Source organism: Pseudocercospora fijiensis (genome assembly GCF_000340215.1).
Source record: "Pseudocercospora fijiensis CIRAD86 unplaced genomic scaffold MYCFIscaffold_3, whole genome shotgun sequence".
Lineage (NCBI taxonomy): Eukaryota > Fungi > Ascomycota > Dothideomycetes > Mycosphaerellales > Mycosphaerellaceae > Pseudocercospora > Pseudocercospora fijiensis.
In genome coordinates this window covers 4725876-4861555 of record NW_006921534.1, presented here as the reverse complement: position 1 = coordinate 4861555, position 135680 = coordinate 4725876, and the positions used below count along the sequence as shown (strand labels likewise).

The following is a 135680-nucleotide window of genomic DNA, read 5'->3' as shown; positions in this document are numbered from 1 at the left end:
TTATCGCTTATTCGAGTAATAGCGGCCTTGTTAGCGTTACGGACTTAATTACGTATAATTCTTATTATACCTACGTCTCGCTATACTATCGCTTACTTAGGCCTTCTTATTTTATTAACTAGCTTAGAAACGGTCGAAGAGCCTAGAAACAGGTTAATACTAGTATATAAGCCGCTAAGACCGCACTTACCTACTCGAAATTCGAGTATTTCCTTCTAAATAGCCTTTATACTATTATTAACCTATATTCTATTAACAAACTCGAGAGTATACGAATAGCTATCCTTTAGCGGTAGGAGGATAATATACGAGGGCCTTAGTACCGTTATATCCGTAGGTAAGTGCGCTAGCGCTATATTATCGAAAAATACCCCTAAATCGCTATTTTAATCCTTCTCGTAGAACTTAAGGATAGTTAATTTCGTAGGGCAGTCGTACGCCTTCTACGTAATACGCTTCCGCTATAGATACCTCGACGCCTTCTAAGTACTACTACCGCCGCTTTCCGCTCGCTAATAGTCTATAAACCGCTTATAAAGGCGATACTCGAATTTTACTCTACGAAATAGCCACTTTGCTAGGTCTATAGACAGCCTATTCGGTCGATTCTTAAGGAACTAAATATTAGTAGTAAACGATCGATATTTGTCGTATTTAAAGCCGCTTATTCGTACGCCTTACTAATTATATATAATACGATCTAAAGCGAGGCGAATATCGTCTACTTCTAAATAGTATTTATAGTTACGAGGGTAGAAGAATTAGTGCCTTTACTAATATATATTTAGTAGAAAAGGGCTCTAAAACTGCGATAGTAATACCTTAGCGATTATCTACGAGATTATAAGAACGAGCGACTATATACTAACTATTTATACTCTAGCTTACTAAGCAACGCGTTTATATCTTTAGGCGCTAAATGCCTAGAATAATTACCTATACTAGCGACAGTAAGGTTAAAACAAGCGCGATACGTAACCGCGAGAAAGAGGTAGAATAGGTCGATAAATAAGAGGTAGAAATAGCCGCTAGATAAGGTCTAGTTTAGCTTTATTGTAAGTAGGCCTATACTATGCGATTACAAGGCTTCAAATTGGCTCGAAATTAGACCTCTTAGCGGTCTATATATAGCCTATAAACAACCATGGAAGTGGACAAGCCGCCGCTGCAAACCTAGCCGCCGTGGCGGTTCACCACCCTGGCATTCTTGGTCAGTATACATAGACCTCTTCGCAACGCGTCCTTCAATTGGGCAGCTGTACGACGGGAGCACGACATGCAGGAGCGATGGTGTGGCTTATAAGTTAGCTACGTGAAGAGGCGTCAGCTGCGATGGGAAGATACCATATATCGGACTCTTCAACACCGCCACTCTTGTACGCGATACGAGAGCTGAAGACTCGTGGCTGAGACAGTGGACGCGCAGAAATGTGTGTGAGGCATTTTCATGATGGCTGGCACAGAGAATGAGTTTCAGCGTCTGGGGGTATGAAACATGAAAGCGTATGGGACCATCAAACCATTGACTCGTGAATGCAGACGCGCGATTTAGGTCGACATGCATTCGAAACTCGTATGCCCGAGCGCGTAGCAAAGCTCCTCGCCAGCGAGAACACATCGAACACCACTTCTGGTGTTATACCCAACCTCGCATCACTCCTCGAGAATGAGACAAACACAGAGTTGGCCTATCTGTGCACATATTCTGCCGTTCAGGTGTCGAAGCTTCCAAATGAAGGCTCACATTTCTGCGGATACAGAAACATCCAGATGCTGCTTCTAGCGCTTGCTGCTGCTAGCAATGACATGGGGGATAGTCATGCGGACGTGAAGAGTAGCATTCCTGAAATCCAGCGGATGATCGAGAATGCTTGGGAAGATGGTCACAATGCTCATGGCAAGGTGTTGACTGGTGGCATCCAAGGCACAAGGAAACACATTGGGACATCAGAAGCGGAAGCACTCCTTCTCAGTCTTTCGATTCCGTGCAGAGGAAGGGCGTATGTCGGCCCAGATGCATGGAAAGAGCTCCTAGATGCTGTGGAGACATACTTCACATCATCCAAAGTCCGAACTCGTCCTCCCAGCTCGAGGGTCATTCCAACGGATCTACCACCAGTTTTCCTTCAGCGACCTCGTCACTCATTAATGATTGTCGGCTTGGAGAGGACAAAAGCAGGTAAGAGGTATCTTGTAACCTTTGATCCCGCATGGCAAGCGCCGTCCAGGATGTCTGAGCCTTTGCTCAAAGAGAATTGCAATGGCTGGGCATCTCGATGGGTTCTCAGACGTTATCGCAAGAGTGAACGGTATCTCCAGCGCTTTAGAGCCTTCGAAACCCTCGAAGTGTCCCCCGCTGGCTGAGATGCCGACGATGAATTTGAAGCATCAATTTAGACTTTCAGGGCGCTGCACAGCTATAGGTCTGCCTTTTTCGAGGTCGAGGTCAAAAGAGCCGAAGGATTCCCTTAAGCACTAGCAAAACATGTCAACATTCACTCGCCATCTGGCGGAGTTCCGTCCTCACGCATGGAGACCAGAGCTCAGACATGGAGGACAATGCCCCAGCAAAGGAGACAGCAACCGAACAGCTTGCCTACGACACATTCAACCCTGATCGCACAGAGACAATCTTGTTCATCCACGGCGCATTTGGAAGCGCTGTAGATTGGGACCTTGTCACTCCACATCTGAAAGAGCAACATCTACTATTGCCCGACCTACCGAGTCATGGTCGCTCTCACAAAATCAAGCCATTCTCGCTGGACTACGCCGCTGACTTACTGGCTGACCTCATAAAACGCATAGCGCATGACCAGAAAACCTATGTCATCGGTCACAGCTTAGGAGCAAGTGTTGCGATTCGTCTTGCCACACGGTATCCGAATCTCGTCCACTTGGTCCTGGTATCCGGAGTCTGCAAATTGCCACGATCGTGGTCCACCCCATATCTCCCGCGAGCTGTTTGGCTGAATGCGCGAGTGGAATACGCTATACCGCGAGCAGGCACTCGTTGGCTTGTAGATGGCACAGACCTGAAACGACCGAATCTGTCGCGCGTAGACATGGAGCTTGCTCGTGAGATTTTCGCCGATTCTCTCAGTAGCGATGCGGATCAGTGGCCATGCTCATGGCCGGCCAAGACACTCATCGTTGCAGCCACGAAGCGAGGAACCGTGCCGTCGAATGACAGCGTTGAGGTGGCGAAAAAGATGGCCGAGATCGGGCGAGAGTCGAACCCAGATACTCTTGCTATTGAACATCCTTTGATGCGCCATCCCTGGACGAGACAGGATCCGGCACTTTTTGCGGAACTTGTGAAGGCTTGGCTGGAGGATAAGCCTTTTTCCGCGGATTTTAAGACTCTGTGAGGACTGTGCCTGAAAATGCTTGTGTATGAAACTACGCAAAGGACCTCATTTTAGACCAGCTCGTCCCAGCGGTTTGATCAAGCAGTCGGCTTCTTCTATCCTCCAATTTATTACATGAAAATGCTTCCAGGAATGGCAAGCATGGGAAGGATTCATCGAGTCCCAGATTGGTAGAACTATTTGAGACGGCGATCGAGCTAGGCCACTGCCACTTACGGCATGCAGTTTGTAGCTGAACTTCTGTGCCACACGGTCAGACTATCACTTCTAGGCTGTCTTTGCACCCTAGTAGACGATGCATCTACCAAAGTGCAATCATCTTGCCGTCTTGACTGCGCTTGGAGCATCGGAAAAGACACTCTGCCCTGAAGTGGGTGCCGGTGATGGTCTATCGAGGTCGTTTAGGGAAGGGTTGCGCAGAATGCCGAGCGAAGAAGACCAGGGTAAGTGATCGCATAGATGCCAGAAGAGGTATACAGTCTGCTAAAGGTCTGTAGTGCGACGTAGTTCGCCCCTCATGCGGTCAGTGTAAGCGCGCTGGCCGCAAGTGCTCAGGATATCGAGATCTGGGTGCTCTCCGAGTGGTCGATCAAACATCTCATGTAAGCCAGAAGAGCTCTGGAAAGACCAGACCTCCAAATGGTACAACGAATGTCGTCACCTCTCCGGATTCTGGCTATGCAGGTTCCAGCTCCTCGCCGGCAAAATCGACAAGTTCACAGGAAGATCTACTTGAGGCTGTATCTGGTGTGAGAGCATTCACAAACCCGCAATTCTGGGCAGCGCACGAGGCGTCACTCTTGTTCTTCGATCAATTCATTTCTGTTGCCTCCGCAAATCCCAAATCAGAGCTCGATTTTGTTGCACTGCTTTATGGCGACGCTCCTTCTCATGGTATGCTGGCCTGCATTGTTTCGGCTCTGGGCTTCATGGCATTACCGCCGCATTTGAGAACACAGTCACACATGATGTTCGCAAACGAGCGATATGTATCTGCGGTGAGGAAGACGCAAAAGGCCCTACAGGATCCAGAGTGTGCCACGTCAGATGAAACATTAGCAACGGTATTACTCCTCGGTTTGCATGAGTTCGTCGACGCCGAAGAGCCGCAGTGGAACACAACGCGGTTGTCCATGCATCTTGAAGGTTCCATCAAACTGCTTCAACTGCGCGGTGATGCCGGCATGGACCATATGAGCGGGACAAGGATGTTCCACAGGATCTGTTCCCAAGTCTTATTGGGTTGCATGCATCGTCGACAAAGGATTCCAAAGGCATTGCTCTCATTTGCGAATAGCATGCATAAACACCTTCATGCCGAAGAAATGATGGCTCTGGAACTGGTCGGTATAGCTGCACAGCTCTGCGATATTCTTGCTTCAACAACAGTCGTAGAGCCTTCCGAGGTGATCGGAAACTTCTATGCCCTGTCGGAGTTGGAACAACAGCTCGCCACCTGGGAGCAAAGAATTTCGTTTCGATATCATTGCAGAAAAGAGCCGCTGCACGGTCAAGAGTCCGCGAAGAGAATTCCGCTCCGTCACCAGGACTCTTACTTCAATCATATTGCGGCCTCGTGCGTGAATCGATATCGAAGCGTGCGCATCGTAGTCAATGAAGAAATGATTCGACTGGCCGAAATGGTACCAGACTTGATCACGGCAGCTGGTATGGATGCGGGTCATCTTTGTCAACGTGCATCAATCATGATCGCCAAGATGTCGGAGGGCATAGCCTACAGCCTCCCATTCTTTTTCGGAGAAGAAGCATGCCACCTCGATGTCGCGGAGCAGTACGTAGACGGCAGCAAGCCCCGAGCGGGAATGCATGCTGCCACAGTCACGCTCATGCCGATCTACTACGCCTGCAACAGCAAGCGAGTATCCCCGGAAATGTATCGATGGCTGATGCGCTACCTGGACTGGATTGGACAATCTCTTGGCATTGGCAGAGCAAAAGTTTTGCATCGAGAACGCCAACTGCTCGAAGATCTTGGCTGAGCGTTGTCCGCCGATATATATGAACGTGTGGGGCCTAACCATTTGGAGCATCCTCGGTGAAAGAGCTTGCATCGAGGACGCTTTTGGTCACATTCCAAAGAGCACCATACGCCACTAAGGCTCCCTTGCTTCAGGGTTCCGCTCTCGGATGGTCTCAAATGCGGGCATGTGATACATGTTTCGATTGCTGGATTGAAATGTACCTGCCGCTTGAGACCAACACACCCAAGTTCTGAGATTGTCCGGAAGAGGGTTGCATCTGCTCGAATTCGGAATGGCAAGCTTTTTGCAGCTTCGGGTCGCGCAGTGCCACGACAATCTCGCAAGGGGAGTCTCGATGTGAAGCCTCAGATTCGCCTTGTTTCCAACACCTCACAGAATTATGACACCACCAAAGCCTAGAAGCAAGAGACAAGCTAAGATGCAAATGTTCGGGAAGCAAAGACTGGAGTTTGGACTAGCCGCGCTGACGTGGGCACGACAGGCGCCTCCATTGCTGGTCTGCTTCGCACCTGCCGTGATGGCGACCTGATATCGATAATAATTCGTGCCGGTCAGATTGAAGGAGACCGTTTTCGAGATGTCGTTGCCGTATTGACCAGCCACGATTGTCTCGATACAGGATGCTGAAGATGCAGTGGTGTTGAGACGGCATGATTCGGTGACTACCGCGCTGGTCTCGGAATAGATAGCTGGTGTTGTGGCCAAGTAGAAGTCAGAGCCCTCGGTAATGGTGGCAGTCTGTCAAGGATGATTAATGTCGCGGTCGTGTCGTGGTGAAAGCGCATCTCACCTGGCCGCTGCAGCCCATCGCTGCTGACGTACAGCTCATCACATACGTCGTCGATCCTTCACACGCATTCTGGATCGATGCTGCCCACTGGATGTCGGGATTCATGTGGTCGATGAAAAGCTCCACGGAGTCGCTTTTCACGAGTGCGGCTCTTGCCATCATCAGCAGTAGCAGTGTCGTCCATTTTGTCATGGCCATGTCGACTTTCGAAGAGTATGATGCGAGGAAGGCGACGAGACAGCAGCGCCGACAATTGAAGGTTAAGGTATGCCCGGTAGCAGGCGGTCTGGAAGCGCGGAGGTGCGCGTGCGCGTGCGCGTGCATACATGCAAGGCAGGAGGCAAGGTCGACATGTGGTAGTGACCAGTCCTCGCCAAGCTTTGGCTGTCTCAACGCTTCGTTGCTGAATCTCGCTTGACGCACATGGCTCAGCGAAGCAAGGCGTAGGTACCTTACAGACCGCAGACTACCTCATGGAAGCGAGACCTCCAGCGCCTTCTTCCCATCTTCCTGCTCGCCATCACTCTCAACAGCATTCACCTCGACACCCACCAAAACCTTCGAGTCGACATCAATACCCGTGGTCCGACCAGCTTCCAAAGGACGCTCTGTCCAATAAGCACAACCTCCTTCTCGATAACAGCATCTGGAGTACCTCGGCGGAGATACTTCAGAACTTCGACTGCCTCTCGATCGCGACCCTGAGAGATCAACCATCGTGGACTTTCCGGCAGGATAAACCCTCCTACAACCATAATAGTAGGGATGACGAATTGCAGGATTATCACAAGTCGGTAAGCCCATTGATCACTTCGCTCGTTCATAGCCCAGTTGACGATGACCGCAATAAGCGCACCGAAGAGAAGCATGAATTGATAGGTATTGACAAACGACCCTCGAAGGGAGGCGGGAGCGACCTCGCCCTGGCAGATAGGGATGATGCTGAGGAGTGAAGAAGCGTCAGTACATAGAAATCTTCATATTGAGATATTGAGTTTCTCACTTGCAAATTATCCCCATACTCAAAGCATTAACAATCCTCCCCACCACCAATTGCCAATAACTACTCATACTCGTCGCTTGAATCAATATCCCCACGAGCGCAATGGCAGCCGCGAACCAAAACGCCTTGATTCTCCCAAACTTATTCCCAACATATCCTGCAATCAGTGTGCCGATGGCAATCCCAGCAGTCGGTGTCCCGGACCCGATCGATTGCCATGTGGCTGGAATTCCCCAAGCTTGAGTCTCGGCATTGAAGACACCGAAGTCTTTTTGGAATTGTTTCATGCCGAGCAGACCGCTCCAGTAGTTGAGGTCCAGACCATATGACATGCCGGCCAAAGATGCGTACATGGTGACCATGAGCAATGGCGTGGTGACATCGCGGCCGAATTCGTTTTTCGTTTCCCGAAGCCATGTCGTGATGGCCACCATCGTGGTGGTCGATCTTTGCAGTAGGAAATTTGCAGAGAACGTAAGTTCGTCGGTGAGTTTGGGAAGAATCCGCCATATCATTGAGCTTGAGCTTGAGCTCGAGAAAGATGGCAGGCCGTATTGCCGAACATGTTGCTGTTGGAAAGCTAGTAGGTGAAGCATGAGGGACAGGGATGACTCGACTGATGATCGGCGGATAAGCGTAGGCGTCTAGAGTGTATACATGTACAGTTCGCCTACTGGCTGGTCCTCCCTGCTGCGTTGAAGGTGACTGCGATTAACGGCGCGGATCTCGTGAGATTGCTCTTGTGGCATTAGACAAATGAAGAGCTTTTGCATTACCTATAGTCGGCCGAGTCTTTGCTACGGCTCATTAACGGATGTTCACTATCCTGCCCCTGGGGTTTCGCTTGGTGCCCTTGCCCGCGGGCCAATGCCACAAAGGTCGGGATATGCCATCGATAGGCCGGCCAATGCGGAGTTGAGGCGTCACCTGATATTTGACTACTGCTTGTCGCTGTCCTCCCTTTGCAATACTGAGTCGGATCTGCTTGACGACTGTAGAACACGCCAACCTGAGTCGTTCTTTTGAGCAATCCACTGGCCGGTGCGCAACCTGTCGGCCCACTGCGCAAAGTAGTCTTGAACTGGAAAGAACTTCCTGCTCGCCCAGTGATCCGGATGCCATTCAATTATTGCTTCTGATGACAGGTCAGCATCAAGAAGAGGGATCTCATGGCATTGAACTTGCTCGTATTCAAATCATATGCTACGCTGATTCCAGACGGACTAGTTGCCCTTGTAATCCTCAAGGCCCAGTCTGGCAGCAATTCTCCATTTCCAGGATCGGTCTCTCTTATACCAGAAGAAAAGTCAGAGCCGACTAGATACGAAATGGCGCTAGTTGATGGTGCGATGGGAATAGCATCTTTGGTGTTTGACCTTTTCTGGTGCTCGATGATGATTTCGTCTGTGAAGCAGGGCAGTCGACCAATGAGCTCGATACTCTGCGGGTCCATTCCAATAGCCCTCAGGCCAGCAACATTGACGGGATCCTTTGGCAGTCCATGGGGCGGTACTTGGACATCTGTATTCTGCACATAGCCAGAGTCGATGAGGATGCCGTGTATCGTTTCTAGGCCTTCGATAATTTCTGGGTGTTCAGCTGCAATGCCACTTCGGCTTGGCGTAAGATGGCTCATGGTGGTCTGGAATCATGACAGGTATCACTAACGAAAAGGTAGCTGAGGCATAGGTAGATTTTGAACGTTCATGACTGGCGTTCGAGGGACGAATGTAGCCAAGCTTTGGGTGAAGCACTCTGCCATGGGTATTCTGCTGTCTCCTCGTGGCGTGTCGCACATGTCCCACAAGGATCCCGATTCGTGGCCTCTGGTTTGACGGCGGTATCTGAAGGAGGCAAATGCCCTAGCCAAGGCCGTGCAGCGGGCGCGACTATTCGTAAATCAGCTCCGGCTATTCATAAATCAGTCGTCCGATCGCGGAGGAGGCCTAAGGCAAATTTGTTAGTCATGTCCTCCACCGCTAGATAGCTGTTTTCCACCTCACCGTCGCCATTATACACACCTCACTGTCGCTATTGTCGCCATTCTATCGCCGCCCTTCTACACCCCATATTAGCTATGTTGTCAAGCCCTTCTGCGCAGCTGCAAACCGAGGCCGCCGCCGCCGCTCTATCTCCTGAGCCATATGATCCAAGAAAGCGCTGGTTTCAAGAGATGCGTAGTGAGAGGCCGCGGCCGGTACAAGAGCCGAAGCCAGGTGACCTCGGAGGCCTTGAACTATAGATCGAGACGCTGTCATAGGCACAGGCAGTGCGATAGAAACCCTGTATCCACTCATTCACCTACTTAGGAAGGACCTCCGCCCGCTCCGAGGGCTCTACCAGTACCTACAGCGCTAGCAGGTATGCCAGATTACACTGAGATTGTATAGCAGGAACCATACGTTGATGCGAGGGTCGTAGAACCTCATTTGCTAGGCAGGCAGTATGCCCAGAACAGTCAGGATCAGCTATAGTGTCGAATTCTACGTCTATTATTCACTCAATTCACTCAATTCTTCTTTCCTACGTCATTATTCTACTAAACAGCTAGCATAGGCATTACAGGTCTTCATGCGATGTTGTTCTATATAGATTACTAACAATATAGTCTCACCGAGACCGGAGCGGCCCTAGGTCCGTTGATTTATGAATAGCCGGAGCTGATTTACGAATAGTCGCGCCCCCGTGCAGCCGATCACGAAGCATTCTGGACCAGGCCAGACACGCGAGCAGCAGTTTTGCAGATATCCACTCGGGTATTTCCTTCAGGCCTGCAGCAATTCTAAAGCGGTGTATGCATACGTCTTGTTGCATTGCTTGTTACAAGTAATCGTATGTGTTCTCTCCCGGCAGTGATGCGATGAGTTCCCCGTAGCTTCAGTAGTGTTGGTGGCGACGACTCATAACCGCGACCGAGGCGGAAGCTGGAAGAGCTGGACAATAATAATGCAGCGATATCACTGCCCCCTCATCGCCTCTGAAGTAGTTATGTGGTGCACAACACTCGACGATGCCTTCTTCATAAGGCTGAGCCATTCGTGTTTTGATGACAACTGCTCGCCGCGCATTTGTCCCCCGCGAAAGAAAAAATGTCCCTGGCCAAGGCATGCCGGGATGTGTGGCAGGATCCGTGCTGCGATGACGGAACGCTGCACGGGCCACTTTTCACGTGCCCGCATTATTAATGAGCAATCTCAATCCAGACAACATTTCCACGCATTTTTGCACCTTCATCCACCACTACAACTACAACTGCTGATCCAAAGCCTGAGCCTGACCACAACTCTTCCGATCGCACACTACACAATATGGCGCCTGCAGTCATAATCGACACGACGCCCGACCTCGACATGAACTTCTCCCCGCATGTCAAGCAGCAGAATGGCATTTCCTCGACCCGCACACTGCTCCTCGCACCGCCCTCGGTTGCTTCACATCCTTCCGCGCTCAGCGAGGTGGCACAGTCCTTTGACCGATCACAGACCGACATCCAGATGCTTGACCGCTTAGCACTTGGCCTTGTCGCCCTACCAGATTCCACATACGACATAGTCCTCATACTCACAGACGTAGATCGCACACGCACGGAGAGCTCGCGCTTACTAAATCGAGACGTTATGGGCCGGATAGTGGCAAGCATGAAGCCTGGTGGCAGATTGAAGAGCCAGGACGGCACATTTGGAACAACACACAGCGCAGAGCAGACCGAGGCCATCCTTGCCGGCTTGACAAGTGATAGTGGGCAGGGCATGATGAAGCCTGACAATTCAGCTGGCGCACAAACTGTCAAGCTGAATTTCCGGAAGGAGAAGGCGGATGCCGTGGCGGTCCCAGCGAATGACATCGAGGCTATCAACACGGGCAAGCGGAAGGTGGCAGATCTTGAGGTCAAGGCCGCGCCTGCTGGTGTAGGTTTCATCGACACAGCAGGCGATTTGAATGATGGGTACGAAGATGATGAAGACGAGTTCCCAAGCGACGAAGCTCTTGCGAACGCCGACAGGATTGACCCGGACACTTTGTTGACTGAGGAGGATAGACAGAAGCCGCTCAATATTCGTAAGTTGTGGAGTAGCAATAACCGAGATATGATCAGAACTGACTCTGCAATCTTAGCTGAGGCATGTAAGCCGAACACAAAGCGGCGGAGAGCCTGCAAAGATTGCACATGCGGTCTTGCCGAGCGAATCGAGGCCGAGGATAAAGCGAAGCGCGCAGAGGCGGACAAGAACCTCCAAAAGCTCAATGTAGCAGCCCCAACCCTGGCACAAGACGATCTGGCAGAAGTGGACTTTACTGTTCAGGGCAAGGTCGGGTCATGCGGCAACTGCGCTTTAGGCGACGCTTTCCGATGCGACGGATGTCCTTACATCGGCCTACCTGCGTTCAAGCCTGGAGAGGAAGTCAGGCTGTTGCAGAACGACATTCAGCTGTAGACGGACCACTTGGTACGACGACACGATAAGATAGCATGAATAGACGCGGAAATGCCGCATGGCCCAGACTTGAGGCTAACCATCTGTAGATACCATGAATATTAAAATGAACTGAAATTGGACCGCATTCTTGAACTTTAAAAGCAGTATCGGCTATTCCTCCAAACCAGGCTGCAAAATGAAACCCATCCTTAGCCAAATAGTATCCGAACTAGTAGCCATCACGCATAATTCTCCCACGTCCCCAGCACCGCCCTTTTCAACCTCGCCATCCTCTCACCCTTCCCACTCCCAGCCTTCTCCACCCTCGCAAACTTCTTCAACCCTTCATTCCTAGCCTCCTCCACATTATCCAAAACCTCTCTAACCGTCCACCCCCTCACCACAACCTTCTCACAAACCGTCGCAACGCCGCCCGCCTCCCTCTTCCAAACCGTAACCCGAACTTCCGTCGGCGGCGGTTGACAAAGATACATTTTCCAAACACTAGACTCCGGTCCTGGAAACAGGGCATGGAGAGCTCGTTGCGAGGCTTCGAGTTTCGAAAGTTCGCGCAGTTCGAGGTCGAGGGTTGGGAACTTTGGGTTTTGGTTAGGGAAGAGGAGGGTTGGGTTTGAGGCGTGGTTGTAGAAGTTTTGGATCACATAGTAGTGGCTGTGATGGGAGAGGACTGGGGAGGTGAGGTCTGGTGAGGGGAGGTAGTCGGAGAGGTTGAGGAATTTATGGATTGGGTGCATTCGGGAGATTTTACCGAGGGTTGTGAGGAGGGGGTTGAGGTGATAGGTTTCTTTGCTGGTTTGGGGGCGTGGGGCTATGAAGAGGCGTCGACGGTAGAGGGGGGTGGTTGTGATGATTTGGTGGAGGGATCTGTTGACGCGCTGGCAGGCGATTAGATCTCGGAAGGAGATGTCTTGGAGGATTTTCTCGAGGAGCTCTTCGATGGCGAAGACTCTTGAAGCGGCGTTTGATGATGTGGCTGTCGTCTTCGTGTTGAAGTACACTGACGTGTTGTAATCGGCCATGTTTTCGCGAACGTTGGAAAATTGCTCTGGCTGATCTTCTGGAAGCGAAGTCTTCGCATCCTGGAGAGCTCTACCGTGGTCGATGACTGAGCAATTGTTTGCGTTTCTCTTAGCCAGCCGCTTGCTGACCTGGTCACTCACGGATTGGAATGTCTCAATGACGCCGTCGCCTGACATAGGTAAGCCACCGAGAGTGGCATCGAAACTCAGGACACCGGAGGTGGATCTTGAGCGCTGCATCGAGGGAGGCGAGACGTCTCCAGTAGACCAGCCATCACTTCTTTGGGACAGGGTACTACTTCGCCAAAGATCGAAGCCGGATTGAGTCCTAGAAAGGATTCTGCCCACAGCAAAGTCCACTGGATCTGGAGTGACAGAATCGATGCCTGAAGCCTCCTCTGCTCTTAGGCCCTCAGCCGTAGTACACACGTCTTTCTGTGTTGGAGCCAAGCCTGCTTTATGCGATGAACTCCTGGTCAAGAGCTCGAATGTTGAGCTTTGTCTGCTCACGCCTCGTCGAATCCTGATCGTCTTGTTTCTCGCCGGTATGGGGCTTGCCTTATGTTGATCCACCGATGCGAGACTTGCATGGGCATGACTATCTTCCGACTTGGCTACACTACCAGATGATGTACTCTGCAATGCATCCATTCGGAGGTCATTTGAAGTGCGTTTCTTCTGAAGACGTCTTGGAGCTCGCTTTGGGCTTCGATCACTGCGAAGCACGACCAATTGTTTCTCTGATTTTGTGTTGTCCTGATGCTGAAGTACATTTGGAGCACTTTTGGTTGCAGCCGCGATCGGTCCGGGGGCATTCAACTTGTGAGTACCATTGTCTGTAGTGGTTATACTGTCTATCGCTGTCAAGTCGGGTTGCTGGAACGCATTCTTGCGAAAATGTGTCGGGCCTGATATGACCAATTTCTTCTTCTGCTTCTTCTCATCTTTCTTCTCGGTCCGCTCGAAGTCGTAATGTCGGACAATCGCCAGTGGGGCTCCAGGATCCATGGTTTGAGCTTGCGCGTGCTTGAATGGCTTTAGGTACCAGAAATCGGTCGAACTGCCGGCGGGCGCATGGGGAAGAGGATATGGTATATTGTCTGGGGAAAAGGGTGTGCTGGGTAGATAGTGTTCTTTAGTGATGTCAGGTCGTTGGATGATAGTCCGAGGCTTGATCAACTTTGAGGTCGAAGAAAGTAGAATCAAGCTCAAATGAATATTGTTAAAAGAAGCTGGACCAGGATGTGAGGGAAATGCGCGCCAAGTGAGTGCCGGAGCACATGATCGAGCATGTGAGACTTGGTAAGTGAGTCGAAATTGTGGCAAGCTTTCATGTGCCCGCGGGATCTTGTGAAAGTTTAGTGAGGGCAACAGACAGTAAGGAGGCAGGTGATGGACGCGACTCGGAGAGGAACACTGTACTAGGCAAGCATGTGTTATATGATGGAACATGCGAGAGAACTTACGGTGTAGCCTGAGACTCAATGCCTACTTTGACCCTCAACTACGTTTGCTACTCGCCATTCATACAAGGGATTGCTCCTGGCAGTGCCCATGTCGGGCGTTGCAAAATTGATGTTGTGGTTCGGAGTATGGGGTGGAGTAGACATTGTCATAGATCAAAGCAGATCCATGATGTCCTTGTCGGCGTCACTCGCAAGCAGCTCGTGCATTCCTGTGGGCATGATGGGCTTGCCGTCAGGTCCTTTCACGTACTTGAAAGGCATGCTAATACTCTCTGTAGGTCCCTTGCCATCGCGATTTGGCTGTGAAGGCACATGGATTTCTGGTCGGTCGACGTAGTCAATCTCGTCCAGCTTCTCTGGGTCATAGTAAGTATCTGATGACTCCTGGCAGGCAATAACACTCACTGCCTTCCTGCACGACGATCCTCGTCGTCCTCACTGCTGTGTCTGTCGTCATCTGCTCGGGCCCGAGCCTCCGACCTGGAAAGCCGAGCTTCCTCAGATCTCCAGTGCGGTCGCGTGGCGGATCATCGCCCAGTATACCACCGAACAAAAAGCCATCGAACAGGTGGGCGTCTTGAGGGTTGATGTCCTGGTCGGCTTTCGGGTCGAGAAGACAGATCTTCTGTCTGGCTTCTGGTGTGGCGTACAGAGCCTCTACCGACTGTGAGGTCTTGCTGCTCGCAGGAAGTTTCAGCTTTTCGAAAGAGTCGAAGGAAGATGTCAGGCCTGAGAGGAGGAAGTGGTAGCCAGCAGCAGTGCTTTCCTCAGAAATGGTATTGTATTCGAGCGCTTGCCAATCTTCCAGCTCGGGATCGAGATGCTCGACGATGAACGTGTAACTTTTCTTGTGCCCGGTGGACGACATGCCGATGCGAGTTGCTCTTGCCCCGAGTGTCATAGTCTGCTGGTGGATGTTGACATCAAAGCAGAACTTTTTGATGGGGCGTCAGGCCTCGCAACCAATCGGCTTGACTCCAGGTGTGCTTGAAACATTGAGCATCCGATCTCGCATTGCTTGGAGGCAGGCTCGTCCTTCTGGCCATTGAGTAACAACTGAGTAGCAAGATGCTGGCGGCACGGAGAGCGAACATCCTCTCATTGCCCAGCCCACTCCGACAAGTGCTTTCACGTACCCTCGCGACCGCCACCTCCACCCCCCTTGACTCTTCCTCCCCGGCCGCGAGCAGTGTCGAATCGCGGACGCCGCCCTATTCCAAGCTGGTCCAGAATCTGCACCACGTACGACGACTGCTACCGAAGCGACCTCTTACTCTTGCCGAGAAGATCTTGTTCTCACACCTCGACAATGCCGAGGACTCATTATTGCAAGGCACCAACAATGGCACACATATACGGGCCAAGGCCACCCTGAAGCTCAACCCAGACAGGGTTGCTATGCAAGATGCGAGTGCTCAGATGGCCTTGTTGCAGTTCATGAGCTGTGGAATGCCCACCACTGCTGTGCCTGCGAGTATACATTGCGACCACATGATCGTGGGTGAGAAGGGCGCAGATATCGATGTGCCAAACAGCATCAAGGGCAACAAGGAGGTCTATGATTTCTTGGAAAGTGCAGGCAAGAAGTATGGAATCGAGTTTTGGCCACCGGGCGCCGGCATCATCCACCAGACAGTGCTGGAGAACTACTCTGCACCCGGCTTGATGATGCTTGGCACAGATAGTCACACACCGAACGCGGGAGGTCTTGGTGCTATCGCGATTGGTGTAGGAGGCGCTGATGCCGTGGACGCCATGGTTGGCGCTCCATGGGAGCTTAAGGCACCCAAGATCCGTGGTGTTAGACTCGTCGGCCAGCTCAGTGGATGGGCTTCGCCAAAAGACGTGATTCTTGCGCTTGCTGGCAAGCTGACGGTGCGAGGCGGTACAGGATACATTACTGAGTACTTTGGACCTGGTGTCGAAACACTGTCATGTACAGGCATGGCCACTATTTGGTAAGCGCCGATCAGGTCGCGAGATCACGAAGTGCTCACTGACACTCTCTAGCAACATGGGTGCCGAGGTCGGTGCGACCACATCTATCTTCCCGTATACTCCTTCATCACATGGCCCATATCTCCAGTCAACGCACCGTGCATCGATCGCCGAGCAAGCTGATGCGATTGCGGCCTCGCCTGGACCACACAACCTACTCAGACCCGACTCAGACTGCGAGTATGACGAAGTAGTTGAGATCAACCTTTCTGAATTGGAACCTCACATCAATGGACCTTTCACCCCCGATCTCTCTACTCCCCTTTCAGGGTTCAAGGAGGCAGTAGAGAAGAACCGATGGCCATCGACCTTTGGTGCCGGTCTCATTGGTAGCTGCACCAACAGTTCCTACGCCGACATGACTCGCGCCGAATCCCTCGTTCAGCAAGCACATGCTGCCGGACTCAAGCCAAAGGCCGACTTCTTCATCACTCCTGGTAGTGAGCAGATTCGAGCCACCTTGGAGCGAGACGATACTCTTGATACTTTCACTGAAGCAGGAGGCGTTGTTCTCGCCAACGCATGTGGACCTTGCATTGGAATGTGGACGCGCACAGACGGTGTTGAGAAGGGCGAGGATAATGCCATTTTCACATCTTACAACCGCAACTTCCCGGGCCGAAATGATGGCAATCGGCAGACCATGAACTTCTTGGCATCGCCCGAACTTGTCACCGCCATGTCGTATGCTGGCCGCACTGACTTTAACCCGATGACAGACTCCATCAAGACACCTTCTGGCGAGGAGTTCCGCTTCCAACCACCCCAAGGTACTGATTTGCCAGCCGCCGGTTATGCTTCTGGAAATGCCCTCTTCCGCCCTACCGAGCCCGTACCTAACGCCAGCATACCCATCTCTGTTGACCCCAATTCCACCCGTCTCGAGCTGCTAGAGCCATTTGAGCCCTTCCCAGAGGGCGAACTTACTGGACTAAAGGTACTTGTCAAGGTCAAAGGACAGTGCACCACAGACACAATCTCTGCTGCCGGGCCATGGCTTAAGTACAAGGGACACTTGACCAACATTAGCGAAAATACTCTCATTGGCGCCGTCAACGCCGAGACTGAGGTCGTAAACCAAGTCAGCGATGTTGACGGGCAGACGTATACCATTCCTGAGCTTGCTAAGAAATGGAAGTCTCAAAATCAGCCATGGCTCGTTGTCGCTGAGCACAATTACGGGGAGGGATCTGCCAGAGAGCACGCAGCACTCCAACCTCGCTTCCTGGGTGGTAAGATCATCCTGACCAAGTCCTTCGCGCGCATCCACGAGACGAACTTGAAGAAGCAAGGCGTCATTCCTCTTACATTTGAAAATGAGGCAGACTATGATAAGATGGCCGGCTGCGACGAAGTCTCAACCGAAGGTCTCTACGACGTGCTCAAGGGCGGCGATGGCCCTATCACTCTGATCGTCAAGAAGAAAGACTCAGGCGAGACTCATCGCGTACCAGTCAAGTACAATCTGTCTCCTGACCAGAAGAAGTTCATACTGGCAGGATCAGCATTGAATCTGCTGGCACAAAAGAGCAAACAGAAGCAAGCGCAGTCCTAGGAATACTACCTTCATCTGTATTGCTTGGCATTTAATCCAACATTCAATACGCTTCTTGGCTGGTACGGAGATGATTGTGTGTTTCAATTGGCGTTCTGCTATCTGATACCACGAGAGGGTTGAGATAAAAGCGGCCAGGAGCGGCAGGGGAAGATTTCTGCACAATCATGTTATGTACATTAGTATGCACTTCTCAGTGTGTGCCAACTAGTTTCAATTATTCCACATATCGTCACGTTCTTGTGTATCTTGCGAACTTCACCATCTCACGTGATCAGGTGTCTAGATTTGAGTCTGTACCTTCCTCTCTGCAGCGCGATCAGAGCTTGCATCCCTCTCCTTGGAGATGCTGGGTGCCGTGCTTGGATTGACACCAGCAATAAACTTGGCCTCGTTCTCATGGAAGAAAGACCAATCACCGATCTCCTCGTCAGCGAACTGATCAAGATCCAGACCACGAATCTCAGCCTCCTCAGACACCCTGAGTCCCAAGCCAGGAATGTACTTGAGCACGATCAGGATTATCGACGTGACAACGAAGCTGTATGCCGAGACGGCCACAATTCCAGCAAGCTGATATCCGATCTGAACACCATGGCCATTGATCGCTCCACCATCACTGAGGTATTCTGGTTCCTCGAGTGATCCGATGACTCGGTCGGCGAAGATTCCTGTGAGGAAAGAGCCGACCATGCCGCCGATACCGTGGAGTTTGAAGACGTCGAGACCTTCGTCGATGTGGATCCATTCGCTGAGGTTTTGGAGAGAGGAGCAGACGACGCCTGTAATGAAACCTATGACTGCTGCGAGCCAGAAATGTACGAAGCCTGCGGCTGGTGTGATGCCGACGAGGCCGGCGATTGCTCCTTCGCAGGCGCCAACGCAGCTGAATTTGCCTTTGTTGCGGATCAGGTCGACCATGACCCAGCCGATGATACCGAAGCTGTGATATGTCAGTTCGACCTCTCTATTCATATGTTCACGAGATACCGCTCACCTGGCAGCCACATTGGTGTTGAAGACGGCATAGAGGGAGCGAACAGAGGAGGTCAAAGTCGAGCCGCCATTGAATCCGAACCATCCGAACCAAATCAGTATCGTACCAAGGAATACCAGAGTCATGTTGTGGGGCTTAGAATGGCCTGGCTCAGTCTTGGATTTCCTCTTGCCTAGCACAAGGGCATATGCCAAACTTGCACATCCAGACGCAATGTGGACAGGACCGCCACCGGCAAAGTCGAGTTCGCCGAGTTTGTAAAGCCATCCATTACTGTTCCACGTCCAGGAGGCGATTGGGCAATAGACAATTGTGGCCCAGATAAAGCTGAACAGCAGCGATGGTAAGATCCTTCCACGTTCGAACGAGCCTCCGATGACAAGCTCCACAGTTGCAGCGCAGAAGAGGAGTTGGTAGAATACGAAGATGACTTCTGGGAGGACACCGGTAGGCGCAACGCGGACATTCATGAGGCCGAAATTACTCAAGTCGCCGATAAATGCACTGCTTGTGCGCGAGTAGGCGAGAGAGTAGCCCTGTTTTCGCAGTCAGGCTATGTGCCAGTATCACACACCTTTCGAGTGAAGCATACCCAGAACATCCATTGGAAAGTGACGACGGCGATGACACTCAAGCTCTGGAATATCAAGCTCAGGCTACTCTTGCGACGTGCCAGTCCGGAGTACAGCAAGCCAATGCCGGGGATGATGAGCCAGACAAGAAATGTGCAGACGGCGAGGTACACGAAATGGAACTCGTAGCCGAAGTACTGATCGTTGACATTCGTCGTCAAAGGGTCTCCGCCCATTGGCGAAGCAGAGTCATACTCGGGCTGTGCAACAATGTCAGCGGTCGAAGCGGTCGAATCCGGTGACGAGTGAGCTTACCTCCACGGAAGACATGCTGCTACACGGCGGTCCAAGCAGCAGGACTGAGGTGTACGAAGGAGGCAGAAATCTCGGCGCAAGGAGGAGACGACAGCATTATAGGCACAGAGAAGCTACAACGTGCACATGGTGAACAATGCGCGTCGCGAATTCGTTCGCGAGAGCTTGGTCAGATAACCGTCTCGTCGCATCCATACACGAGGCGTGCTTGCGAATGCCCAGAGATGCCACGGTTGGCGCAGTCTGAGACCAGGACAGCAGAGATAAGGAGCTCGGCAGGCGGTCTTCGATGTCTGGGCGCAGGTAACTGCGCAGAAGACAGACACGAATGCTGAATCGTACAGTCAGTAAGTATTCTACACCGCGGGCTTGCTTCCGCTTGCTCGGCAGCCAATGACCCGGAAGGCAAATGTCAACGGCGATCCTCCTCCGAGATGTTGTTGGATGCCGGCGACGACTTCCGATGGAATATATGTCTATCACGTCAAGGTTAGAGGCTACGAATGTGTACTGCTTGGTAGGCGGTGTTTCCTTCCCATCCTTTGACCGCTTTCCTTGAGTGAATAGCCAGAAAATGGCGCACCAGAAGCTGCTCTCAGTGGAGGAAATCTCCAAGCACAATACGCCAGACGACTGCTGGATTGTGGTCGATGGCAAGGTGTATGATATGACTGAATTCGCTCCAGACCACCCTGGTGCCCCAGAAAGTAAGAAGAATCGACCTGATGGCATGCAACGGATGGAGACTGACCGTTCTTTCAGTAATATGGCGACACGCTGGCCGTGACGCGACAACAACGTATCATTCTGTACACCCTCCCTCGCTCCTCACGAAAGAGCTCGATGCATCCAAGATCAAAGGCGACGTCGACCGGAAAACGATCACTGAAGACTTCCAAAAACCTCCTCCCACCGAGACTCCCGAGCTTCGCTTGAATGAGAAGCCACCACTCAGCGCCGTTATCAATGCACAAGACTTTGAAGATGTCGCTGAACGGACAGCAAGTAAAAAGACGTGGGGCTTCTACAGCTCTGCGGATACAGGCTGCTATACCAGAGATCGCAACAAGGATTACTTCAGTCGAATATGGTTCCGGCCAAGACTGTTACGAGACGTCAAGAACGTCAACACAGCAACAACGATTCTGGGACATAAGGCAGGATTGCCGATCTTCGTGGCTCCTGCAGCGATGGTGAAGATGATACATCCGGACGGCGAGAAGGTGATTGCGAGAGGTTGTGTTCGGGAACGCGTGCCCCAGGGCATCAGCACGAATGCCAGCTTTCCGATTGAAGAGATCGTACCCAGTATAGATCCCGGCTCTAATGCATTCTTCTTCCAGCTTTATGTCAACAAGGATCGGGCAAAGAGCGAGAGTCTTCTGAAGCACGTACGGAGTCTTGGTATAGATGTGGTTATGGTAACAGTAGACGCGCCGATGCCTGGGAAGCGAGAAGCAGATGAGCGCGTCAAGATGGACGAAAGCCTCAGCACGCCTATGAGCGGAATGAAAGGCAGCAATGATAAACGAGGCGGCGGAATCGGTCGTCTGATGGGAGCCTACATCGCGCCTGATTTCACCTGGGATGAATTTACGTGGCTGAGGAAGGTCTGGGATGGGAAAATCGTGGTTAAGGGCATCCAGGCATGGCAAGACGCGAAAATGTGTGCTGATGCAGGCTTGGATGGAGTTCTGTTGTCGAATCATGGAGGTCGGAATCTCGATACTTCACCACCGAGCATCATGACACTACTCGAATGCCAAGCGAACTGCCCGGAAATCTTCTCGAAGCTGGAGGTCTTGGTCGACAGCGGCATTCGAAGGGGAAGTGATGTTCTCAAATGTCTCTGTCTAGGTGCGACAGCTGTCGGTCTCGGTCGGCCGTTCTTATTCGCTTCGAATTACGGACAAGAAGGTATTGAGCATCTCGTTGATATTATCAAGACCGAGCTCGCTACGGCTATGGCTTTGATTGGTATTACGGATGTGAAGCATTGTCATCCAGGATTGGTGAGCACTTTAGATTTGGATTATCTTGTGTCTAGAGGTGAGGGCCATCCTTACGCGACAGGCCTGCGACTTGAGAGCTTCAGAGCTTTGGATGTCAGGTCTAAGCTATGAAGTGAGGTTTGCGCCATCACATGCGTGAGTGAGTTGATACATTGATATATTACATAGATGATAAATGTGACAACGACTTTTTTTCGAACAATACATCGACAGCTGCAGCGCACCACGACCACACATCTAGATCTGTCTTTAACCCGCTCAGCGCAGCATCCAGCGTCAACCTGTGTTGAAGGCGCCATTCATCTAATAAGCTGTAAACATGGTCATTTATTACGGCAAGTGGGACACTGGCCACGACGAGCCCCCGCATCAAGTCGACATACCGACTGCATTACGCAACGTTGGTGTTGCTCTCTACGATGACTCCCGAGCCTACGACGTCTACATACGCTACATCCGCGGCAAGGACCTCTACGACACATGGAGCATCAGGCAGCTGCAGGAACTTTGCAACGAAAAGCGTCTGCGACTTCGAGGCATGCCCGCCGTCTATCCTGGCCCAGTGTCCCACCCCTGGGTTCAAGAGAGCTTTCGGCGCCTGCATGCATTTCTCGTAGAAGCTCTGGAGAAGTCCGAAATTGCTACAACATTCGAAAGATTTCTCGACCTCCACAAAGGCTTGAGGTTCAAAATCTATAAAAGGCACTTCAACCAGCTCTGCGATGAAACTGGCTTGACTCCACTAGTCGCTCCACCAGCAATCACATTAACCTCCCACCAGGTTCGCAAAGAGGCACTTCCAATCTTCTTCAAACGCAACTTCGTCCTACGAACCACGACGAAGGACCCAACTCTCCACGCATCTTTCCTGCCACCCCCTCCAGCACCAGGTCTCGGCTCACTCCCAGACGCCAAAGATCGTAAGCGGACCGTCTCCAGCAGATTCCCCAAAGCACCTTCAAGCTACTCCATCAACATCAGACGTCTCAGCCTCTGCAGATTCTCGACCACTGGGGACCGAGCAGATGGTGGTGTTTGGTATATTGATCTTGACGCTGAGAAGGTTGAGAAGCGCGTCACTTGGATTGCTGGAGCTGGGCATGGAGAGCGATTCGATGAGAAGGGAAAGAAGAAGGTGGAGAAGGGTATTGCTGATGCTACGTCTAGGTTGCGGAAGTGTGTGGATGTGATGATGGAGAGAGATGGAAAGTTGCTGGGAAGTGATTCTTTGATTTTCAGGGATGCGATCGAGAGCAATGGCAAGAAGTGATGGGGCTTTTGCTGCATACGGATGGAGAGAGCATGGCATTATGATTATTTGCGATAAGAGTCGGTCTCGAAGCTGTGAAGCTGAATGAGCTAGGACCAGTGGGTTGCAGTTTCAGAATTGCAAGCTGTTTCACGAATATGAGGTTTCTCTCGATCTATTACGCTCACCCGAGAATGCATGCAAGCAGCCGCCAAATGTGATATCTGCTGGAGGAAGCCAGACAAATCTGCTCGGCCGCTGCTCTGGGTGAAGTTCGTGACGCTTCGCCAAAGGATGAGATCCTACACGAGTGCGACCGAGGGTGTGGTGACAGTCGGTCTCGGTGATAGCTTGGCAAGGTTCCACAATGCAGCGACAGGTCGCCATCTAAAGGTGAGTTGTAGGCACAGGAGCGTGGAGCGTGGATGCCGATGTTGCACTGCGGCCGTGGTCCCGTAGCGCCTTCTTGACCAGCGCATATCAAGATATTATTGAGGGCCGGTGTGGTAGTGATGGTGTACACTTCACGTCTGCGTGCGGCCTCGTCCGAAGGTGGCCGTGAGGTGAGGTGCACTTCTACATCTCCCGCTTGTCAGGCCGCGATCTATCCGAGGCAGATGTACAGAGATACACTTTCGGCAGCCCAGGAGCGCAGCGCCGGTCTGACCACCAAAATCGCCGAGCTGACCACCGCGGTGGTCAGGAACTCTAAAATGACAGGGGGTTAGCCGAGGTTAAGCTAATTGGAATGCGAAACCATTGAGTAAGTTTATTATATTTTTAATAGAATTTAAATGAAATTTCAATAAGAAATAAATAATCTTTTATTTTTTTACTTCTATAATAATTACTATAGGGTAAAGATTTTTTAAAAGGATTTAGAAAGGATTCGGAAAGGATTCGGAAAGGATTCGGAAAGGATTTAAAAAGGATTCGGAAAGGATTTAGATAGGAATTAAATAGGAATTAAATAGGAATTAAATACAATTTAAATAGAATTAATATAGTACTCTTAAAAAACAATTTAGTAAAGGACGGAAACTAATACTACTACCGCTACTTGTAGCAATAGTATAGGCTATCGAGAGTAATACGACCTATAGCAATATAGGCAGCTATATTTAGTAAGATAGGATAACGAGACTATCGCTTAGGCTAATAACTAGAGCCCTGCAATATAGGTATTGTAGAAGTGTAATACAAACAATGTGCTATACGAGGTTGATAATCTGTCTACTCTACCGAAGGAGGCCTCTTATATAGGCTTAAAACTAGCCTATAGGTATAGGGCCGGTTACTAGCTAATATCCCTCCCTTTCTTTATATCTAACTAGATACGCTTTACATTGCGCGCTTAAAACAAACATGTATGCATCCTTAGCGGTCTTAGCTAAGGCTATTTTTACAACTCCGCAATAATACCCCTAGGGTAGCATTAATCCTAGATACTATAATTATATAAAAACGACTTCCTAAGCAATACTATATAGACCTACTATTGCTTCAACGCGCCGTAATCCTTACTAGTAATAACCTTATCTGCTAGTCGGCTCTCGAAATCTCCTCCGTATACGTTAAAGCTATTAGTACCGAAGTACTGTCCCTCGTAGAAAGCTTAATTAACGAGGAGGTTAGTAGCCTTTTCCGTCGTAGCTTTCTCCTAATCGTATAGATACTCCTTAAGTCCTTCGTTATTAAGCTAGAGGATCTATTTAACTTCGTTCTAAACAACGTAACTTAACTAAGGAATCCTACTAACTAGGGCGTCGGAGATATAGCCGAGATCTTTAACTAAGATAGCCGTAGGGAAAGCGAATAGTACGAAGGAGTTAGAGGCTAGGAGGGCGGTTAGATTGCGGTACGCTTTAGCAACCTAAGAGACTATTAAGTTCTCGTAGCCCTTAACCTTAGTGCCGTTAATAACGCGAGAGTAGCCTAGGTTAATTAATATACAGTTACTCTTAGTCTTTAGATTACTATATAGTAGGTATAGTATCTAAATAGAGACCTCGTACTCCTTTAGAGGGTTAAGGATCTACTCCGCTTTACGTCTCTTACTATTAGACTAACTATCGAATATATAGTCGAGGTCGTCGTCGGTAAGGTGCTTATTAGTAAGCTTACCGATCTTGCTTAGTAGGACTAGGCTACGAGCCTTAAGCTTCTCAACCTAGTTCGTAAAGACCTCGGGCTAATATATGCCTTCGATAATAGTAGAGCAGCTAGTCTTATCCTTAGATATAAGGCAGACCTTAATACGTAGGTAACTAGCACCCTCGCTAGCTACAAGCTTAACTATATCTTATCTAAGACGAGTAGACTCCTTAGAAGGACAGTTTTTATAAGTACCGCTAACCTTAAAGAACTTAGTAGGCTTAGGGACGGAGATAAGCTCGTATATATAATTAGGTCGAAGGGCGATAGCTAAGAGCTATAGGGCAGGGTACTAGCGGACGATTTAGTTGCTTATACTATAAGTTTAAAAGGCATTGCGGCCTTCTTACTTAGACTTAGGCATTGTACGTATATACTAGAGGTATATTTTAAACTCCTCCTATATTAGATCGATAAGGAAAGGAAGATACGCTCCGCGAGGCTCTTATAACTAACTAAAGACTTAAGGGAAGATAGCATTGCTAGTCTAGCGAAAGCGGTCGAAGGAGGTGCCTTAGCTAAGGATACCGGTAACGAACTTGCTCTAGCGATCTGTTAGCGTAAGGGCGCGAGTAATAGTACTAGTAGGGTTAAACGCGTAGAGTCCTAGAGATATCGGGGCGGCAATAGGGCGTCTAGGAAACTAGTTAGTATAGGCCTAATTAGCCTTAAGTGTTATAGTTCGAAACGTGGTTTTGAAGTGTGTTAATTTATATTATGTCTATCTAGCTACGGAGGAAGTATGCCTATAAGGCGGCTAGTAGTAGCCGCCTAGGTGTCCCTTCCCTCCTAGCTTCGTAATAAAATCCCCTAGTCGCGAAATGTCCGCGACTACGTAGACTATACCTATAATAGACTCACAATGCTATCGTATTCTCGTATAGGTATACTAACTATACTTAATAGACTAACTGTCGTCTACTATAGAGTCTCCGTCTAGGTTTTAATAACTTACGCGTTACGCGTCGCCTGCTCGGCTATAATCGAGTAGTTTTAGGTTACTAATTCTAAGCCTTTAGCCGCTACCTAGCGCTTTAGGAATCTAATAGCATTCTTCCTATATAGGACGTATAGGGCGTTAAAGGCGGTAGCGATAAATATGCCGATACGGGCGCGGTCTTCCTCTTTTCCTAACTAGATTAATCTAGCGAGCTCGGCTATAATATCCGTAAGGGAGTCGTAGGTAAGTCTAGTAGCCTAGTCCTATAGCAATTCCTATATCGCCCGAATCGCGGCTTTCTCGGAATTAGCTTTAGTATTAGAGCGTTAGATCGCGTCTATCGCCTATAGTAGACGAAGGGTAGACTGTTCTACGTCTTCCTTAACCGTACCGTCCGTATTCTAGAAATAGGAGAGTTCTAGTACGTAGTTAATAACGTCCTCTATATCGGTAAGCTTTCCGTTCTATTCTTCTAAATTCTCGTTGTTCTAGTCGATATTGTCTTTAGTATAGGCTATAATATCGTCGCGAATTTCCTTAGGAAGGACGTTATAGGCTTAGAGGAATTTCTTTGCGATAGACATAGCGTAGTCGTATAAGGCTCTCTCGTCTTCTAATAACTACTCGCGAGACTCCCCGTCCTTAACGTAATTCCATTCCTTTATTGCCGCTACGACTATATAGGCGAGGACTCCTACGAACATTTATAACTCTTCCGGCTCGCTTCCTAGCTACTATTTCCTAGTAAGCTCTACTAGGGCGATCTAGACGAATAAGCTACTCTAGCCTTTATCGCGAAGGATGTCGATAGGGAGTTAGGATTTGCTCTTATCTATATTAGCGATAGATATAGGGTTAGTAGCAATAGCGATATCGTTGTCGGCGGCGCCGGAGGTAGCGGCGGTAGCTATAGGGTTAGCGACTATAGTAGCGCTAGAGGTGCTAGCCGTAGGGATAACGACTATAGCAGCGCTAGGGGTACTAGCTTTGCCTCCGTCTAAGCTGTCTAGTCCTACTAAGATTCTTATACTCGCTATCTTATAAGGGTCGGATTGAGGCATAGCGGGCATCTCCTTAGTAGATATAATATAGCCGCGCCTATTAGGGACGCCTACCTAACCGGCGTTATTCTTAAGTTCCCTACCTAGGAAGCGGATTAACTACTTAGCTTGCTTATCGTGCTTGTAGTGTCCGACGTAAAGGATTTTTCTAGTCTTATCGTTAATACGTAGGAGAATAACTGCCTATATCTAGTGCCGCAATACCGCCGCCTTTAGTAGTATAGGAACTGCCGCTATTAGGAAATCGTCTATCGGGGCTAGGAGGTCGGTCTAACCGCCTTCGACTACTTCCTTAATCTATTATAGGGAATAGCTAAGTATATACACTAACTAGTCGCCGAAAATCTTTATATCTACAGCTTTCTCGGATACGGGAATATCTCGAAAATATTCCTTCTAGGGAAAGACTTCGTCGTTCTTTAATTCCGCTATAAACGATCGTATCTTCTTAGCTAGCTCTATAGTATCGAAGTAGGCGTTAAAGTAGTTATAGTTAAACTTCCTCGCTATCTCCGCGATATAGTTTAGATACTATTACTACTCTTAGTTAGAGAATATTGCGATAATTATATATCCTACCTCTATTATAAGTTCCGTTATACTCGCTACGCAACGAACGAAATCTATTTCCTAGGTCTTAGATAGACGTAGACCGTCGCTATAGAGGGTTCGGCTGCTATAAGCCTTACGCAAAACGTCGAATAGGCGTATAAATCTATAGCGCCCGAATAGAAGCCGGAACGTTAGGTCTATAAAGAGGCCTCTTAGAGTAATACCGCTGTCTTCTAGCGTAGGCGGGTCGCGCGCGTCGATCGGAGGATCTACGGTGCTTATCTTAGCCTTTCTAGCTAATTTTCGCTTACTAGAGGCTTTACTAGTACCTAACTATTCTAGCTAGGTAGACGAAGGGTCCTAGTCGCGCGCGTCGATCGGAGGATCCGCGCTACTTATCTTAGCCTTCTTAGCTAATTTCCCCTTACTAGAGGCTTTGCTAGCACCTAACTATTCTAGCTAGATAGACGAAGGGTCCTAGTCGCGCGCATCGACCGGAGGATCCGCGCTACTTGTCTTAGCCTTCTTAGCTAATTTCCCCTTGCTAGAGGCTTTGCTAGTACCTAACTATTCTAGCTAGGTAGACGAAGGGTCCTACGTAGTAGTCTACGTAGCCTCGTCTTTAGCGGCGGCAATCCGCTTTGCCTTCGCATATAGAGATTTAGCTACTATAGTCGTAGTTGCTATTATAGATTTTAGCTTCTTTAGAGTCGGCGCCTCGTCGGCGGTAGGTGCTTTACGCTTCTTAGTAGCAGCCGCTAGTAGTTTGCGCTTAGCCGCTTTTGCTTCTACTTTAGCAGCCTTTACGGCGGCCTCGCTAGCTTTCTTCTCCTCGCGGTACTTCTACTCGATTGCGTCTAATTTCTTTAATACTTTAGCTTTAAGCTTCTCCTTTTCCTTTATATATAAAGGGAAGGGTAGTGTCTCTAGCCGTATACCTCTATCGGTTGTTACCTCTCGGGATTTTAGCGTATAGTAGGTTGCGGGAATGTCCTAGAAGATAAGGCCCTTAGTAGCTAGTGCGAGACTAAACATTAAGTCTATTAGCAACGCGCGTAGGCCTAGAGGGAACCGTCCTAGCTATAGCTAGAAATTTTAGATTATGCGGCGGAAATTTTATTCGATATCGCCCTAGGCTAACTGCTATATCTAATTCTTAGCGAGTTCGGCGATTAGCTATATATACGTAGATCGCTATATTAATAGGAGCTTACCCTTAAGTACGGCGGGCTTCGACTAGTCTAGGGTATCGGGGCACTCCTCGCTAGTTATATCGAAGATAGCCTTAAGGTACTCCGCGATCCTACTAGGCTCGCTTTCGGCGTTTAGTAATAGGCTAATACTATCGGAGAAAAGTCCGATAAAGCAGTTTTTAGCCTCCTTGTATGTCTTAAGGCAGGTTTAGCCTTCGGTTGTCTAGTATACTAGGGCGACGTAGGCTAGCGCTGTTTCGGATATCTTTTCCTAATAGAGCTCTTTAAAGAGGTCGGCGCATTTCGCGTTTCGGCTATATAAGGGAACCTTATATATAGGCATCGCGATATCCTCCGGCTTACGTAGCTTATATAGGATAGAGTCGTCGCTACTAAGTATATCGTAGTTAATATTATAGACGAGAGGTTCGCCCGCTATAGCCTACTCCTACGAACGGGTATCTACGCTAAACTTTGGGTTCGCTAGGCCTTCTTCGTAGTTCTGTATCTATTTTAGGGAATAGAGCTCGCCGGTCTTCTTATAGATTGCTTTAGGCGGTTCGCCGGCCGGGATATACTTCTAGTTAGTATACTTAATAGATCTATATACGTTATCGGAGTCGACGAGCGCGTTCTTATATAGGAGCAGGTCGAAATAATAGGGCTAGATAGACGTAAGGTATCGGCGTAATCCTTTAGGTAAGATGCTTTAGCTATCGGACGTTCGCATCGTAGCGTAAGCGCCTAAAATAGCGTTCTTCCGGGCGTCCGTAGGCTTATCTTCGTCGGCGTCGAAATTATACTTATCGACGAAGTTCTTTAAATCTACCTACTCGTAGTAGTTGCAGATATCGAGCCCTAGCTCCTTATTACGGCCTTTGAATTTTCTCTTATACTACTTTGCTTGCTTAGTCTAAGCCTTCTTAACCTAGTTAAGGTAGGCGGCCTTCTAGTCGTCGGTCTCGGTTTTAATCTATAGAGCCTTAACGGGTAGCTTTACCTTCTAACCCTCTTCTTTAGCCTACTTGCGATAGACTAAGGCTTTACGGTTAACTTCGCCCTCCTTTATAAGCTTTTATTCTAGGACGTCGAGTTTCTTCCGGCTAAAACGGTTATAGGTCTTATAGAATAGCTTAGCGGACTTATCCTAACCGTACTATTAGGTGTTGTAGAGATAGGCTCCTTAGGCGCCGATTAAGTCCTAGAATTGTCCGGTAAGAGTATACTCGCTCCTCCGTACGCTAAAGGCTATTTAGCGCGATACGTAGACCGGGGCGTTAGGTAAGAAGGGCTCTACGCCGTATAGCCTCTTATCTATAGCGATTTCGTAGAGGAGCGAGCTATTACGGCCGACTATATTGTTTAGGGTACGCGCTATCGCTATCGGAATATCTAAAATAGCGTTAAGGGGCAGGCCGGCTCTATCGATATAGGGAAATATATCGGAGAAATTAGGCTTTATATCCGGGTAGGGGATTCTTAGAAGTTCGCCTTTCTTAGACGATAGTACAGCGTTCTTTATTTTCTCGTCTCTCTTTTTCTTATACGCTCGCTTAGCGGCTTCTTTTTTATCGACGACTTCGTCGACCTCTTCGTTAGCGTAGTTATCGTCTTTAATTAACTAAACGACGTCTTCTATCGGATCGCCGACGTCTCCGTCGTCTTCGCTAGTATAATTATCGTCTTTAGTCGACTAAACGACGTCTTCTATCGGGTCGCCGACGTCTTAGAGCGCACTAGTAGACTTAGACTTGCTTCCTAAGTCTACGTAGGTATCCTACTCTTGCTCCCTAGCCTCTACGGGCTATTCTTATTCCTTAGCATTTTCGATTATAGACTGTCGTTCTTCTCTATTCTTAGTACTAGGCTATTCTCCTTTATCCTTCTTAGTAATAGGCTGCTATTCTTTACTATTTTTAGCAATAGGCTACTATTCTTTATCTTCCTTAGCAATAGGCTACTATTCTTTACTATTTTTAGTAATAGGCTGCTATTCTTTATTATTTTTAGTAATAGGCTGCTATTCTTTATCCTCCTTAGTAATAGGCTACTATTCTTTACTATTTTTAGCAATAGGCTACTATTCTTTATCCTCCTTAGTAATAGGCTACTATTCTCTATTATCCTTAGTAATAGGCTACTATTCTTTACTATTAGTAGACATAGGACGCGGCTGTCCTTAGCCTTTACTAGGGTTGTCGTCGTCGCGCGGCGACGGTAATATCTCGAATATACCGCTCTACTTACGCTAGCGTAGGAGGTTAGGATCGCTTACTATAGATAGCGCGGTAAGCCGGTAGGGCGTAGTCGATATCGAGTACAGATGTTACTAAGATACTTATAGTAGCAACGGTATACCGCCGACTTATAGTATATTATTATATATAGAGTAATTTTTATGTAAAGAAGGACGGAAAAAGGTTACTTCGCGGTAGGGTCCGAGCTTCCGCGCGCTTTTACGCAACTAACGGTAGCGTATATACGCGAACCTTAAAACAAACTTTCGAAGTAAAGCGATAAGCGAGGAAAACGACTTCTAGAATTTATTAGTTCCGCTAAGGTAGCCCGGAAGTCTACGTCTATTGGTATTCGAAACCTATATCTAAATCTATAGAGGTAATACTAGCGGAAACACTATTAGATTTCCTCTATAAGAGGGAAAACCTATAGCCGGGGGTTAAGGTACCGATTCGCTATAATAAGCGGGAATTGTAGCGTCGTAAACAAGGATAGTAGAATTCTTCGATAGGCTCCTACCTAGGTATTTAGAGGCGCGGGGGTATCGCGCTATCGCTGAATTTTATCCTTAGTAAGACGTCGTATCGTCGGAATTAGGGTCCTCTTTTTTATCTCTTCTGTTTTCTAGTTAGATACGTTAGATAGACCTAGAGTTAGGCCTTCCCTTAGCGTGCTACTAGGGGCTACGTCGCGAGTTATCTAGTAGCGATATATATCGGAGCTAGTTGATTCCGGTCGTAGCGCTTTATTGCCTATAGTCGGGTTCTACTCGCTTAAGGTTACATTTAGTAGAGACGGATCGGTCTACTACTCCCTAGAGGGGCCGCCGATAGACTTATCGTCGCTTTCTTTAATATATACTAGTTTCTTCTGCCCTCTCGGTAGCTAGCGTCGTATAGGCTATATCTATCTATTAACGTTCCCGTCGACGTTGTTGCCGCTACTACTATCTTAACTAGGTCGTATCGATCTCGTAGCGATATATCTCGGCTTCCTCTACGTTATAGACGGCGTTATTTGATTTACTTATCTGTCCGTAACCTACGAGTCTTCGAATCTTTTAATTAGGTATTCGTTACCTTCTCGCATTTCGTCTTCTCTAACCTATTTATTTATTATTAGTTGCTCGTCCTTCTACTTTACTAGATATTTAGTCTTTCCCTTTAAGCTACGTTTAGCTAAAACGCGTTTAGGAGTTATTGTAGGTTGTTTAGACTATAGGTCTATCGGGGCTAGAACGCGGGGATAAGGTCTCGAGAAGGGGTCCTTCGCTAGATTTAGTACGGGCTCGAGCTACGCGATCGATATTACCGGGTAGAACTTAACTAACTTAGGCAGCTCTAATTTATAGGCCAATTTGCCTATTCTTCTCTTAATCTTAAAAGGGCCTATAGCCTAATTGCTATATTTGCGATAGCTCTAACTATGTATACGATACCCGTAATATAGCCTAAGTATAGTATAGTCTCCCGGCTCGAAGAATATATACTAATGCTTAGCATCGTAGCGGTACTTTATATCTACCGCTACGAAGGCTATAGATTCCTCGGCTACGTCCCGAAATTGCTATCGCAGCGTTACGTAATCCTTTAGCTATAGTTCTCGGAGCCTAACAAAGGCGTCGGTATTTAAATCAAACCCGAAAAGCATTTTATCGGACGAGACGCCGGTGCTCGCATTCTTAATACTCCCGAGATAGGATATAAGGGAGGGAAGGACGTCTGTCTACTATATATCTAGATTTGCCGTAATAAAATACCGTATAGCGATCTTAACGGTCTAATTTGTACGCTCGGACTAGCCGTCTATCTATAGATAGTAAGCTATAGAGGCGAGGATTGATACGCCTAGTAGCTTTATTATTATAGTAAAGAATTTAGATAGCTATTTAGGGTCTCGATCGTAGATAAAGACTTTAGCGACTCGCTAAGATCGCTCTTAGATAGCCGTAAGGTACTAGGCTACCTAGGTTTCTATAGTCTACTAGCATTTGCTAGGGAGGAGCAAAACCTGTTTAGACTTCTTATAGGTTACTATAAGGAGCGTATTAAAACCTTCGTTAGTAGGTAGGAGTCCTACAATCTAGTCTGCTATTTAGACGTCTATAGGGAGCCTATACTTCGCGTCTATCGGATTGAGTTGCCCGTAGGGCTTATATCGCGTTAGCTAATTCGTCTTATATATATAGTACTAGTCGATATAGCGTTCTAAATGTCGGCGATAGTGCCGGATATAGAAACTCGCGTTAACGCGATCGAGGGTGCGCTAAAAACCCGCGTAATACCGAAGGTTATAGGCTATCTTAAAGATCTCGTAAGTAAGGCTAAAAGGAATGCATAGACAGGAATAGTATAAGGTCGGGTTAATATAGTAAACTAAGCTATCTTCCCGAAAAAATCTAATCCTATCTAGGCACTTTAGGTCTATCGGGACGTCGTCGGGTTTTTCAAGTATATACTATATACTACGTACGGCGGTATCTTCCGAAGAGCGCAAAGAGGCTAGCTTCAGGAGATACGCTAGAGGCTAATCCGGGTAGACCGAAGGTGCCCTACCCGTCTCTAGAGCGGCTTTTACCTAGGTCTTAGAGTATACCTTCTTCCGTCTAGCTTTACGGTCGCGCTTACGCCTCTACCTCCTCCGTACTTAGCGATTCGATATCTGCTCGGGTTGTGCTACTTAGTCCTAGGTATATACGACTTCGATAGACTTAAGGACTACTAGTAATCTCCGCTATAGTCGGTCGTCTTAGTATACTTTCCTAAGTCTCGCTTTAAACTCGTCGGAAAGGGATATTACCGTTTCTATATAGAGAGTAGGTTCCTTTTAAATGCTATAGAAAAAGGCGGGTATTTCGTCGCGACGGTAGTATTCCTATCTATTAGTTCGCGAAAAGAAACATTTGCTATAGTCGATCCCGGACGGGGAGAGGACATTTACTAAGGCCGAAGGCGGAAGAGTAGGGATATTTATTTTAAAATTTAGGAGGTTAAGGCTACGTATACGCGTAGTAGCGGTAGACGTAGGGTCCGGCGATTAGCTCGAGATTTTTATATCGTACGCGCCGTCGCCTTCGAAGGCAGGCTTAAGGTCGTATAGTATTATTAATATTATAGGAATCTCGTCTAAGCCGCTAGCGTTAACGTCGTCCTATTAGAGGGAGAGTATACCCTATAATCGGGAGAGTATATCGGGGGCGATATAATTACGTCCTAGTCTATAGACAATTTCTAAGCTCGCGAATTAGGAAATATAGATAGCGGCCTAGATTATTCTCTAGTTTAATCCGGCCGTAGATACCGTCGTAGCGATCTAGGTCTTTTTCGCTATCGCCGTTACCGCGCTATAATCGGTAACTACGATAGTCCTTAGTACTACGTCTACTATATAAGACGCCCTTTTAATTACCTAGACGACTCCGAACAATTCGAGCTCGGTTAGCTAGTAGCGCGCTTCGGTACCCGTAAGTGTATAACTAGCGAAACCTAAGATCTTTAGTCTATCTTAGGGAAACTGCTTAGACCGCTTTAGCTAGGTAGTGCTATCGACGAAATCGGAGACTATATTATCTTTCCGCGTTACGAGGGCGGGTTCCTCGTATTCTATTTCTAAGTCTCCGTCGACTTAGTAGTATATTACGCCTATCCTAAACTCCTTAGAGGCGTCTACGTCGATATATAAGGTAGACGTAGGGTCGAAGTGCTAAAGAAATCCCTTCCTATCTTCGGACTATATAGATTATATAGTGTTCTAGGCAATATCTATTTCGCGGGTCTAGTATAGCTTTACTCCCCGCATTTAGGCGCGGCGCCTTCCGCCCTTCGTTTAGGTAGCCTAGTGTTCCTTTATTACGGCGATTTTAGCTTGCTATAAGGGCAGTATAATTCTGCCGAAATATAGAATAGTAGACCTAAGGTAGCCGACTAGACCGAGATAGTATTCTAGCTATTCGGCGTTAATAGGCTTTTCTAGTTCCCGTAGCGCTACGAGTCTATCTGCCTAAGTTGCGAATCCCTTCCCGTCTACCGTTCTCCTAAGAATTTAGACGGAGGGGAAACCTAAGTACGCCTTCCCGGGTTCTAGGCTAAATCGCAAGTCGTCTATCTTTTTAAATACGCGTTCGAGTAGAGTACGATAAGACTCTAGGTCTACCGACCCTAGGACTATATTATCGATATACCCGTTCGCCGCGTCCCCGAATTCCCGTAGAGTACGGTCGAGTAGCCTTTATATATATTAAACGCTATTGCAATATCCTATCGCCGCGACCTTTAAGTGTTCCTATCCGCGGGAAGTATTTACTATAAATTTCTAGCGATCTTTCTCGGCTACCGCGAATTAATAGAATATAGACCTTATATCTATTACTAAGATATATATACAGCTACGTAGCTTAGCGATAATATCGTTCTAGAGGGGAAGAGGGTAGGTATCCTTCTACGATATACTATTAAGGCCTCTAATGTCGATAACTACGCGTAGCTAGCGGTAAGCTAAGCTATCGTCGTAGAATAGCGTTCTCTAGACGACGAAAACCGGCTAAGCTAACGGTAAGGGTTTTTCGCTAAAAGCTATCTTGCCTTAGGAGTAGAGTTTATCGAACTATTTATCGACTTCCGTATTATCCTTCGCCGATATTCGATAAACCTTACTACTAAACTTTTTATCTTCCTATCCCGACTTAAGGGAAAGTTCTAACTACTCGTCCTTTAGTAGGTCAATCGTCGTACCCCTATCTGTCTATAACTATAGGAATTTGTCGGCGATAGACTAAAGGTCTACCGCCGCGTTAGAATCCGGGTTAGCCGCGCAAACTATTACGCCGGCCGAAGTTTTAAGACTAGCTATCCTAGCGTTAATTGAAATTTTAGCGGTATCGGGCGGCAAGTTAAGGTCTATTAGGTCCGCTTCCTTATTTTCGTTAAGTTCGTAGGTCGGTAGCTAAGATTTAGACATCCGCGGGAGTTACGGGCGTACTATAGTCTAATCCGAATTCGCTAAGTTACCGGCTAGGCTTGAATTAGACTAAAACGCGCTAGCGAGAGTTCGGCCGGAAGGGCGAGGAGACTCTCGGTCTATTAGCCTAATCGTCTTATTTTCGCCGAGTCTATTTGTCGGTACCTAAGACTATCGGGTCTTAAGCGCTTAAGCTTGCGTAACTCTATAAATAGGTTCTACTATAGCTTTTCTCGTTCTTAAGGATGCTCGGAATTCGCGAGTTAAAAGAGCCTATATCTATAGGTCTATTACGAGCGAGGTACCTCCTAATTTTCGCTCTATAGACTAAAGGTCTATATTAAACTTATCGATTTGCTAGATATCGTCTATCTACAATTGCTATAGTTTACCTAGTTTTCTATTGCATAGTATTACTAGGTCGTCGTCGTAGCTAAGATTCCTAACTTAGACCCTAGGAAGCTCGGGTCCGGTAATATAGGCGCATATCGCCGCCGTGCCCGGGAATTTAGATTCGCCAGGAACAAAGAGGAGGTCTTAGTCTATGCCCTTAAAAGCCGTTGCTCTATTATATCGTACTAGAATTATTGCCGCCGTACGTAGCGGCAGCCTAATTTAGTCGATAGCCCTAATATTAGCCCGTATTAGAGTCTCAGTTTTAGGTGTATAGGCTATAGGCATTACGGCGCAGTCGTTTTCTGTTATAACGACGTATCCGGCTCCGGTATAGAGTATAAAGCCGGCGGGGGTTATAACGTCTATCCCGAGGAGTATATTGTATAGTAAATTAGGTATAACTCTTACTAGCTATTCGATATAGGCGAGGGTAGGCTTTCTAGACTTCGCGAATATAGGGAAGTATATCGACAAATTAATCTATTACTCGTACTTTATACTTCCGGCTAAACTACGAAATTCGAGAGGCTGCTTTAGATACTAGATATTTTCTCGACCTAGCTAGGCGACTAGCTACTTCTAGTCTATTATCGATACTTTTGTACTAGTATCGAGGCATATACGTTTGAATTCTCCTCCCGGAGTAAGAGCGTAGTTAGCCTTAACTATATCGTAATATCGGAACGTATAAGCTAGGTCTCCCGGCGGGAGCTTAGCCGTATATAGAATAATCTGTAGTTGCTCTTAAACGTAGTAGACCTAAAGCTTTAGGCTATTAATGTCGTTAAATTTTCGCTTAGCTAGCTATAATAAATCTTCTTAATACTTGTCCGTAGTAAGATACGTTTCGATATTCTAGAGAGAGCTAGTTCTATAAGATGCTAAATCGTATACTTTCCCTTAGGCCTCTATTAATAGACGTAAGGCATCTTGCTTATCTAGTAGTAAGCAACCTAGTAATTTAAGGCGCTCGAAAATTCCTATAGCTACTAGGTATTCTAGAGTTTCCGATAGACTTAGGGTTAAGCGCTACGAGCTAGGAGTAACTAGTTTCACTTCTAGCTCGCGGAGTTTCCCGAAGCCTACTCGAGGAGCACGTTAGTACGTTTGCCGGAGGCGTCCTTAGGGTAGGCTTAGTCGAGGTAGGTAGTAAAAAACTCGTTAGCGGAGCGGAAAATCTCCCCGTATATATTATAGCGTATAGGTCGGCCGTCCTAGCGGTTCTTCTCTCGGGAAGGCTAGCTCGAGACCTCGGGTCTACGGCTCTAGGTCTAAGTATAGTAGACTAGAGATACGAACGGGTTTATAGAAGGGAAAACCTAGTCCTCTTATCCGCCGGTGTAACTAGCGTCTTCTTCCGCCTTATACTAATCTCCTAGCTCTTCTTAGGCGTCGAACTAGTCCTACTAACTAAGTCTAGATTCGTCGTACTTATCGCCCTACTCTCGGTCTATCGGGTCGTAGAAAAAGGCGGGCTCGGCGAGGCCTCTATAATTCGCGGGAATGCCTTATCCTCTTATATTTCCGGGTATCGTCTACTGTCTCTAAGGATTCGGATACTACGGGAGACCGCGCGCGTCTACTATCTTCTCGTTTACGCTTACGTTTGCGGCTTGTAGTCGTTAGCGGCTATATACTTAAGGTCTAGGCTAACGGCGCTATTAGAAGGCGTTAGGTTACTATTGATTATACGGATTATTGTTTCCGAGAAAAGGCGCGCGTCTAGCGTTAAAACGAGACCTAGGCTAGAACCTTAGGTCTACGAACCTACCCTATACTAAATCGCTACGCCGAAGGTTGTACTTACTACTATAGTAGCTAGCAGTTGTGCTACCGGGTAGATATAGCTCTACCTACGTAGCGTAGTAGGCCTATATTATATCGATAAGGGTTTAATGTATCTATAATGCCGTAGGTGTATTAAGATTACCTCTAAGCTCTAGCGCGATCTTACGGAAGGTATAATTAATCTACCTAGCGAGTAATTCCGTACCGCTCTACTAAGCGAGACGTATAACGTTAATAACGTACTCGCTTACGCTCTTACGGGCCGCGACATCCTCGATACGGTATTGCTCTATCTCTATCTTACGCGCGGCGACTAAAGGGTCTAATCGGAACTGTTCGCGTAACGCCTCCTTCTACCGCTCGATCCCCGGGCCGGTCTATAGGAGCGTACGTCGATTATTAGTAAGCGCGTATAGGTACTATTATAAAGCGGAACCCTAAAGGCATCGGTATAGTAATAGACGAAGGGTAGGAGCTAGGTATTCGCTAGCCTAAATAGCGACGTCTAGGCGCGTAATAAAGGCGAAAATATCTCGGTAGTATATAGTATTCCCGAAATATACTACCGGGCCTTTGCCCTTACTCTCCGGTAGGTCCTTATTAAAATACCCGATTTGCTCGGGCTTAAACTTATAGGGGGCGATTTCCTAGCTAAAATCTAACTAAGGAGTATATAGGGGAGCATATGCGTATATACCGTTATACCTAGGGTTAATATAGTTTCCTCGATCCCCGCGGTTCTATATAGACCTAAGGTTGCCCGTAGGTAGCTCTCTAGCGACCGGGACTCCCTAGGCTAAGGCCGCGAAACGCTCGGCGTTAATCTTAGGTCTAGTATAAGGGCGAGTATCTCGATTCCGATTAGCTTACTAGTCTACCCTCGTTAGGCCGTAGCCTACTCGGTTATATATCGGGTAAAGACCTATATATCGCGGCGGCCCGGTCGCTCCTAGATAGTCCTTATTCTACGGAGCTATATAGCCTACCTAGCTATTATTCCCTATCGCTTATACTAATTTCCCTATAAGCGTTTCTAACCTGCTAATTCTAGTATTCTCGGCGTTGTTATTGCTATCTTCGTTATTGCCGGTATTATTCCGAGAGTTCGCTTCCCTCGGTCTTCTAGTAGACTTAGCGTTTCCTCGCTATCCCGACGTAAATAGCTTACCCGTATTAATACGGTAGTTAGGTTACTCCGACGGCTGCGGAGCCCTGCCCTCGCTATTCTCTTTAGCGGCCGCTTTATTCTTAGCTCTTACGGCTTCCTAGCGGCCCTACTCGAAAGCCTCTTATAATTTTTCTTAGATCTCGAGCTCGTAGACCTCTCGTTACTCTACGAGGGCGCGATTGAGACGAGCCTAGTCGTTCTTACGCTATATTCCCGCTCTCTCGCGTTCTTCTCGCATTTATTAAGCAAACTATTCCTTTATTTGCTATATAGTATTGCCGTTAGTAGGGGCTGCGGCTCCGTTAGCCTTACCTAACATTTCTTACTCCGGATCTAAGTCGGCGAGAGAGCTAAGAGGTAAAGTAGTAGATACGGAGATAAGGGAGCTTTCTCGTAGCGCTAGCGGGGGCTCTTTACGAAAAGAGCCGAAGTTCTTAAAGGCGTCGCCCTTAGGCGGATTAATTGTAAAAGGAACCTTGCGTCTATCCGGCTTAGGGGCCGCTCCTATATCGTCTTCTACCGAAGGTTGAACCGCTTGCTTCTCTAGCTTTAGAGGTATCTAAGTTTTCCTACGACGAGGACGATGTTCGTTCTCTAGAGGCTCTTTAGCGGTAGACCTAAAGTTCTCGGTCTTCTACTAGGCGAAATGCTTACTCTTTAGCTAGTAAGCTATTAAACGGTCGACCTATTATGCCGCGGAATAAGATAGAGAGTTGTTATTAACCTAGTTGCTAATAATTTTAGAGCGAGTAGGAGGCTTAGGCGTAGTGTCCCTATCGGTAGACTTAGCGTTCTCCCTTAATATAGATCTTAATCTGCGAGGAGGGTCCGCTTCTTTAGGATCCTCTAGCTACTCGGTTATAGCGATAACGCGGAATTTCAGGTCTCCCTCTAGAAGTTTTGCTAGGCACTATCTTAGCTTAGAAAAAGCTAGGAGGGTAAAAGCCGTATAGATAAGGTAGTATCTGTCCTTAGCTAATTCGGGAAGAGTGCAATCTTCCTAGGCGGTAGGCTATAACTTAATAGAAGGTTCCCCTTAGTTCTTCGGTACTATAGACTTAGAACAATAGGCCGTTAGTTAGGCTAGTTAAGAGCTACGCGGCTTCGGTGCTCGAGTATTAAGTACGAGCGTAATTAGAATATTAAGCGCAGTAGCGCACGTAGTAGTCGCCGTTTGGTTGTTCTAAACCTTCCTAAATTGCGGTCCCCGCTAACCTAGTATCGGGCGGACCTACCTTCTATAAATGAGGGTGTAAATAATAGAAAAGTAAAGGCGGCGGGGTGCCGGCGACGGCGGTATGCTTAGTCTATCGCCTATAGCCGCGTCGACTTATCGCTAGTAATTTCTTAACTCTTTCGCTTAGTATAGTCTAACTGCTACTTTTGTCGATAGTGCGGAAAATAGCGTTAGAGTAGGTCGTTAGGATTCCTCCTAGGTACGGAGGACCTTTTACCTTAGAAGGAGGAGGGGGATAGTAAACCGTAGTTCGGATAGTCCGTTTAGTAACGGTTAGTGCGTTTTTCTTACGCTAGTACTTACAGCGAAGCTACCATTTTGTTATAGTTCGAAACGTGGTTTTAAAGTGTGTTAATTTATGTTATATCTATCTAGCTACGGAGGAAGTATACCTATAAGGCGGCTAGTAGTAGCCGCCTAGGTGTCCCTTCCCTCCTAGCTTCGTAATATTAAGGGCAGCGAAGGTATCTTAATTAGCGATATTACGTCTAATTTTTAATAGGCGGCTAATAAGGACACTCGTCTTAGCACTAGTATAGAGACTATACGCCTTAGCGGCCTTCTTAATATAGCTAGTATATATAGTAAACGGATCTTCGCCTAGCTTGCTAAGGTCGTCGTACTGCTAATAGATAGATAGGGCGACAGATGCTTTGCCTATATCGGCCTTATAAACTATATCGATCTCGGTAATAAGATATACGATAGAGTTACCCTTATAGGAACTATAGATATTCTTAGTTAATAGCATCGGCGGGAGGCCTCTATACCTACGCTTACTAAAGGAATGCTAGAGGCTATACGTAATTAGCATGTAACTAGCTCGAGTAAAGCTAGGGTCTTAGTGCCTTAGGTAGGGCTTAGCGCTTAGCGTTAGGCTAACTAGCCTACCTTCCTCCTTCTCCTTCTAGTTCTCTATCGAATACTACCTATACCTACTACTACCCTATCTACCTACTAATATAACCCTTCTTATATAGTATTCGATCTACCCTTTAAGGGTAGTAGCTAGATAGTCCTTATTTTAAGCTTTTAGCGGTATAGCTACGAAAACTATCGATTTAACTATATTACGCCCGAAGAACGGGACCTATACGTACTATTCTACTAAAACAACCGTACTAATCATTAAGCAAGGCCTTCTATACGGCCTATTATACTAAGTCAAGCACACTAGACCGATATCTACTAATTCCGCTACTTCCGTATCTTAGGGGCTAATAATATATTATTAGTGTTACCCCCTATTATAATAGCCGGCTTATTACAAAGCAACAACAACCGTGCTGCCGCTAGCAGCGCTAGCAATAACAACGCTAGTAGCATAGTACCTACTAAAGTACCTACTAAAGCACCTGCTAAGGTGCCTACTAAAGAGCCTACTACTAGGCCTGCCGAAGAACCTATAGTTCCGGATAACGACCTAGAATTGCCTATCGACGACATTCTTAACAATATTGTTAATCGTCGATATAGCTAACTAGCCTTTAGTCCTCAACTAGTAGGGAGACTTTAAGAAGCTACCTAAAACAGGCTTACTGCCCTACGTTAAGAACAATAGCTAAAGGATAATCTCCTCGAGATCCGCCGCCTATAGGAAGCCCTAACAACTAACACTAAGCCGACAGTAGAGCCTTTCTTACTATTAGTCCTAGTCTAGAAGAAGGATGCTAAACTTAAGGACTGTACCGTATTTAATAGCTCTAGCCGCAAGCAGTATAATAATTACATACGTAATTGTAAATTAAACTAGCGGAATGCACTAAGGGCCCTACTAGACGACTATTCGCTAGTCGTCTATGCTATACAATACATTAATAGAGACCTAAAGCGTACCTAGGATAACTACTTTAACTCCCTTACTAATTAGACCGCTATTTAGTAGCAAACCTACAAAACTATTATACTAGACACCCTTAGAAACCCTATACTAAGGCAACAATACGCCTAGGACTAGTACCTTCGGGCTAAGTAAAAGACTAATCAATTAGCCCGTTTATTTAAGGCCTATTTAAAGACCCTCGAAGACGACCTCCCGACTAAAACTAATTCTATCTAGATCTCCGAAATACGCCCTAAATTGAGATAGGAATTGGTCCTTGAATTGGACCGCCGCCGTGTGTTTAAATAGGCTAATCTTATACGCATTTAATTTATAGTTAAAGTCGAAACTACTAAACGAGCTATCTAGCTCTAGTAACGACTAGAATTAAGGATCCGACCTACTAGCAACCGTAGCAACCGTAGCCGCGGAGGAAACTAAGGTTCCTACTATAACAATAATGCTAATAATAGGAATAGTAACAATAACCGTAGAAGAGGCCGTAGCCGCCGGCTATATAGAGGAGGCCGTAATAGGGGCCGTAGAAGGGGCTCGTATCCTTATAACGCTAACCGCTCGACTAATAGCAGCTATAGCAACCTCCTAACTAGATTAAAGTACTTCAATTGCGACAGCACTAGCTATCTGCTAGGCTAATGCGACAAACCTAGGGATTAGGCCCGAGTCGACCGTACTACCGCCGAGCACCGAAAGTACCTCTTAGTAGCTAACGCTACCCCTATAGGCTAACCTTCTAATTAGTCGAAAAAAGAATAAGCGCCGCACTAACTGTTAGCCTTATGCGGCGTAAGACTATCGACATTGTGCTAGCTATTATACGCACCTATCTCGTATCGGACACGTATAGAACTAACTATAAGACTAAGGTTATACTAGATCTAGGAAATTCAGTTAGTACCCTTATTAGCTATCGCCTAGCTAAGCAATTAGACCTTCGACAACTGCCTAGGACTAACCTGCTAACCCTTGCTTATTTTAATAACGCTCGGCACTTAACCTATAGAGCCTGCTATGTCTATATAGCCCTAAAGGACGACCTCGGCAATAAGCGCCTACTAAACTTTACTACCTACGCAGTAGACATAGACAGCCTCCTATCTAACATTGTTATTAGCAACCCTGTTCTTAAGTACTATACTATAGTTATAGACTTAGGCAGTTAACAATAGCGATTTAGAATCGCTAGGAAAGAGGACATTAAACATATTAATATTAGCGAGTGCCCTAATAATATTAGGGTCCTATTTATTAGCAACCTAACCCTAGCTAATCCGACGGCCGATCTGCTCGATAGTAATAACGATGAACCTATACCCCCTAATAATCCTAATTAGCTTGCTCGCATACTAGAGCCTATTAGAGAGACCTATATTAATGTGTTTGAATACTACCTAGCATCGATATTGCCTATATTTAAAGAGACGGATTATAAGATTAATATTATAGAGGGCAAGGAGGTTCCTTTTAGCCCCCTCTACAACCTTAGTGAACGAGAGCTTGCTATATTGCGTAAGTATCTAGAGGAAAACCTAGCTAATAGCCGGATACGATATAGTAACAGCCCTACTAATATACCTATCCTGTTTGTTCTAAAGAAGGATAGTAGCCTACGTTTATACGTCGATTACTATAGACTTAATACTGTTACTATTAAAGACCGCTATCCACTTCCGCTTATTAATAAGACCCTCGATCGCCTTTCTAGTGCCTATTACTATACTATATTAGACATTAAGGACGCCTATTACCGCATCTGTATTCGTAAGGGCGATAAATAGAAGACAGCCTTTCGCACTCGTTATAGGCATTTCGAGTACTTAGTTATACTATTCGGCTTAGCTAATGCCCCTATAACGTTCTAGTCCTATATTAATCGGGCCCTTTCGGGCCTATTAGACTATCTCTATATAGTTTACCTAGATAACATCCTAGTCTATACCTATTCGCCTAACATTGCAGAGTACTAGGCTATAGTACGCAAGGTACTCGACCGCCTACGGGCCTATAGACTGTATTATAAGCCTTCTAAATGTACCTTCGCTACTAAGGAGGTGTCCTTCCTTAGATTCCTCGTATTAACTAAGGGTATTAAGGCTAATCCTAACCGGATTAAGACTATTACTAAGTAGCTAACGCCTACTAGTATTAAGGAGCTTTAATTATTCCTAGGTTTTGCTAACTTCTATCGTCGCTTTATTAAGGGCTATTTACGATATGTAATGCCCCTAACTAAACTCACTAAAACTAAGGCTAACCTAACTAGGGAGTTTAAATAGACTAACAGAGCACAAGCCGCTTTTAACGGTTTAAAGTAGCGCTTTACTAAAGTCCCCTTATTGTACTATTTCGTACTAAGCAAACAGATCCGTATTAAGACTAACGCTTTACAGTTTGCTATATTAGCTATTATATTATAATAAGCTAATAACAATTACTAGTACCCGATTGCCTTCTTCTCGAGGAAGATAATTAATGCTAAGCGTCGCTACGAGACCTACAAGCAAGAGCTCTTAGCTATTATTAAAGCCTTTAAGTACTAGCGCTACTATCTCGATAGTGCCTAGTATACTATTTAGGTCTATACGGACTATAACAACCTCCGTAGAATTACGAAGGTTACTAGGGTTATAGGTCGATAGGCTAGATAGGCCGTCTACCTCGCTAGGTTTGATTTTAATATATTATATCGGCTAGGCGTAAGCAACCCTGCTAATAGCCTATCGAGGCGACCTAACTACGATAGCGGGACTTAGCAATCTATCAATTTATTGTTTCTAACCCTATAGTATAAGATTGCTATAGCTCGTATTATTAATAAGTAAGCGCAGGATAAGCGGCTTACCGGACTCCGCGACGGCTTAAAGCATATTAATGCTCTTGCTATATTAATAGTACGTATTAAGGCAAGGGCTAAAGACACAGATAGGAGAAGTTATAATAACTCCCTAGTCGATATCGCTATATATAGTAATAGCGATTAAAGCACTAATATAGTTAATCCGGCTGCTAGTGCTACTAGATATATATAGTGCGTACTACGTAAGACAGCGAGGGTGCTGTTAAGCGAACTTATAGAAGGGGATAGACGAGCGTTTATAGATAAGCTATTACGCACTTAGCAAAGGGACGCTTTTGCTACTACTCGTACAGATTAGCTTAGAAGCAGCCGTAAGACTAGATCTAGCAAGAATTGGTCAATTGATGCTAATAGCTATTTGCGCTATAAGGGCAGGCTCTATGTCCCTACCGAGCATTCGATCTAATAAGAGCTTCTTAAGCGATACTATAATAGTAAGCTTGCCGGTTACTATAGTATAGAGAGGTCGCACGAGTTACTATCGCGCACATACTACTAGCTAAACAGTAAGCGGGATATAAAGGACTACGTAAACACGTGTACCGTATATTAACGAGTTAAAGCACTAAAGCACTTACTATCCAGCGAGTTGTCTTCGCTCCCTGTTCTAAAGAAGCTATTTGCTAAGCTTATAATAGATTTTATTATAGGCCTCCCGCCTGCTAAGCGTAGGGGCAGTACGGATGTATATAATGCTATCCTAGTTGTCGTAGACTGTTTCACTAAGGGCGCTCGTTACATTCCTACCCGAAAGGATTAGACGGCTATTAACCTAGCTAAGTCGCTATAGAATAACATCTTCTATAGCTATTAGGGAACCCCTAAGGGGATAGTCTCCGATCGAGGCTCGACATTTATATCTTACTATTAGAGTAAGATTTGCCTGTAGCTAAGACTTAAGCATCGTATATCTATAGCATTCTATCCGCAAACAGATAGTTAGACCGAAAGGCAGAATGCTACGCTATAGTAGTACCTACGTAGCTATATTAATAAGAACCCTAACGACTAGATTAACCTCCTATAACTAGCCGAATTCGTATACAATAATAGTGTCTACTTATCTACTAAGGTGTTACCCTATTTCGCTATAATAGGCTAGAACGCTGCTATACTATAAGACCCCCTACCGCTCGAGGCCGAGCGTAAGGAAAGGGAAGCGTATTAAGTACTAACCCCTAAAATACTAGCGGCTATTAAGAGGGTTTAGAAGATGCGAGAAATTCACGCTAAGATAGCTAACAAACTAGCAAAGGCCTAGGCCTATTAGAAGGCCTACTACGACAAACACTATACGCTAATAACCTTCAAGCAAGGTAACATAGTTATGCTTAGTATAAAGAACCTCCGCATCTGCAAACACCTATTACCTAATAGCAAAACACGCCCTAAACTAGCACTAAGGCACATTAGCCTATTCCGCATTCGGGAAGTTAAGGGCTCTTCCGTACAGGCCTATTAGTTATAGCTCCTACTACACTATACTATCTATAATACCTTCTATATCTCCCTCTTTAAACTATACTACTACCGCGGAGACTCTAATAAAGGAGCCCCTACTAAACATAAAGAGATACTAGCTAACGGTAAAGAGCTATAGTCTGTAGAACGTATTCTAAAGCACCGGACTAGGCAAGGCAAAAAGGAGTACCTATTAAGATAGCAAGGCTATTTACCTAAATAGGACTTATAGGAAGCTAAAGGTTCCTTTAAGAACATAACCGAGTTGTTAGATAAGTATTAGACTAGCGTAAAGAACAAGAAGAAGGCTAAAAGCTTATAATGTTACTATTAAGGCCTAGGATTAATGCTACCCCTAGGGTGCTATTAGATAACTAATTAGAGGCAAGCAATTGTTAGCAATAAAGGATAATAAGACTATACTACTATAGAATCCACCTCTTCGCTAGCGCACTATATAAGACCCTTCCCTTAGCGCCCCCTCTTGTTCCTTTATTTTATCGAAGCCCTAAGGCCTAAGCGATCGATAAGGGCGATATACGCGCGCGCGTACGGATAACGGTAATAAAGATAATAGCGTCGCGCTACGAGCTAGCGAAGGACGGCGCGGCCGGCGCGGCTATATTAGTAACAGTATTGCGGAGTGTATTACTATTAAGAAAGGAAGCAGCTATGTTAGTAACGGTATTGCCGAGTTGTTATTAGTTAAAGAAGGAAATTGAAACAAGGTAAAGTTAGCGCTAAGACGACTAGCGCCGCTATTATTAATATTACTTGCTATTATCGCTACGCCTATAGACACAACCTTACCTATACTACGAGCCTAAGGCACCTTTAATTAAAACTTTAATTAAAACTTTAAGCCGCTTAAAAGATTAAGCGACTAATAAACTAGTTAACTAAGGGCAAAACTATAGAGCTAAGCTAGCTAGGGTCGATCTTGCGGATAATAGGTTACTCCTCGATCTATCTAACCCTTTAAGCGAGGCGAACCTCTACTACTACACTTATAATAGCCTTTATCTATAGAAACTAGACGAGCTATGTTTTTTCGGAAAAGATAAGATAAGATTAACAATTAAAGGCTGCTAAACCTAGCTAATTAGGGCTAGCGAAACTACGAACAATAAGAACAATAACCCTCGGAAGCGGACAAACCCTCGAAAGCGGACATTGCTAGGTCTTTTAAGAGTAGACGCAAAGAACTCGGTACGATATTACTTAGAACAGAGGCAGGGCTGTAATACCTCGTACGTCTACCTATTATAGTAGAGAAGACGCGCTCGTATTGTAATTAGTCGATAGTCCTTAATTCTTATAGTTATATATTACTTTATTATATATAAGAATAGCGTAGTTAGAGTTAGATATTATATTAAAAGTAAGGTTTGCTATAGTTATATAATTAGGTAGTTAAGTGTTCAATTTAGCGCGGCTAAATAGCTTATTAGACTTGCTAAGTTAGCAGTAACGGAGGTCGAGGTTAGAATATAGAAAGGCTACGAGGGCGCGGCCTTTAGAAGGGAAGCGTATACTAGAGGCTATACGTAATTAGTATGTAACTAGCTCGAGTAAAGCTAGGGTCTTAGTGCCTTAGGCAGGGCTTAGCGCTTAGCGTTAGGCTAACTAGCCTGCCTTCCTCCTTCTCCTTCTAGTTCTCTATTAGACCCCGCAGTAGTCCGGGTTGGGTTGGTTTGGTTTGCTAAGCCGAAATTCTAGTTTAGTTTAGTTTGGTTTGCTAAGCAACCGGTACACGGACCGGTTTGCCGGCTACGTGCCGGCTACGGACAAAAACCTATCCTAAAACACGTCTAAATAGCCCGAAACACAGATACAATCGTGTAGCGTGTACAATATAGGGCCCCTATCGCGTCCGGGACTAAATCCGAGGTCGTCGTATGTCGTCGCATATCGTCGTAGTTTAGTCGGATTTTCTCGGAAACTAGCTTAGACTAGCGGGGTAAAAAACCAAACCGGAACTAGACCGGAGGGGTACCGCTAAGAAACCAAACCATATACGTTCTGTAGTTCGCAAACCGAACTACTACGGAGTCTACCCTCTATCGAATGCTACCTATACCTACTACTACCCTATCTACCTACTAATATAACCCTTCTTATAAGGAACCTTTAGAGGAAATACTATCTTCTAGTAGCGCATCTAGTATGTTAACATCCGAGTTACTATAGTTAGTACTAGAAGGTATAGTAGACTTCTTAGCGGCCTTCTAGAATGCCTAGCGAGCCTGTAACGCCTTCTAACGCGCTACTTCTACCTTAGCGCGCTTATTTTAAACTTCTTAAGGGACCTTATACTTGCAGGTCGAGCGGCGATCTTATACCTATATCTCTATAGCGAGCGCTAGACTAGTAGCTATATCGGCTTCCGTCTTAAGGCGAAGGACCTTACGTTCGAGAACATCTACGATAGGAGCCTCTTAACCCTTAATAATAAAGCCTATACTATTAATACGATAGCCCTTCTCTTTTAGTAGATCTTTAGTAGACTAGGCGTTAAGATCTACCTTAGCAATAGCGTCCTTATACCGCTTCTAGTAGGCTATCGTAAAGTCGTTAAGTGCGAAGGTTAAGTTAACTAATTGCTTGCTATACTTCTTACTAGTAGTAGAGACTCGATAGATTATAGTACGGGAAAGATACTCTACTCCCTCGCGACGGACCGGATACTTATTAACGAACGACGCAACCTACTTAGCACGCTCTTGTCTATCGTAGGCGAAGTTAATAAGGCTCTTTAGGAGACTACTCGGACCTCCCTACTACTCGAAGGCTTAATTAAGGTTCGTAAAGCGTATACGAATCGTAGTACCCGCTATCTCGAGGCTATAGACAATAGGAAAGGCTTAATAAAGCTCTATATCCTAAAGAACGTCTCGCTTAAAGATACGCTTACTAATGTCCTAGCGCAAGTTGTTTATACCGTACGATACTAAGATAGTAGCCTTCTTAATGTTTCGATCGATAACGCGTAGTAAGGTACAAGCGGTCTTAATCTTCTTTTAGAAGTCGTCGATAGCGGTAACGATCTAGAAACAGTGCTCGAGGCTAGTTATAGCGACTAAGGCGCTATCGGAGGGGGCTTCGATCGGGACTAGTATACCTAGGTTTAGGGCTAGTAGGTTGCTACTACTACTAGCGCCTAGCGGATTTAGGGCGCCGGAAGACATCTTAGTCGACCGGAGCGGAAAGGAGTTAGTAACGAGTTTGCAAAAACGTTTATAGCTTGTTAATAATAATCGAAGGGTTTAGATAGAAGAGGGGGGGGGGTAGGCGGTAGTAAGTTAGTTAGTATTCGAGTAGAAGAAAGAGCTTAGAAGGCTCGCCTTAAATAGGGTACGAAGGTAGCGTAGTCCGTATGTTCCGGTAAAGCAAACGGATAACGATTATATATAGACCCTAAAAAGTAAAGCTATATACGAGACTCCTTTATTAGTAGGGTAGCTAAAGTTTAATAATCGATCTAGCTAATTGCTAGTAGCGACTACGCGCCTTTATTAACCTCTAGCTTTCGTAGATTCCCGCGCACTCGAAATGTAACTAGTCAGTTTAAGTACCTAGTAGTAATCTATAGTAGTAAGGCTAGCGGGACTAATAACACCCCTAGGGTAGTATTAGCTTTTCTCTAGAGATGCTCGGTAACTAGGAGCAAATCGCCTAGGCCTAGCGTAGCTTATATTAGCCTATAGCACTATTATTATAGATATAGCATTACCTTTTATAGTAGTAGGTATGTAAACGTAGCCCGTACGTTCTTCTTTCTTCTAGATACTAAGCTTAGCGGCCTAAGGTCCCTATTCTTAGAGGCTATAGGCCTAGGTTACTGCGTCTATCTAAGAGCTAGGAAGGGAGAGGGATCCTCCCTTTCTTAGTGTCCTACGTAACTAATACTAATTAGGGTAGGAACAATCTTCTCTAGCGGAGTATCTTATTATCGTTACTACCTAAGGGCGGTTGCTAGAGGCTAGGAAACTAGAGGGAAGTAGTCCTAGAAGGGCGGGAGGTTAGGTTCGGCTAGCTTCCGAATACTACCCTTAGGGTATTATTCGGAAGTTATCCCTCGTACAGTTCTTTCTAAGGAAAAACAAAAAGAGTAAAGCTATAGTAATATTAATCGAAGGCAAAAGACGAAAGAGCAAAACAATAGACAAGGTAAAGGCAAAGGAGGGCAACAACTAAGAGCATTAATATCCGTAGGAACTAGGAACAGGCAGTAAGGACTAAAGCTAAAGGGCAGCGCTATATTAGTAGCGCGGAGAATAGTTAATAGAGGCAAGGAAAGCAACGTAGTAGAGGCAGGAAAGGATATATAATTAGTTAGTCTCGGGATCGTCTAGCTATAATTCTAGGCGGTCTTTATCGCTAGACTAGTTAGGTTCCTCGGAGTTAGAGTTAGATAGCTAGAAGTCTAGTTTACTATTAGAATCGGAATTAATATCGGAAACGCTCTATATATAGTTAATCCGTATATAACCCTCCCTTTGTTCTTAAGTTATTCCTAATAGCTTACTAAGACGAATCTAGGGATAGGCATAGTTCTTAGGCAGAACAGGATCTAGAATAGCGGTAGGATCCTCCTCCCGATAGGTATCTAAGGACGGCAGAGGATCTATAGAGGCACTAACCTCCTCCTCGGTCGGCGGAGGGTAGGTAGGTTCTCGTAACTTAACGATCTTCTTTAGATTAGCCCGAGGGCAAGTGTACTTTAAGGTAGCACTATCTAGCTCCTAAAGAAGGTATACGGAACCCGAGTAAAGGACCTCCTTTACTCTATAAGGACCCTTCTACTTAAAGGCTAGCTTATAGGAGTAACTATACTCTAGTTCGGACCGGTATAGAAGGACTATATCGCTAACCTTTAGAGGTTCCTAATTAATAGCATTATAGTTATTAAAATACTACTTAGCCTCTTCCCGAAGCCGACGTTGTCGAGCAAGACCCTCTTAAGAAGTCGTAGTTATATCCTTAAGAGCCTTAGCCCGTAGGGTAAGAAGATCTGCCCTAGTACGAACAGACCCCTAATCGTAAACGCCGTGCGTGCGGTAGGACAATTTAATAGGAAGAACGGCGTCCCTCCTAATTATAAGTTCCGCTAGTATAAGTCTAGTCGTGTCGACAATAGTAGTTCGGTCCGCCTAGAGAAGGGCTAGGACGCGGGTAGAAATAGGAACTAATCTGTCGCTACTATTAGTTATCTTAGATAGGGCATTAATTAACGACCGATAGCCGCGCTTAACAATAGCATTCGACTAGGGATAGTATAGGGAGATGCGAACGTTCTTAGCCCCGTACGAAACAAGTAGCGCTTAAACCTCCTTAGCTATATTATTCGTAGCGTTATCTAAGATAACCTCGTAAGGTGTTCCCTAGCGGCAAAATAGATCCTTAAACAGGAAGGTAGCTATATTATAGGCATTAATAGCGCCGCAACCCTTGTAGAAATAATAGGCCTCCGGCTATCGAGAAAGACCCTCTCGAATAATATATAGGCTATTATTACGGCTAAGATAGAGCCTATCGCTATACTACCGCTCCCTAACTAACTAGGTAGTAGGGATACGCAGCTCTCCTAGACGTCGGTAGCTATTCCTAAAGTTGCACTTAGGATAGCTCTTATAGTAGCGGGAGACATTAGCCTATACGCCGTCCTACTAGTAGCGTCGACGAAAGACATCGAAGGTGCCCTCCGCCGCCCGGTAGCCGAGCTTATCGTAAACAGAACGAAGGATTTCTTATTAGGCTGCTAGATCGTTAATAATACGCTAGAGCGGTATATTAACTATAGCCTATCGCTAAAGGATACGATCCTTAATAAGGAACCTCCGAGAATAGCGAATAATACGACGGTATTAACTCTTTAACAGACCGGGAGCTCTCTTCGTATAGGTAAGGAAGTAGGCGATATTATAGGAGTCGTCGGAGTAGACCCTATTAAGGATATTATCCCTACCTAGTTCGCCTGCCTTAGTATCGTCCTAGTTCTCGCCGTTAGTAGTAGAGTCTTCGTTAGGCTAGTTACTAGGTTAGTCGTCGGTAGTAGGCCTAGTAATTACTAGTATAGCGTTAATATAGAAGGTAGTAAAGAAGGTGCGGTTAATAACTACGTCGATATCCTCTTCTTCTATTATCTCGGCGATGTCCTCTTCTATAGTAGGCCTTCTAGAAAGGCTATCCGGTCTAGTATGCTTCTTGCTAGGAACACAGAAGACGTCGAAATTAAATAAATAGATCTAGGTAACCTACCGAGCTATCGTAGAGTTAGGTAGGTCGGAGGCTATACGGTTAAGTTAATAGACTAGCGTCTAAGCGTCGACTTCTAGGCGAAAGAACACTCTAAAAAGCTAAGAACGGAACTTCTTAAGAGCTTTGTAGACACTAAGGCACTCCCGCTTACTAGTATCGTATTAGGCCTCGATTAGTTTCTATAGACCGGACTCGTACCGGATAGGGTAACGTAAGGAGGGCTCCTCGCGATTATACTATATTAGTATCTCGCCGTAGCCTTCCCTACTCGAGTCGATAGCAACAATTAGTAGACCTACGCCTTCCGAGTAGTTAATAGAGGTAAGCGTAGGCGCGCTAATAAGTGCCTTAGTAACCTTATCCTTAGCGGCTTAGTAAACGGAGGTCTATTTAAACTCTATATCCTTCTTAAGCAAGGCGTATAGAGGCTTGTATACTAACGCAAAGTTTTCGACCTAGATACGGAAGTAGGAGACTACTCTAAGCTAGATCCGGACATCTTTCTAATAGGTAGGGTCGGGCTAGGATACAATCTTTAGGACCCGTGCATTATTAGGATAACGGCCGTTCTTATTAGTAACAAACCCGACAATGTTTATACGCTTATATAGGAGCTAAAGCTTCTCCCTATATACCGTTAGGTTAGCTCGCTCTAGGTCGCAGAGGATACTATCGAGGTTCTAAATATGTTCGAGAAAGAACCTACGGATACTAGGCTCTACTTCTTTATTATCGTACCTAGTTTTAGGGCCCTTAATGCCGATATCGTCGAGGAAAGGCATCGCTATATAGGAGATATAGGCCGCGAGGACTTAGTTTATAATGCGAACGAACTAGGCTACGGAGTTAGTTGCCCCTTAGGGAAGGGTAGTTTGTCTATATAGCCTAAGAGGTGTCTCGAAACTAGTTCGGTCTCTACTATTAGGGTAGAGAGGTATCTAGTCGTAGCCCGAGAACATATTAACTAGCGAGGCTACTATATAGTTAGCAAAGGCTTCTAAGAACCTATTAGTCTCCGGAGGAAGATTAGCATCCCTAATCGTAACTGCGTTAAACTTCTAGGTAGCGTTAATTAGCCGATACTTCTTTAGTTCCCTAGGAGCTGTCTTCTTCTAAACTAGGAAGTATAGATTGCGATACGAGGCATAGGAAGGCTCTAAGGTACTAGCCTTTATACGCTGCCGTATTATGTCCTTAACTACACCTCTTAGGCTTAGGTTTAGCTTAAATCCTAGGTAAGCCTAAGGCTTATACTCGATCGTTCGGATCCTCTATAGAGGGGCAACCTCCGGGTTAATCCTACCTAGATACGTAAAGTTATATACTAATACGGCTTCGCGGTTGTATAGAAGCTCGTATAGTAAATCTAGTTTAAGATCCGAAAGCTCGATGCTAGGTTTGATATTCGCTAGTCTCTCCGGCGTTAGCCTCGATCCCCTAGGAATAGCGGAGAACTTTTTAGTAATATACCTCTAGTCGTATAGACTATCCCTAGGTGTTAATATCGCTTCGCGGTTAAGGCACTTTTGTCGCTAGTTAGGATTTCCGCTAGGATTAGACCTATCGGTTATATATACGCTGCCTTTTACGGGCTTAATCTTGTTAGCTACCCTCTTATATAGGGTATATATACTAACCGCTCGTAATACCCGAGCCCTCTCTCTTTAACGTTAGGCCCGGAGATTAGTATAACAGAACAGCGCGTAAACTTTATCGAAAGTCTCCTTAAGTCGGTAGGTATATAGCTAGTAATCCTAATTTATAATTCCGGCGAAAACGTTAGATTCCTAATAATACCCCCGGGGTATTATTCGATCGGCGCTCTAATTAGTTAGTTCGGATTCGGGCTCGGGTAGATCCGCTTCCGGCGGCGATAATTGCGATAGCATTATTACCGAGATTCGTATACTAGGTTGTCGTTGCTGTATTGTTATACTCGCTATCGCTTCGAGTAGTCGCCTCCTTAGTATAGAGCCTAGAAACTAGCCTTGTCGTATAGAGCGACGTACCTCTAGATATAACCTATTTAAGCTACATTAACTTATAGCGTAGATTGCCGGTCTTACAACCGCGCTATAGCGTTTCCCGAAGAGCGTTTAGAAGCAGTAAGGATATCCTCGTAGGATTTATAGCTAGTATTTCCGATATAACTAGTAAATACGACTCGGTTGCCCTTCTAGTTAGCGATAGTTCCTTCCTAGGAGCTATCGTCGTAGTTACGCTAGATACCCTAGGTTATACGAGACTATAGACGACCTAGAATAATTAGCGTATTCGGGTTAGCGGCAATCTAGAAGGTAAAGGAAAAGCATATACCGAAAGCGTCTACTATAACATTATAGTAGGTACCTACTAGCGTAACCTCCCTATTTACTCCCTATATACTAAGGGAAATATCTCTATTTATTAGTAGTCGGAGCTGTTTAGCCTAGCGCTTACTTATAATAAGTAACTCTAAACTATTATTAAGCATTGCTAGCAACTGCTAACTATAGCTTCCGATAGTAACTTAAATATAGATAGCGGGAACGACGGTAAAGGAACGGGTAACTGCGGAAAGGTCTATATTATTAGGGATAGAGTAAAGTTCCTTAGGTCGAGGAGGTCCTACTCGACCGATTTATTAGCTAGTAAATCGGACAGCCTTAATAGAAACTAAAACCGAAGTAGGGTCGGCATTATTATTATCCCCTCGGCCTATCTCCTTAATCCCCTCTTCGTTAGTATTATCGATAGTCTCCTAGCTCTCGTAGGTTACTAATTCGCCTTCTACTAACTCCTAGGCCTCTAAAAATTTAGGAAGGAACTATAGGGAAGAGACGTCGATATAGTCCTCTCGCCCCTATTTACGTCGGAGGGCTATAAGGTCTTTTATTGCGAGCGAAGCTCGCCTTACAATAACAAGGGTACTATAGTAGCCGAATCCCCTAAGAAATCACTACGTAACTCCCCGGATTTCAGAAGCTAAAGCTCTAATTAGCTGTATTCTATACGAACTAGTAGGACGGAGGAACCTAGCTTCTAGGCATATTACGTGCCTTCCTTTTACGTCACTTCCTTTAAAGCGCGACAATAATAATGCGCTAACACTACCGTTAACACGCACCTAAGGCCAGCACTGCGCTACTAGCTAGCGACCTGCAACGACTACGACTAGCGACCTGTAACGACTAGCGACCTATAACGACTAGCGACCTGCAACGACTAGCGACCTACAACGACTAGCGACCTGCAACGACTAGCGACTAGCGACCTGTAACACGACTAGCGACCTACAACGACCACGACTAGCGACCTACAACGACTAGCGACCTGCAAGGGTATGTAAGGCGGAAGCTTCGCTCGCACTTTGTAGGCACGCGGAGCCGCCTACAAGCACATATTAAAGGTAGCATCGTTAGGAATCCGGCTCTAGAATAGGTTAGTAGGCAAACCGTATACTAGAAGCTCCCCTATAGACACGTTAGACTTAAGGTCTAGGAACTATAAAGCCTAGAAGAGAGTATTTGCCTTTATATCGTAGGAGTTAGTAGGCCCGGCACTATACTTCTTTATATACCTATTAAAGCGAAAGCTCTTTAGGTCGGCTAACTTTCGTTTATAGGCCGGCGGGTTAGCTAGGCCTAGGGTACTACTAAGGTCGGTAGTAGCATCCTCTATATCGATATCCGGAGTCTCTAGGACCTCTAGAGAGGCTATACTAGCTCGGGTTATACGGTCTTCGGCTGTCTAGAGTGTCTTAGTCTTAGTAACTAATTCTCGCTATTTCTTAGCCTTATTAGCTGCCTGCTTCTTAAGTATCCTAGTATAGACCCCGCAGTAGTTCGGTTTCCGAACTACTAAACGTATATAGTTTAGTTTCTTAGCGGTACCCCTCCGGTTTAGTTCCGGTTTAGTTTTTTGCCCCGCTAGTCTAAGCTAGTTTCCGAGCAAACTGCGACGAATCCGACGATATACGACGACCTCGGAACGAGTCCGGGACGCGACGGGGGCCCTATATTGTATACGCTATACGATTACATCTATGTTTCGGGCTGTTTAGACGTGTTTTAGGATAGGTTTTTGTCTGTAGCCGGCACGTAGCCGGCAAACCGGTCCGTATACCGGTTTCTTAGCAAACTAAACTAAACTAAACTAGAATTTCGGCTTAGCAAACTAAACCAAACCAACCTGGACTACTACGGGGTCTATCCTAGTAGGGGCTGCCGCACTAGGGCGGGTAGGGTTCTACGGGCTTTTACCCTTACCCTAGGACTAGGTTTAGGACGACTAAGTTTAGGACCTTATAGTAGCGTAGACATCTACGCTGTTCTTAGTAACCGCGTAAACATTAGTAACTACGTCCGGGTCCTAAGAAACAAAGTTGACTTTAATAGGCTTAGTAGTACCGTTACTGCTCCGCTCCTTAACCTATTTTGCTCTAACCTTCTAAGTTTCTCGTCTAGTAATAGCGGCGAGGGTACTATTCCTAGTATCCTTAAACTCGATCTTACTACTATACTTCTTCTCTAGAAGACTCCTAAGTTAAGGTAGCTTCGGGGCTCTACGATCCTACTCGAAGTTAATCTTGTCGCTAGTATCGGTATAGTAGAACCGACTATTTACCTATATAACGAGCTTCCTCTTAAGAAGCTCCTTCTAGATAGGGTAGTCTAATTGAATATATTTGAAACCGCCGTATATCTAGCACTTGCTATCTAAGTTAGAATAGATCTTCCGTATAGCGTAGACGTTAACTAAAAGGGCCTTAGGGTAGTTAGGATCGGAGACCTAGCAGACTAGTAGTACATCCTTTAGTATACTAGTATTAAGGACCTCCCTAACTCGCTATAGTGCTTTCGTATTAAGGTTGAGCTAGGCTAGGGATTTAGCCAAGTCCGCAATGTCCTAAGAATGCTTAGTAATAGTAGGAGTTACGGTACTAGGACTACTTTACGATTTAGAAAGAAACTTAGGCCCTCTAGTTCCCGAGGTATCGTTCCTTACCTAGGCTAGGTTATTCCGGTCCTCGCCGTAAATAAACTTCTTTATATCGACGGAGCTATTAATATCGTCCTTAATAGCCTCTAGGACCTCTTTATACTTCCTAAAGGTCTCGGGATTGGCTTCGCTAAGCTTATAGCGACGGAAGATACGCTTAGCTATAGACTACGGCAACCCTTTAAGGAGTAGCCTCGTTCTCTAAGAATTCTCGAGGTCCTACTAGTCGATGCCGTCCGCTAACTTAACAAACTCGCGGACGTACTCCTTTAGGTCGTTATCTTCGGTACGCCTCTCTATATAGAGGTTCTTAAGCTACGTACGACTGCCTTTAATGCGACGGCTATCGCGATCCCGATACTCCCTTATAAAGGCCTACTTAAAGACCTCCTAGTCGGTATTAGACTTGTCGTCCTTTTCTAGGTAGCTAACTAGGGTTCTAAGGGTTCGGTAAAGCTTAGTAATAGTAGTCCTCGTAAGGGACCGGACCTTATACTAGTCCGACTCCTTTTCGAGTCTATACTCGGCTAAGTTGTCCTTAAAGCGTTCTACGTGCGCCGTAGCGTTCTACCCTTCGAATAAAGGGTTCCTACTACTTCCTAGCTCTAGCGGGCGACGCCTATTCTAACGGAGAAGGTTAGTTTGCCCTTAAATTATCTTTATAACGATATTATAGAGAGCCTCGGGCGTAGAAGGCTCGATAGCCCCTAGGTCGACGGCGCTTATAACAACTAGTCGTCGCCTGATTTCTTCGTTAATAGGGTCCGGTAGGTTATTAGATTCCGAAGATTCCGCTAATTTGTAATGCTCGCTTTCGCTAGAGCTTATTCGATTGTTATAAAGTAGTTAAAATAAAGTACTATAGGAAAGTGTTTTTAGTGTATATTATAGGTTTGTTTCGATGTTGCTATGCGAGAAAATAGTATGCTAGGCTGTTTTCTTCTAATATTACCCTTAGGGTAGTATTAGAGTTTAGTCTCTTAGGGGTCGCCTAGACACCCCTAGGAGCTTTAATTTAGTAAATTTAGACAAAAGCCGCTCGGAGGAAGGAACTGCAATCTCTATTTACACCTAGATCCTAGAAACTAGCTACTTTACTAACTATCGTTATCTCCTTTAGCTAGGCGGGGGGGGCGGGGACCTTCTTTTTCTAGTAGAAGGCTAAGTACTATCCGAACGAGGTAGCGAATCCCGAAGCAATCTATCTAGTTAATAGGGGAACTGTCTAGGCATCCGACCTGTAATCTAGAAATTGCTATTGTATAAATAGTCTTAGTAAACTAAGCAAGGCCGATAGGTAATTAATCTATCTCCTTCTTAGGCGGGCGGTAGCTTATCTCGAGTAAGCGGTACTAAATAGGTCTTCGACCTAGAGCCGAGTCCTTAGAAGCTAGCTATAGTTATAGACTAGGCCCTAAGCTGTAACAGTCCTAAGGGTTTGCAGCTTTTCGGGGTTAAAGCGATGCCCTCGTTAAGAGGTTTCTCTACTTATCGTAACGACCCCTTAAGATACTTCGGTATCGTCCGTATCGTAGGCTCTTATTATGCCCTCGCTTCGGTTATAGCTATTCGTACCTAGAGACCACCTTTAATATACCCGAACCTGTTAGATATAAAGAGATAGCTCTACCTTCGGCTCTAATAAAGGACGGAAACTAATACTACTACCGCTACTTATAGTAATAGTATAGGCTACCGAGGGTAACACGACCTATAGCAATATAGGCAGCTATGTTTAGCAAGATAGGATAACGAGACTGTCGCTTAGGCTAATAACTAGAGCCCTACAATATAGGCATTATAGAAGTGTAATATAAACAATATACTATACGAGGTTAATAATCTGTCTACTCTACCGAAGGAGGCCTCTTATATAGGCTTAAAACTAGCCTATAGGTGTAGGGCCGGTTACTAGCTAATATTAGAAAGGAATTAGATAATAATTAAATAGAAAGCGGATAGGAATAAAATAGAAATCGGATAGGAATAAGATAGGGATTAGCTAGGAATCGGATAGGAATCGGATAGGAATCGGATAGGAATCGGATAGGAATCGGATATTACGGTTACTCGCGACAGATCGTTAGGTAACTTCTTATTACGTGCAAGCCGAGGCTTCTTTAGAGAGGCTAATATAAGCGGGAGGTAGAGACAGAATAATTAGTATAAAGGTAATTCTAATTAGTAAGTAGGTAATATAAGTTAAACGCCTCGAGCTATAAGGGCATTCCGGCGTTCCTAAATACAAAGGAGATATCTTATCTATAGTCGTAAGCGACGTAAGCGACGCTATCGCTCTCGACCGCTCTTATCGCTCCTAGTAAGATAGAGCGATAGCTTAGCCTACTAGTCTTAGCGTCGCTCTAAGATTATATAAGGACTCTAACTAATTAGATCCGTAACACTATCCCCTTCCTTAAGCGGAATAGTCCCTTATTCCGGAACTTTCTAATTCTAACTTCTTTGTTATACTAAAGTTATCGAAGGACTTGTCTTCTCGCTAGCGTAAGGAAAATATCGCAAATAATATTCTCGCCGACTGCCTCGAAATACCGATCCGCTACTTTTATTACGAATAGGCCGGTAAATCCTATAAAGTCGATCTTCGTTCCGGTCGCTACTCCGAGTACGCCCTATACGGCTAGTCCTATAATATATAAGTTACTCGTATAGAGTATAAAAAAATCTAGAAGGCGCGCCTAAAGATAGCTAAAGATCTCGAAGCGGCCGAAGAGGAGGAGGACCTTCTTACGCGGAAGCTTTTCGAGCATCGCGTAAAGCCTAAAGGTCCGTCGCTTACGTAAGTCGCTATATATAAAGGAAGATCGGGAGGTATAAGCTTTTAAGGTAGAGGAAGCCTCTATTTAATAGGCGGAAGAGCTCGAAAGAGAGCTAGGCTCTTCGCTTATAGAGCCAATATTATTCTCGTTGCCTACTAACGAGCCATTTCCCCTAGATAGCCGATTATAGATATCGCCTTATAACTAGAGTCGTCTAGATAGGACATCCTAGCCTGTCTCTAAAATCCCTAGTAGGAGTGCCGAGAGTCTAGTATCCTAAAGGTATATATTTTTAATATTTCCTATCTATTTTATCTTCTAGCTAGTTAGTCTAGTAGTATAATTCTTAGCTGCAAAAGACATAGTTGCTAGGTACGCTATTAGAGTCCCCGCTCCTCGAGCTATACTACCCTAGGTCGTTAAGAACTCTAAGGCGCTATAATCGATAGGGTCTAAGAGATTGTAGGTTTAATTCCTATGCTAGTTATTTCTTTTTTGTCTAGTTTTGATATTTTCTAATTATCTACTAACAGTTCTATAGGTTTTCTTTTAGTTCCTAAGTGTTTTCTAAATGTAGGTATCCTTTCTATTTAATAAGGTATTTCTAACCTTGCTAATCTAGGATTTTCTCGACTTTAAACTTATTTTCTTCCTTAGGTTAGAAGTGAAGTGTTTCTTAATACAGTGTTTCGGCGTCTATAGGTTCTAGTATAGAGATATAGAATACTAGGTGGATTTTCGCGTCGTCCGGTAGTTTAAGTCGGTAATTAACTAGTCCTTTAGGCTTATTAATCAAAAATGGCCCGACTTTAACGTAGTCTAGTTTCTTAGTCGATCTCCGGGTTTTTAGATTCTTTATTAGGAGGTAGACCTTATCCCCCTTTTTTAGCTAAGGTGCTATTTTTCGTTTAGTATTATATAGTCCCGTAATCTTTTCTTAAGACTCGGCAATTGCCCTTTATAATTGTTTATATACCTGCTTTAAGTCTTCTAAAGCGACTATCGCTTTATCCGCGTATAAATGCTATAAATACTGTTCCCCGAACAGCTACGGATGTTTCCTAAAATTAGCGAAGAATAGTATCTCTTTCGTAGTCTTAGATTGTTAGTTGTTTAGTGTAAGTTATGCTATAGGCAATAGCGATGCCTAATTGTTTTGTGCGTAATTAATATAGTGCCGTAAGTATACCTCTAAGGCCTGATTCTTAACTTCCGTTTAGCCGTCTATCTATAGATAGTATACCGTTAATAGCTTATGCTTAATTCTAAGTATCGCTGTAAGCGTCTTCTAGTAGTTTAACGTAAAGAGCTTGTCTCTATCCGTAATATAGGTCTTTAGAAATCCGTAGTATCGTATAAGTCTATCTAGTACGAGGTATCCGAGTTGCTCTACTGTACTTGCTTCGTTAGTAGGAATGAAGTATATATATTTCGTAAGCCTATCGACTATAACAAGTATTATATCGTAGCTATATCCTATAACCGGATCCTTAGACTTCGGTAGTTTCGTAATAAAGTCTATTATAACTTCGTCCTATAGTTTATCTAGTAGCGTTCTAAATTGGATATGTCTATATCTAGCGTATCTATTAGCCTTATTACGCTAATATTATAGACATTTCTTAATATATTCTAGAACTCGTTGTCGCATATATAGGAATCCGAAGCTTCGCTTAACTAGTTCTATTGTTTTTGAAACTCTAGGGTATCTAATTTCTAGTCCGTCGCAGTATTGTCGTATACACTCCGTAACTCGTTCCTTAGGTACTTAGTATTTCCTATATTCGATTAGGAACTGTTCTTCTATATCCTAAAGAACTCGTATAATATAGTTAAGTTCTTTTGTATTAGCACTAAGGCTTCCGTCTTAGTTTGCTTCTAATATCTACTACTGTACTAGTTCGTAACCCTCTATATAGTCGCTACGGCGGCTTAGTACGTCGGCTCGTCCGTTCTCGCGTCCTAGGGTATAGCGGATTTCGAACTTATACTATCCTAGTAGCTCCGACTAGCGGGCCTATCTTCGGGTTAGTACTTTAGTCGTAGTAAAGCAAGTTAGATTCCTATAACTAGAAAGAATCGTAAGACTTAGTACTCCTTCCGCGTATACTCGCTAGTGTTATAGTAATACAACTATTGCAAGTAGCTCCTTATTATAGATATCGTAGTTCTGTTCCGCGGGTAATATCTTTCTCGAGTAATAGGCTACCGGGTGTCGTTTCCCGTTATGCTCCTATATAAGGCATACTCCTATAGCCCTATCCGACGCGTCCGTTTCTATCTAGACTGCCTTATTCCTATCGAATAATCGTAGCGTTAGCGTAGAAACGCATTGCTTCTTTAGCTACCTAAACGCTTCGTCTTCCTTCGTACTCTAGTTCTATTTCTTGTTTTTCTTTATAAGCTCTATAAGGGGTGCCGCTATCTTAGAGTAGCCCTCGATAAATTTCCTATTATAGTTAGCTAATCCTAGGAATGATTGTACGTCTTTAATATATATAGGCGTTGGTTATTCCTATATTAACTTGGTTTTTTCTAGATTAATCCTAATTCCTATAGTACTAATAATAAATCCTAGGAACTTAACTTCCTTCTTATAGAATTCGCATTTCTTAGATATAGTCTTAAATCCTACTTAAGTAAATCGTTTAAAGACATCCTGCACTATTCGTATATAGTCCGCGAGAGCTCCCTTAGTATAGACTAAGATATCGTCTATATATGCGATAACGTATATATCTAGAAGGTCTCGGAGGACTTCGTTTATAAGGTCTTAATATAACGCTAGGGCATTTGTAAGTCCTATAGGCATAACTAAGAATTCGTAAAGCCTATATCTTGTTCGGAATGCTGTTATCTTAGATCTATTCGTATCTAGCTGCTATACGTATTGCGTAAAACGCATCGCGTAGGTTAATCTTCGTATACTAGTCTAATCTAGTTAATCGGTCTTATATTTCTTCGATATTCGGTAGTAGGTACCGGTTCTTAATTGTAATGTCGTTAAGTCGTCTAAAATCGACTACTAGCCGTCCTTCGTCTAATCCGGCTTTCGGAACGAACATTACTAGTAAGGCTACCGAGGATGTCGACTTCCGTATCTAGCCTTTTTCTAATTTCTCTTTTAGCTACTTGTCTAGGGTTTTAAGCTCTTTCTTAGACATTGCGTATAAAGGTCCCTATAGAGGCTCTTTCCTAGGCTATAAGTGTATCTTATAATCCTATAGTTAGTGTTTAGGTAAGGCTGCCTTGCCTCTCTCCTCTTTAAAGAGTCGCTTCTACTTACTATACTCTTTAGGAATATCTAGGTCCGAGATTCTAGTTTTATTCTTCGATAGCGTATAACTTCTATCCTTCCCGTAATTATTATTATAACCCTCCTAACCTAACGGTAGTGTCGATCCGGGTTGAATACGGTTCTCCGTAATTCCTATCGACGTAAACGTCTTACGAGTCGCTCTGCGTTTGTTAATCTTATCTGCCTGCGAACGCTGCCGCTATATAGGTTGAATGCCGATTATATAGTCGCATTCCTTAAATATAAGTACTCCTCTTCTCTAGTCTACGACTAGGTTATACTTTCTTAACTAAGGTATACCTAATATAATGTTATAACTAGCTATATTAGTAATATCTAAGACAATCTCCTCGTAGTGCTATTAGATAGCTAGTAGTAACGGTATCGTTTCTCGTTCTATGCTAGGTAGCGGTGACCTATCTGCTGCTGTAAGTTTATACGCTCCTTCTCTTCTGCTTCGGGTTACGATCCCTCGGCTTTTAACGAATAATTCGGAGGCAAAGTTCCCGCTCGCTCCGGAATCTATTAATATACTCGTCGGGTGCCCGTTAACGATAACTTTTATACGGAAGACTACTATTAATGCTTAAGCGCTTTCGGTATTAAGGAACTCTCTTAGAACGCTCTAATCTAGAGAGTTAGTCCGTTTCCCGACTAATTAGTAGCTTAACGTTGTTCTAACTAGCTACGGATCCGTAGTCCTACCGTTCGTGCTTCTTCGGTATATAATTTTTCCTCGAGGGTATCGTTATATATATCCCGTCCCTACGCTACTATAGCCTTTCGGTATTGCTAATTTAATCGCTAGACCGTCTAACGTATATCTTAAGTAATAATCGTCCTTTCGTCGGGTAGGACGTATCCGTAGGGCGTAATTATACTTCCTATCGGTACTCGCTCCGTAATAAAGTTATAGTACGTATAGTTTGTAGGTATCCGGGGGTAATTCTAGAATTTTGCCCGTAAGCTTATCTAGAAATAATTAAATTAGATAGGATCGACCTTCCGTTATCCGTTAACCTTTAGAAACATTTCCTCGTATTTGCGTACTAGATATAAGGCGATTGTTCGCGCTGCTATAGGTATGTCTATTATAAACGTAAGGATCGTATCGTCGTTAATCCCGAATTCGTCTTTACTTTCCCTACCCGTAGTTTCTTCCTCGGTATCTAGACTTCCTTCTAAATCTTCTTACTATTCCTCCTCTTACTAAGGGGACTCCGGTACTTCTAGGATAGCTCCTAACTCCTCCCCGAGAGGGAATAAAGCTTCTAGATCTCGGTTTTCTTTATCGTCGGCATCTAAGCAAGATTTATTAATCGTTTCTTCTTCTAACTAGGATTTCGTATCTTCTCGTACGAGTCGCCTAATCTAAGGGAAGAATCCTGCTTCTATTTTAGTAGAATAATAAATTCGGTACTAGTCGTCGTAGTAGAATCTCTAGCAAAGGGTTCTATATACAGGTTCTTATCGTCGTACTATTATATAGATTTGTCGTAGCTCTTTCTTTACGACCTCTTCGTAGGTCCTCGGCGCGTTATTAATAGAGTATAGCTCTACTATTATTCGGTAGCCTTCTCTAGCCGAGTCCTTTCGTTGCATTATATTAAACTATTCGCGTCGCACTATATTCTTACCGCGGCAGTTCCGTACTATATAGCCTTCCTTGCTATACGTATAGTAAGTCAATCTTCCTACTTTCTTAGGCGAACTCTTACCTTTTCTTCCTTTAAATACTCGACCCTTCTAGATAGCGTCTAGCTCTATTAATTGCGTACTATAGTAGTTGTTCCTCTTTAGTTTATCGCAGGTACTATAGTTTCGTCTATTATCGTATCTAGGAGTATAGCTAGCTTTTCTAGAAGTCTTGGAATCGTAGCGTCGTTCTAAAGCTCGTTCGTAGAGCCTATCGTCGAGATCGATCGTAACCTTAACTAATATTCCTATATTATCTATTTTTCTACCGTCGCGTATAAGCTCGTCTTTAACATTATCCTTAAGACCTCGCCGATATATTGTTATAAGAGCTTCGTCGTCCTAATCCGTAAGTTAGGCGTATTCCTAAAATTTAGCGGCGTAATCGGTATATAACCCCTTCTAAGTTAAGTGTTAGATAACCCTAACTGCGGTAGTAACCTCGTTAGAAGATCTAAAGACCTTCTTTATCGTACGCTTGAGATTTTCGTAGCTTGCGAAGATTCTATCCGAATTGTCGGTCCCGTTGCTATCTAGATAGGTCCTAAGAAATAGTTTAACCTAATACTAAGCCCTGCTTCGTATAAACGTCGTTGCGAAGACTAGCTTTAAGTTGTCTTAAACCTAGTTAAATATAAAATACATATCTATCTAGCTAACCTAGGTATCGAACTTATCTCGGTCGCCGTAATAAAAGTCTAGCTTTCCGATCTTAAGGGAATCGTTTCCGGTATAGGTTCCTAGTATACTGCTGATACTAGAGGTAGTACGTCGAGTACTGCCTATCTCGCTAGGGGCGGGAGTTCCCCTTTCGACTTGTAATAAGGCACTTATCCTAAAGGCGTTTAAAGTGTTATAGTTACTCGCGATAGATCGTTAGGTAACTTCTTATTACGTACAAGCCGAGGCTTCTTTAGAGAGGCTAATATAAGCGGGAGGTAGAGACAGAATAATTAGTATAAAGGTAATTCTAATTAGTAAGTAGGTAATATAAGTTAAACGCCTCGAGCTATAAGGGCATTCCGGCGTTCCTAAATACAAAGGAGATATCTTGTCTATAGTCGTAAGCGACGTAAGCGACGCTATCGCTCTCGACCGCTCTTATCGCTCCTAGTAAGATAGAGCGATAGCTTAGCCTACTAGTCTTAGCGTCGCTCTAAGATTATATAAGGACTCTAACTAATCAGATCCGTAACATCGGATAGGAATCGGATAGGATTTAGATAGGATTCGGATAGAATTTTAGAAATAGTTTAGCTAAATACTAAAATAACTAATTAGCTAGTAGATTAGCTATGTTTAAAAATTATATTAGTTAATTACTAAGACTTTCTCTAACTAGACTTAGAGACTATTAACTATTTAGATAATAAAAAATAATTATAGTAGCTAATACGAATAGAATATAAAGAAAACAGAATAGAAAGAATTTAGAAAGGATTTATATAGAATTTTAGAAAAACTTAGCTAAGTACTAAATGAAATAACTAAATAGCTTACCTATATAGAAAATATTATTATATTAAAATAATAAGACTTAGTTTAATTAGAAGAAAAATCTACTTTAATAATAGCACTAATTCTAGTAGCGAGTTTAATTAGAATATAAGTAGGATATAGATAGTACTAAAATTATAAATATACTCCTATAATAAACGAATATAGATTACTAATAATATAGCCCTATATACTAGATATATACCTATATAAAAACACTACTAGATATTATTATACCTAGAATTAGATCTACTACTTAGTTCTACCTAGAACTACTCTAGTAGTATCTAGTTAGAAGTAAAGCTAGGACTATATTTGCCTTCTAGACCTATTTAGTTTCTATATAATTTCTAATTAAATTGTACTAGAATTCTTTAAGAGTCTTATTAAAGTAATTTATTTACTTAGTTATAGCTTATAAAATTATAGCGCTAGGCCTTAACTTATATATACTTCTACTTTTATACTTACTAGGCGTATCTAGTTTTAGATTTATAAGTTTTTTAGTTATTAAAGTTATCTAAAGCTATAGAAATCTACTTTATCTTTTATTCCTTTTCTATTCCTTTCCTATTCCTTTCTTATTTCTTTCCTATTCCTTTCCTATTTCTTTTCGATTCCTTTTCGATTCCTATTCGATTCCTATTCGATTCCTATTCGATTCCTATTCGATTCCTATTCGATTCCTAGTCGATTCCTAGTCGATTCCTAGTCGATTCCTAGTCGATTCCGATTAACTTTCGGCAAGTAGGGCTAACTTAAGCCGAGGCTACGCACGGTCCACCGTACGGACTACTACGGCTCTATCCGATTGGTCAATTCGGTGGTCAGGTCGGTGATTTCGGTGGTCAGGATTTCTGAGTGCCCGCAGCCCAGGATATGAGGTGGTGACAAGGATTAATGAGAATATCAATCAAGGTAAAGGGATATCGAGATAGGGAAATAAGAGAACTCAAAGTGTATCGAGACCGCGCAAAACATCATATTTCATTCACTGCAATTCATCATGCAGCCTCGTCATGCATCAGACACAAAGCCGCGTGCTTCCCATGCTTCCCTTGTTGATGCAAAACGCCGATGTATGCAACTATGCTTCTTCCTATGCATGTGCCTCTGCCCAATGGGAGACTTTCCACTTGCGAACGACACATGACCTCCACTAAGCATATTCTCCACCCAGCGCGAGAACACGTTCGCTGCCGTCACCGCTGAGCTCGCTCGTCTTCCTATCTCCAAAGGCAACCTCGGAAGCTTCTTTCACGCGGAGACGGAATGTCGTTCGGGTGAAGTCCACGAAGCTTCCAAGACGCACGATCACGAGTGGAAGTTTCTGTGACTTGTTCACGGACCCGATTCGTAGACTAATCGTCGTCACTGTCCTCGTCATCTTCGTCCAGTGCTTCCATGGCTTCCTTGATGAAAGGTGCTGCCTATACGAATGCGTCAGCAATGTGTTCTATGCGGAGCATTTCTCCAAACTTACCTTGGCGTCTAGATTGAGGGCAGTTGTGAATGCCCTCAGTGCCGCAGCACGATCCTGGAGGCCCTTGTGGCACTTGCCAAGTAAGAACCACACATTTGCCTCATCTGGTGCCTGATCTCGGAGAGTCTGTAACTCGTCCAACGCCTCGTCATAGTACTTCATATGCATCAACACACGCGCCTTCTTGAATCGCGCCAATGCCTGGCCGGGTGCAAGCTCCAATGCCTTGGTGTAATTGGCGAGTGCACCCTTCTTATTCCGCAACCGCTCCAGAACGACTCCAATGCACACGAGCAGTGTCGGATTCGAAGGGTTGATGGACGCCGCGATGCGATAGTGCCGCTCAGCCTCTTCCAACTTGCCCATCTGCTGAAAGCATTTGCCAAGCCCGAACCAGCCGTTGTACAACCTGCGATCGGCTGCCACGGCTTGTCTAAAGCAGGAAAGCGCGGCGTCGAAGGCTTCGTTTGCAATATATTCATGGCCCATCAGGGTCCAGGCGTATGCAAACTTGTCGTCCAGCTGAGTTGCACGTTTGAAAGCAGAAATAGCTTGATCGTGTTCGCGCGACAGAGAGAATGCATTTCCTACCGCCACCCATGTTTGCGGTGCGTCGAAATGGTTGTCGCGGAGAATGCGACACAAGAAAGCCAGAGTAGACTCCTTCTTCAGATGCCACAGCACCGTCGAGTAGATCTCCATGTCCTCAATTCGCGAAGGCTGCATCTTGATCAGGCGGTCAAAGCAATCTTCGGCTTGCCGATACTCAGCCTGCTCATAGTACACCTTGCCTAATTGAGCAAGAACCCATGGCGTCTCGCGCTGTGCTGTTGGCAATGTTCTGAAATGCGTAATGGCATCCTGCAAATCAAATCTGGATGCCGCATTTGCTCCTAGCGCCAGCTGTCGGAAATTGTCGAGAAGCGAGGACATGGCTTGCTTCTCGGCTAGAAGTTCAGCTTCTGATGGTCCAGTCGGTGGTGGCAGCTGCACGGCGGCGGCAGTGACCCCGGGTACGGTAGGAGCGACAGTACTTCGATCAGTGTTGCGACTAGCCGCGCGCCGCTCCTTTTCCTTTTCCTTTTCCTTTTCCTTCTCGTCAGGAGGCATCATCTTGCGGTTACCACTGACCACGCGTCCGACGATTCCAGTCCGACCTTTGGTGCCTGTCGCCGGTTTTGCCGTACGTGCCGTCCTATCAGCACGGGCAGCGGCTGAGGCAGCTGTCGAACTCACGGCTGAGCGAGTCGTCCGTGAGGAGGTCTCTTGCGTGAAAAGGCGATTACTTCTGCGAGGCTGTGACAGCGAATCGGCGGCGGTCTGAGGAGCTGCCCCTGAAATCGTACGCTTCTGCCCACCGACGCTTGGCTTTCGAGGAGGTGCTTGCGATAGATCTTCTGCTGGCTCGACAGAACCTGTCTGGCCTCTCAAAGGCGGGAACCGCGAACGGTCCGACGTCTCGAACTGCTGTCCTGCCCGCGGTCTTCGCGAGGGTGCCGCTGGTGGATCCATGAAAACATCGCTCTCGTCCATATTGACATCATCAGCCATGACGACATTATCGTTGATGGGTGTATCATTCCAATCGGAGATTGATTTCGAAGTCGACTTTCCCTTGACCCGATTCTGCCACTCTTCAGAGTCTCCTCGTGAGGAAGTGAAGGGGTCGTCCATGGCAGACAAATTATCTCTCGCAAGAGATGAATGTGCCACTGGTGGGTGTCTCGAATCTTCATCCACGTAGACGTCGCTCGCGCTCGAGCTCTCGACAGTACCTGGCATGCCATGTGTGGGTTTGAACATATTCTCAAGCTTCAGATCTGCGCCGATTTTGCAGAGCCCCTCAAAAGAATCCCAGATGAAAGGATTGCACTTGTGCGACTCAATATAGCAATCCCCTGCTTTTCGCAAATCTCCATGCGCGCGAAATAATCTCGCCAATAGCGCCAGAACAGCGGAAGCATCTGGAAGATGCCGACGAGATGTCTCCGAGTGCTTGTTCCAGTCGTTCTTGTTCAGCCAAGCATGCTTGGCCTTCTCCAAAGCAGTCACGCCCTCCATGTGCCGGCCTAGTTGAAGACAGGACTGCGCAAAAATATATGCGCATCCCAGATGTCGACCATTTGCGCCATACTTCAGACTGAAGTCGTAGGCAGCCTTGAAGCGCTGGGAGCGGAAGTATGTAAGGGCGAGCAAGTGTGAAGTGTCGGGGTTTCTGGGCTCGAGAGCATGCAGTCGTCCGGCAAGAAAGTTCGCATTGTCGAGCATCTCATTGTCCAAGTGGTAGTATATCAGCTGCTTCAGCTGTGAAGCGGCAATGCCGGTGGTGGGAGACATGGTGGAAATGGTGGTTCATGGATCGCCGCGCGGTTATTACTATTACTCGTGGGGCTTCGGCGGTAAGATGTGGCAAAAGGCAGTCGAAGGAAAGACGTGATGCACGGCTGGGCGCATTTGCGTGAAGTGGTACGCGCGCTGGAGGGAGTGCTGAATGCTGTGCTGTGCTGTGCTGTAGGTGCAGATGCAGCTCGTCACTCGCGGTATGAATGCCCGTCGCGGTGGCTGGACTCGATTATTCGCTATTCTCGCATCGCACTGCTGGGTGGGAGTTGTTAGCAGCCAAATTCCTGATCATGCGCGACTCTCATGGCAGTGCGCGTTGTCGGGCGAGGCGAGGCGAGGCGAGGCGAGGCGTGGCGAGGCGTGGCAGATGGCAGTGAGTGGCAGATTGGCGTGTAGTTGCCGGAGTACATATAAACACACACTTTCCGCCAGCCACGTTTTTTACCGAAGCTACGCACGCCAAGAACAGCGCATGTCCGAATGCTCTCCGTACACATCGCGTGCTTCAATAATGATTGTTTGACTCGGCGCACAAGTGACACCCAAAATGGCGCAAGTATGTTCGGCAGCAACAATCCCATGGCAGAATCGAAGGCTGACACAGAATGATAGAAAGCCGCCAAAACGCAGGCCGCTCGCAACACTCAGACCCTCAATCGCACCCACTCTATCGCATTGGGAGTCAACGTCCTCTTCCTACTGTTGAAGTACATCCTCCGCCGGCAACGATCGCTCACCCTGTATCTCATTCTCAATGCTCCCGCGCTCCTGATTGAGTTCTGGTTTGAACGCATCGGCCGACCCACCTTCGTCGATGGCGAGCTCAAGCGCGCTGGAGAGGATCTGGAGTCCAAGGGTCTCACAGAGTGGATGTGGGATGTCACATACTGGACCTGGATCTGCGTCGGCGCAGTGAGTCTCTTTGGCGATTGGGCTTGGTGGCTGTGGGCCATCGTGCCGCTGTACTCCGTCTACCTTGCCTGGACCACCTACACAGGCGTCAGAGGAGGCATGGGCGGACTTATGGGAGCCGACAACCAGCAAGCTGCAGGTGGTGCGGCTGGCCAGAGTAAGAGACAGGCGAAGTTGGAAAAGAGAGGTGGGCAGAAGGTGCAGTACCGATGATATACAAGCGCCATGCAAGCTACCCACATCTCGTCTCTCCATTACTGCTCTCCGAGAACACCCTCCTCTATTCCTTTTGTTCATTTCTTTGACAACATGCTGACCATCCCCAAAATCCCGTTCTGCTGGTGCTCGTCCAGCCTGATCCCCAACTTCTCCCCTAACACTCTTATCCTCTCCTGCTCACTCTTCAGCTCTTTCACCTCCACCTTGACTCCATCAATCCTCCTCTGATACCTTCCTCCAATGATCAGATCCTCACCGACAACCTCCTCTCCATCCTCACTCAAGATAAACTTCACAGCCAACACAATGTGCGTAAAGAAAGTCATCGGACTAGTACTACAAAACAAATTCATCATCTCAAAATCCTGCGGCAAAAACTCCACATTCTCCGGGAAACAAGTCATGGCAACCCAAGAATCTTCTTCGCTAATCCTCTTCTCCCAGATCCAAAACTTGGACTCCAAATTCTCGCTTGCCTCGAGAATATCGTACCTCAATCGAATCTGCTGACTACGTCTCATATTCAGATGCACAGTCCCCTCCTCCAGCGGCAAAGGTCTCGTACAAGACCCAGCCCCAAACCCAACGTCAACCATATACCTCCTCCCATCACTCAACGTCACAATATTCAACAAATGCGCAAACCCATAGAAGAATCCTCTTCCCCCAACAACATCACCATTCGGCCCCGCTGCCGAACTCACTCGCGCACAGGTCGTGTAAAACTTAAACCCCAAACTTCTCAAAACCGTCGCGAAAAGATTGTTGTTCTCCATACAATACCCTCCTCTCCCATTTCCAGAGATGACAATCTTCTCGAACAGAATCTCAGGATGAATATCGATATGTTTGGTTCGGGAGTAATGTAATTCAAGGTTCTCGAACGGGATGTGAGATAGGGTATATCTTTGCAACGCGTATAGATATTCGTAGCCTTCTGGACCGGTGGCGACGGCTTGCGAGTCGGGGCCTGCAGGGAGGCGCCATTTTGGAGGGAGCTTGATTCGTGTGTAGAATTGGAAGATTTGGTCTGGAGTATAGGTTGGGCGGGAGGAGGACATTTTTCAACTGATTGAACGCAGACACGACGACGACCCCAGAAAGTCTCTGCCTTGTTCAATTATTTACACTTTTTTTTTGGCCTTCAGGATCTGGATCAGGTACAGCCGCAATTTAACCTTTCCTGTAGGACAGCGGTGAACGACGAGTCGTGCGAATCCTTGGACCGACCTGGTTGGCTATCACGCGGCGGTGTGAAGAAAGTAAAAGAGAGAAAAAAATTCTTGTTGCTACTACGCTCAACGCCATTTTGACTGGTTTGAAGTCCCTTATGCGAACTACCGTGTCGTCAGCCCTGCGGTTCGGACGATGGTATCACAAGTATACATCGATTCGGTACTTTCCTAATTCGGCATGCCAAGATGGGATCGATGGGGGATGGATGGCGCGAGCTACAGTCTTCTACTACGCTATGTCGTTCTCTCGCAATCATATTTTACGTCCATGAGCATAGATTTGAGGCGTTGCAAAAGCAAAATGTCGGACCAACCCGATCAGTAACTCACTATTATCACTAGGTGATAACATTCTTGTCTACCTCTCTCTAATGCCGACCGCGGCGTAAAATTGATTTTCGTGTAGTTATGCTCAAACCACATTGCAGTATTCGCCTCCAGTGCGATATTGCTGAGACAGCAACAGGTCCACCATTCTGCAACGCACCATTCTCGACTTTGCGAGCACTATTTCCGTATGCATGGAAGAAGCCAGCGGGAAAGTTTGAGCACGAGAAGACTGCTACTCCAACATTTGTAACTTCTTGACCTGGTGCTGGTGTGGTCTTGGTGAGGCCAAAGGGGCTTTTATTCTGGCTGTCGCAAACACCGAATTGGTAGTAATACCACGTAAATGGCTCCAGTCCCTTAGCTTCGACATTCACGGTCTAATCGATGTCTGAGGAAGTGATGCTTTGCCTTGGGCTGATGTGGCACTGAGAGCTTTGTTTGCAGATATGTCCCATTGTATGTAGATGGGTTGCTGCTGGATTTGACGTATTGCTGCGTGTCATGGTAATAGAGCGCAGCAGTGCCAGAAACAGTGACGTTGCTCTCGTCATTTTCTACGACAGGATTTGCACGCGTCTAGCCAGCATTAGGTGTGCTGCTGCTTTCCCGAGAGGATGCTCATCCATAGAATGACGCTGTTCGCGTAAGGGTACCCGGACGCCACGCCGTGAGTGAAGGTGATGTCGCTCGCTTTGATGTAGGACGCACTAACTCTCCTGTCGCTTTCGTACTTTGGGCAGGGACATTCCCAGACTATGGCTGTTGCTAGGACTGCCATGGTTGATATTGCCATTCCAGTCTGCAGCCACTGCGACCAAGGCGAAGAAAGCTTGAAGGAGATGCATGCTCGGAGAAGAGTTGAAATGACGCAGATATCAAGGAAACCGACCTACCAGGTCAAATCCAGCTATTTAGAAGAGATACGCTCTATGGAAGCTGGTGGACGCGAATCTCGCAGCGCCAAGTGTCGGGTATTGGATCAATCTTTCGGTAGCAATTCCGATCGTGATGAGGTTCCCGAGTATTTTCCTGGCTGCTTGCCATGTCCAGTCCCTGTGGACGATGCTTATGCGGGACAACGAAGATTGGGCAATGTTTGGCCAGGATGAATGGATCGATGCTGGCGAATTAGGCCACGCCGCCAAGAGTGAAAGGAAAAGCATCTCTGAAATGGAAGGTGTGCATGCCGTCTGAGATATCTGTATGCGAGCTTGCGGCGGGTTGCATTGATGGCACATTGCAAGGATGTGAGGAGTGTCTCGATATGTCGGCGGGAAGAAAGGTGAGGTGAGGTAGAGGTCGGGACACTCGCGGCACGGCGCGTGCCACGTGACCGTCAAGACCTCTGATAATCTTGAGTGAGCACATCGCAGTCTGAGACGAACGCAACTCTTCAAACATGCCAGCAACACTCAAGCGCAAGGGCTCGCCGGCTCTCGAGGAAGAGTCAGAATCATCGAAGCGGAGATTTGCGGAAAGCGCAGACCAAGAATCAACAGAGAAGGCAGAAGATGCACCAGCAGAACCAAAGTCGACAGAAGATGCTTCAACGCCTACAACAGTGCCGCCAGCAAACGACAGAGCTGCTAGATTCGCAGCGTTGCGCGCGCGGAATGCCGAGAGTAGGAAGTCGAATCTCCAGGATACGAAACATGAAGCACAAAAGGCATCGATAGACCCGTCGCAGCTCACGAATATCAATCGCAAAAAGGACATTGCTCAGCACAAGCTCCTCAAAGCTGAAATCGAGGAGGCTGGTGGAGACTTTGAGCGACAGCGGGCATGGGACTGGACGGTGGAGGAGTCAGAGCGCTGGGACAAGCGCTTGGCAAAGAAGGAGCGCAACAAGGACAACAATGCTTTTGCAGACTACAACAAGGAGGCTGGGAAGGTGTACAAGCGGCAACTTAATACCATGCAAAAAGCCGGATTTGATGAGAGATTGGAGGGATATGAACAAGACAAGCGCGATGCGATCAATCGTGCTGTCGCAAGCGGTGGGCTGGAGATTGTCGAGACTGCAGACGGTGAGCTGATCGCGGTGGACAAGGACGGCAGCTTCTACTCCACCGCTGATAGCACGTCTTTCAGCGAGAGCAAGCCTTCCAAAGCTGCAGTGGACCGGCTCGTGGATGACATCAAGAAGGCGGAAGAAATTCGGTTGAAGAAGCGAAGAGAGCGTGGTCGTGCAGACGAGGATGGTGGAGACGTGACATACATCAACGAAAAGAACAGGCAGTTCAACCTGAAGCTCGCGAGGTTCTACAACAAGTACACAGCAGATATCAGAGAGAGCTTCGAGAGAGGAACGGCGATATGAGCATAGTCGAACGATGGATTCATGAGATCAGTACGAAGTGACGGCTTGAGAGACAAACGATGCCTTGAGCACGATTCCATTATATACCACGCGGCCTGAATATTTGAACCTCGTTCACCAGCAAAACGTTCGCAACGTCAAGCTGCTTCCTGCTCGCTGATTGGTTGAAAACAGAGTTGTGGCCCATTGAGCACTCCCGAGGCTACAAGCATTCTTCTGATAGTACACCAACTACAAGTTCGACTTGGCCTTGTGCACCGCATAGATGGAACTTCACGACCTCATCTGCACAAAACCCAGGGCTTTGAAGCTTGCCGCCTCGCGGTCATTCGTTCCTCGCATTGTCCGCAACGCGCGGGCTGCGGACCAGACGTGCGATCGTCGAGCGGTTTGCATGCAGGCATCATCGCGCCATCTGCCGCTAAATCTGACCGCACCGGTTCTTTGTTGTACAGCTTCGTTCATGCTCGCCTTCGCGTCTTCACTGCTTCTTGGCGCCAACTGAATGGTCGCTGCCTCTCCACAAGAACGAAGGATCCATCAATGATTCATCGGCCCTGAAAAGATTCCAATGAGATATCTTCGTAGAAAGATGATAAGACGTTCGACACATTCCCTGCCTCGCCTTCATCGCAAGCATCATGAAGCACCACGAAATCGATGAGAAAGCGCTCAAAGCCGTCGGCACTCCGCCTGGTGATCAAGTAGTCGACATCGAATCTGGAGAAGACAATGACGACAAACGGCACGAGCTTGTCGAGACCGAGGACGGGCATGCTAAAGCAGAGAATGATGAGAAGGAGAAACAAGGTGGCCTCAAAGACTACTGGCGAATATTCCGTTATGCCGACAGACAAGACATCTTGTTCTATGTCATCTCGCTAGGATTCTCGATTGCATCTGGTGCTGCACTACCATTAATGACGTAAATTTGAACAGAGAACCTCGAAAGAATTCATAAAAGATATGTGCTGACTTGGAATCTTTCGCATCAGACTTGTTTTCGGCGGCTTCACGACAGACTTCAGCAATTTCCAACAGGGACGTACAACGCCAGATGCATTTCGCAATCGAGTCGACACATTCGTTCTCTGGTTCATCTGGATTTTCATCGCTCGCTTCCTTTTGGCCTACATCTGCAATGTTCTGATCAACATCGCTGCCGTCCGCGTTACTCGAGCTCTACGAACAGCTTTCCTAGAGAGCACCCTTCGGCAAGAGATCTGGCATTTCGACAAGCAGAGCAATGTGTCTGCTGCGACGCAGGTCACTACCAACGGCAATCGGGTGAGTAGACCAAAGGGCAGAAGCCCTCATCCTGCACATTCCCGCCTTGTAGCCCTCTTGTCTCACTCTCAATCGCCAATCGAGTCACCTGGTCGCAGGCGGCTTCCTCTCGCTTAGGACATCTGCTAATGCTTCTACCCTTCACTTTTAGGTAAATCAAGGCATCGCAGAAAAGCTTGCTGCCATGGTCCAGGGCATTTCACTATTCTTCTCTAGCTTCATCATTGCCATCGCTGTACAATGGAAGCTGGCTCTGATTTGTATAACGATAGTGCCAGCACTGTTCCTGGTCGTTGGTGGCTGTATTGCTGTAGATGCAAAGCAAGAAGCACGAATCACGAGATTCTACTCCCGCGCGGCGGTGCTTGCGCAGGATGCAATTAGCTCTGTCAGAACCATTCATGCCTTTGGCGCTCAGAGCAAAATTGTTGAAAGATACGACGAATACCTCGAGATGGCCCACAAGGAAGCCTGGAAAAAGTCACCCGTCTATGGGATCATGTTCTCTTCCGAGACATTTCTGGTCTTTTGTGCAACAGCCCTTGCGTTCTGGCAGGGCTATCGGATGTACACCTGGGGCGAGATCGACAGCGTCGGCACAGTGTTCACGGTCGTCCTCTCCGTGGGCATCGGAGCAACATCAATATCTCTTGTCGCGCCACAACAGCAAGCGATATCGAACGCTGCATCTGCTGCGTCGGAGCTGTTCCTGATCATTGACAAGAAGTCGCTTCTTGATCCCTTGTCTAAAGAAGGTAAGCAGCCGAGCTCATGCGAAGGCCACATTGAGGTCAAGAATTTGTCATTCTGCTATCCTCAACGACCAGATGCTAAGGTCCTGACGAATCTTACTCTTTCGATACCAGCAGGCAAGACGACGGCGCTGGTAGGCCCTAGTGGTTGCGGAAAGTCAACATTGATCGGTTTGCTTGAAAGATGGTATCAATATGGAGGTGGCCAGATTTTGCTTGATGGGGTGGAACTACCTGAATACAACATCAATTGGCTTCGCAGCAATATTCGACTTGTTCAGCAAGAACCAGTGTTGTTCAGCGGAACAGTCTTCGAGAACGTTGCGAAAGGGCTCTTAGGTGAGCAGCTCGATCTTCCACATGATAAGAAGATGGAGCTTGTGCAGGAAGCCTGCAAGCAGTCGAATGCACACGACTTCATCATGGAACTTCCAGAAGGCTATGACACTCAAGTTGGCGAAAGAGCGTCCATGCTCAGTGGTGGGCAGCGTCAACGAGTTGCCATTGCACGAAGTATCATATCTGATCCGAAAGTCCTGCTTCTCGATGAAGCAACGAGTGCTTTGGATCCCACGGCTGAAAGGATCGTCCAGGCGGCTCTGAATAAGGTTTCCGCCGACAAGACGACCCTCATCATCGCCCATAAGCTTGCCACTGTCAAGGCGGCTGACAATATCGCTGTCATGAAGGATGGTGTTGTGTTTGAGCAGGGCAGTCACAAAGAACTAATGGAGCGCGACGGGCAGTATGCTGCTATGGTCCGCGCCCAAGATCTGGGGGCTAAAGCTGGACAGGCCGAGCTTACTGGTGAAGACGACGACTGCGACAACGATAATGCTCTGGAACAACCCGTCTCTTTACAGAGAACGAAAACGGAAGCGGCGTCGAGCGTTGCTGAGAAGAGAATCAAGAATCTCACAAGCGGAACACTGGACTATGGTCTCGCCAAGTGCGTCTGGATCATGTTCGCAGAGAACCCGAAGCTTTACTGGTGCTACGCCGTCTCCATTTGTGGCGGCCTGATCGGTGGAGGCACGTATCCAGCTCAAGCGATCTTATTTTCGAGACTCATCGGCGTCTTCGCAATTCAGGACCAAGCCGAAGCACAAAGTCGAGCAAATCTCTTCGCACTCATGTTCTTTGTGCTGGCCATTGCAAATCTGTTTGCGTATTTCGCGATTGGCTGGGTCACGAATACCATCGGACAGGAGGTCACACATCGATATCGAAAGGAGATGGTCGAGCGAGTAATTAATTTCGATCAGGACTTCTTTGATCGTGCGGAGAACAGCTCAGGATCTCTCACTTCGAAATTGTCTTCAGTGCCGACGTCCTTGCAGGAGCTGATTTCGGCCAATATCATGCTCATGTTTATCGTCCTGGTCAACTTGAGTGCATCCAGTATCCTCGGAATTGCTTATGGCTGGAAGCTCGGTCTCGTTGTTGTCTTCGGCGGTCTACCATTGCTCGTGGGCTCAGGCTATGTCCGCATTCGACTTGATCAAAAGCTTGAGGAAGATGCTGGGAATCGGTTTGCGGAAAGTGCAGGGTTGGCGACGGAAGCAGTTACGTCTATCCGCACCATATCTTCACTTACCCTGGAGAACCAGGTGATGAAAGAGTACAGTGATGCTATGGGCACCATCGTGCAAAGATCTACGAAGGGCTTCTTGATCACGATGTTCCCATATGCGCTATCTCAGTCTTTGGAGTTTCTGGTCCTGGCTCTTGGCTTCTGGTATGGCTCGAGACTTCTCGCCAGTTACGAATACACCACCGATCAGTTTTTCGTCGTCTTCATCGCTGTCGTGTTTGGAGGGCAAGCGGCAGGACAGTTCTTCGGCTACAGCTCTTCCATCACTAAAGCCAGATCCGCTGCCAATTACATTCTCTGGCTGCGGACCGTCAAAGCAAAGATCCGAGAGACGCCAGAGAACGAAGGCAGAGGACCGTCTGGCGAGGGCCCAATCGAGATGCAAGATGTCGAGTTTCGATACATCCAACGACATGCTTCGCGTGTCCTCCGTGGTATCAGCATGAGGATTGACCCGGGTCAGTACGTCGCTTTCGTGGGTTCATCTGGTTGTGGCAAGAGTACGCTCGTGTCTTTACTCGAACGTTTCTACGATCCTACGAGCGGTCGCATCACACTCAACGAAGATGACATTGCTACCATGTCACCTCAGCTGTACCGCGGCTACATGTCACTCGTGCAGCAAGAACCTCCTCTTTACCAAGGCTCGGTTCGCGAGAACATTTCTCTTGGTCTACGATACGAGCCTTCAGACGACGAAGTGAACGAAGCACTCCAGCAAAGCAATGGTCTGGAATTCGTGTCCTCACTACCCGAAGGTCTCGAAACACCTTGTGGCTCCAAAGGCCTCCAATTCTCAGGTGGACAACGCCAACGTATTGCTGTCGCTCGAGCGCTGATCCGAAAGCCACGCCTCTTGCTTCTTGATGAGGCCACTTCAGCACTTGACACGCAAAGTGAGAGAGTCGTCCAGAAGGCTTTGGATGAGGCTGCTTCGAGTCGGACGACGATTGCTGTGGCACATCGTTTGAGTACAATTCGGCATGCGAATACGATCTACGTTATTGCTGATGGCAAGATTGCGGAAATGGGTACGCATGAAGAGTTGCAGGCTCTCAAGGGAAGGTATTATGCGATGTGTCTGGCGCAGTCGCTCGATCAGGCTTGAGGAGTAGATCATGATTAAAATGCTCATTTTCCTGCGAGATGTGGAGGGCGAACGCGGTGCAGGAGTATATTTTAATGGGAAGGTCGGGTGAAGAGTGAGGAGGAACGAGCCGTGAAAGTTTTGAAATGCTTTGGGAAGGCTTAGGTGAGTCTTAGTGTTGTCCCAGGCAACGTAATAACGAGGCAGGTAAGACACGGTCGATTCCGTGTTGTACTATTGCGATTGCATTCACGCGTTCAAGACACTGGCACGCTCACTTCAACTCCATTCACTCTCGATACAGCTCTCGAATCATTGAAAATTGATGAGACACCATAGCGCAGAACTTGGCACCAGTCGACGCAGAATATAAGAGAGTGTTGGCACTACTCCCAGGTGTACTGAACAACGGCGATCTCGCTCGCTCGCTTGTTGGATGCTGTGGAGCCAAGCGCACTGCCTCACTTTCCGAGTACGATTTGCGACGACGACGATCAGAGATGGATAAGCCAATTGAGATGAGGAGATCAAATCGGCGACAGTATACTGGAATCCGGTAGTCACACGATACTGCATGTTCTTTCGGTTGTCTCTGCTTGCTGCTGCTAGCGAGCCATCGAAATCGATATCGACACCGACACCAAAGCAGGAGAACCAGAATCAGAAGAAGTGATCTCGTTTGGAGATTCGCAACATGGGGAAGCATGACGCGACGGAGCGAACGTTAGAACTCCTCACTAGGAACTGAAGGTTCTTTCGAGGGCCGAGGAAGTGATGTGGGCCGTATCTTCTTCAGGAGTGCGGCATGGAGACTGAAATCCGACTTTCACCTCCCCGTGGTGGTCTCCGGGTATTTGTTCAATCCACAAGTAGCGAACGAAAGCGGTGCAGCTAGCTGGTCAGATACGGATGATAGCGAGCGATGTCATCAAAGCGGAACTGTCTACCTTGTCCAACACTCGCGAGTGACTCAGGTAATGCAAACGATCAGCGCTACAGGCACGAGATATCTATCTGCGTTATCCAGGAACCGAAAAGTCAGATATGATCTTTGACGGATCATTGTCAGAGTCCAGCAGAGCTTGATGGTCAAGACCACCAGTCGAAGAGCTTCCAGGCGAAATTACTCACTCGCCAAGACATGAGGACAGTTCATCAACAAGGTGGCCAAAATTTCACATATCTGAGACTCATCGGACAAGAGATCTATCACGAGCATCTCAAGGTGCAGATCTTCAACGCTCCTGGCAAGTAGCCCTCATTGAGCAACGATGGACTGTTCAACATCGAGGACTCATCATACGAACGAAAAGTTGAGCAAAGATCGACTGCCTCCGGATTGGTATAATCGGTTTGGAGAGCGTCTCGTTCAAAGAATCGTGGATGTTAGCCTTGAACACTACATCTGGCTTCATCAACGAAGCTCCACGGACCTTTCACGTTTCGAAGAGAGAAGGTATCCTCTTTACTTACTGCTTGGTGCTGCTTTGAAACCCATATCGGCATATAAAGCTATCGGATGTAGCGTAACGGAAGAGCTTTGATGGTAGAAGGTATAGTGGCACACGTCGTCGCTGCGGTCCGCTTCTGACAATCATGCCGGCACACGCAACGCTCCGGGCCTTCAACTCATGCCGCATGACAGCAAGCGCATCGAGCGATATTATCCTCTGCATTCATCGACTTTTGCTCCACACTCTAGGAGCATTCGGCTTTTGCTTGCTTGCTGTATCATTCCCCGTCTGTGTTCCGATCTGCTCCGGGATCCTTCACCGGAATACCATTTCGCCCAATCAAGCTGAACGTGATCTATGAGCATCTGGGCACAGGTGGCAGTGCAGAAGTAGCCATGTATTTGTCTATATACATCCAGATCCCGCTAGCGCTCCACCCCCTCCTGTTTCATCTGCATGGCTCAGAATTCTGGAAGCGAATTGGCCCTTTCCACATGCTCACTTGACAACGCAAGCACATGAAAGGTTGTCTTGTTGTTTGGGTTTCCTGCATTGCGCAACCAACCACCTGTAGTATGCCACATGTGTTTTGCCATTAATCTGTGCGACTGTTCATGCATGAGACCGTGAACATGTTGCTAGTCGCGCACAGATCCACGTGCGAACCGTCCGAGCCCTTCGAAGGTTCTATTACATCTGCGATGGCTCGTTCACATATTCGATTGTAGTGCTGTCAACGCTACTGCGCCGAAAGCCAGAAAAGATTTCGGCGCTCGAGAACTCACACAGGTCTGACCAACGCTATGGTCTAAAAGTCGCCAACACAGATCAGCGATTGCTAGTTTATTGCCAAGAATTTCACATGCGGGTCTAGTTTTCTCACTAGAGGGCGGCGCGAGATTCTTTTGCCACGAGATCACGCTCTGGCAGCGCTGTAGCATGTCAATTGCTGATTGCATCTAACAGCGTCCAACGTGCTTTGAATAATCCTGTTGTCAAGTTTGAGGGCAGGAAGTGATTATGGAATCAAGCTTATCTATGGTTCTTGGGAACTAGGTGTCTGTACGAGGTCTTCTATGACTGTGACCACATTGACGTGTTGGTACACGCAGAATGCACATGTCGTAATCCGACAAGTCGCACAAATTTCCGAAAACAATGCTAAGTTAGGAAAATTTTGTAGCACTCCAAGGTCTTTTTTTTTGCCTTCGCATGAGAACATCATGCCAAAAGTATCCGCACAATGTTTCCAACGCTTGTATCCCGTGTTTAGAGTAACGTTGGCTGGGACGAGCTGAGTTGCGTCATGCTCATCATGCGTAGCGATCGGGGCCCCCGGGCTTAAAGATCTCAGCAGATCGCTTGAGGTCGGAAGGTAGAGAAAGACGATTTCTGGGTTGATAAGCATGGGAGTCCCCTTGAGATCCGCTCGTCTCGATCCTGTCTATAAAACCAATGCTACTGCGTCGACGAGGAGGCAGAATGTGTTCAAAAGATGATTCCACATCGCCTCGAAAATCGCGCAGCGCCGCTATTTCGTGTCGTTCTGGTACGCAAGGACGCTCTGGGGGTGATATACCAAGATGAGATGCCCATGTAGCAACGTCCCGCGTTCTCTGATCAAGCTCAGCTTCCATGCTCAAGCCCTCTTTGATATGCCGCCTAAAAGACTCCCGGTCCTGCTTCTGCAGATGTTGCACTGTCAATTTTGATCTCAAATACGATGGATCCAAACGTCCAGTACCTCCAGGGCTCAAGCTCTGACCTGCCCGGCCTGCATCTTCATCACGATGAGAAAATGACCTGGGGAGCTGAATGCTTGGCTCCGAAGTACAACACTGGCTGGGCTCTGGCTGCAGGCCAGCATCCAAACAGGACTTCTTTGCTTCTTCGGCCTCTCGTGTCGCGGCCTCAAGCTCGTCGACTATTCCTGCTCTCTGATGACGATATTCTTGATCGATATGACTGTCAGAACAACTAAGTGCACGATCCTGATCCAGCAGCAAAATGTTGCGACGTGCTTTGGCTTCGAGATAGTCGTAATCAAGCCCAACCAACATATCCCGCAACAAGCCTGCATCGCCGGCTTTGTCATAGTAGGTCTCGAGCAGCGGATTGAGATGAGTCGATTCCGTAGACCGGGATTTCCCGTCTATGCCTTCCATGAACCACGTCTCGCCATAATCAGGCTCATTGATGACCCCAATTGCGCGTGCGAGAGATTCCAGAGCACTGAAAAGGTCGTTTTCACGTTCCCGCACGGTGAATTCCAGGTTTGCCAATCGACCCTGACAGGTCTGCAGTCGCGCGACATGGGCTTCGAGAGTACCGAAATCAGCCTCCAGCAGCTCGCTCTTCTCGCACAGCTGATCAGACAATCGCGCCCAGCTGCCCTCAGCCTGGGCGATTTTCAAGGCTTGACATAACTCACGCTGTGAGTCGCGAACAGAGGAACGTAGCTGGAGGTATCGTCGCAAGGAAATCTGGACTTCCGCATGGGTCTTCAGAGCCGAGTGTCGTGAACGGAGAAGGTCGGCATAGCTCTTGCGGGTTTCCTGGTATAGACGAGCCGCTCTGTCGCGAGGCAAGAGATGCTGCGGCAAGTCACCGTCGCCGTGCTCCAACAAGATTCCGGTTGCTTGGGCGGGTGGCGGGTGATCTTTCGCGTCGGCGGTCGATATTTGCGTATCTTTAGCTTCGTTGTATGTGATCTGCTCGTCCAGGCCTTTGTCTCCCGCGTGGCGATATGCGAAGGGATTCAGACGACCAAGTACGGCGCCGATTGATCCCATAGCAGGGGCTGCACACTGTGGCAAGCAAGCGATTGTTCGAACATCGCCACGTATCTTCGCAGTGATGAGTATCGTTTCAGGGGCCGACAATGACTGGATCCGCAAGCCCTTGTTTTGAACGGCTGGTTGGCCGGGCAAAGGCTACAGACTACAGTACTTGTATAATGTCCCATGACTTTCAAACAGCAGTGCATGCATGCATGCATGAGCTTTTAACGACATGCAGCAGGCCGACACCTGCTGGTTGACCGTTGCCGTCTGGTCATCCTGTCGCCCTCGGTATCTTTTGCACCAGATAAAGGGCCGCTAGGTAGAACGATGTGTTGGCAGTGCTCTAGACGGGGACTACTACCACGATACTGAACAGAACCCATTCTATGCGATGCGGCTCTGCCCCCATGCACGTGGCCGTCTGTTATGAGATTCCTCTCGGCAGCTTCGACGTAGAGTCAGCATCGCATGGTCTGGCTCGCGAGTTGATGACCCATTCCCACGACCGGGAAGCATGGCCCCGAAGTTGATATGGTCTGAGTCTCGTCAGACCTGGTATACCGTCGATTCCGATTCGAAAGGCAACAAGAGGTACTCGAAAGCAGACCCGGCCAGTCCCCAAGCCTCTTCCTCGCCACAACGGCGGACCAGTGTGACCTCAAGCAGCCCGCAAAGCTATGGAGAGAGACAAAGTCAGGGAGAGCAGAGCAGCATCTCCAGCATTACCGATGGCATCAACCAAGTTGCTGTCAGTGACCGGACGCGCTTTCAACAGCGTCCTCCTGACTTTTTCAAAGTGGGACGTGTCTTCGCAACCGAGCGACGGCCCTACCGTGGAGATCTGGACTCTCGTGCCACCGCTGTGCTTGATATTGCTGCTGGCCAGGACACTGGCCTTGGTTCCCAGGGCACCGGTCATCAGATCTATGTCGTTGTGAAAGAAGATGACAGCAACGACACAGATATCTGCTACGTACTTGAAGTAAACACTTATGGACGCCGCGGAGTCGCCAGCCCAGGTGTCGTGAAAGCTGACCATGGAATTATATATTCGGGCAGGGAAGAGCCTCGGCCAGATCCAGACGAAGAACCGGCTCGGCGAGAGGAAGGCATGTGCGCGGTAGCGCTGAGGGTTGAAATGCGACTGCCAGACTTGAAGCTTCACTTGAAGTCTCGCATAAATTACAGAACACTTCGCCAATTCCCCAAAGGAGAGCCAGTTCACCATCTGGGCATGGTACACAAGCATTCCATGGCTTGGTTGATCGGCCAAATGTTACATGTGCAGACACGGTACCAATCTGGATCAGCACCTGAAGAAGCCGATGATGATGATGACGATGATGACGATGACGATGATGATGACGATGACGATGACGATGATGGGATTGGCGGCGGCGGCCAGGTAGCCAGCGGTTCTGGTGGCAAATCGTCTCAGCAGGCCAATCTGGCACTCGAAGCACAAAAGGCCAAAGATGCTTACCACCGTATGATACGCCAGGGTTTCACCCAAAATCAGGCTATCGAGAAAATTGCCGAGACGCTGAGAAACAAGAATCAACAATGGTCAAGGGAAGGAGCCATAGAAGCTGCTAAAGGAAGGCTGCGGTGTGCGCCCAACGGGATCAACGTCTGAAAATTGTCCTCAACTGACCGAAGGGACTCCACCTTCCACGATACGAAGTCTCCAAGCATACCTTGATTCTTTTTCAGTTGGCGTCACGGTTTCATGTTGAGCTGTCAGCGAACATTTCCATCAATTGCTCACTTCGATACGTGGATACTGCTCTTTAGCCTCGCCTTGCGCGGGCCTGGGCGAACATCCTGTCTGGCACTTATCTCACCATACTACTATCTTACCCTCTGGCATATCGGGCACCTAAGGATCATACTGTGGCAATTCTGTCTCTCTCTGTGGATGACGCCTAAGATGAACGATTTGGCAACGGATTACTTTACTAGAGAATGAACGAATAGCAGCCTGCACTTGCCTACGATTTTCAATATTCCGAGTTATTCTTGCACCGTTTTTAGCGGCGGAGAACGCGGTATTCTACAATGTGGCATATCAAGCTATGAGACAATGCATGTAGAAGGAGACCGAAGCAACCGGTGCCCTGGATACCTCATTTTTCAGAAATGCTACATAGTATATCCATCCCGAGCAAGCGTCGAGTTCACTCGTTCTATATGGTCTGTTGCATTCTCCACTTCCGTAAAATCTGGTGGCTTTGCCCAATCGCGCTTGTCTGCAGTACACGATGTGCTTTCGGCACTTTCGAAGTCTATTGTCCGTCCTGGCATCATGCCTCCCAATAGCGCTCCAAGACCATTAGGAGTCCTGGACCACACCAGCTTAGTCTGCATCAGCAAGTCTGGAACCGATCGAGGATGAATCATCCCCACACTGCGAGCTTTGACGTTGTGCTCAATGGTGTATACTTTGCTGTAGTGAACACGTGACTTGGAAGCCAGTTTTTCTATGGGATTGTCGGGGTCCACTCGGATGCCGATGGCAACCATTGGCAACTCGCCTCTTGCTGGAAGCTCGTCCTCGTGTGGCTCTGACGCTTTGGACCCCATGTAGACAATGCCATGGTCAGCTTTGTTGATCCCTTGCTTAGAAACGCCCTTGTTGCCGTAGGACATGATGGGTCTGATGCTGTTAGGCACTGCTACAACGGGTTGGAAAGGGTTACCTTACATCGCAAGACAATGCCGCTCTGCTTCACCAATCACAATGAATCGTCTGACCTTTTGATGCAGCCAGTCATCGTACAGTCCCTTCAGTGTAAACTGGCTGGATTCGGAGAGACGTTCATCGCCCAGTGGTTCTGTCCACAATATCATGAATACCTATGGTGGTCAGCCTCGGCCGCGGACGTCCAAATGCCAAAACTTACCCTTCCAAGCCTGAAGAATCTCTTAGGATGTGGCTGCTGTTTAAACGCTACTAGTGTAAGCATTACACAGAGTCGGGCGGCAAATTGAAAGTCTCACTGTCATAGAGTGCCTTCGTAGTGCCATGCTCATCCCCTCTCATATTTGACACATGTTGTCCAACTGGTCGATCGGCCGTAGAGGGCCTGCGTGCATGCCACGTGTGCGCAGACGGAGAATTAGCCTGGTGTGCTGGCCACCTGACCATCGGCTGAAGGCTCGTACTGGTCTGGTAAAGATGTGGCAGTAAACCGAAAGCATCATTGAGGCCCGGAGACTGATTTTGAAGAATTCTAGGAGTGTTTCGGTTTGGAGAAAGGGCAGGTGAAAACACTCCACCATCGTAGTTTTGTGCTCTGTATACGGGATTCCCAGCCTGTGAAACGGAACGTGTATGGCTATAGTGCTCATCGCCACGGTAGGGGGTATTAGGTTGCAGAAAATTAGTCGTAGGCAGTGCTTGAAAAGGTCCAAGAGGCGAAGGACCAAAGCCGCTGTACAGTGTATGCTGGTGGGACGAAGGCGAAGTCGGAGAAGGTGTGACCATGTGATGCGGCGTTTGAGGTATCGTTGAGCTGGAGGATGGATAGTGCCGACACGAATTGTGATAATTTACGCTGTATGACTGTAAGCGAAGACGAGTCTCCAATGGGTTCAAAGCCTGTCACTTGCCTGGGGATCTGAGGAGAACTACCATCCTCCGAACTAACTCCTGTAGCTCGTGCTGAATCGGATGCTGCTCGCTCGTCGAATGCCTCGGCCTCGTCTACAAGTCTCCGAAGCAGATTCCATCGACTGTGTTCTGCGCACACAGTTGATAGACTTGTCCTTGCACTTGCCTGGCGTAATTGCTCATCGAGACTGTACGTAACGTGAAACTCTGGGCTTTGTCTCTGTGACGAGCCTTGTCCCGTGGCGTAGGTATCCAGAATGTCCACCACGGCTCGGGCAATTTTGGCAAATCCAGGACGACATAGAAGCTGGTGTGCTTCTTCAGAAAGGTCACCCATCGCTTGTCGTACTCAAGAGCTCAGAACATGTTCTCCTCGCTCTTATAGATATGCAATTAGGTCCCAAAGCACTGACTTGGGCATCGCTTGCGATTTTTGTACTGGTCCACGTATCAGGCTGAAGTGCAAACGTCAGGACGCGACGGAGACACTGCTTTCATACCCAGCACCATGCGAACCACAAGGGTAGCTAGCTGCACGATGGGATCCTTGGTGCATCCCTCATGCACCATTTTCCCACCAAGCAGGCGTATACTGTACAGACAGTATTGGGCAGCCGAGCGGCGAATAGCAGGCAGCAAGTGACTGCGCCACCTGAATAGTGATAGTCGGTGAGATTGTGGAGGTTCGGCGATTGCAGGTGAATAGAGAGTGGTAGGGAGGCGTCAGTTAGAAGATCGAGGCCGCAGTTTTCTGGCAGCGCAGGTCATGATATATGACCATCACTCTGCCAGGCCAGGGGATACTCCAGTACAGTCACGGTCCACGGAACTCGCTGAAGTTCGGTGATCAGTCCCAAGGCGGGTGTACAATAAGACCGCATACCAGTCAGTCCACGTCACGCCAAATTTACGAATGACCGGCCTCCCTCCTCCGCCTGGCATGCCCACTGCCGATGAGCCAAAATCACATCAACGTCAAGAGGCATGAATCCACCGGCAGAAGCCGTGGACATCAACCAGCTCAGCTTGGAAATTGCCAAAACCCGCGAACAGGCCCTGGAGCTCCGAGTGAAGGTGCAAAGCAGCTATGGAAAAATCAAACATTGTATGAGGCATTTCGACGAGTCTCGACAGGCTTTCATGGAAGCACTGCAGCAAATGGAAAGCACTGGCACCCCACAATATGAAGTTCTCAAACATCTTGACGAAAGAGTCAGAGAGGACTGTGAAGCTTTAAAGACCTCTATGACTGAGCTGCAGGAGGTGCACTACAACCTGAGCGGTCTGGATTTCAAATTGTTCAGCGACGAGCAAAAAGTGTATGGCAAACAGAGCTACATGGATCGATTGCTTGGCTCGGGCCAGGTCGCGCCGTCGACAATCGAAAGTATAACCGTAGCTCCGCAGCCCTTTCAAGATTCCGACGGGCTCCACCCGCTATTGGAAGAGTACTTCGACGTGCTCGGTGACAGCAAGCTTTTCAGGGAGCGATTGGACTATGAGTTGCCTCAAGAGCAATCTGACAGGCGGCGAGAGCGTGAGCGACATATTGACCAAGGTGTATCCGTGCCATCAAGCGAAAGCGAGTTTGAACTCGAACTCATCAAGGAGTATCAAGCTTTGGAGAGAGAGCTGGCACAAACAAACACTCGGGCGGCAGAGCTTCTGAGGCTCTGTCTTCAAGCTGGTCTTGACCCGGACCCATCAAAATATGCGCGTCAAAGTGACAACGGATCTCTCGTAAGCAAGGTCGAAAGCAAAGTAGCCCGCTGGCTCGGACGCATGAGCGATACAGACAACCCTTCTGATCAACCCTTCCCGGATGATGGACATTCTTGGTCTGATCACGACACTACAACTGTGGCCGGCTCGACTGTACCTTCCATCGATAAATCAACAGCAGAACGTGGACAACTAACGACGATCTCCACAATTCACGCAACAACGGAAGAAGGACTAGATTTAGAGAGTGCCTCCGGAATTACGATGAAACAGTCCAAGGACTCTCATCTAGACAGCGGGCCTTGAAATTCTTGTTCAGTTCCGCGGCTGCTCGAAAATCGTGATCAATGCAATACTATGTACATGGATCCAAAAGTGATCTGGCTGCTCAATCACATATAACACTTCCCTCATTCTTCTCGTCGATGCGGGGATCGCCAGGCGCAGTGTCGGAGCATTAGGTCTGAGCCATGCTGCACGATTCTGAGCAGGAGCTCGCATGCAGCAACCAAAAACTGGCTAAATAATCGTTGTAGACTCATTTAGAGCGACATGGCCCTTACATTGGGCTTGGAGAAGGACTGCAGCTTTCCTCGGATGTCCAATTTCAACCAGAGGCCACATCATCCGTGGACGATTCCCTCAAGTCACTCACCCATTTCGCTGCCGATGGCATTTCTGGCACGAGCCTCATCAACCCGGTCATAATTTGCGACTCGACTTGTCCAATGGCCCATTCAACTGAAGCGATCCTTTTCTCGACCTCTTTAACCGACTCTGACCTTGCGCGAATTGTCCTACCATCCTCAAGAAGCTGTGCTTTGGCACTGTCCCAATCCTCACCATCTATCGAATTGTCTGTAGCAAGGACGTCGCAGACCAAGCTCATGGAGTCCTCGAAGAATCGGCGCCCGTTCTGATATTCTTGCATGACATGGGCTCTCTGGGCCTGTAAACAGAGCCATGCACTGCGATGACGGCCAAGCTGGGTGTACAGACGAGTGACAGCCTGCAATCCACCCTGATTGTTGTCCAAGCCGGCCTGTCTAACGGCGGCAGTTGGCGAGTTGCCGATGGTGTCGTGCTCTTGGTTGGATGGCATTGGAATCCTGACTCGCGTCATGGCGACAATGGAAGAGGCTATGAAGGCGCTTTTTAGACCTTAAGATTGGTCGTTGCTTATTGGCTGGGGATGCAGTAACGAAGATGATTCCAAAATCAGGTTTTGTTCACTCATAAGATCCCTATATGGAGACCAAATGCCTGCTGAGGTGACACGGATTGCACAATGTGCTGCGCAGATGCAAAGAGTATCCATCCTCGGAGGGCGGGGCTTGGGACCATTATTCTAAAGCTTCGAAGCCCGACTTGGCTTGGCAACACTCCCACGGATCATACATCTGAGGTGACGTGACAGCGTTTTGCTGGCTCCCATCAGTGTTTGAACTCGCCTTGTTGCACCCGCGCTTGCATGTTTGCTGCTAGACCTCAAGCATTCCACGAGTCTCCGGGGAAGGCGCAATCCAATCATCCGGGAAAGTGAGGCTCGGCTCGAACTACATCGCCTCACAAATGCTTGGTCAGAGTTTAGCATATTGCTGTATTCAAAAAGTCGCGCTATGTGCGGAGACCATAGATATTTCCGTGTAGCTACTGTTTTGCCGTAGACCTACCTATACTATACAAAATTAGTAGCAATCTAGGGACGGAACGAAAGCCTTTCTTACTACTAACTACTTAGGTCCTCTAGTAACGATTAGGGTTAAGAACAAGGCTAAACCGGAAGCAGTTAACAAGCCGTCGCTATACTAAGAGCCTCTAAGCGACCGTAGAAGCCTTCTTCTAAGAGGAAAGAAGCCCTCGCTCTATAGCAATCTACTAACAAACGAGCTACTAAGAAGAGCCGCCGAGAGCCGACCGTTAAGCTAAGTAAAGGACCTAATACGGATAACGAGTTGCTTAGTAAGACTTAGCTAACCTAGCAAATTAGCGTAGACGACGAGGACTATATATCGGCTAAAAAGGAAAATAAAGCTATAGAATAAGAAGTAGAGGTCTTCGAGTACGTATTATAGTAGATAATAGCTAATCTAACTAACCTACGGTTACTACTTGCGACTAAGTACTTTCCTCGTAAGACTACCGGCAATAGCGAGGCTTACTACGAGGAATTCTACGATTAGTACGCTAATTAGCGTAATACTAGCACTAACGACGACGACTATAAGTTAGCTAGCTTAGAGATTGTCGCCTTAGCGGATAAGATTAAGACTAAGCACTATTTCCGTAGAACTAGTGTCTAGAAGGGCAATTTCTAACGTACGTACGATATACTAGCCTCTTAGCACTCTTAGGGCAAGAAGGGGTTAAGACTAGACTTTAAGTTATCGATTAAGCGCCGGAAGATAGTAATAATTAAAGAGCCGCCTCGTACTACGAATAGAGCCTTACAAGGTCGTCGAAGCCGGATAACTAGAGCCCGTATAATAGCTATATAGTAATAACTAGACGCTCTACGTACGAGCTAGATAGAAGCCGCCGAGGGCTAATCTAATAGCTCGGAAGCTAAAGCTAATAATAATAATAGCGGTTTAACTAGCTTACTATCGGATTAGCGTTACGAGTTAGTAAAGCGATAGCCGTGTAAGAACAGATACTGCCTTAATAAAGGTAGACTTTGCTAGTTTAGCGGTCCGGACAGAGCGGAAGACTACTACAAAATCTACCCTAAGATTGCCTCTCGATAGGTAAAAGGCGTACGAGATAGTCGCTTATCTATTACTAATCTAGGCTCCGCACTAGCATTAAAGATATAGAAGAATAGGGGCAGGCAACTAGCTAACCTATTTAAAACTCTACAGACAGTTAGAACGGCCGCTGTTAGCGCTTTAACCCCTATAGTAATCTACAATTACTATAGCTAGCAAGGGGCTCTTTAAAAGCGCTCTCGGTTGTCTAGTCTACTAGCGGCTTCTATAGTAGCTTCTAGTCTAGCAGGTAGACTGCTATTAAGTCTAATTCTAGCCTCGGTCGCTTCCTATTAATCGTATATAGCGGATATAGAATTAATAGGCTTCTTTAGCTAGTTACGTAAAGAATTAAGTAGCAGCTAGACTAAGCGACATAGTAATATAGCCAATATTGAGCGTGTGTTCGCTAAAGAAGGCGACTTCTTACTTAAATAGCTAAGGAGGGTTAAACTAAGCCGTTAGACTACTGCTAGACTTAAGGAAGGCTAATACGCTCGATTTGTCGCCGCAGTTAGTCGATATATAGACAAGGAGACACGTAAGCAGCGGCTTAGTCGGATTAATAAGTCGTTAGATAGTCTGTTTTATAGTTAGCTATAGAAGCGCTATTTTAGGGTAGAAGCGAGGCCGAAGAAGGTAGGTAGATTTCCGGTCGTAGGTCGGCGGCTTAATAGCTAATATTTAGTCTAACTAATATCGCTTCTTATTCTACTAACACTACGTATTTTTATATAGTATAAATTAGAGGTGCATTAGATAGATATAGTCTCGGCTCTCTATACTTGTAGTAATAAAAAACAATGCGTTATAGTATTGCGCTAGTATCTAGTTAGAGTAGTTAAAATTAGCTTCTTAAGTATAGACCCGCTAAGCTTAACCGCCGAGCAAAGCCGAGTAGACGCCGAAATTTCGGTATAGAGGAGGCGCTCGAAGTCGCGAATTTTCGAATATCTTATCGTAGCTATATCTTTATTATAACTGCATCTTTTTTAAAACGAACAACGGGAGGTTGTTTAGCGGCATTAATAGTATTGTTTCCTACCGAAGAGACAATATAGATATGTTATAGTAGTATTGTGTTATTGCCCTATCGGTTAGTATAGATTCCGGCTTTCGAAGCTATACTCTCCGGGCCGCTACTTGATTGCGATACGAATATAGCGACCTACTAATAGCACTACCTTTAGTAAACTCGAGATGTTATATACGATATAAACGGCTTAAACCCTACTAAATTCTAGGCTCTTTAATCGCTATAGCTACTAGTAGCGTATTAGAAGTATGTTAATTAGGTATCGGTATAGATTCGACTAATTCCTCGTTCCTTATAGATTGCGGATAGTTAAGAAGAAGAGGACCTTATACAAGATGCTACTACTATATTACCGACTACTGCATTACCGTTAGCTATCAATTTAAGAGGCTTATCGCTATAGCTAGTACTACTAGATCTATAGTATATAGAAGCGATAATAAAGGAGGTTGCTACCGATACTGCGCGTACTATTATAGAAGAAATAAGATAGGAAATAGAGGAGTTAAAAAGCCGTATTACTAAGTTAGAGGTAGTTGTTAGTATAAGCGAGTCTATACGAGATTAAGTGTAATTAATATCTCTAACCTACCTTCTAAAACTACGCTTCTACGTACTGTTTAGTATTTAACTCGTTAATAGCGTGTCTTATAAACTGTCCGAAGTCTGTAAAGCAATTAGCCTCGTAGATATTCTTCTTAACCTATACCTTTAGCGACGAGAAGGACAATTTAATAGGATTAAAGTCTAGTAAGTATAGCGGTAGCATCTTTAGGTATATACCTACCTGTCGATACGCTTCTTTTATACTATCTATACGGTAGATTAACGCGTTATCTATAACTAATACTATACCTAGCTCTATTTGCGGTAGGACCGTATTCTTTAGCTAACTCTCGAACATATCGCTAGTAATAGAACCTTAGTAGATAAGCGTACCTCGAAGGTATCTATTTATACCGATAGTAGGTAATATACTCTACCTCTTCGAGCGTACCGTCGAGCCCTCTTCCTATATAGGGCGATTAATAGGCGAGTATCTATACTTCCGCTATCTAGTACGCTTATTTAAGGCACTCTCGTCGACGGTTATAACCCTCTCTACTAATACGCCTATTTGCTATACTCTAAAGTTATCGCGTAACTCGCTATTTTGCTTATAAGCGACACGAAACGCCTTCTTCCTCGACTAGCTACGCTCTTTTAGTATCCGAGAGATCGTCGGTTAGCTTATAACTACGCTAAACTTATTCTATAGATACTATATTACCTTATCCTAGTACGCCGTCGGTCGATTTGCGAGGAACTTAAAGATACGCTATAGTAAGAGATAGATTAGTAACAAGCGACCTTATAAGAGCCGGAAATATATATATCTTTATAGATTAGTAGGAGCCTTCGAGAGCGACCTAATTTAGCTAGATTACTAATATATAGTATACTAAATAACTTATAATTGTTATAGAGTTTGTCGATAGTCCGCCTAGCGATATTAACGAGCTTAGAGATGCTAATATTAGATAGGTTGCGCTCGTCGAAAAGCCGTTTAATCTTATTAAGTTAATCGTCTAGCAAACGCGCTATAATAATACCTTTAAGGGCTCTATACTACTGCAAATGCGACGATATAGAAATTGGACATTATAGTAGAGTACTGCAGGCGCCAAGAACACTAGGTTACATACTAATTATAGTAACAGCAGGTGTCGCACTGAATTTCCGCCCTCCGACCGCATAGCGCGACTTTTTGAATACGACAATAGCACCAAGACTGCTTCACTTGATTCATATCCATATTTTCACGGCGGAATTGACGACGGAAGCCACAGGATTGCCTTGAGAGATAAGCAGCAATCGTCCAACCGTCCAGACAATTTAGATCACGTTGGCCAGGTCACGCTGATCGGCAGCAGGCCTATCGAAGTCGCACCGCTGTGATGCTGAGACCAGCCAGCTCCCGGCATCACCATCCCTTTGCATAAAGCAACCCATGACGATATCTTTGACTGCGCAACAAGAGTGGCGAAGCTGCTCCGGGGAAGTTGGTGGCCGGGCTGTATTGAGGTGCGAATCAGTTTCGGGTTAAAGCTGTGGATCAGTCTCAGAGCTGGTACTATCACTTTGGGATACTGCTTGGTGGTCGCCGGGCTTGAAGAGCTGTGTACTTAGCTCGAGTTGACTAAACATGAAGAGAATGAACCAGCAATAGAACTGGTGCGCTTCGAGTTTCTAGTTTGCAGAGTTGAAGCCGAATCGCCTCGCATTTGCTTATGGCAATGGCATCCTACTTCTTCCCCCTTCCTCTGGCATTAAAGCTCTTCAGCGGATCCAGTCCTTTGCCCTTCGCAAGCCTTCCCTTCCCTCTCGCCTTGTTAAATGCTCTCGCCTTCCGAATCTTGTTCTCCTTGTCCTTTCTGATGCCCACATATCCTACATCCTTTGCGACAGCTTGCTTACCTCCTTGTGGCAGGAGGTAATCCGGCACATGCTTCAGATGAGGCTGTGACCTCACAGCATGCGTCTCAGTATCATGCCGCAAATGCTTCAAGTCCTCTGGATTCTCCTCGAAATGTCTCTTCAGCTTCTCGCTCTTGATGAGCTCGTTCCTCAGCTCCTGCGTGCGAGCCTCACGTACAGCGATTCGAGTCACTGCACGCAGAGCATCAGCCAGTCGGTAGCGAAAGCCTTCCAACTTCGCCCAATCAAGTCCCCACTCCTTCACTTCAGCTCCCTTCTCAGCCTGCTTCTTCACGATCTTTGTAATGACTTCCTCATCCTTCTCACATTGGGCGATACTCGTAGGCTTGTGCTTGCGATACAACTCTTTCGGTACCCAGAAGCTCAGTGCCATACCTGTCTGCCCTGCTCTTGCGGTACGGCCGATCCGATGCGTATATGACTTGTTAGATTGTGGTAGGTCGAAGTTGAGGACACAAGTGACATTTTGGAAGTCAATGCCGCGGGAGACACCGTATTCGCGATCATTCCTCGATTTTCGCTGCTTCTTCGCTGGCCGTGATGTGGATGAGTCACCATTCTCTTTCTCAGCGTCCTGTGCCTCCGCCTCTTGCTCAACCTCTTCGTCTTCCTGCTCGGCCTCCCGCCGCTTCTTCCTCTTACCGCCCTCATTGCCAATCACTTCAGCCTCGTCCGCAGCAATTATCGTGTTGTAGACACCGCGATTAAATTCCTGCACAACGTGTAGCCGACTGTTGACCGGGAGCTCTGAGTTCAGCACACAACTGCGAATGCCAAATTGCTCCAAAAAGAGCTTGACGCGGTAGCAGCGATCGATATCTGCGACGAAAATGATAAATTTTCCCTTGATGAGCTGCAGCTTGAAGATTGCGTAGAGCAACAAAAATTTCTCATCTTCGGCAGTCTTCACAGTGTACTGTGCGAGAGTCGGCTTCTCTTTCGCCTCTTCCGACTTCAGATCCAGGATCTCAGGCTGCTGCGAGCCTTCGGGGAAGAACAACAGGCTCAACTTGTCCAACTGATCGGAGAGGGAAGCAGAAACCATCATTTTCTGTACGCCAGCCGGCAAGGCGCCGGCAATTGCTTGCACATCATCATTCTCTTCGTAGCCCAGTATCAGATCCGCCTCGTCGATGATCAGATGCTTTAATGCGTTTAATTTCAGGACTTCCTGGTTGTAATACTGATTCGCTCTTCCTGGGGTTGCGATCACGATATCCGGCTGCTCAGACAACCTTGCTCTTGTCACGTTTGCATCCTCATTCCTCGTGATATTCTCGATCCGAATCGCGTTCGCACAGAAGGATGTGATATCTTTCGCGGCGTTGGTGACTTGGGTCGCGAGCTCTTTCGTTGGAACCAGGATCAGCACTGACGTTGTCTTGGACTTTTTTGAGCCTGCTTTTCGCTGTAATATGGCATGCACAGTGGGAAGAAGATATGCCAGTGTCTTTCCGGAACCTGTCTTCGCACGCGCGAGCACATCTTGGCCTGTAAGTGCTAGAGGGATGGCTCGCGACTGTACGGGCGTTGGAGTTGTAAACTTTTGCTTGCTGATGGCTTGGAGGAGGCGGGGATCGATGTCTAGGCTGGCGAAGGCCTTTGTAGAAGTCGTCGTCGTTGTCGTCTTGCCCGTCTTCGAAGGCTCCGGGACATCGTGCTCATTCAATTTGCGCTTCATCTTGGGCAATATGCGCCAGGCGCTGGATGGTTTGTGAGGCACTTCACCGTCTGAAATTTTGGCCGATGCTGCACAGTGCAGACCCCAGAAGATCGACAGCAGGGATCCTCGGCTTCGGTTCTTTAGCGCAAACCTTGCTCGAGGACTTCCGCTGCTGCTACAAAGAATCCATCATCCATCATACGCCAAACATTACATGATGTGCCACTCCCGACAAAATGCTTCGGAGCTTTCTGCATCATCTAGTGGCAGCTCCATTGAACCACTGAACAATAGCACCTTCGCGAGCATGCCTCCCGACAAAGGCTGCACTTCAGCAATCATTCCAACACAATCGTTGACTATGCAAACATGCTACCACACCTTCAATGCCCGGCTTTGTTCGCCTGCAGCGAGAGCACTCGCGAGAGAGCGTGTGAGAGTGGCCGCTTCTTGCACCTTAGAAATGGCAAACGTACTGGCTTTGGCAACGATCAGTTAAGTACCATCTCCAAATCCCCTCCATGTCTGTCTTCTCTCCATCAGCTTCTGCAACCAAATCAATTGCCTCGCTTACCGAAAAACACTCGACCGTCCTGAAATCGTTTGAACTTCGGCAGAACAAGAATCTACTGAAAGAGGTGGAAAGAAGACAGTGCGAGAAAGCGTACTCAGATCTGCAAAGAGCCATTGATTCCAAAGACAAGTCAAGACAAGTCCTTTTACCATGGCCACTTCACCTACAGAGAAGGGCTCTGGTCTGAGCGGCAACGTCCCGCAGTCTGAGCAAGTGCAGCCAGACAAGTCTGGCATTGAGTCTTGGCTCGAAGATGTTCAGATTACCCCAACCGAAAGTCTTACAGGCCTTCAACCTTTCAATCCGAAGACTTTCAGCAAGAATGATACCTTTCTCTACTGCAACGTTGGCAACAGTGACTTGCTCAAGCATGACTTCTTCACTTCCAACGACAAGAAGATTGTGGAAGCAACTTTCAAAGATCAAGTGCTGCGGCAGATAGGCGCAGGTTTCCAACCATACAGCACCTTCGGTAAAGGCAGATTTCTGATCAAAGATTCCAGCAATGTTCGCGATGTTCTCGAGACAACGAAATGCATTGCTGTTGTAATCACTTGGAATGGCCCAGGATTCCCCCCACCTGATCTCCAAAAAGAGAGCTTGATCCAGACTGGAGTTCTGGCAGAGAACCCTGCTGGCGGATCGAAGAATCTGATCGGTCCTGCACTCAACGTTGCCAAGTACAAGAAGAGCTGGACGAACCCAGAGCACAATGCAGGCCGTCGGTGGCGTTGGGTCAGAGTTGAGCTCTTCAAGCACAACGACGAGCTCTCAGAAGGTCTCGATGGCTTTGCAGAGAGCTTGAAGAATGACCGCGAGTATCCAGGCGATGTTACCGTGGAGCACGGAACGATGTTCGTTGACATCACGAGCGTTTCCATTACCGACCTTTTCTCAAAAGCTGGCGTTGAGAAGCTCGGAATCAACGTCGCGATGTGGACCGAGGTCACTGTCGCTTTGCTGACCAAGGAATTTAATGGACGCCCGGAGATCGCGAAGCACGCGAATAAATTCTTCGATCTCAAGCACGATGAGACTGAAAACCACTTCGGTCTCAAGCTTTGTGTGGGCAACGAACGCAGAATTGGTATGGATGCCGATGACAACTTCGTTCTCTACAATGCTCCATGTGCCAAGTTCTTCTACAAAAACGGTGGCTCGGTTGCTGAGTTCCTGATAAATCGCTGGTCAGGAAGTTATATGCCAGATCCTGAAGGTCTGACCAAGATACTTCGTGGCAAGACGGTGCGTTTCCACACAGATGACGGATGGGTGACGAAGACCATCCGGGAAGTGCACAGCAGTACAGCAGACCACGCCATGCAAGATGACAAGCACGAATTCTGGCGAGAAAAGACCGACCTCAAGTTTTCGCATCACGACCTGCCATGCATTGACGTGGGCACAAGATACAAGCGCGAGCTTATGCCGGCATCTCTTTGCAAGTTCGTTGGCGCGCAGACTTACACTGGTCCTGGCACAGGCTACGAAGTGAAAGTACACTTGCACAAGAAAGATTCTATCAATCGTAACGTGCGAGTTGGTCAGGCTGCATACGAAATACGAACAACGAAGCCGACGAAGGTATCTCGCAAGGTGAAATTAGACGACCTAATCAAGGAAGCTTTCGATGCCAACATGAAAGTCGGATTTCTCGAAGTCGGTGTGGAAAGCAGACATTCGGCCGAGTGGACGATCCTTCGCGATAAACTTGTTCGCATCTTGAAGAAATACCAGCTGCCTGCGATTGTAGACCCACGCAACCTCAAGCCGCTTTTCTTGCAGTACAGCGAAGGCGGGGACAGTGCGAAGGATTGGGCACTTCAGCTGCGTCGTTGGAAGCAAAACAACCAGACCGAAGGCGAGAAAGTGCTGGCGATTGTTCTTCTCAGCGATGATCAGCATCACGCTACCATCTACAATGTCCTGAAAGGCTTGGGCGATTCTTCTCTCGGTATCCAGACTTACTTTCTCAAGGCCACGGTCCTGAAGAACAAGGCTTTTGACGATGAAAACATGAGCATGGCTGCACACGAGGTGGTCCGACGCATGGCACGCCGCAACTTGCCGGCTCTTGTGTTCTCTGATGCCAAGCTGGACATTGCCATAGCGATTCATATCGAGCCAGTAATCATCAACATGAGAGAGATCGACAAGGATTGCGGCTTGAAGAACAAGCCATGTCGCAAATATCTTGTTGCGCTATCTTCACGACACACTTTTTCGAGCCGAGATTACAAGACCATCGAATCACGGCTGTTCGAGCATGATGAGCTTGCAGATCCGGGGCACATCAAACGTGAGCTCAAGAAATTTCTTGCTGGCTCGACTCCAAATAGCACCGAACACCAAGTGACCCTGATCAGAACCGGCTCAGAGTTCGGAGATGTTGAAGTTGAGGCTAGGGTGTTGTCGACAGGTGTAAAAGAAGCACTTGGGCAAGCTTGTCAGGTGTCTTACATCTCTCTGCACGAAGATGAGTCCTCAAAAGCTCTGGCGCGAGACCAAAATGAGCATCTTCAAAAGTCAGAGGGAGTCACTATGCTCCTCGCAGATATGCGCGACGCATCAGAATCCCGCATTGGCAAATTGTACCGGCGCACAGCTGCCACCAACTCTACTCACGCCTTCAATATCCATCTTTTTGGTGACAGACTGGCGGTCGAGGCGGCTGCTGAGCCATCTGTAAAGCGAGATTCGCCCATCGAACCCAACCCAGCAGATCTCATTCGCAACCTGAAAATCAATACCGCACATAGCGGTACTGAAGTGGACAGTGGCTACGGCGGCTCGAAGACCTCATCCTCCAAGACCACGAGCCCGACGGAATCAACACATCAGATCCAAGTTCGTGGTGAACTCCCAATCACGAAGCTTGAGGTCAAGCGCCTAGTCGCTCTTTGGTCGGACGCAAGCCTTGGTCTTCACGATACCAAACTCCCAATCCCTTCTCATCTGGCGCAAGCTGCTACGAAGCGGGCTTTGACTCATATCTCCGAGATCTCTACAAATCAGCAGCGGGTGAAGTATGAGGAACCCAAACTCAATGCAGTACACGAAGATGTGAAGAATACCCTATACTACCTTTAGAGACCGTCAGTATTTCCGTTCTGTACAACTACCGACATCTTCACTTCGGACAATCATTCAATCACACTTTATTATAAGTCCCCTTCACTGAAAGAGGCCGGCTACCATGGTAGCTGTGTCAAGCTCATCTCACTTCGTTGAGAGCCACTGGCAGACTTTTGGCACTGGGCAGCAATTGCTCTTCATCAACATAGATAGCTTTCAATCAAACATTTGCTCCTCAATCGCGCATGGTTTTCACATCGTAGCTTGACCATTTCTACTTCTTCACCGCACCTTCTAGCCCTTGGTACCTGGTCTCAGCAATTAATCCTGCGCGGCCCTAGTAACAATTGATTAGAAATTGATTCAGTATTGATTGAAGCCCCCGGCGCAGGACTAAAGGTTGCTGAGACCTAACTCAATCTCCTCCACCCAGCCACTCTTTCTAACATAGCGAAAACGAGAGAATCTCCCAATTGACACGCATTTCAACCCATGTCTACCACTACCACTGCCCCACTGTCAATGAAGGTGGAAATGCAAACACAAATAAAAGAACAAATTGAGAAATTCCGCTTAATCGACGTCTCCGAACACACTTTAAATTCCAACCCAAAAGAAAGACAACGATGTAAAACCCAGTACTACCAAGTGAAAGCCGCTGTCAGTAGAGAACACGAAGCTAAAGAAAACCTGGACAAGACCCGACACGAATACAAAAATCTCAAAACCCATTACCAAGAGTCGAAAGCAGAGATTCTGGAGCTGGAAGGGAGGAAATTTGAAGATGACAAGACGATTTCTGAATTGAGGAGAGAGGTACAGAGGTTGAAGAAGGAGCTCAAATCACGCCAGGAGCAACGGAAACCACATGCGCTGGGCCAAGCCGCGTTTTTCCGGAACTCACAAAAATGTAAGCGAAGGAAAGCTAACTTGAAGACGATGAGGGCGCAGAGAGACGCGCTTCGGGAGGAGCTCGACGGTGTTCGAGCTAAGCATATGATGGAGCTCGAGAAGGCTGTGGAGCGTGAGGAGTCTTGTTTGCTTGGAGTATTTAGTTTGATGAGACGGCAGATTGACGATTTGCGGGAGGAGAAAGATAGATTGGTAAAGACGAATGCGGGTTTGACTTCTCGTAGGACTATGTAGGGATGCGAGCGAATTTGTAACATCCAAGGAGCCTTTCCTCAGCGATGGTGCCAAAGTTCTGGTTTGTAGACTCATTCACCTCGCGAAGATTGTTTAAGAGGGATCATAGCCCCAGGTTCTAGAGCTGCTTTGCTCGGGCTTTCCTCTCCGAAAGAACGTCCTCCTCGCCGGACCTGATATTCCACGGAAGGGGCCGATAGTTTCTGTGTTGAGCAAAACCTCTTACACTCCATCGATCCGCTTCAGGATGTCTAAGGCATCTTGATGTACCTCTGCCAAGCCTGACTCCCATCTTCCAATACGCGTCCCAGAAGCATGAAAAGTATACCGCTCGAACGGTGCTTCTCGTGATCTCGTGTCCTCTAATAAACTGCTTGAGATCTTCGATGGAGTTGAATTCGAATACGTTGTGCTTCAGGTATTCTGAGTAGGCCTCCGAGAGCCATTTTTTACACACCAGGAAGTCGGTGAGTTGCGTCTTCTGTTCTGATGGCTGTGGTTGCTGGCCGCCGAAGGAGAGTCGGCAAAAGCATTCGCGTATCAGAACAAGCCGATAGATCTCGGCTCGAAGTTCGGCGGGAAGACGAAAAAAATGACACACGTTATGCTGTCGACCAGCCTGGGCCTTGCCGTCAGCTGCCATGCTGTATAGGTGATGGTGTGCGCGAATGGTTATCGATGCGCGAATCTGCAAGGTGGTGCCAGCTGTGCTTTTATTCAATTTTGGTAACTTCTCGTGGGTAGCCAGATGCCGACCGAAGAAACTTCTTTCCAGTTAAAAGCAAGAAGCACTCGGCTCGGACCTTGAGAAATAGCTGTCAAAAGTCGGGGCTTCGTTCAATCTCGTGAGGTGGTAGCATTCCAGCCGCTGGAAGAACACTCGAAAGCTCATGTATCGGTGGACGAAATTTTTCGAAATCCGCCTGTCTTTTTGCTGACCGCAGCAATGAAGTGAGCACAGACATGGTGGGGATATCGCGTTGTAGAATTCGCGGATCGTGGCAATCCTTCAGGCTTCTACGACTAAGGGGAAGACCCATGATATCCTCAGCTCTGGGAATCGCGCAAACCTGAAGTGCAATAAAGAGGAGAGCTTTGATATTGGCAGCTCTGTGCACGCCGAAGCTTGCTACCTCTTCATCGCACGTACTTATCCATGAACCGCCTGTGGAAGTCACTTCGCAGCAGGTCATTCACGAATCTCTTCTCCTTACCTCTCTCCTCAGTCCCTCTCGCCTGGTTTTTGAATACCACATCATCATCCCACCGCCTCTTCACACCATATTCTTCCTTCTTAGGATTCAGCAGCGGATTTCCTAGCGCAATGTCCTTCTCTCTCTGCTCCTCTTCTTTCTGCGCTTGCTCCGCAGCTTCCTTGGCAGCTTTCTCTGCGCGCTCCGCTTTGATCTTGGCAAGCTCGCGCATCAATTCTGCAGACTCGTCTTCTTCATCGTTCTCCGACTCCGACTCTTCTGACGACGACGATGAATCTGAATCGGCATCGATGTCGCGGGTCTCTTCCAACACTCGCCGCTTCTTGGCCTCATAGTCCTCTTCCGCTTCCGCATCTCCATTGCCTTCTTGTTGCACATCGCTCATTTTGCGCTTCACCCCACCTGCCTCGCCCTCGCCGGCTTCAATCTGCTTTGGTGGCGCAATATCCTCGTCATCGTCGTCGATATCTCGCCCTTCCTTCTTGGCGGAGTGCTTTGCTTCAGCCCTGAGAAGTTCCGCTCTCAGGTCGCGCTTTGCTTGCTCTGCGCTGGTGCCTTGGCCGGCCTGTCTGAATTTTAATGTCTTATGCGCTGGAAGCAGGCGCTGGTGGTATGCTTCACCGCGAGCAGCTTCCTTGCCGCGCGCTGGATCGAACGTCGGTCGGTGAGCGGTCGTCATGATTGCTACGGCACAGCGTTGAGTTGTATCCGCAGCTGAATTGGAAGTGAGCGCCGTCGCCGTTGCAAGTTTGAGTGCAGTTCGCGATCCACAAAGCCACAAAGCCGACAAAAGCTCCGACCGTGTAGGCCCCCTCTTGATATGTCATTCCACAAGGCCACAGTGAGCCACAAAGCCAAAGTTTCTCGACGGCTTCACGTTTGCACGTCTCTGCCCAGAGCTTATTCCAGCTTCTTTGGATCACAGATTAAGATGACTTAACACCAAAATGCCGCGCGAAGCAGATCCGTCGAATAACGAGCGGGAGTTTCTTCTCTCAGCACTTCGCGAGAACATTCGCCTCGACGGCCGCGCCTTCGACCAATTCCGCAATATCGATCTCGCGTTTGGCGAAGAGTACGGCACTGCAGATGTGCGCATTGGCAAGACAAGAGTGCTGGCAAAGATCTCGGCGACTGTGGTGCAGCCATACGAGGACAGGAAATTCGATGGCGTCTTCACAATATCCACAGAGTTGAGCCCAATCGCAAGCCCGGCATTCGAAGTAGGACGGTAGGTTTGGGGATGTGGCATTAAGCCAAGCAAGGTAAGTGCTGATTTTCTGTTCGATAGACAAGACCAGACAGAAGTGCTTCTCTCTCGCATCCTCGAAAAGACCATTCGCAGATCAGGTGCACTTGACACGGAATCTCTCTGTATAGTCGCTGGCCAGAAATGCTGGCATGTTCGCGCGGACATTCACATCCTAGACCACGATGGCAATCTCGTCGACGCTGCATGCGCAGCCCTTGTCGCCGCTATCATGCACTTCAGAAGGCCAGATGTAGAGGTACATGGTGAAGATGTCACGGTGTTCGGGCTTAGGGAACGAGAGCCGGTGAAGTTACAAATGCAGCACCAACCCTTCTGCGTCACCTTCTCCTACTACGATGCTGGCGAGATTATGCTTCAGGACGCGACATTACTTGAAGAGCAGTGCAGAGAAGGCGAAGTTGTGGTGAGCATCAATAGGTTTGGGGAGGTGTGCCAGATTGCGAAATATGGAGGAACACCGGTGGATGGGCTTTCGGTGCTCACGTGCACGAATCAAGCCCTGGAGAAGGCGAAGATGCTAGATAAGTTGGTGAAGCAGAAGCTGGAGGAGGATGAGAAGAGGAGGACACCTGTTGGCCTTGTGGCGGAGCTAAGAGCCGAGAATGAGAGACCAGCAGGTGATAGAGGCTCCGAAGTGATACCTGGCTGAAAGAGATAGCACAATAGTAGTTTTCCACAACCAGTGAGGATGGAAGTGAGGCTTCGGCCACCGAAGAGAGCGACGCAAGCAGAGCTGGACGCGCGTATATATTGAGAGGAGGTCCTTCTGGTCCTGGAGGCTGGAGAGGCATATTGACGTTCGAATAGATGGCCGATGGGCAGAATATCGAACGACCCAAGTATGCGCGGCGCATTGCAAAACGTAGTCTCATGACTGCAGAACGACCATTAGGCCTACAATGCGCTGCTTGCACAATAACAAGACACCTTGAAGTTATTCAGCCCACGGGTTCCCAGCAAGACGGCGAGGCGCCGTGTCAGGACAATAAGACATTGACTGCAAAGCTAGCTGATAAAGTCCCCTCCTCAAACATAGCCATGCTTCACATGACAAAGTAGTGGCTCTTGCCTCGCTCAGATCTCCACATGCTGAGGCGCGCCAGCCGGTCAAGAAGCTACCTCATATAAGCTTGCAGCAACGACAACAACTTCTGGTCACCAACATCAACCACCGGTGAACATTCAACTCATCCACACCACTTTCAACATGGCCTCAAGCTCTCCGTACCTTGCATAACCCACTCGACCCGCACTGGAAAGGGTCGTTAAGGCTACTCATTCTTCCACCAATCCATCATCCCATTGCGACAATCTCGACCGTCTCGAATACCGCCATCACATGCGCGCCGAAGCGCCAGCACAATCCAGTACGTCCGCGCCAATGCCTTCTTTTTGTTGCTCCAATGTCACTTAACCACGAACAAGCCTCACATCACTCAAAGCTGGCTTTTCCTATACGCTACACCAGGCTTAGCCTCATTCTAGCGGCATTTTGTCAGCAAGACAGCCTGCTCATAGCGTTTTCAGGATATGCTTGTCTAGATCCTCACATGAAGCACCTTGTCGATCTGGATCTGGATCTTTCTTCAACTGTCAGTGCTCACTTTTACGGCGGACATACGGCGGGAACGGACGACCATCAGCAAGAGCTAACACTGACTTCCTGACAGACTTCAGCCTTGCCGGGACACTCCGACAAACCTCAGAAAAAAGCACAGAAACACCGCTGCCTTAGCGCTCATCGCGTAGGCTTGTAAGTATGGACGAGTGGCAGAGTTCGTCCAGCAGCCGCAGTCGTCGTGACACCTTCAAACCCGAGGGAAGGTCGCTCTTCTCCAATCGTCAGCCCACAACAGAATCTAAGCCGAAAAGGATGCAATGGAATTGGGAGGGTCTGGAAAACAACGACAACTCTGTCGAAGAAGGCTTTTCTGCTCAGTCAAAATCAAGAGGCGTATCTGGAAGGTCTGGCGATCTATCCAGCTCACGGAACACTCCTGGCCTGAAACGGCCAGTTCAAGCGGCAACCCCAACACCAGACCCAGCATCCAAACGGACGAAGACCAGCCCGTCGTCAAGCTTTCAGAAGGCCCAGCGTCGGCAAGAGCGCCAAAGATCGCAGGGCAGTATGGGTCGCCCCGAGACTGACGGAATTGCTGACGGCTTCTCACCTCCTCCTCAGCACCGATTGTCATTCTTCTCCAAACGATCCAGGACGGTATCAGAAGCCACTTCGCCTCCACAGCCGCAGACGCAGACTTCTTTCTTCTCTAAGCATGCCAAGCCGGCTCTGGGAGAAATCTCGAGGCAAAATAAAGCGCCGGCCCCAAGCACAGCACGAAAGTCCACTGGCGGGCTTTTCATGGACGACGATTCAGATGATACGTCTGATGGCAGCCCTCCGGCTCCGTTACTTCAAGATCCTCTTCCGAAGCCGCCAGCCGACACAATTTCGTCTGAAACTCGCAAGGAGAATGACTTGCTGCAGATCAGAGAAAAAATCCTGAAAGAGAGTGCTCGACGCCGTGCAGAAGCTTTAGCTCAGCGGAGACAGGCTCCCGAAAGCAATGGGTTGCCGCAGAATAAGCAAGAAATCCAGAGAGAGAGTGAGCGACGCCGAGCAGAAAATGTAGCCAAGCGTAGAGACGCTTCCAAAAGCAAGGCGAATCCGCCATCTCCGTTGCAGGCTATCCCAGCAGAGGCAGCGCAGCGACAGAAACGGCCAGTCCCTCTGCCACCATTGAGTAGACCGTTATCGAGCAGCAGCAAGGGCAATAACCAGACCCTTTCCGCGACCTCGGGGCAAGACGAAATAACCATTCTCGGCTCAAAGACCGCTTCGAGGGCGCCAGAGATCCTCGCTGAAACCCAACCTGTACCTTTTGATAATGCCGCGCAAAAGGCCAAGCTTGACGCTCTGTTTGTCGAATCAGACCAAGCTGCTAAGCAGGCTGAAACTGATAGGAGACGTGAACTTGACAGACAAGATCAGGCACATCTCAAGCGCGAGCGACAGCTTGAGCAAGAGCGGATTAAGAAGGCCGCCGAAATCAAGCGACGTGCCGATGACAGTCGCCAGAAGCAGGCCCAAGTCGAAGCAGAAGAGGCGGCACGGCGCGCTCACGAAAAACAGCTGCAAGATGCACTGCGCCGGAAGCATGAGGCGGAGGCCAAAGTCGTGGCTCAGAAAAAGGCAGCAGCTGAGAAACGTGAAGCGGAACGACGGGCTGAAGAGCAGAAGCGAGCGAAAGAGCAACCTCCTCAGCACTCTGTTTTCAGCGACGAGCAACAGCGAGCGCGAGATGAGCGTATTCGCAAACAGCAGGAACGCAACCGAAAAATGTGCACGCATGCTGATGATTCCACAATCGTTGTGGAAGATGATGAACCACACACAACGCAGCTTCAGCCCGGGTCTCTGGCACAACAAGCTCGTGAGGCACGGCAAATGGCCGCTCTCGACACCACACATGCTGATGTCGTCGATCCTGTTCAATTGCGTAGTCAATCTTCTCTAGCTCAATCATCTTTTGGAGACGTGAATGGGAGCAAAGCAGCGACTTCATTTGATCGACCTATGAGGCAAATACCCGGAACCAAGCAGTCACCGGTAAGCGGTTCCACAGACTTTCGCAGATCTTTAGGCGAGATCAGCTTTGACGATGGCAAGCTGCTCCATTGGCGAGATACAGATGGCAAGACATTCGAAGATATTGCGCGGCTCTATCAGACCTTGACTGGAAAAGCTCAAGATGAAGAATTCCTCAAACGCCGGATTAGTCTTGTCAAGAAAGCTTTAAAGCTCGCGAAGGTCTCCTGGAACCTCACCAACGAGTTGGCCAAGGGCAACGAAGATGCCAAAGCGCAGATCAATTCTCTCGTTCATGGTGACTCAGAGTTTCGACAGCCAGAGCCGCGGCCTACTCCTTTGGCACAACCTCAACCTCGAGGCCGTGATACCAGCCACCGGCGAGCTCTGGCGGACATTCTTCCTGAAGATGCCAAACTTGTTGCCTGGAAGGCTGCTGGCGACGATTGGACTCAAATAATCTCCAAATTTGAACAGTTTACCGGCAAATTGAGGTCCCAAGATACTTTACGCAAACGCTGTCGTCAGATCGAGAAAGCCATCGAATCTGCGAGGATCCGTGGTGATTTGATGGAACGGCTTGCCAATGGCGACAAAGCAGCACAGACCGAGATCAATACCCTCTGTGCAGAGAAAACGGGCACCTCATCCAAAGTCGGTCTCGCGCCTGGTTGGAAAGCCAATACATCTCGTCTGCCACCTGAGATCGCTCCTTTGGACGCTCAATTAGTGCGTTGGCGTGACAGTGGATCGGAGTGGCCTTCGATTAGAGAGTCTTGGAATGACGCTACAGGCCTGAGGGTTGCTGTCGACACTCTCAAAGGTCGGTATGAAGCTCTAAAAGAGGTCTTCCAGAATACATTGATTGACGATGAACTGCTGAATGACATGGTTCGAGGGGTCCCAGGAGCGAAAGAAGATGTGAACAAGCGGATATTCCGAGCAACAAACCCATCTTTGCCAAGATCTCCAGTCCGTAACGATTCAGCAATTGAACAGAGACCTCTTAGTCGGACAAATCGAATGGCGCGATCAGACTCGCATGGTGCAGAAACTCGTCCTAGCAATATGGCAGCAGAGCAGTTCAGATCGATCACCAGTATTCTGGACGCTTATGCAGACCACGAGGAGATCGAACGGCCCACCACAGGTGGAAAGACAATTGATGCCAACTTTTTGTGGCATGCCGCGCAGAATATGGCCCTTTCATACGAGGAAGCACTTGAAGAGGCCGATGAGTCTGAAACGGAATCCGAAGTCGATCCGGACGATCCAGAAGACTATGTCTACTACACCTACACACTGTACCGAAAAGACAAGTATTATACCGGCGAATCCGACGAGGACGAGGTCGAGGACGACGAGGACGAGGTCGAGGACGATGAGGACTCTGACTCGCAATGGATCCCTGTCAGCGCGCCTTTCGAAAGCCTGAAGAAGGCAAACGCAGCTGTTCAGGCGGAACTGCTCAAGGTCAACCCAAAAAGGCGACCAATTGTGAGTCTAGACAACATGAATCTCACGAGCGGTACGGACGAACGCGGACTGAAATGGGCCAAATTCATCAACGATCAGGTTGGCGAAGTCGAGGTCGCAGTCCATCGAACATTGCTCAACTACACCGACGGGAAGCTTCCACAAAGCAAAGTAGACTGGATTCCAAAGCACTTTTACAAAGTCATGGAGCGGCAAACCATCACAGAGAAATCCACGAGCTCGGTCCAGCGTGACCCAGGCGATGAACTTTTCGAAGAGGAATGTGTAGTGCACCACGAGAAGGTCTATAAGACAGAGCGCCAAAGACCAGATATGACGACTTCTCTTGAGCAGGCCAATAACTGGGCGGCTGATTACTTCGCCAAGACAACTATCTCACAGAAGGCAAACCTGAATGAGACAGACAAATTGCGGAAGGCCAAGACTGAAGGATTGCTTAGTGTCCTGGACGAAAATGAATTGTTCCGAGCAGAGGAACGAGACATTGATGGGAACAAGTTCGAGGTCTGGGTGGAGAAAGCGACCATGAGTGGACCGAGGAACATCTGAAGTATACATAGCACAATATGCATCACGAGAGTATGGCTATGGCCGTGGGAGGGATTTCTGTCGCAGATGCTTGCCGCGACGAGCATCTTTCGAAGTTAAGCGCTGGGATAGACATATGAGTGTGGCACTAGACTTCAGTATGCATTCTATGTCCTTGCTATTCAGTTTGCAAGCTTGGGTACCTTCAATATTTATCCCTTTCCGTTTCCTACCAATCCAACGCCGGGAGTACACAAGGCTTCATTTCCTTCCCTTCTTCGATTTCCTATTCGCGGCAAAAGCCTCCTCAGGCGGCTCATTCATCCCACCACCACCGCCATACTTCTGCTCAAGCCGATCCAAGAAATCTCCAGCACGATCCTGCTGCCTCTTCTGAATCATCGCCGCAAGATCCCCGAGATCAGCATCCTTACTCTTCTTCCCCTTCTTCCTCTTATTTGTCTCCTTCAGCTCCTCCTCTACCTCCTCAGCTTCCTTCGCCTCCCTCTCCTTCTGCTTCCTCGCCCTCTCCAACCTCTTCTGCCTAGCGCTCTCACTCTCTTGCGCATACTTCTTGTACTCCTCAACCTCCCCCTTCCCAATCGCCCCATCAATAATCTTCCGAAACCTCTCCTCATCCTCAAGCATATCACTCAATATAACCACCTCATAAAGCCTCACCATATCGCCCTTACACTTCTTGTACGCATCAAGCACAGCTTCCCTCTCCTCCTCACTACCCTTGTATTCTCGACTAAAAGCCGCAATCTTCTCCACAGTCACTACCTCGTGGAATTGCGCACGGAAGAATTCCACCCAATCGAAGTCGTCATCTTCTAGGTCTAGGGATTCTTCGGTGCGGCCTGTTGTGTCGTAGCGTTTGCGGCGACGCTCGTCGGAGAGGATGGCGAAGGCGAAGGCTATTTCTTGAAATTTTGTGTGTGCCGTTTCTTTTTCTTCTGGTGAGACTTTGTCGGGGTGATGCTGCAGGGCGGCTTTGCGGTAAGCGCGTTTTATGGTGTCTTGGTCGGCGTCTTTTGCGACATCGAGGACGGTGTAGGGGTTGATGGATGATGGGGCTGAGTCGACGGTGATGTCTTCTCCATCTTCTTCTGATTCTTTGCGGGAGCGCTTAGGCATTTTGATGGTCTTGGTATTGGTGCTGTGGTGTGTGTTAAAGTGATGGCGTTGGTGGTGGTGGTCGCGAATGAAACGCGTCGACGCGACTTCTGCGTGATGACGTGCTGCTTTCACATGCATAGGCACCTTCTCCCACCTCTGTTTACCCACAATTACCACTTTAATCGCCCCAGGCACACGCCAACATGCGATGAACAACGCGAGGTCAGGTGAAATCTACCCAGCCAAATACTACGATGCCTCACCCACGTGGTATAGATGGAACAAGCTCTCCGTTGCGGATGTCTTTCAGCTGCGACGAGAACCCGGATTCGAAGGCCAGAATATCTGGTTTTGGTTGAACCATCCCATGCAGTATGTCAGGCTTGTGGGCTTCATATGTCAAATCGATATGGTTGCCGGAGGAAGATATGTCCTCATGACCTTGGACGACAGCAGTGGTGCAAATATCGAGATCAAGCTGGAGCGAGAAGCGGGCAAGATATCAGAAAATGGATTCAAGGATTATCTTTCGATCACCGATTTGAACAATGTTCTGGTCACGGTTGCGATGGGTTTACCTCTCGTGACGCTTGATCGGAACATTCTCGAACTAGGCACGGTCGTGATAGCCGAAGGCGAGATTGGGAGCTACATGCAGAATCGACAGATGTTGCTGTCCCGCTTGCAAAGGGTGCCAGATACTCGAGCTGAGGCTCAGCATTGGGCTAAAGTGGCAGAGTGGAAACGATCGATTCTGTGCAAGCCATGGGTCCTGTCTGCGGAAAAGAGGCTGGAGCTTGATCAGAAGGCTATAAAGGAGGCGAAGGAGGAACTCAAGGACCAGAAGCATAGGAAGAAGAAGAACGCGAAGCGCGAAGTCTTGGGTGACCAGCGAGAGAAGAGGAGACAATTTGATGAGATGGAGATGAATCAAGGCGCCTTGCCGGGCAGTGAGATCTTGAAGATGCCTTGGGACGATTGAGCGGTACGGAGTGTTGTCTCGGGCCCCGGAAAAGAGGCTCCGCGCTCTCTATAAGTGCACGCGCACGCGATTTCTCTCTTGCCACATGCGGCGTTTGCAATGCAATGCTTCACATCATGAACCTTCACACTCAGCGACTTCGTGGTCCGTGCCACTTGGGCAGGAACCTTGTATGAAAGTTACTTCTAGACTCAAGAAGTGTCACTTACACCTCGACATCACGACATCATTTTCCAACCGCGGTGATCATGACACAAACGACGTCGCAAAAGTTCACAATACTCAATAGCTTCGCCAAGGACTTCTGGAAGCTCGAGGCGAAAGATGTTGACCATCAAACGCTGGCAGGAGTCAATCGCGACTTGCGTATACAGCGAGGTCTGATCGACTATTACAAATGCACCGTCGACGAGCTGCAACGCTTTTACCAGCAGCGCAATCTTACAATGCGATATGGCGACAGCGATGCACTTGACTCCGATCAGCTTATAGCCCGACTCCAGCATGCCGACGACCATGCCACTTTCGATAACTTTCTACACCTTCCTGCTGAGATTCGTGTCGAAATTTACGAGTTCCATATCAAGAGCCTGTCAACCACGAGAAAGATCTCCAGAGCTGCCCTGCGATACCGCCATTCCGGCACGAGAGAAGCTGAGTTCTCGAGTCGCGAGCGACCAACCATTCGTACACAGCCGCCAGTGACCAAAGTGTCGCGATTGGTGCGAAAGGAGTCATTGGCAGCATGGTACAGATGTGGCGACTTCGGCCTGGTGCTCTATGACCTGCCTCGGTTGTACAACTCAAATATTCCTACAGAAAGGCGTGTCTTGTACAGCGGCATGAAGACAACTCAAGAAACATGGAGGTTCTTCGCTCACTCTCCTTCGAATGTGATCGAATCCATTACAGCACTCACAATCGATATCGAGGGACCATTTTATAACCGAGATACTGAATCCCTCCCCTTTTGGCGCGACCAAAGCCCGCTGCGGTTTCGCATTGCAGATCTCCACAGCAAAGTTGAAATCGATTGTGATGTCGATGAGACGCAAGCACTGTCGAACATTATAACTTCCCACGCATCTATCAGAGGCATGTTTGGCTTTCGGCTCTCGGCTGACCTGGACGAAGAGGAGATGGCGTTGATGATCAGAGCGAGGCGAGAATACGTACAACTGAGAGCAGAATTCTTTCAGAAGGCGATGGCGATGAGGGACGACAAGCTGAAGCTCAGACGGAGCGACCTGGCCGATCTGGTGACTCTCTTCAATGAGCCTTTGGAGCTTTCTTGAGTGTGGTGTTAGAATAAGAGGTGTTTTGTTGGCTTGGATAGATGGAGTTGCTGAACCTCGAGGCTGGAGACAAGCTCACGGTATCAAGAGTTTAACTGGGGATCTGGATGGACTCTCGCTGTGGAAGTGGCGAACCCTTCAAGTTCTCTAACTCTGACCTCCACGATCATCGAGCTTTCCAGAAGAGTCGGCTTTAGATAAGACGAGAAGCTTCGCCAACCCCAAAAGCGATGGTGTGGATTTGGACATCGACAGGTGATGCTACTGTTTTGGACATGAATATTCTCTGAGACATGGATCCTTGCTGTTGCGCGAACGCTAGTCCTTCGGCTTGGTCAAGGCATATGTCGGTACGAATACACGCATAGTTATTGTCTCCCGTGCTTTTACATCTGTCCATGCTCTTTCTGACACATGCGCTTGGAGAGAGAAGCAGTTTGGCGACTGGGGTCTCATGTCAGACATCTGCTTTAAGACAAGAAAAAAAAATCAATTATGTGAACCAAAGAAGACAAAGTCGGAAAATGAAAGTTCAGCGTTGAATTAGTTATCGTGTGTCTCCCTCCCCCGACAAATGAGAGAACATAAGTCTTTCGAGCACTCATCAGAAGGAACAATCGCAATGGACAACACCGAAGCCACTGACACTGCCAAGTCCTCGATGACAAGCAAGCAAACTTCACCGCCTTGCTCTGGGAAGTCGCAGAAAACGACATCCACTGCGCAGACTAGTTATGATGGGGATCACCAGCCATCGGAATTAGATCCCGACGAAACAAAGCGACAATTTCCAGAAATCAAGCGTCAAGACAGGAACACGTTCGGGAGAGCTAAACCTTCACCGAGATCCAAATTTCTTCCCTCGATGAACCGCCATCTCTCAAAGCCATTCTTCAAAGTATCACGGATATGTGCTAAGGTTGCTTCCAAGCTGTTAGACCAGCCCGTAATAATCAAAGTGGGATTGCCTGAGTCAAGCTTCAGTACACGAGAGCCATCCGAACCGGGTAGCGGCGAGACCGCGACGGTAAGCAGCAAGTTCCACTCAATGCCAGGCGTTAGCAGAGCTGATGGAGAGCAGGAGCAAGATTCTACCGGTAGGAGAGGCTGGCTCGCACTTCAAAATTTAACCGACTTCAAACAAGAACTTGATAAGCGCGACAGCGACTTGAACGAGCGGGAAAGAAAGCTTGAAATCGCACGCCGTATAAGGGGTTCGCCCGCTAGCAAAAAGAGTGGACGTGCCAGGAATTGAACCTGGGACCTCTTCCAAGACCGTCTTGAAGATATCAAGAGCTTGCTAAGGAAGAATCATACCACTAGGCGATGTTAGCTGGGATACATGCATGTGAAATGCTCAGAGTGAAGCTTACCTAGACCACGCGCCCCAATTGGATGAACGACCTGCAATCAACACTGTGATAGTAAGCTAAGAACAAGGAGCTCAAATGGAACTAAAGCAAGGTATGTGAAGCTTGGTAAGCAAGGGGTGTTGATTGAATTTGAGATCAGAATTCCTTTCTGCTGCACGGGAAGTCGTTCGAAATATACACAACAAAAAATCCAAGTCGACGCAAGTTCCAGTTCCACTAGAGCTAGAAGAGTGGAAAATGCAGGAAGACGCGAAGCTACAGAGGCGCCAAGAGGAGTTGGACCAGTGGGCATCTGATATAAGGAATATGCAACAACGGCTTAAAGGGAGGGTTTATAAACTTGAAGATCGCGAGAGGAACGTGATGGTAGAGGAGGAGGCGGACCGTGAAAATTGGATTTCAAGTCAGATCCACAGTCTGCGATCAAGGCAGGAAGAATGAGCCTCCATGCTCCAATGAGATGCTAACAGATACACGTCCTTCTGCCAAATTGCAACGAGCCCACTCTGATACTGTCTCGAGCTTCCATCAATCCTATAATATCAAGTCCCTATTCGTGCAACCTCCATCACTGTAATAGGGATAAGTGTTCAGCTCATCGCCGACGAGAGGGGGTAGTTCTTGTTCGAGATCGTACTCTTGCTCGTCCACTACGATCCGGCTGGAATCGTCACTATCTGAATCAAAATCCATAGCTGAGCTGGGATATTTGAGCGTGATTTGATTGATACTGATCTTGTCGACATTTGCTTTCGTGGACTCTACGTAGCTGTCCCTTAAGATGTATCAAAGTTTTGATGACAAGAAGTGAACTTACAGAGCAAGAACAGTCACCAGGAAGGTCTTGGCGTTGAGCTTGTGCATTGACCACGCTTGGCAATCACAGGCAACTCTGCACTCCACACTTCACTTGCACTTGTCGATCTCTTCGCCGTTACCAACACATTGAAAGAATTCCACACAAGCGCCACACCTCTGACTCAAACACTCGACCTTTCGGGACCGCCTCTTCGACTTCCTTGTCTGCGGGCGAAAGCAAAAGACCAGCGAACAGACATTATGTCCAACAATGCTGCAGCTCGAGTCTTTGGCGTCGCAGAGCTGCTCGAAGCCATCCTCGACTTTCTTCCACCACCACCCTTCGGTGAGATATCGGATCCGCAGCTTTTCGTTCTCTAGCGCGTCGATCGGACCTTCCGCGACACCATCGCAGGCTCCCCGCGGCTGAGGAAGCGAATGATTGAGCTCGAGCCAGATAGGGTCAGAAGCTGGCTCTTCGAAGTAAACCAAGCAATTTGGATCGAACGAACACTCTCCACCATTCAAAAGGAGAATTCCAAGCTTATGCGCGTGTTCAGAGGAGAGTTTGTTGTGCGACGCTATTCTGACCTCGCCTCTCTTGATGGCATCAAAGCGATGGCAAAGAAGTCGACACAAGGGTCATGGCGACGAGTGAAGCTTGTTCAAGACTCTGCGATCTCTCCTGTGGTCGTTCTTAATCCTATGGTCACGAATTCCGACTTTTGGGCATTCGCTGAACCGGGAACTACGCTCGGAGAACTGCTGGATGGAGAATGGGTGGACGATGCGAAGAAGTTACTTCCTAAGACTTCGAAGGATGGAGTACATCTTGCTGTGGAGGACTGGACTGACTGATTCCGATGCGAATGGCGGGAGGAGCACGAGTGTGTCATGGGCTTGTCTGGCGTGGGCGATCTTGTTCTGGATCACTTGCCTGCCCAGAGAATGTCCGCTGCATCACGAGTCTTCGGCATTCCCGAATTGCTCGAAAACATTCTCGACCAGCTGCCACTACCATCGCCAGGCAGTGACTTGGAAGTCCGGGAAATATGGGGGACATTGCAAGATCTCGGCATGGAGTTCTGTCAACGTGACGTGCTTAGGTCGCCTGAGAGTAGGTGATGCATCGATGAATGTGGTAGCGTAGATTTGCCATGCTGGGGAAGACGTGTCAAAATTTCGGGTATTGAGAGCTTCGGAGATTTGCATGGTCTTTTGTTCGAGGTCTTTGATTATGGAGGCCCTGAGGTAGGAGGATGTTGGCTTTAGGGGTTTTGCTTGAAAGGCATGGAATGGCTCGTGTTCGGTTCTCATTCTAGGCTTTTCGTCGTCCATGGCGGTGCCGCTGAGACAGGGTGTTCGGCGGTGTCAGCAGGAACATCAGAGTTTGAATAAGGCGGAGATACGCGTATAGCGTTCCTGCATTGTAAGTCGGTGGTATCTTGGAAAGGAGGCTGGAGCGACTCTGAGCTGTTTTCACGGTGAGACATGTACGCTGTGCCGTGTGCAATCAAAAGCCGAGCCGGCATTCCCAAATTTGATTTGTCGATGTAGGAGAGGTGGATCGCTGCTGGCCTGGCCTGGGCCAAGCGTCGCACTCGCGTTTTGGAGCCGCGAAATTTCCGATATAGAGACATGTCGTGCGCATTTGCATTGTGAATGCTAATGCATACAATTTGCACAGCTGTCTCGACTCGGCCAGACGAAGGCTTTTTGATGCTCGATTTGTACCAACGGGCAACATGTCGATGGCGTCTTCTCGTGAATCGAAATGGCATGGGACAGAGAAAGGAGCAAGTCGTTGGGGTGGCATATGCAGCTTCTCATACTCTAGTACATCATCAGCAGCATCTCACATCAACTTTCCAGGCCTGTGTTCATGTCTCGGGCCCCAACTCCGTGCCATGCTCCTTTCTATGCATACAAGTCCAGTCCATATCCTCGTACGCCGTGTCTTCCCCATTTTCTATCCATGCCCTACGTGAGCTTCTGCTTGATGAAGAAGGCGCGCAGATAGCTTAGTTGCCATGCACATGTAATAGCAAGCACAGCGGTCTGGATCAGCGTCCATCTGACCACTCGGGAGTTGACCGCTTCGCTCTGATCTCGGAACTCTACTTCTCTTTCGCGTTGGAAGACCTGCTCACGCCTCACATCCTGCAATCTTGCCGTCAAGTCTTTGACCTTTTGTACCACTTCGCTGATCTTGCTCTTGTCGCTGCTCTCGATCTGGCTCGTCTCGCCGATGACAAGATCAAGCTCCATCTTGATACCGCCGACTTCGCTACCGAGGAGATTCCAACCTCTGTGGGAAGGCACGTTCGTGGGTGTGAAGCACATGCGGTGCTCGCCGGATTCCGTAGCAGTGAATGTAAACTTGCCGTCTGCTCGGCCACGCTGGGAGGCCACTCGGTGATATACGTTGTCGAAGAGCTCGTCAACGATTATGTGGATGCCCTGCCAACAAGAGATTAGAAGAGTGAGACTTGGCATTGGACTCTGGGCTTAGCGATACCATGTCATCGTTGGGCTGGTATGTTCGCGTGTTGTGATCGTATAGCGTCGCCTTGAAGTGACCTGTAATGAGAACATCAGTCAGCGCTCTTGGAGGCAAGCGATGCGATGCGATGCGATGCGCTCGATTCATGTCCAAAGCCATACCGACAACCAACGTGTGCTTTGGCAGGTCTTCGAAGAAGCATTTCTGCGACGATCCATCGATGTAGAAGTACAGCGCTTGTGTCTGAGCAAACAGCAGTGCTGCGCTCAGCATGCATGATATCGACCACATCATTGCGACTGGGCTGTGTGGTGGTTGCACTGGCGATTCTTCTCCCTGCGATTGAAGACACGACACGCTGGAAAGCAAAGTTAGGGGTCTCCCTGGACCGCCAAGACATCACGGATTCAAGCTAAGTTGCTGAACCAACTTTTCAACCACAGCTCCTGAACCGACTTTCCTCTCATTCACCCACCACCCAGCACAGCAAACTCATCACAAGCATCCGCCTCCGCCCTTTTGCGTGCCATACTTCAGCTGCATGCCCACATGAAACTTTCCGCGTCGCAGAGCTCGAATATTCCGACATGTATCCCCCAACCGGTCAGCGTGATTGGCCACTCATATGCTGCGCCCATGAGGCCAAACCTGATTGAGCCGTGTACATCGGCGGCCTCACGGTGTCTCGTCGCTAGGCAGCATATGCAGGAAAGTAGGTGTTGCTGCCTCCAGTCACGTGTGGCACAGCAACATATATATCTCTCTCTTATATTCCCTTACATCTTCATAGCCTCCAAGCATCAAATACTTCTTGCTTTCATGCTTTAGCTCCGTCGCAGCATCATGGGCGAATACAACGCAGAAACTACCAGACATGGCTCTGCCTATCAAGGCTATATCTCAAGCTACTCTGTCAACCGCAATTACCCGGAGCTGCAAGTCTACGAGGCTCTTCGCCTTACTCACGGAGACTACCACATCACAACTGTCGCTGACAGGAGCGCCGATCTGATCGCTTACGCAGAAGCTGGCTACGCGAAAGCGAATCTGGTTCGCGAAGGAGACAACTTCTTCAGCGTTCGATCGTACGCGCCTCCAGCAACCCGGCTCGAGGGCGGAGATGGTAACATCGGCGAGGAAATTCGCTTCGGCTTATTCAAGTACTGCTTCGAGGGTGAATGGCTTGACATCTATCAAGCTGACTGGTATCCGTACCAAGGCGCTGGAGACACGGTTAGCTACTGCTATGTACTGACGCCGAAGTCATCACTCGGTGATGCTGAGGTGCATTCACCTGTAGCAGATCGCCTGATCACTGCTGCTGGAAAGTGGTCTTCTGTCCTCCACAAGGAGGTCTATGTGTTCGATTCTGGCTACTGGACTAAGTCGAAGACGCTTTGGACTGCTGTTCAATCATCCTCTTGGGACGATGTCATTCTTGATCCAGCAATGAAGGAGACCCTCATCAAAGACGTGGAGGGTTTCTTCGACTCACGGGAGACATACGAAGAATACGGTGTCTCCTGGAAGAGGGGCATTATCATGCACGGCACTCCTGGCTGCGGCAAGACGATTTCCATCAAGGCACTTATGAACTCACTGCAGTCTCGCAATGTCGCGTCTCTTTACGTCAAATCATTCAAGGCCTGTCAGGGCGAGCAATACTCTATTCGCGCCATATTTCAGAAAGCACGCATCATGTCTCCCTGCATGCTCATATTTGAGGATCTGGATAGTCTTGTCGTCGACAAAGTTCGTTCCTACTTCCTAAACGAGGTGGACGGACTGGAGAACAATGATGGCATCCTAATGATCGGCTCCACCAATCATCTCGAGCGTCTTGATCCAGGAATCAGCAAGCGGCCCTCCCGCTTCGATCGCAAATACCACTATCGTCTACCGGGTGAGAAGGAGAGACTTCTTTACTCCGCTTACTGGAAGAAGAAGCTTTCCAAGAACGACAAGATTGACTTCCACGACGATGTTCCTGCTGTGATATCCAAACTTACCGAAGGGTTCAGCTTTGCGTATATGAAGGAGCTATTCGTCCAGACCTTACTCACCATCGTCAGTGGTCGCGCTGAAGTCGAAGACGAGGACGACGAGTATGATCACGTTGCAGAAGCCGAAAAGGAAAGCCAAGCCTTCGAGGCCGATGTCGACGTAAAAGGCGACAGAGGGCAAGCTGATGAAGCGGACTCTGACGATAAGAAGGAGCAAAAGAAAGGGGAGACAAAGAAGAAGACCAAGAAGCCCAAGCGACCCATTTCCGAGATTACCGTTCCATCTCACCTGGAATCAAACGTATTTCTCAAAGTCTTGCAAAGACAGGCCAAGCTGCTGTGGAGAGAAATGGACAACTCTGAAGACGATGAGGTGCATGGAAAGAAAAAGGCTGCTGGACCTTCAAATGCAGAGAACGATAACAGTCTGAGTGACGACGAGGAAAGTGATTGTGGGTGCTAGATGATCAATAGAAGTGAAAGCAAGCTGGCGTCGTGACTTGACGCCAGGACAATATCTATTAAGATACCTAAGAGGTGCCTCTAAGTTGCCATCCACAAATATCGTGCCCAAGTTCTGCGTCGGAGCATCGTTCGCGTACTGCAAATTCTGGGCATCTCTATCGCCATAGGTGTACACGTCCAAAGTCTTGCTGGTCCAGTTGCTTGTAATGCCTGCCGATCCAAAGCATGTGTCCAGGTGGTCGCCGTTTCGTCGTAAGGTGAAGCTGGTCAAGCTGGCTTTGAGTCCGTCACATGCACCGGGACCTGCTTAGCTACCTATGCGACACCTAGACTTCGAGCACTGCTTCGGTCATCGCTCCCATGTCGCTCCTCAGGGCAGGGCAGGGTTCTGCGCGGTCGCTGCCCCGTTTAGCTTCTTTGGAAGGAAGATACGCCTACCAAGTCCGCTTGCGGATGAGACGACACGAATACAACGACACCACGAAGGATCTCCACTCGGGCAATTCCGCTGCGGCTGCTTATTGGGGCAACCATACCGTGTTTACAAGAATCTGAGCAAGTCGCACTTTTCTGCTGATGTCGCTATACCAGCAACCACCGACACATCATAACATCAAATACAGTTCTTACTCACTAGGATGTTGGAAATGACCTCTAGGCTCTTCGATACATGCGCTCGGATATATCGCGACAGCCCTTACCCAAGTGCATTCAGTATTCTTGCACTCGTCAGTGGCCTTGCGTATTGGACACGAAGCGCCAATATCGACAACAAAGAGAGGCTCGATTCCGTTAGAAAAGCTGTCAACGAGCCTTCTAAGCGCTTCAAAACAGATACCTCAAGCTCCAAAACAATCACTCTTCCGGATGGACGAAAGCTAGGCTACGCGGAATATGGCCTTCCAAATGGCCGACCGCTCTTCAACCTTCATGGGCTTCCAGGCTCTCGAATTGAATCTGCGGCCCTCGAACCGATTGCCCTCAAGCTAGGTCTTCGTGTCATTGGCGTAGATAGACCTGGCTATGGGATGAGCTCTCCACATCCAAATTATACACTCCTCGATCATCCAAAAGATCTGGTCCACCTTTCCGAGCATCTCGGCCTGGAAGAGTATGCCGTTCTCGGGACATCAGGCGGCGGTCCATATGCTCTTGCTTGCGCTTACGCATTGCCATCCGACAAGCTAAAAGCTGTAGCGGTGGTATGCGGTATGGGAGCGCCAGATATGAGCAAAAAAGGCATGAACTTCATGCATTGGGCAGGCTTCTCTTTCGGCTACCTCTACTTTCCCTGGATCTGCCGACTCTACATGAACCGCGAACCGCAAGCACGCCTTGATCTCCCACGAGAAGAGCGAGCCGAACGCATTGCTAGAGTTCTTCTACAAGCAGGAAATCATCCCAAGGATCTTAAAGTATTCGAGAGTGACTATGCCGAAGATATCATTCGACTTCTGATCCTGAATCACGAAGCTTCATATGGTGGACAAGGTGTTGATGCTATAGTACAGGACGGCGCGACCATGTGCTCCGACTGGGGGTTTAAGCTGGAAGATATCCGAAAAGATCTGCCTGTGCATTTGTGGTACGGGAAATACGATGTGATTTGTCCTCCGATCCATGGCGCGATCACGGGAAAAAGGATTGGGGACAATGCGGTGCTGCATTTGGAGGACGAGACGCATGGAAGTATTACGTTTAATTTGACTTGGGGCGGCGCAAACGGAGATCGTGCGAGTGTCTTACAAGAATTATTTAAGAGTGCAGGTTGGGAATAAACTGGTTTGAATGCGGAATGGAACTCTCTACTTCGATTATATGCTTGGGACTTATCACTTGCCTTGACCGACCAGCGATCAAAACAACTCTCAGTCTTCAACCTTCGGCAGAAAATGTTGCTCAACTCCGCTCATCTTCACCTCCAGCTCTCGACTCCGACCCAAGATCTGATCCAAAGAGACATAGACATTTTGAAGTTGCTCGAAAGCTTTATCGAGAAAGCCATTATTAAGCTGAATCTCGATATCCATGAGGGAAGATGCTATAGTCTCCGTGATCTCGAAGCCTTGCATTACATTAGCAGAGATCATATCGCGAACTCTCTCCGGGAGATGCATGTATCGATGGAATAGGCTACGTTGTAGCCGACTTGCCTCTTCCCATGATGCGAATAAGTGTTCGCAAGCTTTAGTGGCGCCTTGTAAAGATCGGTCGAAGACTGGCTCAGCCGGTCGATGGACCTGTGATAGTAGTGTATTAGAGTGAGTCGATGGAGTTGTCAGGCGAGAATCTGGTTCGATCTTACGCTTCTTGGATGGTCGAGGATCACATGTATCTGGCTCGGGCGTAGGTTGGTCTCTCAATGCTAGATTCCTCATGAGCCACAACATCTCAGAGAGGTTGTGTGACATCTTGAGAATTGAGCAAAGTATGGGGATCTGAGGGATCTTACGCGGTGATTCTTGCATTTAAATAGGAGGATACGAAACGATAAGGACAATAGCATTGTTTCACCAAATGAACAAAGCGGTTCTATCTCACAAAGCATTGTCGCCTGATCGTACGGCGTTTACATTCTTTGTGTACGGGTGAATGCGATCTGCCTGGCTTGTTTTTCGAATGCCAGACTTCTACAGATCTCACAGATTGATGAGCGCGAGAATCTGTCTCCGCGAGGGGAGGCCACGGATCTGCTCCAACTCACAGAAGTCCCTGGTGCGACCGACTTCGCAAATGCATCGAACGCAGTCAGATCTTCTCTCTCGTCGGGTTGATGACCTCTTTGAACTAGAGTCTTGAGCTCAGTCTCAATGCATATGCTTGTGACAATCTCAGCCCAGCTTTTCCACCCACTTGGACGACTTGTCGAGACTCGCGAAAGTCGTGCTGGTGCTCCAGCTTGTGAATGTGTTAGCAACGTGTCACAAGAACTATAAACGCAGAGCATAAGCACGAAGTAATATGGCAGGACCTGTCAGCTGACATGTTGTTACCGAGATAGTCGACGAGGTTGCTCAGGAGGTTACTGGCAAACAACAAAAAGTGTAATGTGAAAAATTGTGGTTTCTGTGAACAGTGGCGAGGCCTCAAAAGAGGCTAAGATCTAATATGCTCTGTTATTGGCATCGCTTATGTACATTTATACAGTTCTAAATCCGCTTTCCAAACCCAACCCAATGCAAATAGCGTCAATCATTCAAAGCTTGGGGCTTGACTTAAGTATATCAGCGTAAGGACCATTACCGCCCTCTCTGAACAGCACAGGGCTGTTCGGGTATGGATCCACAATCTTCTTATTCAATGGGTTCAGCTCCGCAGCGCGATAGAACATGTCCTCGTATACCTTCCCGTCATATCTTCCAAGAGAACTGTTGAGCTGCCAATCTGGGAAGTCCCAAGAGTCAACAAGGCGGACAGCGTGGGGTCGTATCTCCTCGAGCAACTGCATCACGGTCTTCGATCTTGCGAGACGGATCTGTGCGACTGTGCATGCGGAGCTGGTAAAGAACTCGCTAGACTCCGACACGAGGGTGTTCAGGGAGTACAGACGGAAGAGCTTGTGCATCAGGCCAAGGGTCTCTGGATCGAGTTCACTGCTGATGGAGTGCGAGTGAATAGTCTCGTAGAAATTCTTCACCACAAGGTATTGCGAATGTGCGCGAGAAAGGTTGTAGAATGCAACGAGCAGAGAGTTCCAAGACTTCTTTTCCTGGTCACGAGCGCGGAGCGCTTCGAAGGTGAAGTATGCTGATCGCCATGCAAAGGCAGCGACAATATCACTGTCCTTGCCGAGGACGTCGAAAGCAGCGCCTGTATCCTGGCGCTTGAGGTAAAAGTGCAGGATCTCGGTTGTGTCGTTGGTAGGGTCGTTGCCCTTCAGCACTGTCCTTGCGGACTTAAGCAGGTATCGAGCGACTTGCTGGGTCAACATGTAGTTGTCACCCTCCCATGTGACCGTTGGCAGGTAGTCAGCATACCAGCTGCCAACGCCAGAGAAAGCACTATATCCGTGGCCTCCCATGGCTCTGCGGCAGACCTCAAGGCCTTCGGCGGCAGTGGTGGAGCACAAAGACTTCAATCCACATGACGTGCCGTGGAGATCGGCGAGGAGATCTGAGCCTGCATTGACTTCCTCAGGACCAGCACTGCGCTTCGATGGCGAGTCGTCAGTATTTGACGGTCTACTTTGCATCTTGCTCTGATTTGCTTCGTAAAGCTCCATCATGCTCTTGCCAGTGAAGTGAAGCGCGAAGGTGGCAGCCAGAAGTGGCAGTAATCTTGCTTGGACCATTGTGTAGTTGAGTGTCTGGTTCTCGCCTTTCTGTCCTGCAGGTGCATCGCGATCCTGGAATTGGCGACGAACAGCCAGGTATCTCGTAGCGATGGTAACACCACGAGCGAGAGTGCTTCCGGACTGAAGAACGATGGTGCTGCGAACCCAAGTGAGGGTACCGTAAACCAGAGCCGGTGAAGCTGGCTTGAGGTACTTGCTGGTCTTCGGGTCGACAGCAGAGAACTTGGCCAACATGGCATCATGTGGGACCTTGACGTTGTTGAACAAAAGGAAACCATTGTCCATGGTGTTGTAGCCGAACTTGGGGCCAATATCGCCAGCGTAAACGTTCTCAAGCAGCTTGTGTGTCTTCAGATCCCGAATGGGCACGATGAAAGGGTGTGGTCCATACGGTCTACCCTTGATGATGAGCTGTGCCATGACGCAAGCGTGGTTGGCCGTTCGTCCAAGGGATCCAATCCACCATTTTGAAGCAGTGAGATGAGGCGAGTGAATTGTGAAAGTCTTGTCATCCTCGTTCCAGGTGGCAGTCGTCTCAAGGCCTCGCACATTTGATCCGTGGCCCAGTTCTGTCTGAGCGTAGCATCCGATATGCTCGTGTGCCACTGCAGGCACAAGATACTTTTTGTGCTGTTCTGGAGTTCCCTGGCCTCTGATGGTGACGATGTACATGCCCTCGTGCAAAGCATAAGGCAGTGGCTCGCTGATCAAATCGTAGGCCACTCTCTTGTCAAGGTCTCCCCAACCATACTTGGTATAGATCTGGTTCATTCTCTTCGCTCTGGCGAGAGCCTTCTCCCACTTGTCGACGCGTCCATCGAAATAGTCCTGGTCCTTGTTGAAGACCTTCTCAGCTTGTAGAACCTTCAAGACCTTCTCCTTCCGCTCGAGAGCCTCCTTTCCAAACATAAACTGACTCAGCTTCTCGACATTGACGCTCGATTGTTTGCGCTCGTTCGCCAGCAGCTCGGTGCCCTGGGGACCTGAGGGCTTTAGTTTGCGGACCCAATCGGGCACAGGAGCAGCGGTCTGAGACATTGCGATGGTGGAGCAAAGACTGTGATGGAACAATGAAGCGGCCAAACTGCTCAGAATGAAGGACGGGATGGAAGCGAAAGATATACTCTTACAATGACGGGCATGACTACCCTCGGTGTGCTCGGAGTACGAGGCATCCCAAGGTCTGTGGCTATGAGCCGATGTCGTTGCGAGAAAGGGCAGCCTCGGTTCAGAATTTCAATGAAGTCATTGGCTGAAGTGAATGAATATGGGTCCGGCAAGATCCGAGGAGGGCCTCGAGAACGAGCTTCACCTAACCAGCCGAGTGCCTCAGGCGCTGAAGTCACATACGACCAAAATTTTCGTCGGCATTTTATGTGCTTGTGGTCAGCGAGGGCGATTGAAGAATTCCCGAGAGAAAGCTAAAGCCGAATTCAGTATTCTACCTAGGTAATGACGCCGATGCTCTAGAAGGCTTCTTTTTTTCAGGGATCGTAGCGTAGAATAGCGTTGGGTGGCTGAACTTGGCACGAAGCGGTTGACGAACTTCGTTCTTTGTTCCTACCCAACAAGTGTACAGTTGCTGCTTCTTTCACGCTGGGAACGACCAGTCTGACCACAATGCCCGTCCCCTGTACAATGCCACACCAGACCAGGAAGAATTCTTCAATAGTTCGAATGCCCCAGCAACGTCAGGCCTAGAACGCCACAGAGAGTCATGCGGCATGGCATGGCCCCTCACCCTCACCTGTACCAATACCTCTACCCGCCCACTACTGATATTCGCACAGCTATTGCGAAGGGCGTAGTGGTCAGCGGTGATGCTCTCGGTCGTATTGTGCTCCTCTACTCGTGTGTCACCTTCGCATCTGCACTTACACTTCACTTCCACTCTCACACTGCAGTCTTAACCTTGCCATAACTATACAGCAGCCATGGCGCAAGACAAGACCAGTGCCGAGCACAACGAAGGCATCAATCCTGCTCATGAAGCACTCCTTACCGGAGCAATTGCTCTAGCCAGTCTCTTCAGCACCTGCGTCGAAGCATTCGGGCTCATCCATCCTTCACACAAATGGGACAAGGACGAGCAGCTGCTCTTGACCCGTCTGGGTCTCCAGCAGGCAAGACTACTGATATGGGGTGCTGTAGTTGGCGTCTCCTCGCCACCTGCTGCTGTAACAAATCGCGCAGTCCCAAGACACCCAAGCGCAGCATATCCAGACCTCAAGGAGCCTACCTTCTTCGACACGCGCGACCCTAGACTTGACGATCCAGAGATCAGGACGACCATCGAGCAGACCCTCAGCGCGATAGTCGATCGCTCATCTGCACACTCGCGGGAGGAGATGATGGCAAAATTCGGACTGAAGCCACCGAAACGGCTCGGAGGTGGCTTGCCAGAGCCAGCGATGGATTCGACCAGATTGGAGGCTTTCAGAGAGAAATATGAGCTGCTACGAGAAGTCGCAGAGAGCTATGCTCGTATCAATACACGGAGGAACAATTCTCTCATCCACACGTCCTGGCAAATCGCCGACGTGACCAAGTTCGGCGTCTTCATTCAGCTCACGCAAGAGAAAGTTGATTACTTGATCGAGCTATTGAACGTAAAGGAGCAGATAGATCGTGCGATGCGCATGGATATCAGGATATTTGGTTGGCACATCATTCCAGACCGGCAGAGATCTGCCATGGACATCTCGAAGCTCCGGCTTCTCCAGGAAATCTGCCAAGCAGACTACCCTGAATATCTTGTTGCAACGCAACAAGCTCTGGACAATATCAGTCGTGAAGCGCGTGAAAATGCCATGACTTACACGGGATTGAGCAAACAGCAGCAAGACTTCATCAACCCAGACGGTGCCACGCCCAAGGCCACCAACGGACAGCAACACCACAATAAAAAGCGACCCGGTCTACTCAAGCTCTTCAAATCCTTTGGAAAATCATCCAAGACACCTGTACACAGCCGCTCAGTCTCAGGACCTTCGTTATCAGCCGAAGACATTGATCCGCCGCGAGCCATGTCTGACGTCGGTCCTGCCATGACGAGAATTCGTTCCAAGTCCGTTGGAGCCGAACTTGACATTCACGGAGAATTGGACGAAGATCTCAGAAATAGGCTGGAGCAGATGACAACCCACACATCAGAGCCTCCACCTGACTCTAAATATCTGGCAATCGACTCGCCCGTTGAGCCGTCATTTCAACCCATTGTTCCGCTCGTGAACAAACCTGTTCAGGCGGGAATAATTCGGCACGACCAATATCAGGGCATTGGGCGTGTGGAGACGAAGGATCTTCATCAGGCTGACTATTAGCGATAATTTCACGAGGAGGAGAAATCATTTTGCGCAATATACCCATTCTCTGGTTACATAAGGGCGTTGATGTGACTTGTGTTGAGATTTATCGTCTTGAAAATATTCGTTTCGTCTAGCTTTCCGGCATTTTCATTCCTAACATGTCCTTCTGAGCGACGAGTGCGTAGCCTGTGACTAAGCCGTATAGGCTCAATTCTTTCTTCCTCAGTAGTCCAGCTGATCCTTGACATTGGCGTACCCTCCAACGCTAGTAGCCGCCGTCGACATGTTCACCTTCGTGATGGTTGTTTTCTGCTTTGCCTGGATAGTGTTCTCGGCCTGCCATTGTGCTCTGCAGTACGGACAAGTAACGGGATTCTTGGCTCTCTCCCACTGCTGGAAGCAAGCAACGTGAAGATTATTGCCACAAGCTGCTCGGCACCACGTCAGATCGTCGCTTTCTTCAAAGCCTTCAAAACAGATGGGACATTCTCCGGTAGCTTCTTTGCGGTTGCCATCTTTCACGGTCTCTTCCGCAATCTCAGATGGAAGGCGCGGAGCGTGGGCGAAGAGCTCCTTCAGCTCTCGAGTCAAGAGAGCTTGCTGGTATTTGAGATGCTCGGGTGCCTTTAGGATTTTGTGCAGGACGTAGATGATGTGCTTGCAGACTGATTCTTCGCCTTTCTTTTGCCAGATGGATACCTGAAAACAATGTCAGTGACTAGACTCCGAAGAAGCTGAGATTGCAAGTGAGGAGCGTACCGGGCAGTTGCAGGTCATGAGATGAGAAATTGTCACCGTGTAGACATTCCCCTTCGAACCAGCGACGCTTAGTGTCTCACAAGGACAATCTTCGATGTTGGTGTAGCAGTCATTGTGGACTTCGCGCACTCGGTCAAGTACGAACATTTTCTCCTTGTCGACCTTTTTGAGAGCGCTCAAGTATTTTTCTGTGAGGTCGTCTTCGTCTTCGACGTAGCTGCACGACAATCAGTTTCGAGAGCCATGGCCGACTTCAAAGCTCGCTTACTCTAAGAGGCGATGCTCCTTCTCGCCTTGCTGCAACTTGTCAATGTCGTTTAGGCGTGCTGCAATACGCTTTTCAGCAACTTCTGCATGCCAAGTCGCTTTGGCGGTGGACTTCTTGCTAGACTTCTTCGAAGACTGCTTCCTCTGCTCTTTGGTAGGGCGTTCATCGCTCGAGTCTGCAGAGTGTACGACAACATCTGCTTCGTCTTCATCTTCACTGTCGTCGATGCGCAAGGTGTTCAGTTGCTTTCTTTTGCGTGGTGCAGAGTCGGCAGCCTGCTCAGCCTGTTCGTGCTTGTAGAACTTGACTTGCATGCGTGCCCGCGTGGAGCGTCTGAGTTCTCCGGCCGCCATTTGATGTGCACAGAATGCAAAGAGAGACTGGATGGAAAGTTATTGCCAAAGGCGATCAATTCGAGTTTTGCGGTAGTGAGACTGCGAAAGGCAGCTGCGGCACGACAGGCACCTTCCCAGGCAGATGCCCCAATTCGCGTGCTTGCACGACACTCACAACCTGGAATATTTCCCAGTACCGTCTCCCTCCTTGCCGCGCGGTATAGGATCTGTCCCGCCATGTAGCAATTTCAGATTCCGTTGTGGTAATCATATCCTTTTCAATGGCTTGAGTTGAGTTGCAGACATCTCGTCCAGTTCGATGAAAATGGGTATATAAAGCTTCATAGTAAATACAATGCTGCGATCAAGTAACGCTTTTGCGGCGAGACATCTCTACGTCTCCAGCCAGTCCAAAAATTCTGGTGTGAAGTAACTCACGATGATCGTGGCTCCTGCCCTCAGAATGCCTTCAGTGGCTTCGAAAGCCATGGTCTTCAAATCGAACACACCGGCCTTCGCCGCAGCGTGAATCATGGCATACTCTCCACTGACGTGATATGCGGCGACTGGCAAATCCTTTCCGATTTCCTTCGCGTCTGAGATGATGTCCAGGTATTGCGTCGCGGGCTTCACCATGATGATGTCCGCGCCTTCTGCAATGTCTCGGTGGATGGCTCTCCGAGCAAGTCCGCGTCCACCTGGGGGGAGTTGGTAACACCGTCTGTCGCCAAAGCTGGGACACGAGCCTGCAGCATCTCTGAAAGGCCCATACAAGCACCCGCTGAACTTCGCAGAATAGGACATGAGCACGATGCGGTGGGCAATGCCAGCCTCGATCAGCTTCAGCTTGATTGCTCGAATACGGCCGTCATTCATGTCCGATGGCGCAATACAGTGTGCACCTGCCTCTGCATACGCCATGGCAACGTCAGAGATGCGGTCCACTGACGTTGCATTGTTCAGCGTGCCATCCTCGTGCAAAATGCCGCAGTGGCCGTGTGATGTGTATTCGCAAAGGCAGACGTCGCAGACAATGAAGAGATGCGGGAAGGCTCGTCGCAGGAGTTTGATGCCAGCAATGACAGGACCTTCTGGGTCATCAGCGGCGGTACCGAGAGGATCTTTCGCGGACGGCGCAAGTGGGACACCAAACAGGATAACACTCTTGAGTCCCTTTGCGACCAAAGGCGTCAGAAACGGGACTATCCTGTTCAGACCCATGCGCTTCTGGCCCGGCAGACTGGGAATCGAGGTCTCCTCGTTTGGATTGTCCGTGATGAAGAGTGGATAGATCAGCATGCTCTTCGTCAATTGTCGCTCTGCCTGCCATGCTCTTGCTAGTGGGTGTGAATAGCCGCCGTGAAGCTGACTAGAAATGTCGCCACTAATGCTCACGCTCGTGGCTGCTGTCGAGGCGTATGATTTCGCGCGCGAATAGGTCGACCGGTTGTCGCGAGTATCGTATGAGGCATTGGTGTTGGTGGATTGCAGTCGCGGCCGCTGGGCGACGTCGTTGATCAGGTTCGAAAACGACATATTTGCGTTGGTGTGTTGTGAGAGTCCTGCGTTCCTCAGACCTGAGTCTCGACTGCCCCTCTTATGTGAGCCCAACTTTCCTCGACGGGACCGAGGCCGATGCGAGGTTGGCGGAGCTGAATGGTGTAGTTGTACAAAGTGACGAGTTGAGGAAGGCGAGGATGTGGGGATGCGAAGCGGAATGGCGACTTCAGGTTTGTTGTACACCTCGGGATATTCTACTTCGGGCTGATTATTGGCAACGAATTGGGAGCGAGGCTTTACATTTGAGGTCAGCATTTCAGCCTCCGATCATGTCCGATGAGTCCGATGTCAATCCTTCCGCACTACGCGCCCGCTCTTCTCTACTCTTCCGCTTCATCTCCATCAACGCGATTGACGCGCAAACATCCTCGAATCCTCCATATTGCAATCAAACAGGCGCTCAAAAGAGCCCTGGATGAGGAGCTTCTGACAGCCGCATTTCCAGCACCTGCATGAGCTGCTAGGATCCCTTCCAAACAAGTACTGGAGTGCCCTGATGATGAAGGCTGACACTGAGGCCCTGACAAGGCCATGCCGCATGTCCAATCACACCTCTCAGTAAGGCACCATGCTTACACACATCTCATCTGATAATAGAATCTTCGACCACTACCTGGCAAAACGACGCTCATTGTGGTTGGTACCAAGCTCTTCCACCTTGCGGGTTGCCGCTATTCCGTCTTGGCCTAGCAGTGCTCTTGCTCTATCTCTACTCAGACTAGTAACAAAGGGTGTTCGTGTATGTAATATAGAATCACGTGTTCCGTAGCAGACTTTTCTAAACCCGCAAGTAAACTTTCTAACCTCTATACTAATTAAATAAACTCCCGTATAGACTATATAATATCCTTTGTTACTAGTCTAATCCGTTTCTATCGGGTTTTAGTACGCGTATATAGATAATCGTAGTAGTAGGTAGATGCTATTAGCTATAATACTATTATATATCGGAAATCGCAAAATCCGCTATAGTAAAGCCCTATATAGTTACGAAAACTATCTACCCTAAAAATCTAAAGAACTTAGGTCTACTACTTACTAGGGAAAATCTATATATACGCGAAAATCGAATATCGCTTGCTATATTAAAGCTAGACGCGTCTACCCTACTACGACCGTAGATCGATAAACTAACTCTATAACAATCGAAACAATATCCGCGGTAGGTAAATATAATACTACGAAGAAGCTCCTATAACTCTTATCTACCCCCGATACTATCCCGTCTAGCGCTCGTAGTCCTCCCGCCTAATATTATCGGCTAGGTATCGTAGCTCCGAGTTAGTAAGAGATGCGTTTAGAATACCGTAATACTCGAGCCGGTTTTAACGCCGCGAGTAGGGTAGGCTCTACGCGTTGCGGGTTAGAGAAGGGCCGCGACTAGAGGGCAATTTATAAGAGCTAAATCGGGAAAATTAGCTCGGAGAATCTAGAATAGTTTCTAGCTAGGTAAGCTCTAGAAGTCCGCTACGCTATAGAGCATTCCTATAGAGCTTTCTACGAGAGTCGTATATACCGATCTACGGGAGATTATTCGATTTATAGTTAATCGAATCTATAACTATACTCTTAAATCTATTCGCGCGATAGTTTATACCGTCGACTATACCGATTTAGTCGACCTCTAATTCGATATTATCGAAGCTAGAATAAGATAGATATTAAATCGATTATATAAACTATCTAAATAGCGGCCTAAGAAAAAGCCGTATCGGATCTAGGTTACTATACTACGGGCCTTGATTTACTAGCGATAGGATATCCTATTTGTCGTAAAGACTAGTTTAGGTAAGAGCCTAATCTTCTAGGCTTTTACTATACTTACTAGATAGACTGCTATCTAGTTAGTGCCTCTTACTCGGCTCGGGGCGGAGTAAGAAGCGGACTTAAAGAAGATCGTAGAGGAATACGTTAATCCCGTACTAGTTACGAGTAAGGCTAAGCGGCGGGATCTAGATTTGTTTACTAAAATTAGGGCGGGCTAGTACGATTATATTATTCTAGGCCCGGAGCAGGCCGTATCCGACGACTTTAAAGATACCCTAAAGGATCCGAATCTTTCCTTACATATCGGGCTAGTCGTATTCGATAAAATTTATCTCCTCTCGAAATAGGCTAGCTTCCGCGAGGAATTCCTTATAGTCGCGTAGCTTAGGTAGCTTCTCCGCTAGGACTGTATATAGTTTAGCTATACTAGAACCCTAGATACTATAACCTAAGCCTATATATTGAATTATAGCGGGTTTAGACCGGTCGGGTACGAGCTATATTATTCTATAGTACTACGGACTAGCATCGATTGCGTTAACTATACGTATATCTTTAAAGAGTTAGATAAAAATACGAAGTCGGTCTATAGCTAGTTGTATTTTATAATCGAAAAGGCCGTAAGCCCCGCGGGCTCGCCTCTACCCGCTACGGGCTCGAATTTGTTTACTACTACGCTAGCTAATACGGGCGAAGCCTAGTCCGTAGCGGAGCAACGGGCTACGCTAGCGGAGATACTAAAGACTATTATCTTTATCGATAGTCGCCTAGACGTAATCGCGCTTATAAATCGCGTTCGAGCCTAGCTAGTACTTCGGACTAAGGACCTATGTCGAGAAAACTAGTATTATTAGGGAAATAGGTCTAATCCTATACTAAACGTTCTTAGAATTATCTAATTCTATATATCCGCTATGCCTATATACGATTAGGACCTGCGGTTTCGTAAGTTTAGCGTAGCGGATAGCACTATCTGTATTATAATTGCTACTACCGCCCTTAGCGTAGGTATTAACATCCGCATAGTGCAAATCGTTATCTAGTAGGGTCTTATATTAGAGTATAACTATCTAAATCTTCGCTAGCGTCTCGGGCGTACTAGTCGGAATATAGTTCCGAGTAATCTTCGTAGCGAGGTATTTATATTCTAGCTAGCGTAGATAAGGAATATAAAAAAACGGCTTAGGGATTAGCCGGTAGAGGGTAGTAAGGTCTATAGCGGACCTCGCGTCGCCCGTAAGGGCAAGTTCTAGACGTAGCGGGAAGGATTATACTTAATACTTAACGTCGATATCTCGCTTAATAGTAATCGAGAAGATAAGAATACCGATACTAAGGACGGCAATTCCGCTACGCCTATAGCTTTACGCGCGCCTCGTATACGCGGTGCCTACTAGTTAAATGCTAAAGCGAGCCGCCGTATAGCAGTCCCGGGGGATCTGCTTAATATATAGAATGCGCCGTATATTTGCAAAGTATAGGACGATAAGCTTAGCGAGGATAAGTGCTTAGACCCGAAGGTATCCGTATTAAGCGAAGTCTACTGCAATCGGTGTAACTATAATATACGGAGTAAACTGCCTATACCGCCGGATAGGTAGAATAGCCTTCCCCGACTAGTACCTAATTCGAGGCCTAGTTTCGTATTTGCGCGGTTAACGGAGTAGTATATTACAGTTCTCGAGAATCGCGTAGTAGGGGAATACAGATTCAGAATGCTATAGAATATACTAATAGATAAGCAGCTTAT

General features: G+C 47.7%; 37 protein-coding genes and 1 pseudogene across 38 annotated transcripts; 18 read left to right on the top strand and 20 right to left on the bottom strand.

Annotated features, from left to right (window-relative positions):
- Positions 1-2382: 2382 nt before the first annotated feature.
- MYCFIDRAFT_152983 (uncharacterized protein) lies at positions 2383-3371 on the top strand (the record flags this gene model as incomplete). The annotated part of the gene is made up of 1 exon (XM_007927188.1): positions 2383-3371. The coding sequence occupies exon 1, from the start codon at positions 2550-2552 to the stop codon at positions 3369-3371; it is 822 nt and encodes a 273-aa protein (XP_007925379.1). The 5' UTR covers positions 2383-2549.
- Positions 3372-6700: 3329 nt separating this feature from the next.
- MYCFIDRAFT_41637 (uncharacterized protein) lies at positions 6701-7454 on the bottom strand (the record flags this gene model as incomplete). The annotated part of the gene is made up of 2 exons (XM_007926019.1): positions 6701-7106; positions 7168-7454. 2 exons carry the CDS (start codon positions 7452-7454, stop codon positions 6701-6703), a joined length of 693 nt encoding a protein of 230 aa, XP_007924210.1.
- A 3271-nt stretch (positions 7455-10725) lies between these two features.
- MYCFIDRAFT_203157 (uncharacterized protein) lies at positions 10726-11717 on the top strand. The gene is made up of 2 exons (XM_007927187.1): positions 10726-11226; positions 11284-11717. The coding sequence occupies exons 1-2, from the start codon at positions 10785-10787 to the stop codon at positions 11601-11603; spliced, it is 762 nt and encodes a 253-aa protein (XP_007925378.1). The 5' UTR covers positions 10726-10784; the 3' UTR covers positions 11604-11717.
- Positions 11718-11728: 11 nt separating this feature from the next.
- MYCFIDRAFT_203156 (uncharacterized protein) lies at positions 11729-12462 on the bottom strand. The gene has a single exon (XM_007927186.1). The coding sequence runs from the start codon at positions 12338-12340 to the stop codon at positions 11825-11827; it is 516 nt and encodes a 171-aa protein (XP_007925377.1). The 5' UTR covers positions 12341-12462; the 3' UTR covers positions 11729-11824.
- A 1300-nt stretch (positions 12463-13762) lies between these two features.
- On the bottom strand, positions 13763-14582 carry MYCFIDRAFT_210976 (uncharacterized protein; the record flags this gene model as incomplete). The annotated part of the gene is made up of 2 exons (XM_007927185.1): positions 14497-14582; positions 13763-14447 (listed from the first exon to the last, which is right to left on the bottom strand). A coding segment is annotated over exon 2 (315 nt), but the record flags the coding sequence as incomplete, so codon positions are not given.
- MYCFIDRAFT_112257 (uncharacterized protein) lies at positions 14245-14929 on the bottom strand (the record flags this gene model as incomplete). The annotated part of the gene is made up of 2 exons (XM_007927184.2): positions 14245-14447; positions 14497-14929. Coding segments are annotated over 2 exons (636 nt in total), but the record flags the coding sequence as incomplete, so codon positions are not given.
- Positions 14912-17644, top strand: MYCFIDRAFT_187657 (uncharacterized protein; the record flags this gene model as incomplete). The annotated part of the gene is made up of 3 exons (XM_007927183.1): positions 14912-15072; positions 15282-16049; positions 16102-17644. The coding sequence occupies 3 exons, from the start codon at positions 14912-14914 to the stop codon at positions 17642-17644; spliced, it is 2472 nt and encodes an 823-aa protein (XP_007925374.1).
- Positions 17645-17926: 282 nt separating this feature from the next.
- On the bottom strand, positions 17927-19543 carry MYCFIDRAFT_82875 (uncharacterized protein; the record flags this gene model as incomplete). Its single annotated transcript, XM_007926162.1, has 4 exons — positions 17927-18587; positions 18642-19177; positions 19234-19473; positions 19529-19543. 4 exons carry the CDS (start codon positions 19541-19543, stop codon positions 17927-17929), a joined length of 1452 nt encoding a protein of 483 aa, XP_007924353.1.
- A 559-nt stretch (positions 19544-20102) lies between these two features.
- Positions 20103-21651, top strand: MYCFIDRAFT_42073 (uncharacterized protein; the record flags this gene model as incomplete). Its single annotated transcript, XM_007926056.1, has 2 exons — positions 20103-20235; positions 20291-21651. 2 exons carry the CDS (start codon positions 20103-20105, stop codon positions 21649-21651), a joined length of 1494 nt encoding a protein of 497 aa, XP_007924247.1.
- A 208-nt stretch (positions 21652-21859) lies between these two features.
- Positions 21860-22810, top strand: MYCFIDRAFT_195745 (uncharacterized protein; the record flags this gene model as incomplete). Its single annotated transcript, XM_007927182.1, has 1 exon — positions 21860-22810. The coding sequence occupies one exon, from the start codon at positions 21860-21862 to the stop codon at positions 22808-22810; it is 951 nt and encodes a 316-aa protein (XP_007925373.1).
- A 45695-nt stretch (positions 22811-68505) lies between these two features.
- Positions 68506-70964, bottom strand: MYCFIDRAFT_65039 (uncharacterized protein; the record flags this gene model as incomplete). The annotated part of the gene is made up of 4 exons (XM_007926134.1): positions 68506-68574; positions 68628-69614; positions 69759-70151; positions 70248-70964. The coding sequence occupies 4 exons, from the start codon at positions 70962-70964 to the stop codon at positions 68506-68508; spliced, it is 2166 nt and encodes a 721-aa protein (XP_007924325.1).
- Positions 70965-71517: 553 nt separating this feature from the next.
- MYCFIDRAFT_195743 (uncharacterized protein) lies at positions 71518-72095 on the top strand (the record flags this gene model as incomplete). The annotated part of the gene is made up of 2 exons (XM_007927181.1): positions 71518-71526; positions 71583-72095. 2 exons carry the CDS (start codon positions 71518-71520, stop codon positions 72093-72095), a joined length of 522 nt encoding a protein of 173 aa, XP_007925372.1.
- An 80-nt stretch (positions 72096-72175) lies between these two features.
- MYCFIDRAFT_41649 (uncharacterized protein) lies at positions 72176-73162 on the bottom strand (the record flags this gene model as incomplete). The annotated part of the gene is made up of 1 exon (XM_007926021.1): positions 72176-73162. The coding sequence occupies one exon, from the start codon at positions 73160-73162 to the stop codon at positions 72176-72178; it is 987 nt and encodes a 328-aa protein (XP_007924212.1).
- A 1903-nt stretch (positions 73163-75065) lies between these two features.
- On the top strand, positions 75066-75986 carry MYCFIDRAFT_41648 (uncharacterized protein; the record flags this gene model as incomplete). Its single annotated transcript, XM_007926020.1, has 1 exon — positions 75066-75986. The coding sequence occupies one exon, from the start codon at positions 75066-75068 to the stop codon at positions 75984-75986; it is 921 nt and encodes a 306-aa protein (XP_007924211.1).
- Positions 75987-76627: 641 nt separating this feature from the next.
- On the top strand, positions 76628-80727 carry MYCFIDRAFT_82870 (ABC transporter, ABC-B family, MDR type; the record flags this gene model as incomplete). Its single annotated transcript, XM_007926161.1, has 3 exons — positions 76628-76911; positions 76982-77273; positions 77425-80727. The coding sequence occupies 3 exons, from the start codon at positions 76628-76630 to the stop codon at positions 80725-80727; spliced, it is 3879 nt and encodes a 1292-aa protein (XP_007924352.1).
- A 2315-nt stretch (positions 80728-83042) lies between these two features.
- MYCFIDRAFT_82869 (uncharacterized protein) lies at positions 83043-85150 on the bottom strand (the record flags this gene model as incomplete). Its single annotated transcript, XM_007926160.1, has 3 exons — positions 83043-83092; positions 83995-84960; positions 85102-85150. 3 exons carry the CDS (start codon positions 85148-85150, stop codon positions 83043-83045), a joined length of 1065 nt encoding a protein of 354 aa, XP_007924351.1.
- A 200-nt stretch (positions 85151-85350) lies between these two features.
- MYCFIDRAFT_173705 (uncharacterized protein) lies at positions 85351-86912 on the top strand (the record flags this gene model as incomplete). The annotated part of the gene is made up of 6 exons (XM_007927180.1): positions 85351-85356; positions 85389-86573; positions 86603-86661; positions 86688-86769; positions 86828-86836; positions 86874-86912. The coding sequence occupies 6 exons, from the start codon at positions 85351-85353 to the stop codon at positions 86910-86912; spliced, it is 1380 nt and encodes a 459-aa protein (XP_007925371.1).
- A 173-nt stretch (positions 86913-87085) lies between these two features.
- On the bottom strand, positions 87086-87592 carry MYCFIDRAFT_82867 (uncharacterized protein; the record flags this gene model as incomplete). Its single annotated transcript, XM_007926159.1, has 1 exon — positions 87086-87592. The coding sequence occupies one exon, from the start codon at positions 87590-87592 to the stop codon at positions 87086-87088; it is 507 nt and encodes a 168-aa protein (XP_007924350.1).
- A 1502-nt stretch (positions 87593-89094) lies between these two features.
- MYCFIDRAFT_173703 (uncharacterized protein) lies at positions 89095-90805 on the top strand (the record flags this gene model as incomplete). The annotated part of the gene is made up of 10 exons (XM_007927179.1): positions 89095-89106; positions 89139-89195; positions 89223-89233; positions 89267-89319; positions 89349-89420; positions 89447-89530; positions 89560-90525; positions 90552-90618; positions 90655-90724; positions 90767-90805. The coding sequence occupies 10 exons, from the start codon at positions 89095-89097 to the stop codon at positions 90803-90805; spliced, it is 1431 nt and encodes a 476-aa protein (XP_007925370.1).
- A 32-nt stretch (positions 90806-90837) lies between these two features.
- Positions 90838-91401, bottom strand: MYCFIDRAFT_173702 (uncharacterized protein; the record flags this gene model as incomplete). The annotated part of the gene is made up of 2 exons (XM_007927178.1): positions 90838-90870; positions 90901-91401. The coding sequence occupies 2 exons, from the start codon at positions 91399-91401 to the stop codon at positions 90838-90840; spliced, it is 534 nt and encodes a 177-aa protein (XP_007925369.1).
- A 69-nt stretch (positions 91402-91470) lies between these two features.
- Positions 91471-96270, top strand: MYCFIDRAFT_173701 (uncharacterized protein; the record flags this gene model as incomplete). Its single annotated transcript, XM_007927177.1, has 9 exons — positions 91471-91475; positions 91501-91549; positions 91588-91683; positions 91717-91732; positions 91764-91857; positions 91891-91922; positions 95800-95984; positions 96012-96220; positions 96255-96270. The coding sequence occupies 9 exons, from the start codon at positions 91471-91473 to the stop codon at positions 96268-96270; spliced, it is 702 nt and encodes a 233-aa protein (XP_007925368.1).
- Positions 96265-98392, bottom strand: MYCFIDRAFT_207390 (uncharacterized protein; the record flags this gene model as incomplete). Its single annotated transcript, XM_007927176.1, has 3 exons — positions 96265-98288; positions 98318-98340; positions 98382-98392. 3 exons carry the CDS (start codon positions 98390-98392, stop codon positions 96346-96348), a joined length of 1977 nt encoding a protein of 658 aa, XP_007925367.1. The 3' UTR covers positions 96265-96345.
- Positions 98393-98416: 24 nt separating this feature from the next.
- Positions 98417-101843, top strand: MYCFIDRAFT_173699 (uncharacterized protein; the record flags this gene model as incomplete). The annotated part of the gene is made up of 5 exons (XM_007927175.1): positions 98417-98635; positions 98664-98840; positions 98866-98905; positions 98946-101797; positions 101829-101843. 5 exons carry the CDS (start codon positions 98417-98419, stop codon positions 101841-101843), a joined length of 3303 nt encoding a protein of 1100 aa, XP_007925366.1.
- A 29-nt stretch (positions 101844-101872) lies between these two features.
- MYCFIDRAFT_173698 (uncharacterized protein) lies at positions 101873-102300 on the bottom strand (the record flags this gene model as incomplete). The annotated part of the gene is made up of 7 exons (XM_007927174.1): positions 101873-101909; positions 101955-101989; positions 102015-102064; positions 102108-102114; positions 102138-102159; positions 102197-102244; positions 102281-102300. The coding sequence occupies 7 exons, from the start codon at positions 102298-102300 to the stop codon at positions 101873-101875; spliced, it is 219 nt and encodes a 72-aa protein (XP_007925365.1).
- A 654-nt stretch (positions 102301-102954) lies between these two features.
- On the bottom strand, positions 102955-104223 carry MYCFIDRAFT_182445 (uncharacterized protein). The gene has a single exon (XM_007927173.1). It carries the CDS (start codon positions 103638-103640, stop codon positions 103116-103118), a length of 525 nt encoding a protein of 174 aa, XP_007925364.1. The 5' UTR covers positions 103641-104223; the 3' UTR covers positions 102955-103115.
- Positions 102955-104901, bottom strand: MYCFIDRAFT_210975 (uncharacterized protein). Its single transcript, XM_007927172.1, has one exon. The coding sequence runs from the start codon at positions 104888-104890 to the stop codon at positions 104135-104137; it is 756 nt and encodes a 251-aa protein (XP_007925363.1). The 5' UTR covers positions 104891-104901; the 3' UTR covers positions 102955-104134.
- Positions 104902-105158: 257 nt separating this feature from the next.
- MYCFIDRAFT_163550 (uncharacterized protein) lies at positions 105159-106401 on the top strand (the record flags this gene model as incomplete). The annotated part of the gene is made up of 2 exons (XM_007927171.1): positions 105159-105442; positions 105503-106401. 2 exons carry the CDS (start codon positions 105159-105161, stop codon positions 106131-106133), a joined length of 915 nt encoding a protein of 304 aa, XP_007925362.1. The 3' UTR covers positions 106134-106401.
- Positions 106402-107846: 1445 nt separating this feature from the next.
- On the top strand, positions 107847-110968 carry MYCFIDRAFT_195732 (uncharacterized protein; the record flags this gene model as incomplete). The annotated part of the gene is made up of 2 exons (XM_007927170.1): positions 107847-110832; positions 110937-110968. The coding sequence occupies 2 exons, from the start codon at positions 107847-107849 to the stop codon at positions 110966-110968; spliced, it is 3018 nt and encodes a 1005-aa protein (XP_007925361.1).
- A 391-nt stretch (positions 110969-111359) lies between these two features.
- Positions 111360-113421, bottom strand: MYCFIDRAFT_187646 (uncharacterized protein; the record flags this gene model as incomplete). The annotated part of the gene is made up of 2 exons (XM_007927169.1): positions 111360-112204; positions 113412-113421. 2 exons carry the CDS (start codon positions 113419-113421, stop codon positions 111360-111362), a joined length of 855 nt encoding a protein of 284 aa, XP_007925360.1.
- Positions 113422-115735: 2314 nt separating this feature from the next.
- Positions 115736-115827, bottom strand: MYCFIDRAFT_t34 (annotated as a pseudogene). Its single transcript has one exon. The product of its transcript is annotated as a tRNA-OTHER (tRNA).
- Positions 115828-116929: 1102 nt separating this feature from the next.
- On the top strand, positions 116930-117526 carry MYCFIDRAFT_82856 (uncharacterized protein; the record flags this gene model as incomplete). The annotated part of the gene is made up of 2 exons (XM_007926158.1): positions 116930-117014; positions 117084-117526. 2 exons carry the CDS (start codon positions 116930-116932, stop codon positions 117524-117526), a joined length of 528 nt encoding a protein of 175 aa, XP_007924349.1.
- A 1122-nt stretch (positions 117527-118648) lies between these two features.
- On the bottom strand, positions 118649-119444 carry MYCFIDRAFT_134062 (uncharacterized protein; the record flags this gene model as incomplete). Its single annotated transcript, XM_007927168.1, has 3 exons — positions 118649-119128; positions 119187-119248; positions 119333-119444. 3 exons carry the CDS (start codon positions 119442-119444, stop codon positions 118649-118651), a joined length of 654 nt encoding a protein of 217 aa, XP_007925359.1.
- A 570-nt stretch (positions 119445-120014) lies between these two features.
- MYCFIDRAFT_135612 (uncharacterized protein) lies at positions 120015-121637 on the top strand (the record flags this gene model as incomplete). The annotated part of the gene is made up of 2 exons (XM_007927167.1): positions 120015-121328; positions 121416-121637. 2 exons carry the CDS (start codon positions 120015-120017, stop codon positions 121635-121637), a joined length of 1536 nt encoding a protein of 511 aa, XP_007925358.1.
- Positions 121638-122493: 856 nt separating this feature from the next.
- Positions 122494-123246, top strand: MYCFIDRAFT_16968 (uncharacterized protein; the record flags this gene model as incomplete). The annotated part of the gene is made up of 1 exon (XM_007925996.1): positions 122494-123246. A coding segment is annotated over one exon (753 nt), but the record flags the coding sequence as incomplete, so codon positions are not given.
- Positions 123247-124712: 1466 nt separating this feature from the next.
- On the bottom strand, positions 124713-127071 carry MYCFIDRAFT_210972 (uncharacterized protein). The gene has a single exon (XM_007927166.1). The coding sequence runs from the start codon at positions 126969-126971 to the stop codon at positions 124836-124838; it is 2136 nt and encodes a 711-aa protein (XP_007925357.1). The 5' UTR covers positions 126972-127071; the 3' UTR covers positions 124713-124835.
- A 660-nt stretch (positions 127072-127731) lies between these two features.
- On the top strand, positions 127732-129465 carry MYCFIDRAFT_210971 (uncharacterized protein). The gene has a single exon (XM_007927165.1). The coding sequence runs from the start codon at positions 127868-127870 to the stop codon at positions 129254-129256; it is 1389 nt and encodes a 462-aa protein (XP_007925356.1). The 5' UTR covers positions 127732-127867; the 3' UTR covers positions 129257-129465.
- Positions 129466-129603: 138 nt separating this feature from the next.
- Positions 129604-130648, bottom strand: MYCFIDRAFT_82850 (uncharacterized protein; the record flags this gene model as incomplete). The annotated part of the gene is made up of 3 exons (XM_007926157.1): positions 129604-129940; positions 130001-130217; positions 130269-130648. Coding segments are annotated over 3 exons (934 nt in total), but the record flags the coding sequence as incomplete, so codon positions are not given.
- Positions 130649-130662: 14 nt separating this feature from the next.
- On the bottom strand, positions 130663-132139 carry MYCFIDRAFT_152961 (uncharacterized protein; the record flags this gene model as incomplete). The annotated part of the gene is made up of 1 exon (XM_007927164.1): positions 130663-132139. One exon carries the CDS (start codon positions 132137-132139, stop codon positions 130997-130999), a length of 1143 nt encoding a protein of 380 aa, XP_007925355.1. The 3' UTR covers positions 130663-130996.
- Positions 132140-135680: the final 3541 nt, after the last annotated feature.

What these genes read in the sequence shown, in the direction of transcription:
- MYCFIDRAFT_182445 (XM_007927173.1), bottom strand. Translation starts at nt 103,640, where the DNA reads ATGGCAGCTGACGGCAAGGCCCAGGCTGGTCGACAGCATAACGTGTGT.
- MYCFIDRAFT_203156 (XM_007927186.1), bottom strand. Translation starts at nt 12,340, where the DNA reads ATGCACCCAATCCATAAATTCCTCAACCTCTCCGACTACCTCCCCTCA.
- MYCFIDRAFT_210975 (XM_007927172.1), bottom strand. Translation starts at nt 104,890, where the DNA reads ATGACGACCGCTCACCGACCGACGTTCGATCCAGCGCGCGGCAAGGAA.
- MYCFIDRAFT_210972 (XM_007927166.1), bottom strand. Translation starts at nt 126,971, where the DNA reads ATGTCTCAGACCGCTGCTCCTGTGCCCGATTGGGTCCGCAAACTAAAG.
- MYCFIDRAFT_203157 (XM_007927187.1), top strand. Translation starts at nt 10,785, where the DNA reads ATGGGCCGGATAGTGGCAAGCATGAAGCCTGGTGGCAGATTGAAGAGC. An exon ending in ACAGAAGCCGCTCAATATTC is followed by an intron (nt 11,227 to 11,283) that starts GTAAGTTGTGGA and finishes CTGCAATCTTAG; the next exon opens with CTGAGGCATGTAAGCCGAAC.
- MYCFIDRAFT_210971 (XM_007927165.1), top strand. Translation starts at nt 127,868, where the DNA reads ATGGCGCAAGACAAGACCAGTGCCGAGCACAACGAAGGCATCAATCCT.